The following is a 144,179-nucleotide window of genomic DNA, read 5'->3' as shown; positions in this document are numbered from 1 at the left end:
GCCTGGAAATGCTGGCCCAGCTACTGAAACAGTTCAATGAATATTGGGGCAGATTTGTGCTGGTGATCTCAGCTCTCTATCTGCATCTGCCTGCCTAGCTATGACAGTGATTTACTCAGGGTGACAACACTCTTAATGTGGTCCCATGGAAACCTGCAGTTGTGAAATGCTTGCTATCTCAACACAGAACAAACCTGAGACCTCTCTGAAGTTCTCACAGACAGGAAGTTCAGCAAGTATTTAACCTGAGGAAGGAGACGGAAAAAGTACAGCTGTCCTGGGAGGAGAAGTGGGGATTGTTTATCTGTTTCTGAAAGATAAATAAGCTGTTCCTGTCTGTGATCTTGCTTATTTGAAGAGCAAGACTCCTAGAAGCTTTTAAATCACCACAGATTCATGGAAGTGTAGGTCAGAAGGCACTATGTGGAGCTTTCTAGTTCAAACTCCTGCTAAAAGTATGTTTATCACCAACACTGCATGAATTCATGGCTTTGTCTAATACTTCTAAATATAGAAGAGCTCAAAGGATGGAGATGCTACAACCTCACTGGATGTCATGCTTTGGTGCCACACTGTCACCTCAGTAAAGATGTCTTGTCTAATGCCTGTCCTGAACCATCAAACACAGAGCTTGTGGTCCTGCACTACAAAGGATTTGCATAATCTCTGCAACACTGGTTATATTCAATAACCTGTGCTATTTATTATCTTCATTATTGACATGGATAAAGGGATGAAGTGCACCCTCAGCAAGTTTGGAGATGACACCGAGCTGAGTGGTGCAGTTGATACACGTGAAAGATGGGATGCCATCCAGGGGGACCTGCACAAGTTCAAGAAATGGACCCTCATAAGGTTTAACAAGACCAAGTGCAAGGTGCAGCACCTTGATCAGGAGGACCCACTGTCTTTATGCAGGCTGGGGATGAACAGATCAAGAGCAGTTCTGTGAGAAGGACTTGGTGTTGCTGGTGGGTGAAAGGCTGGACATGACCCAGCCATGGGCACTCACAGCCCAGAAAGCCAAACGTGTCCTGGGCTGCATCCAAAGCAGTGTGGGCAGCAGGGTGAGGGAGGGGATTCTGCCCCTCTGCTCTGCTCTGGTGAGACCCCACCTGCAGTGCTGCATCCAGCTCTGGGCTCCCAGCACAGGAAGGACATGGACCTGCTGGAGCAAGTCCAGAGGAGCATCACCAAGATGATTAGAGGGATGGAGCCCCTCTCTGATGAAGAAGGGCTAAGACAATTGTAATTGCTCATCCTGGAAAAGAAAAGGCTTCAGGGTGACCTAATTGTGTCCTTCCAGTGTCTGAAGGTAGCCTACAAGAAAGGTGGAGAGGGACTATTTACAAGATCCTTTAGTGACAGGACTAGGGGAATGGCTTCAAACTGAGAGTAGGTTTAGATTAGATGTTAAGGAGAAATTCTTCACTGTGAGGTTGGTGAGGCACCAGAGCAGGTTGCCCAGAGCAGCTGTGGATGCCCCATCCCTGGAAGGGTTCAAGACCAGATTGGATGGGGCTTTGAGCAACCTGGAGTAGTGGAATCTGTGATTGGAACTGAATGATCTTTAAGGTGCCTTGCAACCCAAACCATTGCATGATTCTGTGATTCTGAAAAGCTGTAGGCTCCTATTGGAATCCCCCCAGCCTTCTCTCACCAGACTAAACAAGCCCAACCTTTCATTACAGGGTTCATCCTATTGGGACTCTCCTGTTAACCTTCCACTGGATATTCTCCAGTTTCTCCAAGAACAAACAACTTGGAAAACCTGAGACCCCCACCAACGGAGCAAGACCAGGACTTCTGTGTGTCTCAGGATATGGAGCTGAAACACTCAGGCTTCCCACCACAGTGCTAGAAGCCTGTGCTGTGACACCACAGCTCTCATCTCCAAATGTTTATCCAGGATTCAGGGGTCTGCAGCAGGTAGCCAGATGTACCAAGAGGCACTTTTAGGCAGTTGCACACAGGAGACAAACTGGGTGCATTGAAACAGAACTTTTTTTTCACTGAGCATTTATGTTTTGACAACCTGATGTTCTTCAATTCCAGTAAAACTTCTGAAATCATACGGGTTACTTCAGTAGAAGGGTGTTGGCTGGAAGATGGGACTTTTGAGGGGCTTAACCCATGCATGCACTCTGAATTGCTCAATAGCCCTGCCTTGCAAAGCAGAAATGGAAAAAAACAGAGAACAGAGTGACCTGAATTCAAAGAGCCTGACAACAAGCCCAGTTGTTGAAAGACTGCGACACAGAAACCTCACAGCGGGATCTCTGAAGCAAGGAGATCTAGGACCTTGGGAAAGAAAACATGGAGATACTGACTTGTTGTCCATAACAATCTCCTGGGTATCACTAGATCCATTATATGTTGTTGAGATCTCAGACTGCCATATGTAGGAAAAATATTTTCAGTTGTATTTAACAGTTTTGTAATGTCAAGAAAACTGTCTTACCCTTCTGAGTCCTAAGAGAGCTGCTGTGGGGAAACAGCTGAGCTGCTTTCTTTCAAAGACTGTACTCTCCCTGGATTTATGCATTCAATGACCTTGGCAGACGTACAGAAGAACACTTTACCATAGCAATGGATTGTTTTTCATTTCTTTCCAGATTAGGCACAAACAAATTTTCTCTCATCAAATACACTGATTTTGAAATTCCACTTTTTTACTCCCTCTTCAATAAAAGGATTTTTAAGTGCAGAGAAAAACCACATACTCCAGCTGTATGGTTTCTCTTGCCCTCCTACAGCATCCCAAGATAGTAGATAAAAAGATGATGTTTGAATTCTCTTTTCTGACTCCAGCATTTAAATTGCAGTTGAAGTTACTATCTACATTGGCAGTTTTAGCTCTTTCATGATTAAAACTGATTCTTATTAGCTAGACATGGGAAGATGTGGTATGTTTTCCTTCATCTGAGAATATGCAGGAATATTATTGAGACACAGATGATGGGAATTTGGAGGATTCCCAACTTCAACAGAGTATTTGCTATGCTGGATCAAACAGGTTTTCTATCCCACCCCTCTGCCCCCCAGTCAGGACTGCTGCATTTGGTAATGACTGGGATTCATGTGAGGAAAATGACAAAACCTATCCATGACTGATATTCCATGCCAGCAGCGCAACACTGTAGGTGGAGAGAAGGCAATTTCCTTCTGACCTTGGAAAAGAGCAGCTTAAGCAATGAAGTTACTGTTATGAAGTCCAACAAATGCTGTAGTTAATTTTAAAAATCTATCCCTGCTTATGGAAAAAGAAGTTAACACTGGATGTGAAGGCTATAGTATAGTCAAGAAACACCAGCCAGTACTGTTATTGATATTCAACAGATTTTAATTAAATGTCTGGACATTTACATATTGTAGAAGCTTTTCTTATAAATTGCAAATCTTTTTCAAAGTTGGTTGACCTTCATTCTAGCCCAATGCCTCCACACATTTCTAACTAGAATTACTGCTTCTTGCTGGGAATCTGCCTGTAGGATGTACTCCTACAAGCTTAGCAAGAGCCATCTCTGAGTACGATGAGTTCTTTCCCTAGGAACTTCCACCCTGGAGTCACTCTAAAAATCCTTGGAGGATTAGCCTGCAGTTATCCAGAAAGATAGAGAACTGCTCATGTTTTCAAAGAACACTTGTGTGTTTTGCTCTTATCATGATATTAGTGAAAGCCAGCAAATTACAAAATGTCTCTTAAGCTCACACAAGCTGTTATGGTCATTGGGTGTATAAATGCATCCCAGAAAGCTGGGTTCATTCAATCCCTTAGCCCCACCACTTTTCTTTTTAGTCAAGCATTACAGTTACAGTGTTAGTGATGAAAATACCTGATTGAAGCCTTTAGATTAGAAATTAGGTGGCTTTGCTAAATTGTCTGGTCTGTATTCATGATAATCCTGAAAGTATGATTACGGCAGGTTCATCAGTTGTAAAACAAATATTTTATGTTACACATTTTAGCAACATCAGTTTTTTACTCCTAACCTGCGTGCATGGCTCTTCATAGACCGTGGCATCAGCAGCCACTCTAAAAGGTTTGTTCACAGAAACACGACTGATGCCAAATATTTGCTAACTTCCAAAAGATTTCCTTATTTACCTTTTTGTTAAATAGTTCTAATGTGATTTTCATTAGCCCCTCCTGAAGGGCTAATCAGCACAATTTACCTGTGCACACATCACACCGAGGGACTTCTCAGTAGATTATTGACAAAAAGAAGTACCAGAGCTACCATTATGACAACACATATTTACACAGAAGGTGTGGTGTAGTACACAAAAAAGGTCAAACCTTTTGAATTAGAGTATAGCTCTTCTGGCTCAGTTGCTCACTGGTTTATCTTCAGAAGGAGTTGCTGTTCCTTCAAACAGTGTAGCAACATGAAGGCAAAATGGAAGCTGCCATGTTTCCCACAGAGATAAACATCACTGATCTCCAGCTGTTCAGCAGTGCAGTAGTTCTCATGAGTGCAGCCCACTGCTTTTGTTCCAGGTCTGGCTCCCACTTTGACTATGACCTGGCTATTGCCATGTGTGGGAGAAGGAAAGCAGGTTGTGCTGCCAGTGGTTTCCCCCACCAGCCTGTCCCTGGAGACGTTCCAGGGGCTTCACACACACCACCATGCCAGCTGGGCTGGCCAGGGTCCAGCTGTGGCTGTTTCTCTGCCTTTCTTCATGTCTGGTGTATCCTCACAAGAATTTCTGGCAAGCAACAAGCACCGAGGGTCTAAATTCATCACAGTTGTTTGCAGAGAGCAGCCTGGAGATCTACATCTTCCCATGCAACCCAGCTGCTGAGAAGAAATACAGACCTCTGGGCCAGACCGGGGTTTAGTCATTCCCCCTCTTTTTTGTCTGGTATCGCACATTCATTCCTAAAATCCTGTCCACCCTCCCACATAGTGGGGAAGAGAGCCACAGCAGTCAGTGCCATGGAAGGATGTGGGCACTGGTGACACAGCTGGGGAGAGACATCCATGCTCACCTGGACATGCTGCTCCCCAAGGCTGTCAGCAGAGCAGAGAGCTGCAAGCAGTGGGTCTTGAAGAAATCTACAGAAAGAGAGGAGACTGTAATTTATAAAGATTGTGAGCTTTAGTGAGAGGAGGGGGACATTTGGCTTACACCAACCTTACTTGGGAAAGTAGTTCACAAGTAAATTTATAATGTACAAGTGCATTTATTGTTTCCCCTCTTGACTGGGCCATAAAAGAAGAATAAGTACAAGATAGACAGAAAGAGAAGAAGGTAGGTATTTTGTCTGCTGGGCTTTCACTATACAAGCCATATATTGGTCTAAGGCAGTCGCTATTCAATTTCAACTCAAAATTCAATTGATAAGAAACAACCTTGTAAAACCTTGTCTTCTGCAGAGGCATTTTTTTTCCTTAGGAAAAATATTCTGTAATGCCTTTAAGCCATCTGCAGGTAGACAAGAGAGCAAGATGAAGGATTTTCTCCTGAACTGAGAGCTTTGTGAATGAGACCTGTTCTTCTGAGCTTGCAGAGACACACCGTAGTCCACCTCCATTTAAAACCCCAGCACAATGTCTACCCAATGAAAATCTCTTATTATACAGATGCAGATGGGACTCTGCTAAATCTTCTAAGCACTGATGCAGTTTGCTTGTCCTCTGAAACCTCAGCAAATTAATAGTACTTCAGCCTCTTACAATTGGAACATGGTTCTCCCCATTTCAGATAAAAAGCACAGAGACAATAAATGGCTTTACATGCACAAAATAATCTCTGTCACACACCTAGACTTTGAACCCAAACTGATGGTGTCCCAGATGGAAGTCTGTCCCCAGAACAACATACTGGTGAAATAGTGCCCATGGACACATCCTGAAGCTGGATGCTGTGCCATAAATGCAGTTTCATTGCTCACAGGGATGGCAAGGATTGCTCTAAGTGAGCACAGTCCTCTTCTGGGGCTCAGAACAGCTGGACTAATACCTATTATTTTCTGCATTAGCGTTGTTCAAGAGTAAGGAACTCTGAGGCCAAAACCATTAAAAACTTGGAAAAGGGAAAACAAAGACGTAGGAAGAACCATTTGCATTCATACTAAATATCATGAAGGAGTCTTAAATTCTTGGGGTTTATACATGCTGAAGAAACTTTGCAGACCTTACTCCCCTCTCCCCCTTAGCAGAAGCCCAATGTAAAAATATAATTGAGAGATTAAAAAGACCTCACCTTGCATGTTTTCACATATCTGTACTAGGGCTTGGCTAACTTCAGCTCTCTCTAAACAAGTATCTTGCTAGCCCCAGCTGATCAGAGGCTCTCTGTGAGCACATTGGGCTGGCAGAGCAATGCTCTTTCTCAAGAATAAAATCTTTTCACAGCTAGGTTCTGGCTTCTGTGTGAAGCCTTTCAAGTTTACTGCTCTGCCATGGCACTTCTGCTCTGAGAGGTTTCTGCTCTGGTAGGTTTGGTACCCGTGCTCAAGGCTGACCTCTCCTTGTTTAAGTTGGAACCCATGCTGGCTTCAGCTGGCACGGATGGAGGGTCCATAGCCACTTGGATATGTTTTGGTTGGGAATAAGGCTGTCTGCCTCTCTCAAACAACCTTTTGGAAAAGAAGAACTAATCTGCCCTCAGCTTTGGTATCTTAAGTCCTCAATGGACTCCATCCCACTTTTTTCACAATCACTAGTGTAGATTAAAAGGTGCTTGAAGGAGCAGTAGTTCAGCTGCTCTGCTTTCCAGTCTTTGGGAGTCTTGCTTTTATTCTCTAGGCCATAGTTATTCATCAATCTAGCTGTGAAAAGATGTGAGGATTAATTTAGATGTGCTCTCTTTTACATACCAAAAGCAAAGTTGTGGGGATTTTGTTATTTCACAGTTGGGTTCCCAGACAAAAGTATGATTGAAATCTTTAGGGTTTATTACAGTTATGATAATAATGTAGTCTACTTCCTTAAAAAAAGAATTCTTTTAAACAAACATTTTTCTGCCAACACTGTAATTCTAGAAATGGTATACTGCTTCTAATCTTATTCTCATTCTAACAAGCTTTGGTTAATTCAGACTTCTTTGCTTTAGAAAAAGGGTTTCCTTTGATGAGTCACCATCCCTGGAGGTATTTAGATGTGTAGTTATGGCACTTAGGGACATGGTTTAGTGGTGGACTTGGCAGTTCTGGGTTAATGGCTGGACTCAAGGATTTTAGAAGTCTTTTCCAACGTGTATGATCTTATGGGTCTATGATGCTGCTTCGTTTCAGCTGCCATGTTGTGTGAGCTACAGTGACCTGAGTATACCTAATTCCCAGGGTTAGCCAGCAGGTTTTCTCAGTGTGTTTCTTCTATCTCTTTTCCTTCCCAAGACACCTTGGAAGTCTAATTACAGACAGGGTAGGAGTAAGAAGTGGGTAAGGGGACTGGGAGGGGACAGAGCTGAGTTGGCATTGCCTTGTGGCAGAGCTCAGCAGGGGGAGAAAGACAGAGCACTGCACTCTCTCCATCCATCTTCTACCTTACTGCCTTCACAGCAGTTTTGGGAAACTATCCTGGAGGAGGTCAGATAGTTTCTGCAGTAGCAAGAAAAGAAAATATTTAGAAATTTTGCTTCAGTCAGATGTACTTTCTCTTTCTCTCTCTCTTTTTTCTTAATGGAATCTCTTGCCTAAACATTTCTGTCCCTTTGTCTCCAGTTTCTGTTCTGCTCTTGAAGGCAGAAATTTTGCTCAAGAGATTCATAACAGTAGAAAATAGAAGACAAAAGTTTCATTGATATTTTAGACAACAAAGGAAAAACTGAACAAGAAGGTAATTAAAGTAAAATCTGAAAGCTCTTCATTCTACAAGGTAAAAAAAGTGTCTCTAAATCCCAGTTTAATTTTTCTTGTCATGTTGACTATCCAGCTCCAATGAATAGACAAAATGTTCTAGTGTATCTCCCTTTATGTACATATATTTAATTCTTTTTCCTGTACTTATATTACAAAAGTTTGAGAAGCTGGAAATGGTTATGTGCACAAAGGAAGAGTATTTGCTCTGCAGTCTGATGCGTATTAGGTTTGAAATCTGTTTGAAATAATGAATTGCAATCTACTGTAATTAAATATAAAACATTAATTAACTGAGTGTTACTAGCTAAGGAAACCAAGAAGAGTTTGTAAAGTTTGTATTTCCTTTCACAGACATTTCCCTGCATGCGAGAACTCTGTATGCCAGCCCTTAAAGACTCCATGTCAATCACAAAAGACACTTTTCATTTTCAGATGGGAGAATTGCATGTCTTTACTCAATGTAATATTATATTATTTGAAGTTCAGAATTATTGCATGAAAAGCTTGTGCAAGAATTTTAGCAGTAAACTTCATATTTCTCTCATTGGAGATATTTTGCTATGCATCAGTTCCAGCAGAAAGATTAATATGAGCGGTATCATTGAATTACTTAAATACACAGAATATTCATGATCTATATTGCATGATAATTTGGCTCTGAAAAGCCACACCACAGATTATTATCTTGAGCACTCTGACACTAAGAAGATTCCTTCTCAGAGCAAAAATTCCATCCAGTAGCAAGTAGCTGAATTTATTACATGTAGCTCAGATCCTAATTCTTAAGAGTTAATTGATTCTGTCCCATGTAGTACTTTGAAGGGCAGTTGATGAAAATTACTTTGGGGCAGAAGGTATCTGTCTTTGGGAGACTAATGAACCTAAGGCTTCTTTAGGTTGGAGGAGCACAACATTGCCCAGGATAGGTATGGTAGCAGATGATTACTGTAGCAAAACATCTTTGGTTGCATGGTACTGTGCACCACCTATTTTCTTTTTTTTTCTATCTCCCTGTTGCAAGGAACCTGCTCACTCTAATATATCACTGGGTTGCATGATGTGCCTTCCAGGATCCAGCAAGGTACAAACCCAGGTAATATTGCTCTTTCCCCTTTTACTCACACTAAAGGCAGCCAGTTGCCCAGCACACCAAAGCAAATAAAACAATTCCTAAAATCTCAGTAGCTGCTGGGCTTTTGAAAGGAAAACATTGTGAAGGAAAAGTCTTTCCTTCCAGGCTCTGAGGGGAGAGAGACTGAAGAATGGCTCCAGTGTACAATGAGAATTTGCCTTGAGCAGCATCCAAATGCCAGATTTCACCAGAAGTGCAAGTCTTTTCTGCACCTTGAGTCAAGCCAGAGTCTAGTTGTTATAGATATTTGTATTAGGACACACAGCAGCACGCCCTGCAAAGTAAGGAGGCTCCGTAGCCTCCACCTTGCTCAGAGAGCAGCACCAGCAGTACTCTACTAAGCTGTATGCAGAATGATGTCATTAAGGCCCTCCTAAGGAAGGTTTTTACAGGATTTCCTCCCCATGTTACTTTTAATTCTGTGACATGGATTAGGAGTGAAGCTGAAGCTCTGCAATCCCTTTAGCCCATTACTTCCCAGCTTCTCAAGACTCACTGTCAGTAAAAGATAGATGGGTTCAGGTTTATGTCTTTAGCTCCCTGTCCTCCTAAGTGCAGGGGAGTGTTTGCATGGGTTTTGCGTAGCTATCCTTAACCAAACCTCAGTGTTCAACCTGGTTAATCCTCATGACTTCTCTGTGCACACACAATCCAAACAGCCATCTTTCCCAATATTTTACTTTCTTATTTTCTGTTTGTATAACTCCTGTGAGGCTTGCAGGCTGCATCTAGTTCCGTCAGGGAGGTGGCAAAATCATAGCAAATCAGGCTCTTTGCTCTAAAACTTCCCAAAGTTTAGTTATCATTAGAATGTAAATGTCACAATATTATGAAAGTGGTGCATCAGGAAAGAACATATCTTCCTCTTTGAAAGTGTTTCTATGTGATGTGACATCATTTTGGTAACATTTGAGCATTTGAGGTAGGACTTGTGTTTCTTTTTTAATGATCTTTCCTTTTTTTTTTTTTTTTTTTTTTTTTTGGGTTTTTTGTTGTCTTTTTAAGTATGCTGCTCCCACCTACTAAAATAACATTTAAAATAAAGGATTTCATGAAATCTTTTCCTTTTTCAAACTGACTCAAACACAAACATCCACCTTGTTGTTTTATTTAATGTGTTTTTCAAGGCTAGAGAAATTCGAATGAGTTATGAATATTAAGAAAGCATGGCTCCTAAGCTCTTCATAAATATACTCAAATTATCAACATACCACAGCAAGAGATGGGTTGCTGGGTGTTTGGGAACACGGGATCCACTCGAAAAAATGATGAAGAAACAGAAAACATGAGCTGATGACATGCTACATCTCACACTGGAGGTGCTCTATGCCAGTCAGGATTGAAGCATCTCACAAAAGCAGCCATTAAAGTCATTAAACTAATGGGACAGAGATTTCCAAAGATGTATTGCTTAAAGCATTGACTGTAGGAACCATGTAGTGATTATATCAGGTAATGTTGGTACATCAGGTGATTACTTTAAGCCAGCAGCCTGAAAATACTCATCATTCATCAGCAGCCAGGTCTAATAAATTATTAATGACATTTGTCAGCTCAGCCTGAAACAAGTATTTATTATAAGTATTGTTTTATCTCAGAGACCTAGAGACACTGGTCAGACAGTCAGTGCTGGGCTGCAGATGGACATCCCACCTGCCAGTCCCTCCATGGTGCCATGGGTCAGCCTCCAAAGCATGGCTAGATACCTCCCCTCTAGCATGGCCTTCATGTGTGCAGGGAGAGGTGGGAGCAGCTCCTACTACTTTCTAGTGCATTAAATTCAAGTTAATAATTTTAAACAAGTGCATTTCTCTAACCATAATAAATATGAAAGTAAAAATGGAGAAAGTCAGTGCAAACGACTTGGGTGGCACAAGTTTAGGAATTATAGTCTTTTTCCATAAGCATTAAAAACCACCTGTATTTTAAATATATCTTTTTGAAGATCAAAATTTGCAACTGTTGAATCTTGGCCTGTAAGTTTTAGTGGAATTACCCCTGAAGGATCCTAATTAGCTGATGCCTCGGAGGGGCTGCCTGAAAACAGAGGCTAGAAAAAATTAAGAGAATAAAAGCAGGCATTTATTTGAAGGGCCTTCAAAGGTAAACCTTGGGCAGTCAAAAGCTCCCGAGGGGCTCCAGCCAAGATGGATGACAGGTCACAGGTTTTTCACACTTTTGTATGTTTGGTCCATTTGCATGTCAGGGTTAATTTTCCAATTACAATTTCAGGTAATGATGTCATTACCCCAAGTTTGTTTCCCATTTCTAGAGGTTTAGTTTACATATTTCAGGGCCTGGAACAACAAGGTGTCCTTGAGTCCAGGCCCAGAGAGGGTTTGTTATGTCTAACCAGAATGGCAGCACAGTAGCTAACAGGCCATGGAGTTTTAGAGTTACACACTAAAGCAGTACAGGATCTGAAAAACATAAAAGCTAAATCCTAAGGCATCATCAGGACAAAACTCCTGAAGAACAACAGCACATTTTGGTTTTTAACTTTACCACTCAGAGACTCCTGCAAGTCAGGAGACAGCCTGTAGATGTTTTAATACAAAAATCTTTAATGGCAGTGCAAGTGGCCATTAAAGAGAAATTTATTAGAGAGTCAATCTTGTAAAAAAGAAAACAAGTCCAGACTATATTTTCTTGCACATTTTGGCTTGGACATCTTAAGGAATACTTGCACTCTTAACTGGCTTAGGTGTTTGGTTGGTTGGTTGAGGTTTTTTCATTATAGTGCAGCCAGAATTATATCCTGTAACAACTCTGATAAGACTTGGAAAGGAAACATATATTCTAAGAGTTTTAACTTGGCTTGCTTTATTTTCCCTTTTTTAAAATAGCATTTTTCAGATTATGCTTATATTTCAAGGGTTTTTTTCCCCTCTGTAGATAAACACTATCAGCTTACACCTTCATATCACTGTTAGTGTGCAGCAGGCTACTTAAGTAAATTCTGTTGTCCAGCCTCTGTTGTTACAAACCCATTTTTGTTTTAATATGACTAAATGGATGTGGAAAGGTAGGAATATTGCCTGTTATTGAAATGTTATAAATACATTGTGTATGGAAAACCTAAGTGATGAAGAGCTTAATTAAGTGTGATTTATATTGATCTATATGATCATAAAATCACCAGAGTTTGGAGCAATCTAATTTGTTTTTAATAAGTGTTGCCTGAATGACTAGTAATTACAGTCATAAACCAATTACTGAACTAAAGCACAGTAAATTTAAAAACAAAACCAGTCACAAGATATTTCATTAGGAAACCCACTAAGTTAAAACAAAAGTTAATTTGTGTTTATATGACACTGGAACTTCAGTAGCACCTGTAACAGGTGAATTTTCAGGTGGTTTCCCATTCTAAACTCACATTTTTGATGTTTCCAGAAAAATTTATGTTTTGGCTTAACAGTTGTAGAGCATAGTCCCAAAGCTGTCTTGTTGATTTAAGTGGACACTGTTAATATTATTTCTGTGCTGTGTGTGGGTAAGAAACCCTGAGTAGACCCAGAGGTTGGCAGGCTGGGGTGAGGCCACAGTGAAGGACTCTGGAGAGCAAGTTTACGGATTAATAGAGCAGGAATTGCCCTTGGCAAAGCCAACAATTGTTGACTGATATATGAACTAGACAAGTAAGAAGCAAAATCATTATTTTCACTCTTTCAAGTCAAATACACTTCAGCAGGAATAAGGCAACAACCTGCAGAGGTCAGGCTGTCTGAGAAATGATGGGAGCCCCACCCACAGTAGCTGGACACTTACACACATATAGCACTATGTGTCATCTCTCTTCTCCTGAAAATAACTTCCTTTTTAATTAACATATTTCTAAGGAATTTGAGAGGAAGTTTAAAGTGTGATGGCAAAAGGATAATGAAGACACAGATGTACTAAAATTTCCACTGTGTGACACTTAATGGTGCCTGTTATATGAATCAGTTGCTAGAGGGACCTAGGTTCTTCTGAAAGCTTGTGCTCCAGGCATGATGACACTGGGGCTCTATTTCTGAGGGAGCGGAAGAGAAAAGGGAGTTACAAGGAGAAAGTAACTACTCCACGTGGTGAATGGAGATTGACAAACGCTGTAGCTGTCTTTATGTGATCTCTGAAGACAACATTGAGGGTTACACATCTGTAACCCTCACAAGTTCCCACAAGTGTATCAGTAGGGTTCCTCATTAAAATTTGGCAATGACTTACAACAATAACTTATTACCGCAGCCCTAGGGTATATCACCATGTCCTGCAGTCGTAGGAAGGAGGAGAGAAGATCCAGCAGGCAGGAATTGTGCAGCAAGATTGATCTATTTAATTCTTTTACAAACTCTTTTATAGACTTTTTTCTTCATAGTCTAATTGGACAAGGATCAGCCACCCCTTGGGGTGATTGGCTAAAATCCTAAAACATCCATTGTCAAAATATTTTTCTACTGTACTATAAACAAGACTTTTCAAGGCTGCAGGTGTTTGGTTGTTTACGTAACTCTGCTACCTCTTCTGTGAGAGAGAAAAGTCTCTCACGGGCTTAGAAAATAGCAAGAAAATCCTTGCTAGCAGCATTTTTGTATCCACAATAACTCATTGAAAGAGAAAACTATAAAACATTATTAGTAATAGATCATCAATCTTGGGAACTGCAATTGCTTAACAACTTTGAAGAACCATGGCTTTTTTTAACAGATAAAAGAATTAGCAAAATCTGAAAATGGAGCAAAACTGTTTTGGTTATGCCAGAGCAAGCAAAGAGCCTGACAACTGCTTCACACTCCAACACAGCAAGGTGCCTGGTCAGAATGATGTCTGGTGAGGCTAACCATCAGCTAATACAAGGTCAGGTGTATTGAAGGGACAGCTGGGTACTAAGCTAGGTGTAAATATTCCAGAAAAAGGGGGTCCTAATAAGGATTGTTCAATGGAATGTGCAGGTGACCCAGGGCAGCTGCTGATGCCATCGCTCCCCAGCCCCATTCTGTCACCGGGATCTAGGTTAGCCTGAACGCTTTGAGCAATGTGTTGCTTTTTTCCTGTTGTTTTGTGAATTGTTTTTTTAACATGGATCATTGCAGCTGAAGTGGGTTACGGAGAAATGGCATGTGGTGTTGTGCTAACAGGTCTGGTGGCTTTCTGCCTTGTGTATGGCAGGAAGGTGCAAGGCTCTGGTCAGGGGTAACTTCAGACATGGCCTGTGAAGCTCAGCCATCACTCCAACATGTGCTAAGACTGCACAAAGATAAGAGAATACCATTAACGCTACATCAATGGTGCACGCAGGGTTATCTTGGCTATGCTAGTCACTTCTGCTAGGACACCTTGGAATGGGTAGGATGAAAATCTCTTCATCTGACAGTTGCTTAGTGTACCCAAGAAAAAGTTAAAGGCAGACACACTCACAGTCTCTGTGCAGGGGGCAAAGCTGTGGTAGTGGGCTCTTCAGCCTGGCAAGCAAACATACAGCACAACCTCGGGGCTGCTCTTTGAAACTGGACAAATTCAGACTGCAAAGGAGATTACAATTTATCTAAGCAGGGGGTTATTAACCACTGAAATGATTTATTAAAAGCTGTTGTGGGTTCTCCATCACTGCCTTTGTTCAAATCAAAATAGGATTTCTCAACTGAAATACAGTGTAATTCAAAGGGGAAATATTTCATGCCTGGTTATAATTGGTGTTATAGAGAAAGTCAGGCAAAACAATTAAAATGATCTCATCTGGTCTAAAAATTGATGAGTCTGTTTGAAGGGAAAAAATCCCAAACCAAACGTAACAAAACTGACTTAGGAGGAATTAATTTCCAGAGGCTGCATTTCACAACGGCGTATCGCTTTTCACTAGCACAAATCTGTACCTTGGGTACTGCTGCATTGTGCTGCATTTCTCAAAAACACTGTTTAAGGAGACAAGCTACTTTTAAAGGAAGTTGCAGTTGTAATACTTGGGTGAAATCAGAGCCTCAGAGACAGAAATGACAGGAGTTTCATTTCTACAGGAGGTCAGAATTTTATCTGCTTTTCCCCTCCTTTCACAGCCATAAGCATGTCTCATTCTGCAGGATTTTATAGAAGGATACAGGGGGTTTTCTGCTCTGCAAGTTGTGGTATTTCTTTTGGAAATGTAGAAAACCCAGCATACACTGGCTGAGTGGTTGGCTTTGATCTGCTGATGTCTTGAAGTCAAGGATTAGATGAACAGAGGAATGTCACTGATATTTTTCAGCTACAGAGGGTTGCAGTTATATCAGCGTGGCATCCTCAGAAATAATGATCTGGTGGTTTTTATAGTTTAGTGTTAGGAAGGTCTCAAAATCAGAGTGAAAACGCAGAGTACATACAAAGAATCACTGCTAGCAGCCCAGAAATTTAACTAAAAATGAAAACATATATGACACATTTTAAATACATTGAAAGAAAACTGATAAGGTGAAAGAGATAATGGATAAAGTTTCCAAAACAAAGGAAAGACAACAACCCTCTTTAGAGCAAGGTTACAGTATGCTTACTGTGCAGAAGAGGTAAATATTTGGTCCTCAATGCAAAGCCTGCTGCATTTTGATACACTGATGTGTTATCCCTGTGCACATACTGAATTGTCAGAGACATTCTACTTGGCATCCAAGGACCCCAAAGAAGCCTCCTGTCCAGATTCTGACCAGGGCTGGATGCCAAGCTGAAAGGCAGCATTTTGTTTCTCATGTTCACATTCTGAGGTGGCACTTTGTGGTTGCCAACTTGCAGCTGTTTTGCAATCTGAAACCTAATGTGCATAAAGAAAAATCTGTGGCCTCTGTTTATTTAGTTTTCAGTGGTTTACATGTGACAAATGTACATATTTTACAATATTTGGTATGAGCACGGACCCTTTTTCTGTAGTGAACACTCTTGGAGAGCCTATAAAAAGGAGGTTTTATTCCTACATTTTCCTACAGAGAACACATCTCTATGTTTTTCAGATTTTCTCTCAGAAAGAACTGGAAAAAGGAGGGACTGTAACTGCTATAAATGCCTACTTCACCTTACAGATTAGCCTGAAACAACAGCTGGCAGTTGTGCTGACAAAAGCAACCCTGTCTCAGGAAAGAGTTCTCTCTAGAAATGATGGAGAACTCAAAATTCAAATAATTTTGAAAGCTCACAAAGAGCAGAAAACATAAGACTTTGTGGTGCAGAAGAGCAGGGTCTCAGAGCAGAGACTTGACCATGGGATGTATTGATTTTTGATGCCTGTGAATTCTCCAGGCCCCAAAGATCCACCCAGTTTAGACACGAGTTGCTTCATGCCAGATGCGAACTGGTGCATCAGGGGACACCAGCGGCTTCACTGTCCATCAGCAGCTGTGATACCATGTTGTGAAAATACCTTCACATTGTGCTAAGTGTATGCTCTTACAGAGCACATTAAACAATTCATAGTGGTACAAGGGCTACTCATGTTTTTTGAAGGATACTTGTCTTTGGGAAGTGAGGAAAAGAGAACTTGGTAAAGCAGCTGCCATCTTAGAGCTTAGACCTACTCATTTTAAAGATGGAGCCAACTCCAGTTGTGAGCAGCAGCCCCTGAGCAGTGGGCTGGGACAGCAGCAGGGCCCTTCCACGCCTTAAAGACCACAAAGCCCTGGGAGAAGAGATTTATTGCGCTTTTGTGACTCACTTGTCAATCAAATTCTTTACTAGAAATAATGCAGAACTGTTTCAACTGAATTATTTGATTTGGAGTTCCTCTAACTTGAAGGTGGCTTTTTTATTTCCCCTGTTCCACATAAAATTTTCTCAATGTCAGTTCTATTATGCACTTTTGAAAAACAAGCAGGACTCAAAATGAGTTATTTCTTGTGGGAAAACGGTCTGTTGGGAACACATTACACATTCCATTTACTAATCAGAATCTTCTGATAATTTTTACTGTGCATTGCAAATGCAGGCAGCCCGCATTATATCTGCAGTGCTCAGATAGATTGGAACTGCTCCAAACTGCTCCTCAAAAATTTATTTTTAAAATTTTCCATGAACTTACTGTTCCTTCATCCTGGTAACAAATGCGTATGTATGCAATGGACTAACTACACACATGCAGTAGTTTAGTAGAGTTACATGTACCATAGCATTAAAAAATAGACTGTCTCTCAAAGAATGTAGAAACTATTGCCTGAAGAAATAAATGCTTCAGCCTGAGGAAGCTGAAAGACTGAAAACATCAGCAAGGAAGATAAATGGCCTCATCTTACAGTAGAAAAAAGAGCAACAGGAAAACTAAAATTTTAGTGATATGCTTCATGAAAAACAGCTTCATATGGCTGGTCATAAATAAAGTGAAGACCCAGGCTGTTGTCAGAAAAATTTCAAGGATGAGCCAAACAGCTGCAGCCCTGGCTTCTGGTTTCACCACTCAAAATCAGAATAAAAAGGTCCAGGAGAAAGGACATTCAGCTCCTGAGTAGCTCCCTGTGGAAACATGGGGCTGGGAAAGAAACAGTAGTGGTGAAATACAGGGCAAATGTGGAGGCAAGGAACATTGCTCTACAGAAGGGTACCTTCCTACACCATGGTGGGAAGGGACATGTGAGCCAGCGAGCTCCTGAGTGTCTCATTTCTCCCCACACCTGCTAAATCACTGCAGAAATGCTGCTTATTTGCAGCAGCAAAAATGTGGTGGTGTGCACAGTTTATAGTTTTTATAGTTTATATAGTTTTTATAGTTTGAAAAAAGTTGCAGTTTGTTTTCAGCAGAAGCTCTGAGGGTGCCTGGGTTTAGCATCTTGTTCAGCAAGGCAGGTAATTCCTTTCCAAAATCTTTAAAGGATGCAGCTCCTGCCTCCACTGTTGCAGTGCCTCCCCCAAAGGGGGTGGTTTCTGACGGGAACTGACTGAGAAAAATTTCCTGGACTCCTGGACCTTTCCTATCGCTCTCATCTCTGCTGTGTTTCACTGCTGAGAGTACAAAGACCTCCAGTATTCTTATCTTGGCATTCCCCACTTAGGGGAATGAGAGAAGCATTACAAATGAGTCTGTAGAGATGTATCATGAGAGCAGTAATAAAAACTAAAAAACCAGCACTGGTGGCCGTGGCCAGTCAGGTTCTTTGGGAGCCCTGGGCAGTGAAACTGTTCCACATCCCTGCTCTGAAATGCCTGGCATTTAAACCTGGTGACAAGCTCTGCTCCTGCAGACTGTTCTTGAGGAAGATCTTATGGTCAGACTGTCACAGTTAATGTTATTTTCAGGTGACATTTCTGTTCCCCCTTCTACTCTCCTGCAGTCCCTGTGCTAAAGCAGCCATCTCTCCCCTCACTGTCCCCCCATACCAGACAGGACATGATCAGGATACACTAACATCAAGGTTGCCCTAAAAATTCATGCTCTCTTTCCTGCTTTCTTGTTTAATGGTTTAAAGACAGCAAGTCTATCTATATTTTTGGAGCCTAAAAACTTACTTGTAGCTGTTGGGAAAGATGTGCAATAGTCAGCATCGGTCAAGAAAATCGTCTCTATGGGGTTTTTTTAATAATATTTTTCTGAAGAGGTTCATCTTCATTACTCAGCTATTCATAACCTACTAAAAACCCCATATTATTATCTACATGACCTGCTCTCATCTGGCCCAGTAAAAAAAAGGTGCTGTGTGTCAATAGCTGCCTGGGTTTCATACTGAACTACTTCTCTAATTTAATATAAAAAAAAATAAAGCAAACCACCACTATTCACAAACACATTAAGCCAATGGATTAGATTTACTGCGTATTATGAGGCTATAAATTATTCTTAAAAATACTGTATTAAAACATAATCAATTGTCTAAGCCTGGCTGGTGGCATGGCTTTGTAGACCTAATCCCTCCTTCCAATGCACTCAGTCTTCCCCACACCCGGCATGTTGTGCTGCATCATGGAGGGGGCTGATGCAGCAGCAGGACTTCCCTGCTCCTGAAGTCACACGAGCCCTGCCCTTCAGTAAGCCCATCAGACCACTGACTTTTGCCCAGTATCTACCGAATGAGTGCTCTGCCAAGATTTCAACCATGGGAAATACCATTTTTTGCTCAGCAAAACACGGTCAGGAAACCCCTTTCCATAAGTTTTCAACACGTTCCATGATTTCACAGCATTACACATCTGTTCACTCAGCAGCCCCCTGAACATAGCGTGACCCTGAGCATCAGCTCTGTGTGGAACGGGTGTGGGAATGAGCCCATGAGAAAGAACTTCAATTCCACACCACAGCTGCCTCTGGGTATCAAAGCATCCATGTCTCTGAGCTACAACAGCACATGAATGTGCTGCACATGGCGGGGAATTGCCAGAACAGGGCCCTGAAGAGCTCTGCTTTCTCACTCTTCTGAAGCAGAGCTGAAAATAGGACAACAACAGAAGTGCACACTCTTCCATGTGACCTCCAAGGACCAGGATCCATCCTGAAAACCTCAGAAATGATCTCTCAAATAAATAACTGCCCATAAAGATTTTTGGTATCACAGCTGACTACTTAAATGTGGTTTGGAGTAGGGTAAATTTGTTTTCAAGTAGCACTGGTCATACACTGCTCCTGTAAGACCTCCTTGGTGGTTAAAAATGAGCAGCAGAGCACCCCTGAGGCTTGATATGAATATTCATGATGGCTCATTAGTTTGCAGGTTTTCCATAATCTGGTCATTAGCTTTTCAGTAAAAATTCAGAAAGCAAATGATAACGTGTGCTACTTATGTGTAGAAACACACCCTGTGCTGGGCAGGTAGGTCCTGACCTTCTCCTCACACCAGTACTAGCATCTGTGCTTCACCAAAACTCTTCTTTGCCTCATCTCTGCAAGGTTTCACTCCTCCCAGGGCTCCTATCTGCACTGTGTGGAGGGATTTCCCCCTTGTACTTTTTGAGCAGACAGAATAATAGGTGAGAAAGTGGTAGAAAACTAGTGCATGATATTCACAATACAGAGAAAGAAACCCCATCCATCCCCAAATAGACCAAAATTAAGTTCTCACAGTGGGTGAAATGCTGCCTGTCCCACTAAAGATCTGTTGTAAAATTCCCCCTGACTTCAATGGGGCCAGAATTTGGATATTCATTTTTCCATGATCTTCCCAGATGAAGTATCCAGACAGGTTTTAAAGTTTCCTTATGCTAGACAGGTTTTAAGGTTTCCTGTGGGCAAAACCCAGAATCATGGAATGATTTGGGTTAGAAGAGACCTGTAAAGACAATCTAGTCCAATCCCCCCACAATGAGCAGGGACATCTTCAACTAGACCAGGTTGCTCACAGCCCAATCCAACCTTACCTTGAATGTTTCCAGGGATGGGGCATCAACCACCTCTCTGGGCAACCTGTGTTTCACCACACTCAGAGCAAAAAATTTCTTCCAAATATCTAGTCTGACTACCATCTTCCAGCTTACACCCATTATGCCTTGTCCTATTGCTACAGGTCCTATGATATATTTTTGCTCTTATGTATCTATATACACACACACTTTATTAGCTTCTTTGGCTTTGTTTGACTGTACAGCATTTTGGAGGAAAAAAAGCACCACCAAACCTGAAATTTCATCAGGAAAAAAACAGCAAAAAAATTGTTTTACACTATGGCTCCATGCCTGTTCTCCACCTCCTGAATTCAATACCAGAGGATATATGTACTGATACAAACCTTCTATTTTCACTCAGTGTGTACAAGAGGGTTTGTAAGGCTTTGTTGGTTGAACATGATAGAAAAAAATCCAGGGGAAATTTAAAGCACTTTGACAGCTCTTTGTTCAGTCATTAAACACAAACCAACCACAGAATCTCTTAGGTTGGAAAAGCCCTTTAAGATCACCAAGTGCAACCATTAACTCAGCACTGCCAAGTTCACCACACATGAACAAAAAACCATATCCCCGAGTGCCACATGTACACGTCTTTTAAACACCTCCAGGGATGGTGACTCTACCATCCAATGCTTCTTCCCCATATCCTGTCACTTGTTCTTTAGGAGAAGAGACTGACTCCCACCCAGCTACAACCTCCTTTCAGGTAGTCATAGAGAGGGCTAAGGTCCCCCCTGAGCCTCCTTTTCTCCAGGCTAAACAACCCCCGCTCCCTGAGCCACCCCTCATAATACTTGTGCTCCAGACCCTTCACCAGCTCCTTTGCCTTTCTCTAGAAATGCTCCAGCACCTCAGTGTCTGTTTTGTAGGAAATACACCACATGGACACAAACCCATGAGCTTGAAGAAAGCATTTTCAGATGGGATGAGTGAGTTTTGTGCCAGATACGTGTAAGCTGATATACTGCGAGGTATGCAAAACATGAATGAAGAAAATCAAGCCTTTGCCAAAACCAAATACTGTAATTTTCATGCAGACACATTAGCCTGTACTTCCCATTCTTATTTGAAGGACAACAGTAGTAAGTATGACTACATTAATTTTCTACTTCCCCCTACAATCAATTTAAAATAAAGAACAAAACCACCACCATCCAAAATTTTAGTAAAATAAAGTTCACATTCAGCTAAGCACTCTTTTATCCTGTTATTTAATTCACTCCAAATCACCATTGGTACATTTCTAAATGCTGTGTGCTGAGAGTAGCAAAGCTTTTACAGTTCAGAATGGCAAGACAGACTTCATAAAAGATTAATATACTTGAAAAGCAGGTCATTTATTAAAAGATCTTTTAAAAGCTTCCTTTCTTAAAAAGCAAAACTATCTGCCCACCTCCGCATCTTGTCTGAAAGCATTTGCATACACAGCCGTTCTCCAAATTTCAACCCTGTTCCTTTTTTTGTCTTCATGTTTTAAGACATGAATAGCAGGTATTTAGTGAAACAGTAGCAGGCTTCAGCAAGTGTCTTCTGCTTCCACACACTGATTTATCCTGCATCCCAGACACCCAGATACCCTTTCCTCATACACAGGATTAAAGTCTCAGACCTTCAGCCCCAGAACTGCATGAGATGGCAGTTTGGGGACTTCAGCTTCTAAACCTTCTCTTACCACAGCTGAAAGGTTTCCACAATAGCCAGGGTGAGGACAGGCTTTGTCCCTCCTGGATCTTCCACTGTCCTTTTGTTTTACAAGTTCCTTTAGGCAGTGCTCTCTGACCAGCTGCCTGCGAACTGCGCATGCAGCGCAAGTCGTCTGGATGCCAAAGCCACAAGACACACAGGTACCCTGTTACCAAACAGCAGAAGGCAAAACAATAAATATTTCTTAGCCAGTGGGCCCATAGCATTCTGTTCACTGGAAATTGTACCACCTTTGCACACTGCAGTCCTAAAGCCAGCATTTTATTTGGAGACAAAGAAAGAGCAGGAGTATGCACTGAGTGAGATATGACAGAGAAAAAAATACAGGCAATTTTGCACCAAGAGCTTGATACTTCCAAGGTATGTTTGACGTCCTGTTCTTCATGAGTGTTTTCAATCAGTGCATCTTCCTGAAGAAGCACCTCTTGCTGTTTCATCTTGCTTGCAAATAATATGACAGCCCAGAAAATTAAAAATAATCCATTAAAAAAATTACCATCTTTTCAGGACATGGCAGCTCAACTGTTGCCACAGAGTTACTCACTTGGGAACAGGCTGTCATGAATACAGTGCTTATAAAAGACAGAACAAGTTGTGGGAAAGTTGCTTTCGAAGGAGGTTAAGCGAGGAGAATATGATGACCTTGGTTATAAGTTTCAAAGGAGAGATGATGTAAAAGTCAGACACCACAAGGGAAAGAACACACAGAAAAGAAGAAGGAAGCTGGGAAAACTCAAAAAGGGTGAGACACCAAGAAGGTGGAGACCACTTGCTGTGCCAAAAGCAAGAAACAGTAATAGCACAGATACTAGCGCACTCTTATTCGTCATAAGATCACCATGAAAATTACTTTAAATTTAGAAAAATTACATTCAGGAGACAACTTTTTAGTTCTATAATGATTGTTTTTCATGCAATTTTTTTAAAAAAGTCACTCCTGTTATTAATCAGTTTTGATGGGCAGCCACAACCAAGTTCCTAAGCAATCTAATGTAGAATATGCTTGAAGGCTGTTCATACCTACCAGGGCAAGACAGATGGTGTAGTGTAGGTGTCTCCACTATAGACTGCACTGCAGCCCAAGGGACATCAACTGAGTATTTAGCAATAATGTAGTAACTGTAACAAATGGTAGGACTCATCCATCGATCACCATTTGGGCTTTCAGGGAGAAAAATAAAGGCATTTAGGGGTTAATACTTCTGATTGAAATGTGCTTATTTAGAGGTTCACTTAACAGATGCCATCATCAGGAGATAAAAGTCCTTACACTGAACAAACAATTTTAATGGCCTTTCCCATTAAGCTATGGATGACATATTTCAAAGGGCAGATTATTGGAGTCTTTCTGCTGACAGCAAGGAATGTCAAATGAATTCAGAATATCAGTGAATGTTTAAGCCTTGGTAACAAGGATTTTAATATAGAGCTATTTTATACTTCAGGACAAAACACCTTGACCAATTTATTCTCCTTTATAGCACATTTATATCTGCATTTATATTCATTGCCAAAATAGGCAACAGACCCTTACTGTTCATGGGAACAAAACTCCAGATGCTCTTACATCCTAAGCCTAATGTGTTCAGTTACTGGTGTGGCAGCATTAATCACAAAGAACAGGAGTTCTACACCCTTGGAAAAACCTGGGAACCTCCCAGATTTGTTAGACTACTCTGCTTAATAAGAAGTTTCTTACAAACAAATGAGCTCTGAATATAATGTACTAAACATATCATCCCATAACCAATAGGTATCAGGATGACTATTTTTAAGGTTTCGTTCCCTTCCTGTTCTCCTGCAGACTGCAATTATTCAGCTCTGTACTGCAGAGCTCCATTAAGCACTTTGTTTTTCACTGAATGACTAGAATCAAGTGCATACGGCCTCCACGGATGGATAAACTGCTGTAAAAAGAGATAAGTCAGCAATACTGATTGGCTCTGTTGTCTGAGCGTGCCTTTTGATTTTTGAATTACTGCCAAAAGCATCATCATTCTCTGTTTACCCTTCAAAAGCCCTCGGTCACTCAGATGGTGCATACCCTCACAGCACAGAGGTCTCCCTTGCAGAAACTACCCATAAAAAAAAAAGACAATTTCAGTATTTGTATTTGTTGAATGTAGATTTGTGGCACAGATCCTCTATCTCTCATTTTTCATGACATTGTTACTATATAACACGAAGTGATTAAAAGACCAGTTTTACTTTGATGCCCACCTCTTTCACTTAGATAAATGGTTATCTCTGTGCAAAGCTGTAGGTAGCTTTCAAAGTGTACTTGGTCACACCGTTTTCCTCTTCCTTTCCCACTCCGGCAAGTCAAATTAACAGAATCACCATAACCTCTGTGGTAGTTTCTTTTGTGTGTGTATGAGTTCCTATCAATCACTGAAGACACACTGCATTTTTCTCCACTGCTGTGGCCAGGACTGTCAGTACAGGGACTCAGTACCAGCTTTCACAGGACACCACAGGCTTGCATTTCCCTCCAGAGCTGCAGCAAGAGCTGTTATTTAGCTGCAAACACCTGCTGTGCACTTTGTACCTGGGTAAATGCCTGCTGGACACAGAAGGAGCATGACCAGAACAGGTCCCCGATTAAGCATTTGGGCTGGTTACAACTCTTTGTGAATTCAACATTCAGCACTCAGGAATCTCCTAAGGCAGAGACAAGTAATGCACTCTTGACATGATAGGATTACCTGTCTGCAAAGGCAGATAATATATAATATTATATTATATTATATTATATATAATGGTTATTCCCATTTGAATACAAAAACAATCAGACACCAATGATTTGGGTTTTACGCAAACATACAAGTAAATAACAAGACCATAAATAATTAAATACTATCTGCATAAACAGCAATAAAGCAACAAAAGAAGGCAATTGTTACCTGTTTGTTCAAAGCCTTGTGGACATTTTGCAATCCCATGATTTCTATTACTGCAATCTCACCAGAGCTGCAAGTTCAGCTGACTGTGAAGGTCTAAGTCCTGTAAAATCTTATTCCTGTGCACATTGTAGGAAACAGGGATGGCGAAGGCAGAACATGTGCTGTTTCAAAGGTGCTGCCTAAGATCTTGGGTGAGGAAATGCCCTCTTACAGATAGCTCACAACCCCTTGCATGATTAAAAGGAAATGATTTTGATTTCTCAAGAGCCTATGGCTTCCCAACAAACCTTGGGAAACAAGTTCAGAATACTAGCATATGCTCTAATCCATTTTCTAGTTATAAAGGCTTCTTTATTACTGTTTTTGGCTGACAACACTTGAGATAGCATGTTTATCATAATTCTTAAAACACTTGAGAGAGAACAATATAAGTGCATTTTTTATTTCAGTTTTAACTTCTTTATTTCATTGCTATACAGCTGCATTACACTTGGCTTTAATCCCTCAAGCATTATTTTCCTTGGCAAAATAGTCACTGAACTGAGCAGAACTTACTGTTGGAAAAATATGCTTGAAAAACCAGTGTGATGTCAATGCCAACTGAAACCCATGGAGCTTAAAATGTCACAAATGTGCCTGTAGCTGAAATACAGAGCTCCTCTTTTTTTTTTTTTTTTGTCTGAGTTAGGAATGTTGTAAGTCTTAGGTTGTGAAGTCAACTGTAAAAATCATAGAGTAGCCTCCTGAAGCTGAATGTGTGCTGAAACTGAATGTATGCTTGCCCCCCTCCATGAACAACCATTTAGAGAACAATTATATAAAACTGGATGTAGGATAATTCCATAGGAAACAAATGGCTGCATGGCTCCGCATCCAGTCTTGCCTGCATTAACTGTAGCTATCTATAAGAAGTTGGGCTACAGGCTTCTCAGAGAAAAGATAGAACTCGACTTTGTAAAACATCTTTAATATTCAAATATATAAATAAGCACTACTGAAGAATAATTCAGAAGACTGCGGTGATTCATTACGAACAGATGCTATAAACAGGAACAGTAACATTGCTAGGTAAGGAAGAAGCAAGCTATTTTAGGAGTCTTGAAAATCTCTTCTAGTTCTTCAGACAGATCATGCTGCTATAGTTATTTTATAAAAAATTATATTCTGGAAAGCACTTTAGTAAAAGAAACCTTTTACTGGAACTATTATTTAACCAAGACCTTCTACAGCACTATAACACACTGCAATTGAGTTCCTGATATAATTTTAAGAATGGGAAGGGTGAAAATAAGAACGAAAAACCCTAGCATACCTGCACCAGGAGCTATTTATTAGCATAACACTCTTCCTTTTAAAGATTTCATAACAACTGAAGTATATACAAAGTCTTACAGCATTTACACAATAAAAAAGTTTCCTATTAGCTGATGTAGTATAAGGTAGTGCTGCAATTTACTTCAAATCATGTATACAATAATAATGAAGCAGACTACTGTACTTTCAACTTCTCCACTACCACACCACCACTGTCAGTTGAAATGACAGTTAATTAAACCACTGGGAAGACACAGATTGTTTAAAGATTTGTAACAGGTTGATTGGCAGCACTAACCATCTTAAGGAGGAAAAGAAAAAGAAAAGAAAAGCTACATACTGTCATGTTTCTACACTTTCCTAGAGCTGGAACAAACTTTCACAGCCTTAGATATAACATATGCAAGACAACATAATCACATTTTTTCAGATAATAGTTCAGCTACTGAGTGTATTTACTTCTGAATAGGAGGCGTTATATTGATATGGCTGTGTGTTTCCATTTTTGTTCATTAACTGTTCAAATAGGTCTAGAAAAAAAATTAAGACAGCATGGAGTTTGTAGTCATGATGTGTTTTGACTAATAAAGGCATTCAATATCAGCTATAGGATCTAATTATTCCTGTCAAAAGTTTAAGACCAGGAATCTTTGAGTAAAAATCAAACCCACAAAATCTTGTACCTGCGCTGTTTTCATCTGTTAACTCCAACCTTCTTTAAGCTTTTCCAGCTGGGATAATACAAAATCCTTATAATGCTTACACCAACCCAAATGTAAGACTCATTTAGTTTATGAGAGGTCAAGCAGATTCACTAGACTACGTCTGCTGTAAAACAGAGGGAGCTTACCTAGGAAAAAGAAACTTTTACTGAACAGTGCCTTACTACAAGTAGGGATATATAGTTTAACAACAATACATAATTTAAGAACATAGCATTCTTTGCCTTTTAGAAACAGCTTTCGTGTGCCCATAATGCACTTTCTACAAGAGATAAGGCTGCTTTGCCTATCGTCGTATGCCTAAACCTCTTATTTTGGCCAATTTCACTTTTCTTCCCCCCAAAGGGATTCTGTTTCAACTTAGAAACGAGTAACGTCAGTTGACAATATCTGTATTAAGACAAGAAGTGACATATATAAAATCCACAAGGAACCACATAAATACCAAAGAAGTCATATAACCTTTCCGTGTAAACACTTTGATTATACTGAAGCCCTAATCAGATTCATGTCTTAAACTTTTGGCAGATAATGTGTATGCTCAGCCAGGCTTTGTAGTTAGTTATTGTTCAAGTGGAAGCCAGGTCAGATCACATGTTGACAGGCATGCAACTTGGAAACATTGCACAACAAGCAACACAAAGAGATTTGAGAAGGGTACAAGACTTCAAGTAGACTTCACAACCCTTCACAAACTGAATATTCACAGACAAAGATACAGTCCTTGCTTTTTTCTACGGTGGATTTCTCTCTCACACATGGGACACTTTCTGTGACTCTCTAGCTTGCTTGATGCTGTATAACCACTTGATGATTCTGGCATTCCTTTCAATGGCAGAAATGCCGTATGGCACACGGTCATTGGCACTGTCATCATTTCTAAGGTCACTGTTGCTGTCCTGAGACTGTTCACAGTCTGAGCTAATCATGCTTGCACTGCGAAAGTTGAGGGATATAATATCAGAGTTAGCCCTTGCAAAGTTTTCCATCCCGAGGTTTTCAAGCTCTTCAGGATCCAGTCCGCAGTAGTTAAAGAACCGTTCGACATCTGCGTCAACGCGAAAGTATCTGTCGCTCAAGTCTGACTTTGATCGCTGTAGGGAGGGTCTTCTACTAACTCCGCATCCAGACTCGACTGCCTCAATCTCTGGGGATTTCAGGGTGGCAATGGCAGCGATTTTGGGCTTTGGAGGCAGAGGTGGGGCTGAACTACTGCAGGGTATTGCTTTTAAGGGCTTTGCACTAGTTACTTTCCTAATGTCTGAAGAGCTGTGAGAGACATGTAAGAAAGTCTCTGCTGACTGATCTAGCAGCCTTCTGCTGACATTGGAGCTGCTCTCCTGTGGGCTGCTCCAGCCCTGCGTGGGGTAAACCTTCAAGGATTCTGCGAATGAGTGTCGGTTCAGCTCTGTTGAATCGGCTCTGTGGGGTGGCCAATTTCGGGGACCGTGCTTATGCCCTGAACCTGAGCTGGAGCCTTCAGAGCTGTTGATGATGTTCTTCAAAATCTCGAGTTTCAGATTTTCTCTCTGGACTCCACTCTCAGTCTTTGCATTGTTGCTGAAGACCTTCAGGGTGGGGCTCCCCAGCGCTCGCTTGACCGCGGGACAGACCGGTGGCTTCGCCAGCACTGCCGGCTTCACAGGCTCCTGCTTGGCATTGATGACCTCCTGGCTCTTGACATATTTCGCCTTGTCGGCTTCAAGCCTCTCCACTGCACTCAGTCTTTTTGGATTAGGCTCCGCCTGCCTGCGAAAATAGTCAGGTCCTTTGTTCAGGATGCGGAGAGGAACGGCAGATGTGAAAGTCACAGCAGGGCTGACCGGCTTCACCATGCTACCTGTCGGTAATGTTTCTGTAGGCATGTTTGGTGGTCTTTCCCCCGCAGCCGTTTTGGATTCTTCTCTGGGATCTCCTAAATGCACGGTGCAGAAACATGTACATTAAGCACAATGAGTAGCCGATGAATCCTGGGATCTGAGCGTTAGCAGCAGTGCCTCATCTCACAGCTCATTAAATAACACTGCGTTTCTCTTTTAAAGGCAGCCTTTGTAGGGCAAGGGCACCCGACACAAGTCCGTATTAGTCTGCTCCGCTGACTCCTTTCTTCTCGCTGAAAGATGTGGGATTCTGGCCGTCCCCTCTGCGCTCCACGACCAGCAGCGATCTGAAATGCAGAATAACCAACCACACGTTAGCGGGAGCGCCTGACATCAGAGCGATAGCAACAGCTGCCTCCCGGCCCTCCTCTCCCACCACCGCCTGGGATGCTGCCGCGGGTGGCACAGCAAGGCAGCGCGCAGGGTGCCCCTGCCCCGCTCCTGCCCAGCACCCCTCTGCATCTTACAAGACATGTATTGCTTGATATGTACACTCTGAGCTTGGATTTAATGAAATTACACTGGGAAATTTAAAAAAAAAAAAAAAAAAATTCAAAAAAATTAAGAATTAAGCCCCACCACAATACAGCCATATATTTCTACAGGGAGAAGGGGAAGCAGAATGAGACAATTCAGAGACTTAGACCCACCCATCTGCCAGTAAAAGAGAACTTCATATTAATATATTTGCCTTTGTTAAGTTGTATTGTGAACATATTTTATCTCTAAACCCCAAACATTTTTCTCTTTATAGGAAACATCCTGTATAAATCTCAGCAATTAAGTGTATTTTCCTTATTCATTAAATTGTCCAGAAAACAATCTGGTCTAAAAAGCAGAGAGCAAACAGAGACATGTAGTGTTTTAAGTGCAATGCACAACTGTCCTTGTAAATCTAATTAAAAAAATCAACAGATAAAAACAGGAGATGTCACTAAATCCACCAATTCCGGTTCCAAGTCTGTTTGAACACTAGTACCCACAGCACTGGTGCTCCAGCAATAAAAAAAGGCTTTCGAAGCTCTCATGATCACCTTACAGGCTTAACAGAACAACAGAAAATGGCTTTGTTTTTTTATGCAAGATTTTGGGAAAACGCAAAAACATTCTGACTGGGTTTGAAAAAAAGAACTTGTCTTCAACATGTAGATATAATCATTCAGGTTTTCTATCAGGCAGTAAGTACAACTGAAATTTATCTTCTAAATTATTTTAAGGTTCTATCACTTAGATTGTCACAATAGTCTAAAATCCAACACCACGGATGATATTACAAGTGTTGAAACAATTTTTCCTACACGAGACACTGAAGGGCACTTATCACAGAATCTACTTCTCAAGCAGTGATTTCGCTAATGAGTCTCATTTGTTTTATTACTGCCCCATTAATCCATGATGCCTTCTTTAATATCCCATTTCTATTATCACTGTGATCTTCAGGGAGAGAAAGAAAAGCAGCTGCTACTTCTTCACTCTGTCCTAAGGAACAGAGAGCAGCATCCTTCCCTGAGATGACTTGCTTTCATGTTACTGTCATCCTGTGTGTGCTCATCCATCAATACCCAACTTACTAATACAGGGTTTACATTGTTTTGACCAAAAAAACCCACAAAAAAATGAAATTCCAGCTTACATTAACAGTAAAAAGAAAATCACCTCAACTACTGATGTTTAGAAATATGTGATATATACATTGAATTTTCTCTATATATTGTCCAAGGTCAAAGCAAGCAAATAAAATATACGAATGCTATAATGAGATTATAGGAAAAAGCTGAGCTTTCTCCTGAAGGCTCACTGTCACAAGCATTCTTCAAATACAAACTAACATATTTAGGTGGGTGATAAACCAGACACGCGTTCAGTGCAATTGAAAGGGTAGTGAAATGTTAATTAAACTTCTCTTTCAATGTTGTTTTATAAATCCTAGAGCTAACTCCTCAGCAGCTTGACTTCCTGAATTTAAACTAAGTCTCTCTGAAACAGAAAAAGCTTTCCTCATTTGAATCAACATATTTATTGATACTGTTTTGAAATTAAGTATGAAATTTCCAAATGCACAGAAGGCAATTCCAACATGCATCCGCACACACATTTCTCTTCCATACACACAAATCAAATCTTTCCATGTTGCCAGCTCAGAGCTGGATGGCTAAGTGCCTGTATAAATACCCCATTGATGTGTATATTTAATACTTGTGCGTGGAAATAAAAGCTATGTGAGAGCAGGGGTTTCATCCAGAGGAAGAAAACCCCACAAACAACGCAGTTCTCTGTACTAAACACTGTCACCCAACTGAACTACTACTTGAGTAAGCAAGACAAGTTTCCTCCTTGACCACTGTCATTAAAGGTGACCATGGTCCTGCCCCAGAGGACAGCTACCAACTCCATTCTCCTCCTGGTGAGTGGCTCCACACATATCACGCTACAGATCAGAGCTGCGGGAACTGAGGCCTTGGGCTTGAGGCTGCTTTTGGAAGCCTTTTCATTTAACATTTAACATCTTCCTCACTTTGGACAGCCCTCATCAATGTCAGCAAGCATTACTTAGGAGGCTGAGAATACACATTGGCTTCAACACCACACTTAAAAGGAAAAAAAAAATAAGGAAAATAAATCCGACCATGCAAGCATGTTTATCTGAGAGAACAAGCGCGCTTGTTTGCAAGCACGTATGGAGCCAAGTGCCCCGGAGTCAACAGAAACATGCTGCAACTGGCAATGTGCTTCAGGCATCTAGAAAGAAAAGCAAGGACCTGGTGAGGAGCCAGGGCAGAAATGTCCACCTGAGCCAGCACAGAGAGCCTGGGGGGTAACAGCCAAGTGGTTACGTGGCCAGCCATGGAGGCTTTGTACCTGTGGGGCTGCTGGTATAAATTAAGGAACACACAGCTAGGAAAAGAAATGAACTTTTTGTGTATTGTTTAAACTACTGCATTTCACTGAAATGCTGCACTTGAATATCACCAGAAAGCTTATTCAGTATTCTCATCTCAGAGAGATAAAAATTACTAACCAGATACAGTTAAAAAAGAAAGTGCGATGAAAGAGAAGTGGATGAATGTAAATAATGAAACTTCTGCCTGTGCTGGTGATGGCTGCAGCCTGATCCTGCTGCTAGCTGGGAAAGTGAGTTCAGTTCCTACCAGCCATGGGCACCTGAAACACCACAGAGACACTACAGAGCCTTGCTACTTATTAATTTTATTGCTAATGATAGAGGTTGAGAGCAGCAGTACAGTGAAGTCTTAGGAAGACTTAGATTCCAGTTGTGAAAATCATCATTGAAGCAACCAGGGTAGAGAAATGGCTTTTTTCTGGCTTAAACTCCAAAGAAACTCACTGATTAGGCATCTGAATTCCCTCTTGTGTACATCTGTGGTACCAGTAATGCCCTGCAGAAATTCAAAGGCAAATAGGTTTTCTTCACCCACGCCCAGAATATGTGTGAAATATACCTAGGGACACAAGAAATGTTCCTTTCTCTCTGTTTACACCCAGATGTCTGCTCTATAGGTGTAATCCTTCTATGGACTGACCTGCATTTTTCAGGATTCACTCTGGATTTCCATTATTGCTCTTCCTCACAATACTACTGGACTTAAGAAATTATTTCAAGAAAAACAAAGACAAAAAACTTATGCATGCATTCAAACATAGTTCTATTTAATACTATGCATACATTAATAAAACCTTCCTGAAAGTTCTTACGGAGTTCCTCTAATACCCTGCAACTATTGCAGACCTGCTGAGTAGAATACAAAATGCACAAAGTTTTGGGGTTTTAAAACTGCATTTTCAGCCAGACACTTCAATTCAGGATTCCTTTGTTGCAGAGGCAGAGATTCAAAGCATTTAATTCATTCTAGGCATCACGCTCTAATCACTCTTAGTCCATAATATGTTTGTCAGATATTCCTATTTAAATAACCAATGCCCTACTTGCATGATTTAGGGGAACACAACACAGCCCAGAACAGCAATAGCTATACAACTAACATTAACTACAAATGTATCTCCTATAAAATATTCTTTCCTTAATTTAAAGCCAAGACATTAGGAGGAGATAAACTATGCAGAAACTTTGGAATCCCAGGCCCATATATTCTAAATATGCAGTTTCTTGAAATGTATGAGAAATTTATGAACAGACCCTATTGTGGCAAGTATTTATTTCTAGCACTGTTATGAATACAATAGTATTGTACAATAATATAGTCCATTTTTTCCTCTCATACCCAAAACTGCATTCTAAACACAGACTGAATGATGTCAACTGACAGTAAATAGCATGCTTCCACTCCCTGGTTCTGTGGTGCCCTGTAGCTCCTACACATTGGCCACGTTTCAGCCAGTCTATGTCTAAAAGTATCCACAGAAGGGCACTACGTATTTTAGCAGTATTCAAGTTACAAAAAAAGCAGCAAAAAGCAATGTGAAAATGTGGTCCAAATGTAATTAGTGAAATTTCTGTCCTTGACTTTGGTGAGGACATTGCTCAATGAAGCTCTTGCTCTTAATTCATTCCTCTGGCACAGCAGATGAAGGGATTGCACAGAAGGTAGGATGATGCACAGTGGATAAATATAATGAAAGCTGACAGCCTTTACTCTGCTTTCCTTGATATTTAAAGGCCCGTGTCAATTTTATTTTCCAGGTGATAAAATATCACTACCATTACCTCAAGATGCACCATAAACATGACATAAATTCCAGTATAAGTAATCAAGAAGTGGCTGCACCAGGATTCAAAGAGTTCTCGAAACAAAATCTGCACAGGAACACAGGACACAGATGGAAAATGTCAGGCCCCTCTAACACCTGGATGCACTTCAGAGCTGCAGGTCCCATTACCCATTACCCAAGATGCTGGTTTGTTAACAGTCACTGCAAGGCCTACAAATGAGAGCTTTGCTGAGAACGACTGGTACAGGTCTATGCACTAAGTTATACTAATGTGTATGCCTAAAACTGATACAAGTTCTTCTGTGGGTAATTGTCTCTGTAATCCTCACATATATATGTTACTAAGTTTAAAAATACAGGCAAAGCCTAAGTCAACTTGGCTGAAATTGATAAAAGGTCATCCATATCCAGAATGGCAACAGTATTTCATTTTTTAAACCAATTTTAGATAAAGATGTGTATGCTGTGTAGACTTGATCTCACATAATATTAACTGTCAAGATAAAGCATGAGGAGATAAAATAGTCTTTCAGATATACCATGACTCAAAATACTAATGAAAGTGCCTATTTTCAAATCTGTTCCTCCCTAAAACATGGAACAGTGAACAGTAAGAGTAACATCTATCTGTTCAAGTATACATTTAAACCTTCGAAAGGTCATGAATGATGTGAACTGCAGTGACCTAAAAATAAGAGTGGCAGAATTATGTAGACAAGAGAAATTTCCACCAAGTGGGAAAGTAGTAACTTTGGCAAAGGCAGTCACTTTTCACTGCTGACATACTACTTCCAACCAAAAAACCCCAAACTACAACTAGCATTGTCTGTAATAGCTTATACAGCTGAGCATAATATGGGCTGATATATTTATGCTAATTCTGCTTTGCTCTTACACCAAAGACTTTTAAGACAAAACTCTCTATAAATACAACAGCATCACCACTGAGCACTCTTCCGATTTCAACATGCATTGAAGGTGGTGAGGCTTAAAGCAGAACATTGCCATAACCACAAATGCTAACACTGTTAAGTTGAAGTAGCTGCTGGAAAATCCATGGAGGTATAAACATCTGGAAAGCAGAAAAGCAACCTAGCAACTATAGTTACATACTAACCCAGTAACGTATGCCTAGAGCTCACCGGGAGCTGGACAGAGATGCCTCTTCGAAAGAAAAAACTTTCGAAAGTATTTTGCTTCTTTTTAGCTCTGAAATCCATCACTGTTACATCTCCTACCCAGTAGCAATAATCCACTCTCAGTGATGCTTCTGGGTTAAATACTGTCCTATAGACACCTCACAATGATGAAAACTCTGATTTCTTTCAACAGGCTGCATAAATCCACAAGAAAGGCCAGAAATGACGTTTCCCATTCTTCCAACGAGACAGTACAAACCAATATAAAATGTCTTATTATTTAGAGCAATACTACAGGCTGTGCTTGTAAAAGCTGTAGTGGAAATCAGTTCTGTTTTCTTTGGACTCCTGTGTTGCTTAGACAGTATTGTGTTCTTTGCAATAATTTCAGTTGCTCATTTAAACAAAAAAAATCAGAGAAGGGCCTAAAAAATTATAATAAGGAATGCAATTTTTTATTATATTTGTAGCCTTATGTGAATATTTCTATTTCAGTGTTCATTTTATGAGAATGATGCTGTAAACACTTCACAAAGTTTTAGGAAACACCCTTACTGCTTGTTCATCAGCCAGTGTCAATGGTCTCAAGTCCAAACCACTTCTATACTTTTAATTTTGCATCTCTCCATAAGCATCATGTTTTAAATTTACAGCCTCCTCCTTACAACAAGGCCACAATTCCCAGTTTATCCTGTGGTCTCCAGAGCCTACACAGTTTTCCCAGGATGTTTTATGCACTTTTAGAAATCAACACAATCCCCTTCTTCAATACAGGATACTTGGCCCTGGTGTTCAGTTACATTTCATAGGTTCATCAAACCCTGATAATAGGTCCCTGTCGTACCAAGTCCCACCTGCTGGGTCCCCCTTCTCTGGGAAAAGGGGGGCTTTTACTTCTCTCCTACTTCTCCACCTCCTTTTCACACCGCTTCCCCATTTTTGCAAGATGCAGTAACTCCTGCTCTGCTCTGATGGAAGGAGCAGTGCTATCTGCACTACACTTTTCTTTTCTTCTCCACTGATAGGAAAAGTTAGCATCTCATCTCCTTGCTCCTGGGAGATGTCCTTCACGGCCATGCTTGGATTTGGCATCCTGGTAAACCACCTTTTTTTTCCTAGTGGTAGCGCTTCCAGTGTGCAGGGGAAAAAAAAGTTAATTGGGGGTTCACTGCTGCAAAGTGGGGGATAACAGAGGGAGGCAGAACAACAAAATAATACCAATTACAAAGCTCAGCAAAAATGTTTTGAATGGAATAGTATTCATTTTAGTTCCCATCTCAAGTCAATGGTAATTCTTAAGAAGTCCACTTTCAGAGAGAGACATACGTTATGCTACTGAAATCCTTATGGCAATAGGTATAGTAGAAATCATATGCACTTGCCAAGAAGGAAATAAAAATCTATCCACAAAAATGTGGAGATACACCTGTAAAACACCCTCCTTCTAGTATTACCACAGATACATCACATCACTAGCAGGATTTTCAGATTCCATCACCCATGTAGCCCCCAAAAACACTGCCAAGTCTGGACCTCAACAACAGAAGCACAAGTGTCATCAGTAATCAGGCAGCTGGGAAACAGCTGTAACTTCTGCAGTGTCCCTCACCAAAAGAATTATAGTCATTAACTCACCTGTAGAACAAACATCTTGATAGCAGTATTTTCAAAATGCCAATTCTGAGTAATTTGTCACACTGGGATAAATTAAACATAGTCCTAAATCCTTAAAATGTTTGAAAACTTGTATGAATGTTAAAGCACTCTACTGCAGCATACCAGTGCAGCTATGGGATTAGATTAGGCCTTAATTACACTATGGAGTAAGCCCTAGAACATAAATCACTTTGGCTTAGAAGAACTTGATATCTTGGAAATACTAAGAAATCAAGCCAGATTTAAATGGACAAAGTGCAAGTATAGATTTTCAAAACAAATGTTTATATTAAATGTGCAGTGTGTCTACCAACACAGCTTTGTAGTCAGAGACTTGAGGACCCCATGACCAGAAGATTTCTGTGTGTTCACCTCCTTCATAACTACTGCTGCAAGACAACATAACCTCAAGCTGAGCCCTCAAAACTCATCAGCACTGAAACACACACACCTAAAATGGCATATTCTGTGGGGAAAGAGAGTGTCTGTTCACCATTAAAGTGGCAGCAGTGCTCATAAAATTTTGGGTGACTGATATTTAGGCTTGGATCTCACCACAAAGCACATGTTCTTCTGCCAGTACTTTTCCCCTCAACTAATAAATTGAGAATTACTTCTGAGCTCTTCTGTCTGCCTATAAGGCCTCAGCTATGTCCTGAACATCAAACCAAGTCAGAACCTGGACACTTTCCCCATCTCACATGTATGACTTCTATGGCTGCACATCTCCCCTATTTCACTTCTATGAAAGGGAACGGTGAGAAATCTGGAATGATCATGACCATGCAGGACAGAAGAGATGTTCAGGGAAAGAGGCCCATGAGCATGGCCTGAGCACCCATGCCACCCAGCATAGGTGAGGCTCTTACCTCTATTAACAGACATGCAAGCAACTAAGCTTGATGATAACTCACAATCTGTAGAAAAACCAGGGATCTCCTCACCTTAGTCATCCACGCTGTCTTATCCAGCAGCTACCTGCCAGCCCTAAAAACGCAGTCAGAGTTGTGGAGGATGACAAAGAAAACACTTCTCCACTAGATTTGGAGTCAAGACTGGAAGCAGGCCTCCAGGGCAGATACTCAAGAGTGCCAGGCTATACCCGGCACTATACAAATGTCTCAATTGTGTGTGTCAACAGCATGGTGCCACTCCTTCCAGTGGTGCCCAGCAACAAGGAGCAGTGGCCAGAAACAAAAACAGAGAAAGTTCCACCTCAACAGGAGGAAGAACTTCTTTACACTGAGGGTGGCAGAGCACCAGAACAGGCTGCCCAGAGAGATTCTGGAGTCTCCCACTTTGGAGACATTCAAAATCCATCTGGACACTTTCCTGTGTCACCGGCTCTAGGCGACCCTGCCTTGGCAGGTGAGTTGGATGAGATGATCTCCAGAGGTGCCTTCCAACCCTAACAATTTTGTGATTCAGTATGTAGAGACAGATTCCTCTCCAGCACTTCCTTTCAAAGGCCTCCACTTAAAAAAAAAAGCGTTTGCAAGTTTTCTTTAAATAAAGAGCAAAAAAGACCACATAGGGTACTTGACAAGGAAATTGGATTACTAACCCTGCTCCAGTGCAATTAAATAATTTCTAGCAAGTAGGACATTTCAGCTGAAATAGGAAGACCAACTTGGTTCTTCCTCAGGAGGTCGGAAACTTGCCCCAGTTTGGGGACTGGGGATTTGATCCAATGTCTCATTTCTCAACAGAGTGCAGCAATGTCTGATTTTATGTACATAAATACTGCTGCCAGCTTGTTCTTGTGAGAAAGGCAAAAATTTACCACACTGTCATAAAAGGCCCGAGGCCCTGAAATATCAAATTGCCATGTTTAGACTCTTATTTACTGATGAAAGTTCTCTAAAACCGTTTACAATGAGAAATTCATTAAAGGAACATAGTATCATAGGCATGAACAGATTTTATGTGAGAAATAACCATCAACCCACTATGAAAACAGCTTCAGTTAGACATTCCCTTGCAGTTACTAATCCTGCAAAACTCCAGAAATGTTCAAATACATGAAGACCCAAAGTAAACAAATACAACCCAGAAAAGAAAACCAATTCCAACAATTTATGCCTTGAAAAAACCAGAAACCAGAAAGAGCTACTATAAATGGAAAAATACATCATACTGAAAATTTCCTTTCCTTAAGAGATTTAATCAGTAAAAGAATCTTTGAAAATGCTTATTTTCAACATTTCAAAACAAAGCTTAATAGCACCTTCCTGAAGTTTCTTACATGTTGTGAAAATATATTTGAAAGAAATAGTGCCCAAGCATACGGAATATTTCTTATACTACTTGTCAAGATTTTACAAGCAAGAAACCAGAAAGCCATCTAGTTATTTATATTTAAATATTTTCTCTCTTATTTTAACAGCTTATCTTGTTGCATGGAAAATTCTTTTAAATAAATTCTATACATGAACACAAGTATTTAATCTTTAGAAGTAAACATTAAAATATAGCTAATTAATGTCTTCTACTGATATTAAAAACTTACAAGACCACCTTTAATAGGCAGTACAGTAGGCACAATTAAAAAACGAGCATGGCAAAACCAGTACCATTAGGAAAATAGTCATGTTCAGCTAGGAGAATACAATAGAGCGACCTAATTTTGACAACTGCGGACTTTGGGCTGCTCTTCTGATCAGCTGTGGGGTCTTGTTTGTCAAAATTCTTTGTATGAAACAACCTTTTCTGTAACGTGAGATATTACTGCAGTCAGGGCAGCATGGCTATTTAAAAATAATGTCTACAACCTAACTGCCCTGAGTTAACCACTTCAAAGCATTGCAGCTTTACACACATGAAATAGTGCACATTTCTTTTTTTCTTAAATAAACACACTATAAAAGTTTTGACTATGTAAAAACAAGTCGAGTCTTTTTAAAATTATAACTGGGGAAAAAGGCCCCAACAAAAACAAACCATACATGATTTACAGCAGTGTTCCAGCACTGCAACCTTCAGAGCAACTCAATGAATGATATCTTTTATTTTTGACTGGTATGGCTATGTTTTTCTCTAGATAAGAGGACATTTTCCCATACCACAGGATAGTTCATTCCGCTTTTCTCCAACCTCATGTCTAAAGGTACATGTTAGAAGTCAGGAAAGAAAACTGAAGGAGTGCATAACACTATGTCTTGAAGACTCATCTGTATATTACAGAGTTCTTCAAGCAGATAGTTAAAAATAACCAGCTTTGGCACTGGAACACAATGCAATTTAGGTCTTCATTGTTATGATGATGTTGCAATTAATGATACAGCTCTATAACTCAACACAAGTGCTACACTTTTGCGTGATCACACGCTTGTGCGTGTAACCCCTCAGACACACCAGCACTGCTACAGTTGCTGAGGTGCTTGCTGTCAGAATACACTGAGTATATTTTCTTCTTGGTTGCTGCATGGGAAATACGTGCCACAGAGTCCACATGTTGAACTACAGATCTTCACAAACTGTTCACAACCTATTTAACTGGAGATGAACATCCAGTTAGCTACTTGTTAATGAGCATCCAAACTTTTGTTTAATATGCAAATTTGACACTCAAAGTGTGGCTTTGTATTACTGTTTATTTTAATGACTCTTCACTAAAACAATATTCTTGGAAAGCCTTGTTTAAGAAATCTGACTGTCCAGACTCTTTTGAATGGTTTTTGCGTATCTGAGGGGTTTGCTGAAGTTATGGTGATGATGCTGGAAATTCTTCCTGACCACAGATTTTAAGAAACTATAAAATCCTCACCATCTTAAAGAAAACAAAAGCTGTATCAAGTCATGACCACTGCATTTAATTAAACGGAGAGAGGAAGGCAGTGTGGAGAGAGTGGAGGCATCCTCCCTCTAAGAAAACAAACAAAACAAACAAACTAAAGAAACCCAAAACCTGGAATTGTGAGTTTGGGAACAGACAAAAGAAGAGTGAGAAATGACAAGACACAGACAGGTAGAAGAGAAATGCAATTAGCCAGGCAAAGAGCAGAGAGAGGAGAAGGTGTTGGGAATAAAGAAGGAGGCACTGAACAGTGAGCTGGGAAGCAGGAATAGATTACAAGGAAAGAGAGGGATTATAGGAAAAAGGAAGAGACACCTCAAGTTCTCTTCCTCAGCTCCTCTCTTGCAGGTCCTACATCCTGCAGAAAGAATAGAGCTGGCATAAGGGTGTTGTGGAGAAAGGTGAAGCTCCCAGTGAAGCTCCTCCTGAAGCAAAGCTCCTGCTAACCCAGACCATTTTTGGGTTGCAGGAGAGAGATACATCTTCTCTCTCCTGCAGCCTCCATGCCTGCAGGGGCACACTTCCTGCTGGGTTTAGAAGGCTGGTGGCAAAGGAGCCAGCACTGGGTGGCTGGCAGGAGGATATCACAGAGGGATAAGCAGGCTCAGAGCCCTGCACCCTTTCAGGAGAAAAATGAATAGTGGAGTAAATCCAGCAGCCAGAAATACTGACCAGTCAATTGAATGAGTGCTGAGGTTTGCTGCAGACCCCTCAATAAATCCAGTTCTTCCCTTTGGCAACACTTCAGACCCCTTTCATGTGCTGACGGCATGATGAAATACACAACCAGCTTGTCCCTGGGCAGTGGTGAACTAGGGAAGCTCTCCACCCTGTCCTCACAGGTGCCATAGACTATTGCTTAGAAAGACTGCTTAAATTACTCCATTCCTGCCCCCCCCTTAGAGTATCAAACTACCCCAAGATAGCTACATAGCCATTCTCCCCTAAGATATGTGATACACAGCCACATTAATAGATCTCCCCTCTTCTGTAAACAAAAGTAAATCTCCAAGGGGGAAGTTAAATACAGGATTGATATTGGCTGCCCCAAGTAACAAAATAAATTTATTCCAAACCCAGAAATCAGATAGAGGTATGCCAATCTTGTATCTACTGCTTTATCTTCATTAAGAGATGAGTATCAGCAAACTTTTTAAGTAGTTAGCTGAAATGGAGCATTGCCGGGTTAAGCTGCCTAAGCCAGACAAATAATGGGACACGGAAACCAAGGTGCCAGACCTCAAATGAGGACACATGGTGTCTGTTTTCTCATCTGTTCATGCCTGCTTCATAAAGGTAACCTCCCCTGCCCAGCTACCCTGCCAGCACACCATCCCCACCACCACTGGGGAACTGAGTCCCTCCACTGAAGATGTCCCTCACTCCCAGTTTCAGCTCATCACTGATCTGGACTGGTTTCAAGATATTCTTTAAAAGCTAATGAAAAGGGAAGGCTGGCTGTGTCACCCCATCCAGGACTGAATGCTGCTTTCCTCATAAATCACAAATCCAATCTTTTCTGTTGACAAAATGAGCAGTATATTTCCAACAAAACTACAGACCTACTGGAGCTTCTGTATGAACACAAAACATTGAATCCCATTTCTAAGACGGCAGAAATAAATCCCATGCAGCATGACATGAGGAAGGTAAAAATATGAAATGTGACTGTAAAATTAGCGTAGGTTAACTTGTGATCACAAAAATTAACACAGATCTTTAAATGTTCCTGGTGTCAGTCCTTGGCACAGCTAAAATGGTTTTGCTGCCTTAATTTCATGCTGTGTATGAAATGTATCTGGAATTTCAAATTCCCAATTCCTCAGCTGACAGAAATGGCTTCTGAGAAGATTTCCACATTCTGGGAACAGATTTTTACCCTTAAATTAGCCATGTGTACTCTCAGACTTAACATTTTGTCTTGAAATAAAACAGGAGCGATAATTGTTAATTTAAGACCCCACACAATGCAAATTTATGTTCTGGAGCCAAATATGGTGATTGGAAACAGATGAACATGAAATGCCTTCTACTGAGCACAATTAAAACTAAGTATTAGTGAAGTGTGTTGCTAATTTGACACATGACACATCAGACATTGATTACTGATTTTTTTCTTTGCTACAATGAAATACCAGAAGTGCCTTATTAGTATTTCAAGAATTGTACAACCCTTGTTACGAAGTGCCACACATTCAGCTCCTGTCCCCTCCTGCCCACATGGGTTTCAGCTGGTTTCCATACTCACCAAGGATGAAGCTACTCTTTCCATTATTCCTGACACTGGATTTCCCCCTTTTGTTTAGGAGTTTTAGTGATGAATTAAAGATTTTAAGCTTTAATGCTCATCTTCTGCTCAGACCTTGAGATCAAGCTCAGAGTGTTGTGGATGGACTTGTGCCTGAGGACTGCAAAAAAGCACCCCAGGTTTCAAAATGGGCAGGAAAGAGGATACAGAGAACTACCAGCCAGCCAGCCTCACCTTCATCCCCAGAAAGGTGACGGAGTGGCTCATTCTGGAGGCCATCTCTATCCACATGGATGACAAGAAGGTGATCAGGAGTACCAGTTTATTACCTCACTAGTATCAGTTTAGTACCTCACTAAAGGTAAATCATGCTTGATCAACTTGATTGCCTTCTGTGATGAAACAACAACTTGGATGCACGAGGCGAGAGCAGTGGATATTGTCTACCTTGACTTCAGCAAGGCTTTTGACCCTGTCTCTCACAACATCCTCACAGGCAAACCCAGGAAGTATGGGCTGGATGCCTGGACAGTGAGGCAGATTGAGAACAGGCTGAACAGCAGACCCCAAGGATCATGATTGGTGGCACAGGGTCTAGTCAGAGGCCTGTCACCAGTGGTGTCACTCAGAGTTCTACACTGGGCCCAGTATTGTTTAACTTGTTCAGCAGTGATTTGGATGAAGGAGCACATGCCTCTTCAGCAAGTTCACTGAGGACACAAAGCTGGGAGCAGTGGTTGATTCCACAGAGGGCTGTGTGGCCCTTCAGAAGGACCTCGACAGGCTGGAGAGATGGGCAGAGAAGAATCTTCTGAAGTTTAACGAGAGCAAATGCAGGGTCCTGTACCTAGGGAGGAACAACTGCATGCACCAGCACAGGCTGGGGCTGACCTGCTGGAGAGCAGCTCTGCAGAGAAGGCCCTGGGGTCCTGGTGGACAACATCTGTCCATGAGCCTGCAGCATGCCCTCATGGCCAAGAAGGCCAATGGTGTCCTGGGCTGCATTAGGAAGGGCATTGCCAGCAGGCCAAAGAAGGTGATCCTGGCCCTCTACTTAGCCCTGGTGAGGCCACGTCTGGAGTGCTGAGTGCAGTTCTGGGCTCCTCAGGACAAGAGAGACATGGGAGCAGGTTCAGCAAAGGGCGATAAAGATGATTAAGGGACTGGAGCACCTCTCTTATAAGGAAAGGCTGAGGGAGTGGGGCCTCCTCAGCCTTGAGAAGAGACAACTGAGAGGGGACCTCATCAATGTCTGTAAGTATCTAAAGGGAGGGTGCCAAGAGGATGGATCCAGGCTCTTCTCAGAGGTGCCAAGCAATAGAAAAAGAGGCAACAGGCAGAATCTGATCCACAGCAAGTTCCACCTGAATATGAGGAAGAACTTCTTTACCAGCAGAACTTCTTTACCAAGCACTGGAACAGATTGCCCAGAGAGGTTGTGGAGTCTCCCTCACTGGAGATATTCAAGAACTGTCTGGACAAAATCCTGTGCCACGTACTTTAGGATGACACTGCTTAAGCAGGGAGGTTGGTCCAGATGACCCACTGTGGTCCCTTTCCACCCAACCCATTCTCTGATTTTGTGTGACTCTGTATTTCGAAAGTAGTAGTAATAAGTAACAGAAAGCTCTGAAGTACTGAGGCTACCAGTGCTTGTTTGCACTAAAGGTCTCTGTCACAAAAAGCTAACACAATCTACTGAATGGAAAAACAGTAACCAAAGTACAGGTTGAGAATAAAGGATGGTAAAAAGCCTGGAACTACTGTAATACTTCCAAAAAGGAGTCAGATTAGTAACAGAAATAAATAGAAAGCTCTGGAGGACTAAGGCAAGAAGTGTTCACTTGCGCTGGAGGTGTCCATTGTAAAAAGCTAGAACAAATTTACTGAATGGCGTGACTGCAACCAAAGTACAGGTTGTGAATAAAAGGTGAGGAAAAGCCTGGAACTACTGGAGTACATCCAAAAAGGATTCTGCAACATTGAAATATACATTGCTGCATGACTGAGGCCAGCAAAAGAAGAGAAAGCCTCAATCTTTCTGAAAAAGTACGGAACTGTATACTTGCAACTAACAAATCCACCAACCCAATCGACTAGTGAAGGTGGAGAAACTCATTATCACAACACACCTCCACAGACAGCAGAGGAGGACATGGTAAAGTCTTTCTGGAATTGTCCTCCTTTTATCAACCCCTGGGAAAAAATGTGCTTTTTAATTCAAAAAGGTACCTGCAAAAGCAGAATGCCAAACTCCTGTCCACACTCCAAACAGGGGAATGTAATGCTCTAGAGGACTCTGAAAAAAAAGACAAGAAAAGAATATGTGAAAAAGGCATTAAAAAAAACCAAAACACAATGTAGCAGTAACACTGCAGGTGCATACATGTCACTGTTGAAGGTCATGACAGTGACATGTGAAGGACACCAAGGCTAGTCCATGCCAGGAGAAGAGAGGGGAGGAAGTGCAAGGCAGCCACAACAGCAATCAGGACTATTTCACATGAAAGGTGAGATAAATGATGACATCAGCGTGGCTGAAGCCTATGAGCTGTGTAATAATAACAACTAATTAAAACGCCATTTGGGAAGTCTCAGAACACAAGCTCGCACATGACGCAGTACCCGAGGCGCGAGATGAAATGTATCTGTGCTGGGGATCAATGAATAAATGCAAACAAGGCCAAATGTCAAAATGCAATTTTTAATTCACTGATGAAGGACAACACAAAATTGTGCCTTTCAATTTCTTGTTATAGATAAACAATCCCTTTTGTTGTGTTTTTGTCTATTTCCAAATGAAGAAGAGAGAAAATACTGCAAAGAAGAAAACACCACTATTTCTATGATACAAATCTAGTAGAGTATAGAATCAGTTACTTGTAACTGAGGGAAAATATCAACATGTAAATGTTAGTGTTATTTCAGGGCAGCTGCTAATAGATTTTAACATGAAAATATGGAATCTACAGTGATGATCTGTTTTCCCATATTCAAAGCTAAGGTCAATGAGCAAAGTATTTCTGTTTAAAAATCCTCCATACCTCCCCTGCTGGGAGGGCTGACAGAATATGTTCCAAACTAACAACAAAAAGCATCAAATATCTACTCTTTAATTTTTATACGTCTGTATGTAAAAGTTTTGCTTTTTTTCCCCTTAGACTATTTCCCTTTTCTAAAACATTTTAGACAATACTTTTTTAAACCACAGCAGTATTGTATTTACAAAACACTACTCCTGTCTAGTCAATCAATACATCTTTCATTTCATTCATTTCATTGCAATACCTTCTCCTTTTTCTCCCCGAAATTATTAGCTACTTTTTCAAGATTTAAACCAGTTATTAAAGTCCACACAGAAAAAAAAAAATCCAAACCTTTGTATTTTGTGTAACCTGCTAAAAATAATTGCAAATATCTTCACAATAAATTGGCTGACAGAAAAGCATGTAATTTTAAAATTTTGAGATAATATTCCTGTAATTAAGCATTTGTGTATGCAATAGGTAAGGGAAAAATAAGTCAGTGTACTCATTTGGGAGGAAAACAGCTCTGCTGTGGGATGCAGCTTTCTATACATCTTTTCATGTGCAAAAAAGCAGTGATGGAGGAAGGGAAGAAGCAGTTTTCCTCTCTGCTTTGGGGCTGGTGACAGCCAGCAGAAGGGCAGAAATGCCAAGCTGAGGAAGACCCACTATCACAATGACTTTTAAGAGAGCTCCAGAACGCAGACACCACTTAAGGCATACACCAAAAAGTTTTCTTCTTCCCATACCAACAAGAATACACTTTTACTTCCTAAATGATACAAGTATATAGGCATAATAACTTACATACATGTGGTTTACTCCAATAGTAGCAATTCAAACAGACACATTTACGATATGAAAGTCACTGTGAACTATATAGTGGAATATGTTGTTTAGTGAACAGCAGTGTACACTATGTTAAGAATGTACAGCCTATTTTATCTTCTAAGTGTTAGAGAGAGGTCATAGTAATAAAAAATGGAAGTATTACTACTGGAGTAGTTCTTGAACAGTGAGTTGCCATAACCCTATGGGGCCACAATAAACATACTGCTCCAGGTCTCAAGGATTTCCTGAGGGGGTATCCATTAAATTGTGAAACTACCAGGAAAGGACATACCACATGGGCTTCACTGAGTTTGGCTCTGGACCCAGGACAGAAATGACTGAGGAAGATATACATACAAAGCTCAAACAGATAAACATTCTGCGAAGCTTTTAGTGCATGACTGGTTTCATCATTCACGTCACGGAACAAAACCCCAACATACTATTTAGCATCTGCAACAGCAGTGTGCACTGACAAAACTGTCAACGGAGAAAGCTTATAGAGTGATGTGGAGGCAGACCAAGTTCTGAACTGCCTAAGTTACAGGCTGTGTAAGTTTTTCAACATAACACACAATATTCTAAAGACTACACGTCTCATGCATGGGATCATGAAGCACCAGTGTGGACAACCCTCTGTGTGGACTCATGTCTCCGCCAGCAGGACAGCAAATCCCCAGACAGGCAGCACTGGTAGGTGCAGGATGAACAGCCCAAGGCAGAACCATGTACAAACTGCCCTGTTTAAGCAGATGAACTGTTCTGGTAATAAATGTCCAGTAGCACTTTATCAGTCCAAGATAATGTCCCTCAGCAACACATTTCAGACAAACCTCTCAATCAACACAACACCCGTAACACAGCTGAGAAGGGCCACATACACCACAGTGAATATTTTTAAACATTAACATGGAACTGGAGGCAAAAGTAGAGAAAGTGAAGAGTATACATAAATTTCAGTAGAATTTATGAGCAAGGATTTACCAGGACAGCTAAAAGCACCAGATCCTTCTTTCCCAATTTAATATACTGTTTAGCATAAGAGGTGTCACATGAATATTTTTCAAGTTCTAGTAACTTGCGCTGTTGCGGTGAACCATGGCTAAAGCCAGGGCCAGTGTGGCTAAAGCCAGGGCCAGATCAAGTGGACGCAAATGTCCATTGGTTTGATGCTGCCACAGCCCAAAAGCCCTGAGCATTCATAAGGCTGTGAAAAAAATATAAATCCGTGCCTTACCACTGGCGCAGCCCTCCCCTCCCCTTATTTCTCATATTTGGTTATATTTCCAGAGAGTTCTATATTCTTCAGTAGCTAATTGGCCCTTGTTACTCCTCCCCGCCTACCCCTTCTCCCATTTGCTGTAATTCCTTCTCCCCGCCTCAGTAACACCCCCTGGCTGGTGTTCCATTGGCTACTGTGTGTTTTCCACACCCAAATTGCAGGGGGTACAAGACCCCCTGCAAGCCATGCGGTTTCGGCTTTATCTGTGGATTTCCCATTTCTTCAATAAACCCCTTCCACCACGAAGAAGTCCCTCCACTTTTTTCCTACCTCCTTCTCGTACCTTTGCCACCGGTGGGCAAGGCGAAGCCGACCCAAAGCTTTGCCTGCCCTCCTGCGCTGCCATCGGCTCCGTCGCCCCCCGTTCGGAGCAGCCTGAAGATTGCCCGGTGCCTGGGACAGTGCGCAAGTGCAATTCTCATGTGTTTAGCAAGCACCATGCCAGACCCCTCTCACAGAATTTTGGTTCCTCCAGCTACCTCCCTGTGTGGCCCAGTTCCATCGCAGAACCCAGAAAGGCCACCACCAAGTTACATGCACTCGTTTTTCTCCATGAAAACATGAAAGTAAGATGATAAATAGACAAGAAATAAACAGACTCTGCTTCTCCCGCTCCTTCTGTGGAATTTGCAGTATAATACATGACCAGCCTTTCATTGGAAGAACCAACCTACTTGTGATAAACCACTACCAAATGTTTGGCCTCCAAGAAGGCAACAGAACATATGTCTGACAGCTACTATAATTGATTCATAGGTGCTTTTTAATTCTTTCTTGAATTTCTTCCTGGATCTGGAGGTCCAGGATTTCATTTCTCTTGTAGTTGTATGGTTCAGATGAAAATACAGCACAGTATGTTGCTGTACAGTTTTACACTGGATGCACAGTAGAGTTTGAAAATGTTTGCTACCGTTGAGAGCTCAGTGCTTCTTCCTGGTGATGGACAGAGCTGCTCCCTGCAGGCAGGTGCAGTGGGGCACAGCTGCCATGGTGTGCACTAACAGCTGTGCACAGTCACCATTCCATTCCTTTCTCATTTACACTCTTTCTTAGATCTTTTTTTCCCCTTTAAGTAACTCAATAAGGTCTGTGCAAGCAGATTTGTATCACAGAATCATAGAAGGGTTTGGGTTTGAAGGGACCTTAAAGATCATCTGGTTCCAACTCCCTGACCATGGCCAGGTATACCTTCCACTAGACCAGCTTGGCTCAAAGCCCCATCCAGCCTGGTTCACTCCAACAGGAAAGACTGATCTCCACAATACTTTCTTTTAGGAATATTAAGTGTCCCCACAGTACTTCTCTAAAAAGTCAATGATGGATATGGTGATATAGTGCCAAACACATGGTAGCTGAGATACGTGCAAAGAACTGATTGGTCACTGGCTCCTACTAGACAGGTGGAAATGGCCTCAACATGAATAATTAAAGCAACTGTCCTTATCTTTTCAGTTCTCTTTGGGGAAAAAAAAAAAGAGAGAGAGAAGAGTAAGAGAAAGAAAAATCAAAAAAATACTCTAAACCATCTGAGATCCAAAACAACAGCTGATATCAGACTTCTCAAAATCACAAAAAATCATGACACTGAGTGACAGACACAAAGCTGGTTTCCCTTCTAAGCTTCAGCTAAGATTTAATCTCCTCTGTATGGGCAGAAAATGCCTCATGCCTAGAGAGGGAGCACCCAAACCAAGATAAACTCTGGACTAGCCTCAGACTGTAAAAAAATATTAACTTCAATTACATGGGTGTGAACTACCACATTGTCCTCTGAACTGACATTTCTCTGTAGCTTTTTTCTCTATAAAATCCCACACTCATTCAAATTTCTCTCCAAAAAATCCATCTGGAACACCTAGAAAAACAGTCCACAATGGCCGGGCACTGGCATACTGCAGTGGCTCATTATCCTAATTTCAACAGGAAATCTCTTATCTGCTGGTGAAATCAACGTCAAGTGGAAAATTTTAACAACCAATATGAAGAGATCTGTTGATCATAAACTTATGTTTGTAACTAGATAAATTCTAAACATTTTTACCATTTTTTAGGTATGTATTTTTTTGACCATTTGGGAAGCAAAAGGATATGCAAATCGTTCAGGAAGGAGTGATGCTCCTTTTCAAGACTGACTGACTTGGGGACAGCCACACCCAGGCTGGGTAATGGCAGGACAGAAGCTCTTCTGCCATTTGTGGTGCCAGGCCATTCTAGTAACACAACACATTTAGTAGACTCATTAAACAATATCTTCATAATGAGGTCGAGACCTTTAGAACTAAGAGTCATTGAAATGCAAATGTAACATACAAAATTACAGAAAACTCCACTTGGTTCCACCAGTGATCCCTTTAGCTGGTCCCTTGCCAGTTCAATATTCTTACAATAAAAAGCACCCATGATATGAGAAAAACAAATCTCAGAGTCCTGTGACTGGCATTGCATATTAAAAGTTTAAAAATCTCAAAGGAAGGACTGACCAAAGTGTTTGCCATGTAAGCAAGGGCCCAGTGAGGATTTTAAAATGGAGAAAGAGGCCAGCCTAACATCTGGATTTCTTATTTGAGATACATCTGAAGAATGGAAGAGACATCTGTCCCTGGATATTATCAGCAGTGGGACATATAACAAATTCTCAAAGGCATTGTCAAGGACACATCTTCTTCAGCATCTCTTAACTCAAAAGCATGGTGTGCCCCGTGCCTGAGGTAAGCACGAAGGCACTGTGGTAAGGATTCAGGGAGTGTAGTTGATTTTTCCTATTTTTACTTGCTGGAAAACAGAGAGTTTGCTTCCTCAGCCTGGCTCCTCTTCAGATAACCACAGCCTGAGAATTGCCAAGCCTTATCTCACTTTAATCTCAGAGATATGAATCTTAATGAAGAATAATTAAAGCAAAGGCTGTTTCGCTTTGCTAATGGAAACTGAAATGAAAGAAAAATGGAATGAAATTATTATAAAACAATTTTCAGGTAGGCAACATCATGCCAACTAAATGCATCTTATGAAAAGCTAAAATATTTATACCTAAATATACTTTCTATAGCTGCTCTGCTTTTTGCCTTCATGCAGGTTCAGAGAAATTTCATCCTTGAACATTAAAATCATAGAAATACCACAACAGGAAAAGAGAAAACCACACATGAAATTTTATTTGAACTACCTGGATGACAACGAATTTTAATTAGGAGACCACACACCAACATTTGCAGACACACAGAGAGGAATACCCTGTGCCCAAGCTGGCCAGCCTGTAAATCAGTGGAGAGGGAGCTCGAAGCTGCTGCCCATGCTCTGCTGAGGAGTACACAGTGCATGGAATACAGCAGGAGGTGGGAACCACAAGTTGCATGACAGAGAAGTTTACTTACAACATGTTTCCCATGACTGAAAAAAACCAATTATGTTAAAACATCTTTCTTTGCAAAAATAGTAATCGCACTGCTTTTTTGAAGAAAGTACCATAATAAAGGGGAAAAATGAAACAAATGCCAAACAATCAAGGCAGTTACACAGCCACAAAAGAGAAATGGAAATGTTTAAGGGAATGAAATTCAATTCATCACTGACCTTTGCCTGAATGAAACATTGGGAAATTTTGCTGGCTTTGGTACTGCCAGCAAAAGGTGATTTAAAAAGTTTGATGGTTTATATGAAATAGTCATACTTGATGTGTCAGTGATCTTGCTCAAAAAGTGTACCTAGTATTTCCCATTATGAAATCCTCTATTTTTTCACTTGCATAGCTGTGGGGTTTTTTGTGTTTTGTTGCATTTTTTTTAAAGAGTCTCACATAATTATGATTCACAAAAATAGCAGGTAACCTCTCATTCTGAGAGTTAACACTGAACAACTTAAGTTGGAGCAGTGTAATTGGAGCACATTTGAAGCTTATTATCTTTCCCAACAGTTAGTCCATGTTATAGATATAAAAATGTTTTTATAAATAGATATACTTTTTCATAATTTTTACCAAAAAAAAAAGAAAGATGAATTCAGTGAAAAAGTTAGGCCTGTATTTTTCATGCAAATGCTTAATTAAGCCTAAAGTCAGAGATTCTGTGCATACTTTCAAGAGGTACTTAGCATCCAGAAGTCAAACTGTGACCATGAAATAGGTGCCTGGTGCCTGTGGAGACCAAATTTAGCAATTCAAACTGGAATGTACAAAGTTGAAGACTGCCCTTTGAAATATTAGACTTCATGCACTTTTACTACATAAAGAAGGCACCGTGCAAGACAAAGGAACATAGTCCATTCCTCTTCATATCCCTAGCCCATCACCCTTGGCAGCAGATCATACACATCTCTTACCAACAGCTCTTGCTGAAGAGGAGGAGATGAAAACAGGACTTAGCTGCATATGTGCTTCAAGTACCAAAAGGAGATTCTTGCTTCCTGTCTACAAAAGAATCCCTTTGATTTTTATGCAGCTACCTAATTAAATTTCACTGTGCATATTAAGTTTTCAGATGTCTAGCTATTTTATGCTCAGCCCCAAATCAAAAGAGCACACATTCATAAATGACCCTTTCACTAAAAGAAACCAAACCAAAAACAAAGATAAGGTTTGTTGTATGCAAAGATATCCCCCACTCTAGTTGTTTCCTCAGTTCAACCAAGGAGAAGAGATCATGCACATAACTTCTAACTAGGTCACAGACCCTACCTTTCTAATATTTTATTCATGCACCTCATAAAAGGATGCACATTATTTCAAGTTCCAGGAGGAGCATCATGCTATGAGCAACAGCTCTTCACAAGTGCTGCAATACTGTGTTGAGATTACTTTATTTTAGGGATGGAGAGACAGATCCAATTTCTTCAGTCAGTGAGAAATAACAACATAAAATCAAGTTGTCACTCTTGACATACTATTTGCTTTAACTTATACTCAATAGTTCCTTGATGAGTTGGTGGATTACTCTAAAAGAATTCTCAAATACACTTGTAAGAAGAAAATGCATTGTCCAAAGTCTAAATTAACCACACAGAACTTACATATGTATTAGACAATACCTAATGGTCACAATGTTTTTAGAATATATATACAGAATAACTGTGTGTGAGTTTTCAGCTGGGAGATAGTGGATATCTTAAAAAATTACATGAGAATTCATCAAGTGCCATAGCTCTCTGCTCATTAACCTGGATTGTCCAAGTATGCCTGATCCAGTTTCTTAGGATCTTTACAGTCTGATGTCTTCTTTCAGGCCAGTATTTGTTACATCTGATTCACTAAGATTTAGAAATTCTATATTGAAATTTTCTATTTTCTCTCCTAGCTAGAAAATGTTGGATATCTACAACACACTCAGCACTGCTGAGAAAGACAAGGGCCTTTGCAGAGGTTAAAAGCAGGCTCTGGGCACTGAGCCAGTCTCCAAATGTTCTTTGCCCTGCTAAACTGTGTTTGGATTTGCTGTGAGAGTATACAGTATCTGCACAGAAACTCTTGAAATACCAGGGGCAACCTAATGTAAAAAATAGAAAAGCAGCAGAAGAAACTATTTAGGAGCCATTTTTCCACTTCATTTGCTAACAGAATATGACTTACACATAGATACTGGACCTAGAGTAGCATCCGCCTTTTTGGGTTGGATGCTTGCATTTGACTGCAGAATATTTAATTTTACACTGCACAACATGTTTTAAGTTCTTCAGGAAAAGAAGTCAGGATCAAGTCTTGCTGGATGGGGATAGCTGTAAAAATGAACATCATGAGAGATAAAAGCAACTGAGTTAAGAATTAACAGTTGCTTTTTTTCTTTTCTATTATCATACATAGATTTTGATGTGACATCATACTCCATGCAAGCACTTGAAAATGTTACTCTTTTGGAGATGTCGTGCAAAAAGGTGAAAAAAGAAAGCGCTTAAGGTCAGTTGACATGAGAAGAGAAACCAGTCTCAGGGTACACAGGGGATGCAGCAGAGAGAAGAATTTTTCTTGTAGACATGCTGCCTGGACCAGCACGGGCTGACCAGTGCCAGACCCATGTTGACCCACCAGAGCCAGTTGTGGAGCTGGAGCATAGGAGGAGAGGGTGAGGGCACTGTGTTTGCTCAGTCCTGAAAAGAGAGGGTTACAGGGAGACCTACCCACTATCTGCTACTGCTTGATGGGAGGGGACACAGACTGTCCTCAAAGGTGCACAGAGAGGGAGGGGAGCATCGACCAGAGCTGCAACATGAGATATTACATGGCAATATTAATGGGAAAAAACTCTTTTTATTTTCAGGGAGGTGAAACACTGAAACAGAAGTCCAGAGGGTTGGCTGGACTTTCATCCTTGGAGATGCTCAAAGCTATTCTGTGCATGGCCCTGAGCAACCTGATCAGATGGGACTCAGGCTGGTCAGCAGGATGGACTAGGTGACCTCTGCAAGTCCCCTCCAACCTATACGATTCTCTGATCTCATCTTGCTACCTCTTGTTTCAGTGGTGCCAAATGTCAGTGTTCCTTTGTCTCACCCTCTCCTCAGCATCAAATGATCCAGACATGGAAGACAGAGTAACAAATAAGTGTTTAAATTAATCACCATCTATATCCACTTCTTTCCATTTCTCCTTTTCTCCGTGCTTGAAAGACTGGAATATTTGCTTCTCAGTATGCACTGGGCATTTCCTCTGCTCTTCCGCTTTTTGCATCTCTTGGTGATTTACTTGCCAACAGCACACAAAACAGGATAACTTGAGAAAATCAAGAAAACATGAGGAGGAGAACAAGAACTATATAGAGAAAGAAAAGCATCATCTCTTCCTTTTTAGCAGCAGGCACCTGTAACTTATTCAGCAAGGCAGCGACTTAACGGGCAGTGCTGTGCAGGACTGCTTTGTGTACAGCATTAAAGAATCAGTTCAGGAAAGGGGGTGAGAAGGACAAAAAGCTGCTAATGCCAGTGTTTAACTGTCAGTAGAGGCTAAACAGAGGGCTGATGGGCTGTGCCATTCTGTGCATTCTGTGCTGTCATGCTGAATATGTTCCCCAAATTCCCTGTATTGGTGATACAGGTATGCAGGGACACTCATGATATGGTGGGACAACATCAAGCGACAGGTATAACAAATACTGCTATTTAGAAACTGTCGAACCAAAGGAGATGCTCTGATGCCCCAAAACATGTATTAGGCAGGGAAATTTCCGAAGGTACTCCATAAAGTTTTGTGGTATGTATCACATGGACTGAACTAGCCAGTTCAATAATAATGACGTGATCTGCTCCTTGCAGCTCATGTTGAGGCAGAACCTCAATGATTTAGTGCAATGATTTAGTCAAAAGAAAATAGAAGATATGCAAGCAATGGTTAGGCTGTTTGACTCTCCGCAGTGTTCCTGCCAGGAGTACATGCAAGAACATAGCAGTATTTGCAGTGATACAACTCAGTACCAGTATTCCCAGCAGACACTGAGCAACAGAGATCATTGAATAATTTTTTTCTTTTTAGAGAAGCATTAATAGTAATATAATAATAATATATTAGTAATAATATAATAGTAATAATAATAATAATAGCATTATTAGAGACTGACAGAGGACAAACAAACTAAAGCAACTCAGCAAACCCACACAAAACCTGGGTAATTAAACTCCTGTTTTTCACAGCAAGGATGCCTGGAATCTCAACACTGCAAAACATGTGACTCTCTTCCCCCATTCAATTTTCCTTAAATCAGCTCTTTTCTTCACTATCCCAACCAAACACAAACTACATTTTGAAAGGATCCATTTTAAGAGATAAGCACAACTCCATAATGAAGCTACTGAAATCAAAGCCCAATCCTCTGGTACTTTGTCACACGGCTCCTGGGAAATGCTTCTGGGAGTCATTAAAGAAGCAAGTACTCAGTGGCTCTCATCTTAAAGATGTTCAGTGCAAGACTCACAGCTATCTTATCTGCTAGTTACTAATGCATAGAAGCAAACTTTGCAATGGTAATATCAATGTGCTCAACACCAGTAAATTTCCAAATAGCTTTGCACTGCAGATATTGTCCACACTGGATGTAAGCCATGGTAATACAAATGTGGTTTAAGGTTGGTGAGATTTCCAGCCAGTGTCTCTGCACTGACAACAATCTCTTCTTCAGTTCATTTTCTCATCTTACTGTCTATCCAATCTGACTATTACACCAGCATACCAGGAACCCGCTCCAAAGGAGTACTTATGAGGGTGGAAATGTTTTACTTTAAATATTTTCTATGAAAGAATAAATGCATACAGTTCCCACCTCTGCACCTTTGTTTTCAGGATCCAGGCATTATTAACAACTCTTTTGATAAGGAAACTGTTAGTGTTTTTACACAATAAGAGGTGGTGCTAAGGATTAATAATATGTATATGTAATGTTTATTAATTTCATAATGAACAACTTATTTGCACTTATAACCTATACCTCAGCTACAAAGACAGCACAGCTGCCCTCCACTAGTCACCACAGTCACATTGCTTTAATCCTACAATTCCTCCACCAAAACTCACGGTTAAGAAAAGCTCAACCAATGTAAACCGCATCACTTCTGAATCGCTGCTTTGTGAGCTATGGGAATGCCATAGCAGCCACAATGTATTAACTGCAAAGCACTACACCTATCCTGAATTCTCCTTCAGAAAACAGCATACCTGGTGGGACCTAGCACCAGAGCAGCAATAGGTGAGAGGCAGCCAAAGCAGTGCCTGCCCTTTTCAGCCCTTTCAGCTGGCCAAGATGCTGGTGGATGGCTCACCTGTTGGATGAAAGCAGCTCAGAGTAGGATCACCCTGGGAAGGGGCTGTGTTACAATAGCTCTCAGCATAGCTGACTGCTGCAGTGCTTGCTTTGCAGAGGTGCTCACTGCTGTGACAAACTGGAGCAAGTCCCAGGAAGCAGGAGTGGAGAGAGGCAGGCAATGCCAGCCCAGCCCAGCCCAGCGGAAGCAGAGGGCACTGTTTACACTGCAGGTCAGCTCCTGTTCCCCTGTCTGACAATGGCAAATCTCTTTGTCACTTGGCAGTTCTGGGAACAGAATATTATCTTGTGAAATTACAACACTGTTTTAATGCTACCATTATTAGCATTGTCTTCAGACAATAAAATGTTCTTTTGCAGTCGCTGTGGGCTCCCAGCAGTGAATACACACTGAGTCACCCTACATTAACTTAAATAGCACAACTGTGTGAACACATGTTCTTCAGTTAAATCTACACACACTCAAAAGTAAAAATAAGCAGATCTCCAAGGAAGAACTCACCTTCTACACAATGCAAAAGAACCCTCACTGTGTGCTTCCACAACCTCAACAAACATGTGGCGAAAGGCTTAGTAAGACTACTCTTATTTTCTGATCTGGTAGTAAATGAGTACACAAAGCTGCCCCCAAATGGTTATGTAATTAAAAAAAATGCACGTGCCTTAACCTGGCTTTATCTATCCCAGGACCTTCACAACACAAGCAGAGGTGGCACCAACAAGCAGCCACCGTACACCACGATGCCAACGCAGAGCAGCTTCCATTCCCCTCCTTTCCCTTCAATTCAGAACAGCATCTCTCAAGAAGAATTATTGCTCAGATGCTTTCTCAATATCTGTAATAACATACCCTTCATGTTATGCTCAACCCCATTCAGAGCAGGAGATACCCAGAAGATCTCAAGGTGGAGCACAGGGACAGTCTACTGCCCAGACATTCGCTCTAATCATAGGGCTCACTGTGCTGCCAATCCACCATGCACTGCTGATACCAATGCACATAAAACCAAAGCAAACAACTGATCTGTGTTCAAACTTGTCTGTGCTTCTGCCCCTTAACTAAACCATCACTAGGAATAGAAACTGCATAAAGTAAGAGATTCCATACCTTGAAATGAAACTACAGAAGGCACAGAGGGTTAAAATGAGCACACTTCTTTTTTTTTATTGTTTTACACCTCTGAAACCATCCAGCACAGTCCTCCTCACACCAAAGCTGCACAGCTGCCTGCAGGCACATTATTTTACACTTCCTGAAACAAAACCTCCTACATCTAACAGCTCTAACACACAACCAGATATACCCTAGCCACATATCGTCATTTTAAAAGGATTTTGCTGTCGTGTGCACTCAAAATACTGGGCACTTAAACAACTGTCCTGCCTGATAGAGCATTACTTCAATATGATATGAATTCAAGGGATGCAAATTGAGGCAAATAAAGCATTCATTACACCAAAGATACCTTAATTCCCTTTCTCTAAGAGGAGTTCTGATGTGCTCACCAGAAGCTCCTGTCCTTGCCTTACTTCTTGCAGGAACTTCTCTGTCTTCCTGTCCAGTAATTCCTCATGGACAAGAGCTAGGGAAAGGAAGTCCTCAATTGCTTGGCAGGTTTAAGCTCAAGTTAGAAAACATGAGTAAACAATACAGCATACTAAAGCGTTCAAGTGAAGATCTAGCTATAGGAAAACTAATACTAATAAAAAGCCTTTGTTTTTTTACCATAGAGTAAATCTGAGGGGGACGTAGTTTCACAACTCCCCTATGTTTTCGATTTCTCCCTCTCTACCTCAAAGCAACAGTGTCTAACTCAAAGAAAAGCTACTTTCTTGCCTAACTGTGAGGAAAGCTGTGGACTGTAACTTCTTACATATCCAGAATGAAGACAATACTTAAAAATCTGAAGAAACAGATTTTTTACCCCCATACTGGAATCCTTAATTTCTGCACTTGCCTGTACAGAGCAATGAACAACGTTAGACAAACAGCCAGCAGTCTTAAACTTCACTTAAGCCCCGTTTTGGAGCTAGATGGGAGGAGCTGGCAGCTGGCCACCTCACCAGCGACCAAGGCGACAGGACACACTATCTTTTGGAGCTGCTTTTACCCTACACTAATTTCCTCTGTTATCCCTGGCAGGTCTCTTGTGCACCTGTGCAATGCAAGCCTGGTTATCTCTGCCAGCCCAAAAGAGCCGAGCCCAGCCCACAGGGTCCCTCCCCATGGCTGAATTACAGCCAGAACGAGTGTGCTCTTGTCCAAAACATACACTGTGTGCCGAAGGTTTTGTGACTGCTGGGGCTCCCTTGGGTCCCCATGGCACAGTTTATGTGGCGGGCAGAGTCAACAGCTTCCCCAGTTCTCTCTTCTTCACACAACAGCAACAAAATGCAACATGTCCTGTGCATGGAAAGTGGCTGGAACAGCAATGCCAGAGATACTTGGGACACCTCAACCTGGTGAAGAAGGGTAGCACACTACAGTCACCAAACACTCATGAAAGCTTATCATACTCACCACGAAAACTAATGACTTCAAGCCCACGGACAGAGGGGAAGGAGTAGGGATGAGAGAAATTTGTAGGTGTTTGCACCCAGGTCCCTCCTGCCCTTAAGTTTATTGCTCTTGCATGGATTTCCTTCCCCCAGATGAGGCCATTGAAAGCCTTGCAGGTCATGGGGGGGCTGGTGTCACCCTTGCATGTGACAGTCCACTCCTTCCAGACAAGGGAGCCAGAAACAGCTACTCCAGTACTGAACACAACTAGCGTAAATGACAAAGTAGCAGCGGGATTGAGGGAAATGTTAACACAGTATTCCTGAGCTAACGTTTTCTCTGTTCGACATCACTACCAGGGAGGGAAGGGAGCAAGGTTTCTGGGGCAGGTTGTTATGGCAGCCCTGCACTGCCTTGCATCAAGATTGCCTAAATGGCAAAGTGCAGCACATTCAGCTGAGGGCTATCTCCTCCTGTAAGCCACTGCTGCTCATGTGGAATCAAGATGGATGTTTTTAAACACGCTTCCTAACTGTTGGTATTTTCATAGTAGCTGCCAAGCAGGTGAATCCTTCAAACAATACCGTGTAAAAATGACATAAACCCTCAAAATTTCAGGTCAGACAATTTGCTCTCCTGCTTAACACCCCAGACATTTCAAACAAGGAGAGATGTGCAGTGCACAGGGGTAGTCTTCTAGAAAAGCTGCCTTTCTAGGGCTTACACCTCATCCTCTGCAGCTCCTGGAAGGCTTATGCTTCAACCATGTGAAAATGTTATCACTTATTATTACACTATATTTCATGCTCAATATTTATGCCCTTTTCTCCAGTACCAAAAGCTCATGTTAATACCTTAAACTTTACTGTGCAAATGCAAGACTTCTATTTTTGGGATGCCTTTTTATTTTTTTCCTTTTCTTTCTTCCCCCTCCTCCCTCAGACAGGAAAGTAAGCTTAAGATTTATTCAAAATCCAAGAGCAATGCAATCTTGTTGAAAAAACATCTAAGATGACAAAACACCCTGAGAATTAAAATATATTAAAAACACCAAATTTTTTATTTCACACATTCAATCCTAGAGTGATTTTTATTAGTCTACAGAACATTAAAGCCTTGTAAAGTCAGATTTACAACCGAACTTGAAACAGCCCCATCTATAGCCTATGAAATGCTGTTATAACACAAATTCTAAGTGTCAAACTTTAGTGAATTATGTAACTCAGCACTTCCCCTCTTTTTTAGCTGTAATGTTATATGAAAAGAAGCTATCACAAAAACTGCCTGACCTTGTGCTGTAAATATCGTATTATTTTATTTATCTCTCAGCTGTCATGAAAGTAAAAGTGAAAAACCACTCATTAAATTGCTGATTTTGTGAACTTTTTTGAAAGCTTGAATTTCATTATGAGTTCTGGATTAAAATACATGGATAAAAGCAAAGGGATAAGATAAAATAGGAATGAGTAGGTAGATCAAAAATCAGGTTTTTAAGCTTTGTATTGTAAAATGCATGGGAGGCAACAGTCAACAAGAAATATCTGTCAAAACCACCAATTTGGGCAGTATTCAAAATAAAGAACTGCGTATTTCTTCTTGTTAGATTCTCCTAGTTTCTTGTAATTGCTCCAGGACTTCAGCACAAACATAGAATATTCTGATTTTTGGGCACAATCTTTGGGTAAATCTCTTTTGTTTTCTTCTCAGTAGCTAAAAATAAAATTTAACACGTATTAACATTTACCTAATTTCCACAGTTCACAAAGTGAACAAATACTGCTCATTCTGAAGAAATTTATGTCAGTAAATATGCAAGACCTACATGCATACATGCATTTCTCTTGAAGTACATAGAAGCCCAACAACATGGAGTAAAAACCACACAGAATTGCTAAATAAATCTGTAAGTGCTACATTTTCACACTGAAGCACCACATTCTATCAACGTTACAGCTTTTTCATGTGATGTCATGCATGCACTGGAAAGATAAACACATACCATGCTGCTAGTGAAAATTTCTATACAAGATCGTGATCTTTTTTTACATTACCTTACTAATCCTTATAGAACTGCTTTTCTTCCCCACTTGAATTCAGTTATATTCTTTCATTCATCACCAGTAGAAAGCAAGTAACTGAAATGTCAAATGCCGCCGTTAATACCAGTGTTGCAGGAGAAAGCTTAAATCCTGAAGAGATAATTAGGATTATAGAATCATTAAGGTTAGGAAAGGCCTCTAAGATCACTGATCACTTAGATCACTTAAAATGATTTAACCCAGCACCACCACATTCATAACTAAAGCTGTATCCCCACACCACACTTCCACGAACGGTGATTCCACCACTGCCCTGAGCAGCCTGTTCCAATGCTTGACCACCCTTCCAGTGAAGAAACTTTCCTAATATCCGATCTAAAACCCCAGGGAGGCGACTTGGCGCTGTTTCTTCTTGTCTTTGTACCTGGAAGAAGAGACTGATCCCCCAGCTCATTACAAGCTCCTTTCAGGTAATTGCAGAGAGCAATGAGGTCTCCCCATGAGCCTCCTTTTCTCCAGGCTAAACAACCCCAGCTCCCTCAGCTCCTCCTCATCCCACTGTGGCTCCAAACCCTTCATCTGCTCCATTCCCCTTCTCTGGATACACTAATTGGGAATACATAGTTCTTTTACATTACTTAGATATATGTAAGGGGGTGTGTGTGCGTTTATAGTATTTATTTATATATTTCATTCCGAATGCCAGAAAAATCACTGCTTTCCTGCCCAGCATACTTCTCCATCTCCTGCAGAGAAAGATGAAGATCCTAAGCAAAATGTCATTGTTTATAATACAAAATATTTTATAAAGAGTAAACAGAATCTACCTCATGGATGGGGGAGATAAGAGTAAGTGGGAAATGTCAGAAATACTGTCAGAGTGAACCTATTCATTAAAGAAGTTATTTAGTTCCTAGACTAAAATACCAAAGTAGAAAAATAAATGATGATCACCATCCCCCCAGATCACTCAGATTTCAGAGAGGAGGAAAAAAAATCACTTCTAGACTAACAAAAACGACAGGATATCAAATGTAGTCATCACATCTTGTAAAAACTTTTCTTATTTTCCTCATGATGCAAATTAAAGCTCCTTCTCCCCGCACAAAACCTTCTCTTTCAAGACATTTTCTGGATTAGCTCCAGGGGAAGGGAGAAGCACAGATGAGCTAAAACATGTAACCCAACTTATCAAACACACTGCAAGGCTGGATGCATATGGAAATGAAATATATTCACAAGCAGATAGACTAGATATGTCAGTATGTTTTTGCCATCTCTGATATAAAAATAGGTGTCAGCAAAAACCCAGTATAAATTCTTGCAAGTCCCTGCAGGAATGCTGCTGTTTTCCTCCGGATTGTTCAACCAGCACAACCACTCAAACTCCTCATAATTAAGGAAAAAAAGGGATGGGAGGGGGTCCACCCCTAACCCTCTCTCCTGTTGTGTTCAAAACCCCTACCAAAAACCCCCAAATTTTTCACATTAGTTGTAGAAAGTACTCCTGGGTCATCACCACTGACCCAGGGTTTGTCCCTTGTCCAAGAGGGAATGACAGCATTCCCTTCCTGTGGTACTGGTACCATCACTGGGGGTCAGGAATGAAGTCAGGAGCATTCAGTGGCCTAGAAGCAAACCAAAAAAAATGTATCTGCTTTTAACAGCAAAAGTGATGCAAGGCGTGCTCCTACAAGCTTCACCTTACCGAGGAAAACCTCCCTGGCTTTTTCTGTTCTGTTTTTCTGTGAGCAGGCATCACAACCGGCATGTGTGGGGGCTGATGCCAAGTGCTCCTCAAACTCAACACTCCCACATCTTGGATGTGTGTGCCTGTGCTCATGCACGCATAAAAGACGGTGGCAAACTGTGGCAGCTGTGACCTGAAGGAAGCACCAAGCACAGTCGGCCACCCTCCGAATCAATTTATGCAGACTGCACAGATGCTCTCCTCCAACACCAGTGTGGGCAACGGCAACACACACAATGAAAAAGGAGCTCTCTTAAAAAAATTAAACCAAAAATAAATTACAAAGAGGAATTAGAAATGTTTTGCCTTCAGGCAGCTCTTGGTTTCTCCTCCCACCCAAAAAAAGCTAATGTGTTGCTTTTGTAAGCTATTATTAATTCCTATATACATAAATATAGCGATTTCATGCCTGTTCTCGAAAATTAACAAATTGAACTGCCAAAACACACCCCACTGTATAACCAAAATGCAATATCTTGTGCTTCACTCAAACTTCTCAATTACAACTTGTCTTTTTTCTGCATTTCTTTCTCTTGCTTTCTCTTTTTCCTTCCTTTTTGGCCCAAATTTCCAAACTCCAAATTTTAATAGATTAAATTGGTAGAAATCTTGCTCGTGAACAAAATCACTTTGTGATCTGCAACTGCAGCAGACAGCCAGGCTGCAGCCTGAGGATGCTGGATCAGCCACGGAGTATGGAGCATTTCAAATTTAGGTCACTTGTGCTTCTCTGACCCCAGTGAACAGCAATGGCGTGTTTTTCCACACTTAACTGTTTTCCTGCTGACCCATGTCTTGAACAAAACAACAAGTCCCAATGCAATTTAAAGAACAAGGTCAGCACAGGAGATACTGAATGCTAAATATGCTATGAAAGGGGCGAAGTGACTGGGAAGAAGAATTCACTTTCCCAGAGTTTGCTGATGGACACTGAAGGTGCAAACACTAAAACTGCACAAACACTCATCCTTTGGCCGTGTTTGCTGCCTGCATGACTGGGACCCGAAGGGGGGAGAGATGGCAGGCAGAAATTGTCACCATGTGAGGCAAAACGGAGCTGAGCCAGCAGCACACACGATAAGAATTATCTCTGCTGGAGGCTGCTCACTGCTGCGCCAGCACCTCGACTCGGCGCTGACAAATGCTGGGGGGAAGCCGGTGCCGCGGCCGGAGCCCACTGAAGATAAATACGGCACCTCGGGCGCTGAGGCTGTCAAAGCAGCAGAGTACCCACCTTGCTGCAAATGAGCCAACCCCGCCACGTTCAACAGAGTAAAACTCCTTGAGGAAGTAGCTGCTTGCTGCAGGAAGGTGGGAAATGTAGCCAGGTCCCAATGGTAGTGGAAGGTGAAAGAGAGAAAGCCCCAACTCTCCTCCCTTGGGGAGGGTTGGAGCAGGAGGCAAGGCAAGCTCCAACTGCTCCTTTGCACAACACCTACTCAAACTGCTTTCTAGTTGTTGGACTCAACATTTGTGGTTTTTTCTCCTATAGTTCTTAAAAAAAGAAAAAAAAGAAAAAAAAGAAAAAAAGGATTATACGCTTTGCACAACACAACTGTTTATACAAAAGAATGGCTCCTGCACAACTGTGGTGTTAAACTACACGTGAATCCAGAGGGGAAAAGCTTAAGGGACAGCAATACGAAGTATTTTAGCTTGCTCCTAACTCTTATCCTACTAGTTCAAAACTCCAGCACTCCCCTGTGGACATCCTCAAGCACAAGCAGCATAGACAGTCCAAAGGAAGGTAACCTGGAAGGAATTTTGCACAGAGGCTATAGGCTTAGCAAAAGATTAACAGAGGGATCAACCAGAGAAGTGACACCTACTGAATACACACTGGCAAATAAAGCAGCCAAGCTTGTCACTGGGCATTGCATACGATTCCCGAAGGGAAAAACCTATCTGGACAGGCTCTAGTAGGAGGAGGAGCTTTGTTTTAATGAGTTTTGGATAAATGCACGGGTTAATGATGTTTTACCCAGAGGATGAAATAGTGTGGCTGGGAAGATTAGAGCAGTGATCTCCTGTACTTGGTGCTAGTGAGGCTGAATCTTGAATCTTCTGTCCAGTTCTGGGCCCTCCACTACAAGAAAGAAGTTGAGGTGTTGGAGCGTGTCCAGAGAAGGGCAAAGGAGCCCAGGTGAAGGGTCTGGAGCACAAGTACTATGAGGAGCAGCTGAGGGAGCTGGAGTTGTTCATCCTCCTGAAAAGGAGGCTCAGGGTACACCTTCTCACTCTCTCGAACTGCCTGAAAGGATCTTGTAAGTGAGGTGGGGGTCAGTCTCTTCTCCCAGGAAACAAGCTACAGGACAAGAGCAAACGGCCTCAAGTTGTGCCACAAAAGGTCTAGATTGGATACTAGGAAAAAAAATTTCATGAAAAGCCCTGGAACAGGCTGCCCAGGGAAAGGGTTGAGTCACCATTCCTGTAGGTATGTAAAACATAGGGAGATGTGGTGCTCAGGGACATGATTTAATGGTGGCCTTTGCAGTGCTGGGTTAAGGGTTGAACTTGGTGACACTGTATGTCCTTTCCAACCTAAACAATTATTTGATTCTCAGTTTTAAAGAATAGAATAAGAAGATGTGGCAGAATAGATCCAGCTTGGGAAAAAAAAACAAACCACACTTTATGGAGACGGAGATAGGTTACATGAAAGAGCTGAGAATGAAATTATAAAGGGAAGAAAAGTCAGTATCATCTCTATATTATGACAACAGAAATCAGATCTGTCATAGTAAGTTCATATTGTCTAATTTAGTTAATAAATTTTTAGAAAAACAGCAAAGTTCATTCATAGGGTACAATTTTTTTCACTGGTGGGAGATTTGCAGGAGAATCAGAAACAGGCAGTGTTCTTATAACTTGCACATATATAAAAGACTAATAAGCAATTAGGAATTACAAACGTTAGGAAAAGGGGCTGATCCTTTCTCCAGTCCTGCCAGCTGAAGATTATTCTCTACCATCTCTTATACAACGGCTTGTAAGATCTAGAACTAGAGACCACAGGTGGCAAAGCCTTTTCCCAGTTTCTGTAGCAGACCATTATCTGGATTTATGCATCTACAAAATGAGTAGTTTTACATTTTCCTCTGTTAATTTCTGATTCTTGTTACATGACCCCTGTATTGAAAGTTTCTTTTGTACTTCAGTTTTATTTCTCACATTTGTGCTTTTCTTTCCTGGAATACTTCAAATACTGTTTATAAAAGTATATATAAAGGGTATAAAGCATCTATGACTGACTGCCTAGATTAGGTATCCACACAAGAGAGACAGAGAGTTTGTTGCAATGCCAACCAACATCAACAAGGACCCAACTTCAGTGGGGTCAGAATCAGACCTTCAGAGCCGCTATTCCCCTCTGCAGTTGGGCATCTTTATATGGCTAACTGTTGTGAGGCTCCCTCCCATTGTATTTCAGACCCTTGCTGGTATTATTCCCAAGTATTTTATGGCATTACCCTTTTTGAAGTCTCTCCACAACATGCAATAGTTTCATTTCAGATTAACTTCTGTAAAGTTAATTGCAGTTTTGCATTTTGTTTTATGTTTCTGACCTCTTTAGGTTCTTTTGAACTTTGAATATTTGTCCAGACGTGTTTTCAGCTCTTCATAATTCAAATGTCATTCATACAGCAGCTGAATCCCCTTCATATCATCAGTTTAGTTTAGAAAGGACAAAAATGAAGCCTTTTGGAGAGGCGAAGCAGGACAAAGTTTTTGAGGAAACACACAGATAAATCCTGTTTTAACACACTCCCCATCAGATTATTTTGCTGAAGCAATTTTGACTGGAAGTCCTAAAATACTGGCAGAAATGAAACAGAACCTCTTTTGAAGGAAAAAAACCCCAACAACCCAGAATTAAAGTTATATAAGCTTAGACTGACTTCTTTAATAAAGCAATGGGAAGCTGCAAACTGAGGAGAAAACATCAGTAACAGACCCATGGATCAGAGATTATATTGCTGTATTAGAGAAAAATAGACACGACAGAGATGCCCACCTACTGGGAATACTAAATAAAATTGCTGCTTAAAAATTAAGAAATTGCAGAAAATCATTCTTTATAGTTACAGCTAGGTTATTTTTAGCACCTGAGGAGTTTTTTTATTTTGCTAGTCTAACAACAGTGCCTCTGCAAACAAAACGCAGGAACTCGGGGAAAAAAAAGAAACAGTTTGTACTGAAGACTTGAGTTTGGAAATGGACAGCTGTTTTCAATAAATTTTCTGCAGTAGACAAATATAGAAAAGAAAGGTGATGTAGGGACCATATGGTGTGTTAATTCCAGTTGTGACAACAGCTCTGTTGTCTGTCTATTCCTTTGCTAGACTGTGAGAAAATGTGCAACTTGTGTCACTGACACCAGGAGCAAAGCCCAGTCTCATCAGGCATGGCAAATATTAATGTATAGGTAAATAAAAGCTTGGAACTGGGACCAAAAATTGAATGACCAGCCTTGCAAGCCATCTCTTTCCTGATGGGGAGCACTGCTGAGTGCACAAAGAGGTAACTTTTTAGGTGTTCAGGGCAGCTTGGATAAACCAAACCAAAATAACCCTGGAGCAAGGAGGAAACATGCAGCTTTTGAAAAAGAGCATACAAGAACAACAAAAAATTATCCATACAGCATGCTTGGAAAAGAAGCCTGGAACACTCTCCTATAAATCCAACCAGTCTGTACTGCACTAGCACAAAACTTAAGTGTCAAACAGGACACTGGCATAGGCACTGTGGGTAAGAGCACCCCACCTTTGTGGGAAGGGACAGCCTCAAGAGCCGGGTGGTGATGCACCCACACCTTCCTTCCAGGCAAAGGAATGAGGAGAGGACAGGGCTGTCCTGTACTGCCAGTCCACAAACTGGCCCACAAACAGCCTGCATCAGGATGCTGGAAACAGGTATTTGGATTTGGAGCATGGAAAGAAGCAAAACAGCCTCTGCTTTCACATTCTGTACCGGAGCAGGGCAGCTGTTGGAGGCAGACCTCGGCTTTGCCTCCATGCGTTAGTCTCCTCATCTGGCAGGCAGGCAAATAGTACACTTAGAGAAAACAAAACAAGGCAAACAAACAAAATAACCAACCCCCCAAAAACCAAAACCCTCCAAAACCAAAAAACACAACCCAAACAAAAAACCCCAAACCAAACCCAACGACTCAACACAGAAATAGAAGGAAAAAGAAGGAAACCACCAACACCACCTCCCCCCCCAGCACTCTGAAATCAATTAGATTACGGTAATAAAAAAATCACTCTAATCTATTTCAAGCTTGAAAAACTATAGGATACTGATTCTGTAGCAACTGGAAATGAGAAAAGCCTCTCAGACATCCAGAAAAAACACTGAGTAGCAAGGGGATATGGAACCGGACAAACTAAACAGGGTGCTCAGGCAGGACACAAATTCTTAAACTAACTGCTGTCAAAATACATTTTTGGTAGGTAAATCCAGATAGACCTACAATTTTTTTTATCTCTAGATAATTCCCCAATGTCATTGCTGCTGCTATTGAGCTATAAGGAGCAAAGCATATGAAAAAAGGAAATTGTTCTTGCTAGGTAATGTAATTCAAACTCTAAATATTTATTTACTCTTGCAGGGGAGAGGGAGCAGCTGGAGCACAGCTGGGATAACTCAGCAGCACGAGCCGCCACGTGCTCCCCACGCCAGGGCCTCTGGCTGGACCGGGAGGCTGCAGGGGAAGGAGGAGCAGAGCCAGGCTGGAACACACAGCTGTGGTCCCAGCAGTTCCAGCTTCCACTCTCCACCCAGCACACAAACTCAGCCTTAAGACATGGTCCACCTTTGCCCATACTGATGAGACGAGGCTGGATTCCCACCCACCCCATCCCCAGCAGTGCTCCTCTCCGTGCTACATCCAGCATCAGTGTCCCTGGAAGGGTCCCATGGATGTGTGCCCCAACCTCACCCCAAGATCTGGTCAGGAGCCCATTCCAGTCTGAGACCAGCTTCTGTAGGTACCGTTCCAGCACTGGTATGTTACCTCTCTGACCTAAAATGAGGCCATTTTGGCCCAGCAGCACATCACCAGGACACTGAAGAGACTCTGTGTCTGGGCAGGGTCAGACTGCCAAGAGAAGAGGCTTGGTGATGAGGATGGATAACAATGGAATAAGGCCTCTGCAATTGATGAAGGCTGCTGGGATCTGTACTCCACTGGGAATGTGGCTTTGCCTGCATCTCGGGTGGCAGCAAGACCTTTCTCTCTCCTCTGAAAAACCCTTGGGTTACAGTGGTGCAACTGCTTGTAGAGAGGCAGAAAAATCAAGATAAAGAATTGATCCAGCATAAAAATAATGCCATCTCCTCAAAAAGAGGTAGGGAAGACAGGGAGGAAAAGCATGATTTAGAGCCTGGCTCAATTGCGAGTGCATTTATAATTGTGAGGAACATGCATGATTTCCTTTATCTTTGTTCAGTTTTTCTTTAAAAATCTTAATTTTAACTACTTTAGTTAATGCATGTGACATGCCCTGTTCACAGCACTGGTTACTGCTTATAAATTCGTACCTGCACAGCATTAATCATGATGGGAAAGCTTGAAATCCTGGCATGAACATGACACCACCTTGTTTTGGTTTGGGGTGTTTCTCCCCTTGAGCTGCAGAGGAGCCCTGCACATGGGAACACTCACTGCATGTTCAGATGAGAAGATATAGCAGCCCTCAGACACAGGCTGAAGTTGTTCTGCTTCAGAGTCAACAACCTTGGAGGCTGGTATGGCACACGAACCATCTCTGTAGTACAGAGACACCTGAGCATCTGTCAGCTGCATTCTGCTCAAAGATTTAATCCTTGTGACCAGAAGGGCTCAAAATGCCCTTTACTTTTTCTCTTTTTTATTTTAATGAAAGCTCAGAATGTAGAACACCCTCATTTTGCCCAAGCTGGTGTTACAACCTAATTGTACCTGTTGATTTCTAGATCTGTCAATTTAGTACCACTTCAAAATTAAGATTAAAACCTACTTCCACTCCCAAAAAAGGATTTCAGAAATTATCATGAAACAAGAAGTACACCAAGTTGCTACAAAGCAGACTTGGTAAAGGAGGTTACTGTTCAGTCAACGCTGTTTTAACTGTGTTTCTTGATATTCCAAACTTTTTGTCACTTATTTTCAGGCAAAAGTCTTCTTTAGTTAGACTGCAGAATCAGTTCAACCAAGATCTAATAAATAATGCTTATTTCCCATGCTAAGATTGGTTTTGCTTAACTTAACTGAGCTAGGTAAAGAAGTGACAAATTCAGTTGTGTGCATGTATATATTGATATGAAACAGAAAAAACATGGTATTTTCTACTGTGAGTGAAGAATTGCTGCCAAAAATCCCCTGTAATGAAAAAGCCCATAATTTAGCAGCACCCCAGGCATTGCTAATCCCACACTAATACAGGCCTTGCTAATCCCACACAACTCCAGTTTTTGCCAACCTCAGCCAGAAACAAGGGCTCATGGCAGCCTTTGAGGGTGTTATGAGAACAGGTTCAAGGAATTGAGCCTACGAATTCCTCTACCACGTAGGAAGTTACGCATGACAGGAAGCGTAACAGGCATGCTCCCTACTGCTGGCACCTTTTTTTGGTTGTTTATAAGTTGAGTATCATAGTACTAGTTACACAGCACTTCAACAGAACTATTTTTTTTCAAATATGCAGAAATTAAATGGCAGTAAACTCACTGGTCCAGCTGACACGATTCAATGCCACTGGAAAAAATCTGTGATCATAAACAAGTAAGACCTGTTAACATCCAGGACTCAGAGTGCCATTTACAGTCCCACATACCAGGAGAAGGAAGCATGTACCCCTAATAACAGCCCCCTGTAGCTGGGGGACTAAGCAGCTGCACCTAACATGGCCTTCACATGGGACCCCAAAGTCCAATTCCAAGAAGAAAACAAAAGGATATAATAAGAAACGCTGTGCAACCATTAAGATAAATCTGGTTCAGATATTTTTAAGAGTATAAGCAAATGTGGATCCTCATGGAAATTTTGGCGGGGGGGGGGGAAAAGTCCACATGTATCTAGAGGGCTCATCCTAAACATTTAGCACTTACTTTCACAGTAAGTCTTTTCATGTTTTGGTATACTAGTGCAGTGTTCATGTTCTCAAAGCTAGCCTGAAGGGTTTCTAAATTAGTATGTCAATGTTACCATGGTAACATAATGTACTACCAAAATGGACCACTTTTTATACAGCCACTAAAATCAAGTTAGTGACCAAGCAAGTTATAAAAACTCTTGCTTTTTTCAGTTTTGGGGGGCTGGGGGTTTATTGGGCTTTTTCCTTTGTTTGTATTTGGTTCTTTAAACTATTTATGTTTATTTTTCCTATTCCTACACCTTTCTAAAAATATTAGTAAGAATTTGTTTTGTTTATCATGCAGGAATAAACAAACAGAAATAGAATCACCACCACCAGCAAAAAGCAGTTCTCAGGACTTGCTAAGGGTAGCTGTAGTTTCAGTTCCCAGACATACAAAGTTTTACACCCCATCTCTAGTTTTACTTTTGCAGACTGCTCACAAATGGAAGACATTCTTGACTTGTTACAACACTATTTAAAACACACAGACACCTCACTCTCAGAGCTTCTTACACACCAGGATCTTGCTGCCTCTGATACCCTGGGGCATGTTAAATGGCACTGGATGCCCTAAAAGTCAGCCTGCCATTCTCAATCAGACAATCTTCAAACTGAGAAAACTCAAGTTAAAAATGTTCTCATACAAAAGTTCAGTGTTCAAAAAACATCATCTTCACGGTCATCACATCCACACAGACCAGAGTATCTGTCCTACATTCACACAAATCTCTTAAAAACATGAGTTTCGTTGTATCTCCAAAAGAAACCATCACCCCGAGAATAAATACTCTCAGTACAGCAAACTCTCACTAGCATTTGTACAAGGGGTGCTACAGGACCCCATGTGGACAAGGAGCCACATCCACCCAGCAGGATTTCATGCAATGGTCTTTATTTAAACAGCATCAAGTATTTGAATTAAAATCTTGAAGACTTGTTTTTTTTCTGTTCAAGGATAGTATCTAATTGTATATTTTTTGTATCATAAGCCTACTGTAACAACCTCTTCGGGGCATTCCTGTGGTCTTGCTGTTTATAAAAAGAAAAATTAAAAAGATATTGAGATTATATAAATTTATTTCTGACTCTTGCTGTGTTGAAAGAGGAAAATAAAAGTCATTGGTTTATGGTTGTGTCAATAAGAGCTTGACATACTGGTTTACAACATCATTTGCCAATAGCACTGACATTCTAAGTTGATCTCTCAGTTCAATGATTTGTAAAGTCAGAAATACTTTTGTTATGAAAATTAATAAGAATGTTTACTCCCTTTATTAGTGAGAATATGTCAAATATCCAACTTCTCTACTTTTGGTCTGGCTAACTAGTTTTTATTCTTCTAGATGACACTGCCATTTATAGTTGAGAGGTAATGCCTAAGCATATTTGATTAATCTACTGAAACGATTTGCTATAACTTATATTCCTTTCAGAAAACTGGAGGAAAAAGAAGAAACAGTGTCCAAAGGCACTATGCAAATCCTTCCAAAAAGACTTATCTGAGCCCAGAATTGCTCCTTGTCTTCCTCTGCCACACAAAACAACAGTAAAGGAGAGAGTAGCCTGGGATTCTCATCCCACTCCACCCCCAGCTTTCCAAAAAATCACACCTGGAAGATATAAAGGAAAACAACAGTCAAAATATACTATATATATGCGTGTGTGTGTAGTGGCATATATACATGTACATACATACACAATCTTTCTATGTATTTCTATATAGTGCAACAGTTTAACTTGTGTGATTTCCAGTGTGGATGCACTCATTCTGCTGTATGGGTGGAGTTTGGGGAAAGAGGATACCACAATCTTTTCAAAAAACACATATGCATGAATGAGCCACCAAAGTGAAATTACACATAAAGCTCAAATCATTGTCCACCTTCAGCCTGCTTGACTTCCTAACTTTAAATGGTTGGTTTAACAGAACTGTCCAGTCTGCAATACGCTGCAATGATTTGTGTGTGTAGCTTCCTCTTCTGCTGATTACAGCTTTTAGGCTATAACTAAAACAAAAGGTGGCTCAGGGGTTTTCCACATATAACACTGAACACATACCTGAGCAAAAAAGTTAAAAATACTACAGTCTTTTTTTATTCCTTAAAAAGTACAAAAGCCCTGTATCTGCAGGTGCTCCAAATGTCACAAGAAAACCAAGTTCAAAGGCATTAGCAATTGTACATTCCCCTATTATGTTGTAAAAGATGCAGTGTGAAAAATCCTTCAGGATAATCTTCTCCAAATCATTAATTCCCTTCAATTTACATGAGAAAAGAAACACCAGATCTTTTTACGCAGTTCGTCACAAAAATCACAGCCCGGGGTACTTCTCACTAAACATTGAGGTCTCATAGCCTACTCTTTTCCCAGCTGTTTTGAAGGACAGATCCTTACTTTAGGATTTTCCCGTTTACATCACTTGATAAAATAATCCTCCCTCTCTCCAGAAGTCATAACAGCTGCATCTTAATTGGAAAGAAAAACCAATAAGGACCAGAACCAACAACTGTTACTGCAAACTAGTGGCTCTGAATGCCAAGCAGCTGCCTTTCTGCCAAAAAACAATACATGACTTGTAAAAAGTAAGGTGCTTGAAAACAAATCAAATACCAAAACTAAGCTATTGCCAACAAGCACATTGTATTTTAGTGATAAAAATGCATGAGACACCAGCCAATTTCAAGCTGCAATTACTTGAACATAATCCTTACATGTAAGATATCATTTATAGGAAATAATTTGAAATACCAACTGCAGAACTTATAACTTAATAGATGGGATGCCAACTGCTAAAACAATTCACACACCTGGTTGTTTTTACAATATGTGAACTGATGGGATAGTACAAAAATACAAGTTATTTTCGTTGATGACCACACTGAGAGTGTACCTGTCCTTTGAGGGTGGAGAGCACTTGTGGATCATCAGCAGCAGACCTCTCATGTTATGTCCCCTTTGCCGTACAACTGTCTTCCTTAAAACACCAAAGTTTTACTGGAAAATTTCGCTGCTTATCAGAGGAATGTCGAGAGCAATATTTATGTACATGCAAATAAATTAAATTGCTATGACAGTGTGAAAGAGCTGTGAATTTGCAAGGGGAGCACAGTACAAGCCTGGGCCCTTCTCCATCACCTTGGCAGTGACATGTGGAAGGAAGGAGAGGGGCTTCTGGGCAGCCCCCCCCCAGTGCTCCGCATCCCCCTCCCCTCTACCTGCTGCAAAAACAGTCCACGGGTAAGGAAAAAAAATCCCGTTCTGAAGTGTTTTGCAGTTGCTTAGCAACCACTACCAAACCTGAAGAGATTTCAGTCAATGGACTGGCACACCCACCTCTCAATATGCCGACAGGTTCATAGGGAATACACCAGGTCAGCCCCAGGATGGCCCCAGCCCCAACAGCAGCATGTCCCTCCTCATCTTTCAAACCTGCTTCCAGCTGTTGCTTTCTTACCCATTCCAAACCCCCCAGAAGCACAGAGAGGCACAGCAAAGCACCCACGTGCTGGTGGTAAGATTACTTTTAATTGCCAAGATTCCAGCTACACCCTTTCCTCAGTTGCCACACACATACAAACCACGACTGCCTTGAAAAGCAGTTGAGATTGAAAAGCTGTCCCTGAACTTGCCCTTCTGTGGTAGAGACCAGGTTTCTTCCCAAGCCATGCAATGTTTAGGCAGTGTCCATTACAGGCAATTCCCACACCTGTAATCAGTTTCGGTGGGAAGCACTGGCCAAATTGCACAAAACTTTTGGCCTTTGTGATCACACCCCATTGTCACAGCAAATGTTCTCAGATTTTAAAACTTTATCTATAGATAGATAGATATAGATATGTGTATGTGAGTATATACAGATTTTGATGTGGAACAAGGACTCTTCCACCACTCTTCTGTAAACTGCCACTAGATGCATAAATCTACATAAACCTGAAAGGCTGATACAAGGGAGATATGCTGGAAAAAATATTTTCTTTTTCACAGATGCTCCACTCCATAGAAGAGTACATATGGAGGGGAAAAAAAACACACCACACTGCAGTGCAACAAGTTTGATGTTATCAGTATAGAAAATGCTGCTAACTAAAAGTAAAAATTTATGCTGGAAATTAAACCATTTGTAACCAGTATAGGAGTTAGGTTCAGAAACAGCTTTCCAAGTACAGCAACACAGCCAACAAACTGCAGCCACATAAAAGACATGTATCTTCTCCTTTCCACAGCTGGCAGAGGAGAAGGACCACCTACACCACCCAAACTGGCTGGAGAAGCCATACCCACACACCTGCCCGTTTCTCTTCACTGACAGCAATGGCACTGTGGCAACAGGTTTGGCTTAGCCCAGTCAAGGGGATTCCACCCTTGAGGTGAGCTGTCCCAGGGTGAGGGGCTGCAGGGGCCATTCAGGGACCCCTGCTTGTTCCAGCTTCCCTCACTGCAGTTCAGACCAGAGCTGGGAATTGCCTGGCCCCAGTGGTTTTGTGCATTTTCTGTGATCCTTAATGGCAACTGTGAACTTCTCTCATGTGTTACCTTTACACTAAAATAACTTCAACAAAACGTTGCCCCTGTGGTAAACCCAGAAGAAACAGAGCACCACATTTCTAAGACAGAGAAAGGCCCAGAGTCCATTTGAATTTCAAGGTGCATCTCGTTTCCTGTACTTACTTCCATCCTTAAACCAGGAAATTCCTAATTTTAGTCTGTTCCCTCCCTCCCTTAAACTAGTACCCTTTTTCAAAACTTATCTGCCCTAAGTTATCACCAGTGACTTTCACTTAGGAAAGTGTGGTGGTACCAAGTGGACCTCTGTGATCATATTTCACAAACAACTCACTTGGTACCTCCAAGGGACCTGTTACATGCTTTAAGCTTGTAATTCTTAGTATAATAAAAACAAATAATACTTTCTCAATTCTTAAGAAAGGCACTGTTTGAAAATCTCTCCTAAATATCTAGTAGCAGTAAATGTTCATAAGTTTTTGATTTCTTTCAACAGTGCCCCAGTGATTTTAATAGCTCTGCACTCCCAAGTGTTTTTATGTGAACGCTGGAAATAGAGGTAAAGGCCTCAATTAAAAGGTTTGGTTGTGGGTTCTTTGGTGATGGGTGGGTTGTTTTTTTTTTTCCTTTGGTTGTTGCTCTCTTTTTGTTAAGAGTGACCCCACAGTAGTATTCCCAATTGCCTCCACTGGGACCCAGTGCATGCAGCACAGTTTTGAATAATCTGGCAAACAAAACTGGCCTTAAGACTTTCAGGCATCTGTTAAAAAACCCCACCACCAAACCTGAAAGTACAACAACAAAACCCCTTCTGGTCTTCCAGAACAGTATTAAACAGAGTTACTTAACGCTTGGAACCATGACATGGTTTGGACCATGTCACTCCCATTTTGTACATGAAGAAAAGCCCTCAGGGGAAGAAAAGTGCAATAATTATTGCAATTCCTGGCTCCTGAAGGTAGGTTGCATCCCCTCTGCCAAGTCACAATGCAACCCTCAAGTCTTCCTTTGCTCCCACAGCCACCAGATCTGCACAAATCATTTCCTGAAGCTCCAAAAAACACATACTGAGTTTGTTTAGTACCTTCAATACCAAATAGCTCCATAACAAGTTGTATTTCATTTCATTATTCTTTAAGATTTCCTTTATCTTGTATTAACATTATACTTTATCTTCTTTCCCAGGACAATTTGCTTTTGTAACTGATGGTATTTCTCACTGCAGACAAATCCATTCATCTAGAAATGCCACTAGACTAGACTTGTTCTCTGTAATCAGTGACACCACAAAGTTTCTGTTGCATTACAAGCCTTTGCCTATCATCTGCACAGAAAAGTCTTCCCAGCAGATATAATTCTGCAGATGCACCGTTACAAGCACATGCACAGGTCCTTCTGAAAAGATCTTTTTCTAGGTCTTAATTGAAATGTTACTAATACTCATTTTGTAAGATTGCCTGGTGATACTGGGTAAATTAAAAGAAGACCACAACACAGTGGAGCACACTGAATTTATTTAAACAGTATTAGCTCTTCCCAGCTGGAAAGGATGTAAAACAAAGCACAAAGCTTAGTGTTTGAAAGTGTAACAACAAGGTGACTTAGGATAGCATTATGAAGACAAGAAACAAAAAAATTTGGTAATAAATGGAAGATGACATATAATGTTAGGATATCTTACCAAGAGTTTCAATATTGGGTACAACAGAGAAGAAAGAACCAACAAAAGATGTAAAGACAGGTGATACAACCAAAGCGACAGGTGATACAACCAAAGCCACAGGCTTTGGGAAATGCTCTTTCAAGCAATATTCAGAACTGATGTGAGTGGGACAAGGCTGCTTTCATCCAGGCTTGAAAAGTGACAACACAGTACTTCAGTAGTAGGATGAGACACACGGATGGCAAATTTCAGAGCATGGGCAGATAGAGAAGCCTGCATCTCAGACAAGCTACACTGGGAAAATCTTCAAGATATGGGCTTTCCCTGCTTGTGAGGACCTTGGAAGAAATTAAATAGGACTAGTCAGTTTTTATTCCACTGCTATGGTATGTGGTGATGACTGCTTTTGTTTACATCTCCATTTTTCATTATTATTAAAGAATAACATGTTTAAGACAGGATGAAAAAAGATATTTTCTAATTAAAGTGGATTGCAGAATTTTTACCTTACGGAGAAATTATGAAAGTGGTGTAAGTGCTACTTTGTCTGGAAAGATCATCATAAAGGCTCCTAAAGGCACAAGGCTCTCAGTAGATTAACTTGACAGAAATTGCACTTCCTACACAAGTTAAGTGACCTTTATCACTAAGAAATACTGGGACACTGAAAGGCTCTGAAAAGCCTTTAAAAGCCTCTGAAAGCAAATTAAAGATTCCAGCTGAGCAGAGGACAACTTACAAGAGAGATTAATGCTAACCCTACTTTCATGTACTTAAAAATTATACAGACAAACCCCACATCTATACAGAAATAAAAGTTTTAATCTAACTATATCAAAGGCAGAACAAGCATTCAAAACTTATGCAGACTATTTAAGGACTTAAGTTTCAAGGGAGAGTACATTTAAAGAAGTACAATTCACCTCAGGTGACAGCTCATGTGAAATAAGGAAATCCCTCGGGGTTCCAAAACTATGCTAAAATCATACTAGATACAATGGGGACTGAAACAGAATTACATTTACTATGGTTTTCTCTTTGAGAAGGAAAAATGCAATTACTTTTTTTGAGGCTGCATCAGTTTTGCATTCGTAACTGGGCTACCTGACTTCTCCCACAAGTGAAAAAAATTGAAATAAACCAGTAGTAAAAATTAACCTCATCCACCTGTTTCTTAGTCTTAGCAATTTATTTTCTAAATGCAATAAACAATTTCATTTTGAAGACAAAACTCAAATGGAGTCCCCAAAGGCATCACCATAGCTTGGTTTCTCTCCTCTTTACAAAACCACTCAGAGCTTTCAAATTTTTCCGTAGCAGAGCAAGAGCACTGATGCAGTAGTGCAAGGTACAGGGTCACGTTTTGATTGGTACCTCTGGCTGAAAGAAACCGAACATTGCAATGATCTCAGGCTATTGCAACAATCTCAAAAAGTCACACCTCTGTCACAGTGCCCTGCACAAAAGCCCCGGTTGCAAGTCTATCTTTGTGGAACTTGCAGCTGCTTCATCACCACTGGGCCTGGTGTGACAGGATCCTCCAACTGGCAGGCTTCAGGAAGAAACATCCTAAAAAAGGAGCTCATCCAGCATCTTCACACTTAATGAAAACTCCTTTCCAGCTGTGAGGAAAAGCATTAAACTAACACCCTGGTACATGTTGAAGGCGCTATTGCCAACCCCATTTTGAAGATCTGACATCAAGTTCCTAAAAAAACCTCAGTAAATTCAGAGTAAACTCTGCCTTGAGGAACACCATGTCAATAGTCCAAGTAGCTGAACAGGAACTTCTTCTGACAATTCCATTGTCTCTTCCCTGTGAAGTTTGGAAGGGTAGAACCATGCAAGTAAGCGACAGTGACAATGCTGACAGCCTGTGCTCACTCACTGCTGGCAACTCTGCACCAACCTCTGGCTTGCAGGGCAGCTTCAGTTACAGGCAGGTCTCACTTTTAGTGAACAATGTCACATCAAACATTTGACCATTTCCAGATATATCATGAAAGGGAAAAGAAAAGCAAGTTTCACACTTTAAAATATGAACAAGACTTTTTCTTCTTGCTTCAGATGGCCTAACAGTCCTTGAATTTGGAAATCACAGCAAATTTTATAGATTTAGGAAGAAAAGGGGATGGAGGACAGAGAAAGGAAGGGATGATTAAAAACACAGAGGCAAGGAGGTATAGAAAAGCAAGGAAGGGAGACTGAAGCTGTCAGTGCAAACCCATTCATTCTGTATGTTTGTGATACCTGACAAGACAACTTCACTGCCAGTGGATACCTCTAAATGATTTTCAAAAGACAACTGCATTGACCCAAGAAAGTAATCTATTCAAGAGTAAAAGGCATAACTGCTAAACTAAAATGAATGGTACAGTTCATAAGGATTAAAGGGTTTATCAGATTAATTTTGGAAAATTCAACAGCAAAAAAAAAAGTTCCGAACTTCCTAGTGGCTGTGATTGAAGCTGGTGTGTTAAGCATGGAACTAAGCAAGCTCTCAGAACCAGATATTGGTTTCTTTGATCTTCAAAACAGATTTAATTATTATTGTTGTTATTTTTGCAAGGGCATTTTTAAGAAGTTATTTCAAAACCTGTGAACAAGCAGGAAAAACTAAACCCCACACCATATTTGACCATGAAGCTTCAGAAGAGAGAACACGGCATTGTCATTTACTTAAACAAATAAAAATCCAAATGATTATAGGAACAAAGAGAATGGTTTTTTCAACTTTATATATAAAACCCCAAGTCTGTCACTTATCTTGCCCAAGATATAAACGAAAATCTCTTCAACCCCAAACAACATAATACTAATCATGGTCATCATTTAAAGAAGGGGAAATTGACTTTAATGTGGGTTGAAAAGGAGAAAGAAAATGTGTTAACGCTATAAGGCAAGATTCATGGCTCTGATGGGACATGATGAACTGTGCACGTGTCCCCCCTTTTCCCCACAAAGTATCCAGTTCATGCTACAAAGGATGCTCACAGCTTCCTCCAATACTACCCCCCAGGATCACCTATACACCAAGAGGCTACATGTAATTTTAGCAGTCAGCCTTGTCCAGCTTTCTAGTTTTTGAGAACACCGTAAGACAGACAGACAGCTGTGGGCTGCAGAAATAGGGCTGAGTACCAGCAAAGCCGTAATTATGCCCATGTAGGACTCCAAAAGGTATTTGAAAAAATCCAAACTATTGAGTACTTTATATAGATACATGAACTCCAGCCAGTTTTTACGTGTTTACTGCTTAATTTAGAGCTACCTTTTTGAAAAAGTGGAGTCTAGCTGAGGGTGAACCTCCCTCTTCTGACCCAGAGCCTTTTGCTCTCTCTTTTCTCTCCTCCAGATCTCCTCCTGGACAATTTGTGCCCACTTACACACAATGTGCACCGGAACAAAGATGCAATTATGTATAAGTAGTGCCCAAGAGAAATCATCTAATAAGGATAAAGCTTTCTTTAAAGCAATTTTATCCAGCATTTGTTTTACTATACAGATGTAGCATATTTATGGGAAAGGAAAAAAAACCCCTCAATGGCTGCATAAAGCATGTGTGGCCTGTATGAAATGGCATTAGGATATTTAAAATATATATATGAAAACATTCTACTCCTCCCTTTTCCATCTCTGATATTCTCCAGCTTGTCCTAGTTTTCAAGTATGTTTACAGTGGAGACAGAAATAGGTGGGTGCATACATACCTATACATGCATACTTTCATACCTAGGGTATACCCAGGAATAAAATGTTAACTGTTTGGATAGCAGAATTCATATTTAAGAAGACAACATGCCTAGAGTTGCAAGGCCTGCTTGGTCTGCTATTTGGAGACTTCTAGTAACAGAATCACAGAACAGATGAGGCTGGAAAGCACTTCTAGAGCCAGTCTAGTCCAACCCCTTGCTGACAGCAGGGCCACCTAGAGCAGGTTGCCCAGGACCACATCTCAGTTTGGTTCTGAAAATCTCCAAAGACGAAGACTTCACAACTTCTCGGGGCAACCTGTGCCAGTGTCTGACCATCCTCAGAGTAAAAGCATTTGCTTACCTTTAAATGGAATTGCCTGTATTTCAGTTTGTGCCCATTGCCTCCTGTGCTATCATGGGAAGGCACGGAGAAGAGCCTGGCTCCATGTTCTTTACTCCCCACAATCAGGTATTTATATACCCTGAAAATTCCATAATTAATTTTAGTGAAAAGCAGGGGGGGGAAAAAAAAAGCTCTGTGTGGTATCCTAAAGATGCTAATGCTTCCAGGACTATGTTCCACAAAGCCAGAAGTAGGAGTAGATACAAAGAATCAATGGTAATTCAACACCAGATGGATTTAGTATCTGTAATGTCTTCTAAGAATGGATGTACGTTTTAAGAGTTAGTTACAGACATGCTTTTGTTGCAAATTTAGGCTTCAGAGTTGCAAATTTAGGCTCCAGTACTTCATGCTGAAATAAAATATGAAAGTATAAGTTGTTTTGTAGCATAAGGAAAGAGAAAATACTTGCAAAAACTCTGTCTCTAAAGAGAGCTCAAAATCAGAGTTAACAGTAAAGAAGCATCCCAGTTTTTCTACACATACCATAGTCGTCATCAAGTCACACTATAGATGAAGAACCCAAATCCTGTACACTTTAGCAGAGGATAGGAGCATAATGTGCTTGGCTGTTTTTCTGTAAGGAGTTAGTGAGGGCAGCCTGAAAAACCTCCTCCCAGTGGACAGCCTGTGGCAGGATCCTTTAGGCACCCAGTGTGGCAAATGTGCCAAGTGCCAGCAAAAGAAGAAGAGCAAAATAAATGTGACTTTAAGGCAGATAAGTACCCACACATCTTGGAGCCCTGCAGGCACCAGTGAAGCTGTCAAAGTTCAGGTCAGTAATGTGCCACAACTGTCTGAGACATCTTTGAAGAACAGCTCTGAACGGAAGCAGCTCCTTGGGTCAAGCTCTCACAGAAACACGGCTGATGTGAGGTATCTGTATAAAGGCATGATGGAAAGGAGCCCTGTTTGCAGAAAGTGGTCAGCAAAGCTCATAAATCACTCAAGAAAGGCCTGATCTAGAGATGACAGGGAGATGAACAGAGATGCTTGCTTTCAGTAAAGAGGTAACTGGCTGAGAGGAAAAACGCAGATATGTCAGACTTGAAAAGGTCAGGGGTACAATTTGTATTTATCAGAATGAGCTTTCCAGGCAGGAGTCAAGGACATCTTGCTCCAACAAATAAATAGGTAATAACTTTGAAAAATCAAGCATCTTTGGTAAGAGAATTTACATTCTTCACCTGTGTGCTGTCCTTGGGCACCTCTGCATAAATTATATTTTTGGATATTGTTGTGGTTTAACTCCAGTCAGCAGCCAAGCCCCCCACAGCCACTTGCTCACTTCCCCAATGAGCAGGATCAGGGAGAGAATGGGAAGGGTAAAAGCTAGAAAACTCATGGGTTGAGATAAAGACAGTTAACTAGGGAAAACAAAACAAGGAATTTTCTGCTTCCCATGGGCAGGCAGGTGTTCAGCCAACTCCCAGAGAGCAGGGCCCCATCACATGTAACAGTGGCTTGCGAAGACAAACATCATCACTCCAAACATCCACCCTTCCTCCTTCTTCCCCCCACTTTACATACTGAACATGATGCCATATGGTCTGGAATATCCCTTTGGTCAGTTGGGGTCACCTGTCCTGGCTCTGTCTCCTCCCACCCTCCCATGCACCCCCAGCCTCCTCACCAGCGTGGCAGCACGAAAAGCAGAGAAGGCCTTAGCTGTGTGTGAGCCCAGCTGAGCAACAACAAAAACATCTCTGTATTATCATCACTGTGTTCAGCACAAACTCAAAACACAGCCCCATACCAGACACTGTGAGGAAAATTCAACTACCCCAGCTGAAACCAGCGCAGATATCCACCTCCCAAAAAGGGGGAGGTGGCTGCAAAGAGTTCAAAGAGCCCAAGGTAGCATGACAGGTAGAAACTGAAGGGCAGAGAGAGGGATTGGAGAAAGTGGGAATAAAAGAAGAGTAGATTTAAATGGGAAAATGGAGCAGACAAATTTAGAAAGGTGGTGGCAGCAAGGAAAGGAAAACTGTGGTGAACAGAAACAAGAAGCACCAAAACACTGGAGGATAATGACATCATCATATTCTGAGGTCCTGTTCTGCTGCACCCTCTATGGTACCTGTCTTTAACAGAAAATTTACAGCAATTGCAGAGTCCCTGCCAGGCTTTACCCAGTCCCTGGAGAGCTAGGGGCCAAAATAGCAACCTCTGCACTCCACAATATGGTAAAGGAAAATAGGGCACACCACATGGCACAGAACAGTAGGGCTGATGTAACAGTAATGGAAGAGGAAGGAATATAACTTATCACATCCCTCATACATCTTCTGACTAGACTGCTGTTGTAATATCATGGTAGAAATACAAAGCTGCACACTCATTTCCAGATGACTGCAATGCCCAAAATACCCAATGACAATTATGACATTGAGACAGAAGGAAATCATCCTTACCCTGGGAAGTTTGTACTGTAAGTGCTTATATAGACAGGAATAGTTACACTGATCTTATATTTTTTACTCTTTGTAAAGACATTTGCAGTGATGGTTTATAATCCTAAAGCACAGACTGTTCAGTCTACCTTGCAACTCCACAGTTTGTGGTCACATAAAAGATAATTCATCTTTATTGTCTCTGTTTCTCCCTTCCACTCTAGCCTTTTTCTGCCTAGATTATACAGGCAGGAAACATTCTGGCACAGGCACTGTATCATATTATGCTTTTGTATTATAGGCCAACACACCACATTGTATTAACATCTCTCCTTCAGTAATACTATATACAAAACCAGTACCCAGACCTTAAAAAAAACTCACTTATAACCATGGGCTAAAAGGACCCTAAATAGATGAGTCAAATATTCACAAACTTGTGAAAATGTGCATACCACTGCAAATCTAGTTATTCACATTTCTCTCCAGCTAAACAGCACTAATAACCAATACAAGTCCTCTGACACATCGCTTTACTTTGCTACATAATTGTTTCTACAGACTTCCTAATCAGGAAGTAGAACAACCTCTGGCTTAGTCTACCAACTTTCACAATTCTAAGCTCTCTCAAAAGAAATGCAAGAATTTAATATCCTTCTTTGCCATTAATTGGGGTTTTTATTCAGAAAGGTATGGATGACACAGTAAAATTCTACAATGTTCTACAATACCCAACAGATAAGCAGCCAAGTAAGTAGATGGCCATGGGATCATCATCAATGTATAAATATTGTTTCAATTAACAAACCAATATACTACAGAAGTATGCAACAGCTACACGACAGGGCACAAACCCAAATAACATCTGTTATGGAACAGACAATTAATGTTTAAAAATGACATATACACAAAGTGAGGATCTGGGCTGGAAACTCCAGGTGCTTCATGGAAAGATGAAGCAAACATTTGTGTCTGCAGGTGGCTGAAGCACATCCATGAAAGACAATATGAAATTAAGACAGGAATCTCATTACCAGGATTATGCAGACAATAGCATCCAGGATTACTATTTGCTGGCTGTGTTCTACATTTAATTTATCAAGTCACACTTAATACTGAAGGTAATACATTTAAGAATAATTAAAATTAATCATAACAGGAGATTAAATGTAAAAAATATGAATATCATTTTTGCTTTTAATTCACCATACCACTGTGAGAACTGCAAGAAAGAGCCACTTTCACTCTGTGCTCTATAAAACACAACCCTACTCTTAACATTGCAAATGTCTGACACTCCGCTGCCCAAAGCTAGACATATTTCATCCATGGAGTTTCTAAATCCACATGGTTAGTCCCCAGGATAACTCATGCCAGGCAAGCAGAGCCCTGCAGAAGGGGAAGGCAGGGCAGGGCAGATATTCCCTGCCATTGGCTCTCCTGTGCCCAGTCCCAGGGCATGGGAGGACACATGTCTCTGAACTGGATCAAGAGTTGTCTGCATATGAGAACATGGTCACATTTTGGACCCCGTTAAACAGTGCTGCTGCATCAGTGTGGGAAGAGTGTCACAACAAGGCCTTCCCAAGCTGATGCACACTGTGCTGAGCCCACAGAGGGAATCTCCACCGAGAGGGCTCATCCTGCACCTTCACACCACCCAGCCCAGAAGTCTTCAGATTTGAAGAATAAAATGACCTTCACTCAAAAAAATATAGAAAACAGGCTACTGATTTCCTGTGAACTCTCAAAGTGTTATAATAAGCATTTATAGATGGGCTACTGAATGTCTCAACCATATAAGCAGACAGTCATTTCATCAGCAAAGTAATAACTGGAGTTGGTTCCAAAAACAGAGGAAAAACAAAAAGGAGCTTTAGGGCACAATGTCACTCTTCTCCTCCTAATACCTTTATGCATATATCACTTGCTGCTACTCGACTTAAAAACTGTAAGGCATGTAAGTACAAATCCTGCAAAATAAACACCATGGTAATACTTTAAACCCCTACGACTTTTCCTGGAGTATCTCTTTCATTGCTAACAGGCTACAAAAAAAACGCGTTAACCTTAAGTATCATCTTTCCCCTTCAGACTTGGTAAGGGTTTAAGCAATGCAAAATTCACTTATATGCATAGCAGTAAAAAGACATAATATCTTAATAGAGAAGAGCTAGTGCAGCACTGTTTATTACAGCCACTCAGTTTACTGCATATATCCCATCTCCAGCCAGCAGCCAAATCTGGTGTTTCTAACATTACTCTTCCAGGAGTATGTCTATTGGATTACGATGAGAATACTGGTATGACATTGGAAGCGTTTTCTACACAAACATATGTTAGAGTTACGTGGTAGAAAATATATATGTGTTTATATATATTTACATGCATATATAAATTAAACACTTGAGATCTTTATTTTCACGACATACTTTTGTGCCTTTACCATACATATGTATATACACATACATACTCTATTGCTGTTGGGAAAGAAACATTAAGTGTTCCTTTTCACATAGCAAAGGACTTGGAGATTTAACTACAGGGCAACACATCAGAAATGAGAACAGTTCACAGAGGCACATAACAAATATGCTATGCATACATCTCCTAACAAAAGAATAATTAAAAATTTCTACATGAAGAAAATCACTGACAAAGCTTGAATACAAAATCTCATTGATAATAATCTGAAGTGTGCCAAATTTCTTGGAGCAATACACTGGTTACAGTTAAAATATGCTTATAGCAAAAAAGAATGTCAACCTTTTAGGGAGCAACAAACTGTTGTTTCAATTTTTTTTCTTAGCTGACCAAGAAGAAAAATAAGGTTGTAACAAAGTGAAGCAATAACAAAGTAGCATATTCCTTGCTGTTAAGATATTGCAAAGTTAAATTACAATGTCACCAGTTCTAATTTCACTACTGTCACGTTTTCTTGTGATGCTTGCAAAGATCATCACAGCTCTTTCTGGAGGCAGAGACATCCACGCCTGACTAGCTGCTGGTGCAGCATTTCAGTTTCAGTGGGCAGTGGTATTACCTATACCCACCACCAAAAATATGGTAACTTTTACAGCATTTTTCCAACATACTTTATGTTGCTTACAAATAGTAATAGCCTAATACATGGAGTAGAAAATATCACCCTCTCTTCTCTTGAAAACCCATTGTCTGGATATGGTAAACATGATTCAGCTGAGGATATTACCATTTACATTTCATTGTTACTAACATTGATTTCAGTTACTCCTTCATGGGATGCAGTTGAAAAGGTTATAAAAACATAGATAAATTACTTAAGGTGAGCCTCTGTTAAAAAAGGCAGAAGGCATAAATCAGAGCATCTTTAAAACACTTTTGGTTGGTAACTTGAGGCAATGAGGGAATATGAAACAGCTCAGGAACAACATGTCTTCACATCCTGAGTCCTCCCTGTCCAGGCTTAACTGTCACAATGCAAAACTGCATTTTCCATGTCTACCTAAAAGAAAACAACTTCGAAAACAACTCCTGGAATATGGAAAAAAACTTGCTCTTGACTAAAATATATACCAAGTTAACTGTTTCAGTCACCAGCAAAACTTCAAACAGTCATGTTCCAGATGTGATTAAACCTCCCAAATACTCATGTTTGAATATACAATCACAAATAATAAAGCATGTGTCTTTGTTGTACCCACTGCCACGTAAAGTTGATAACTGAATAAATGCTCACATTTAAGGGCATCTACTCAGAAGGTAACACAGTTTCACACCACATACTTTAAAAGGGAACAACCTAAATTTTGCTTTGGTTTATACAACAGAAAAAACCTCTTCAAGGATAAGTGCAGAGGGAAGAATGAAGACTAATACCAAAATAGCTCCTGTTCCTAACACCTTTCTGATCCTGGCTGAGACAATCTACTCGTACCTCGGACGCATGGTGGCAGCCAGCCAGCCAGATGACTGGTGACTTAATATACAAGTTCATGTGGGCTCTGGAGTCTGACACAGACAAGGGCATTAACTCTGAAGCCTCACCAGTCAGCCTTAATATTCAAAACTCATCAAATGAGTCATGACTACATTATGAGACTTTTCTTTAATACTTTATGCTTGCTTCCTTTTGTTCTGAACAGCTTTCACTGTAGAACGTTCTCATTAAATATGCATGCTTTTTATGGGAAAAGTTGTGATCAATTGATGCGTAGGTCAAGTATGAAAAGAACTTAAATGAGTATGATGCTATGATAAATACCATAATAGCCTCAGAACCGCCGATTAAAAGATTGGCATATATATATATATATATATATCTTGTTTCTACTGCTGGAGGCAGTTCTCACAATAAACAAGGCTTTGGGCCAAAATTCAGCCTTTGAGAACAATAAATACGTATAAAATACATGTATGTGCAGGCAAAGGATATATTGAAATCTACTAGGCTGAATAGCTTTAGTTTCATTTTGAAAGCCACTTAAAATAAAACCCAGTAGATGAAACAAAGAATCCACCCAAACATGAAGGCTCCAGCATCTTTGTTGAAAGAACAATAGCATATTACTCGTCATCCCTCTACCTTGTTGCAAGAGAACCACCAAGATAGTTATTGCTATAATCATATTAAAGAATACTTCACAAAATTATTCTTTAAATTAATCACTATTTGCAGATTTATCTTCATATGCTAATAGTTATAAATGCTTTAATTCAATTGCTCGGCAGAAAACATTCCAATAAAAGAAATATTGCCATTAGCATAACAAAAGGCAACCAGTAAAATCACTCCCATGCACAGGCTCAAAATTTCAAATGAAAGCAATATTCTCATATAAATACACTTTATTTTTGAACTGAACCCACTCTAATGATATGTTTTGTAATCTGATGGCTCTCCCACTGGAGTATACATGATATTAATGAAAGCAAGATCAAATTAAACAGATGACATGATTAACAGTATTCATTTCATGCATGACTGTTTTACCGGAGAGATAAAGACCTGAAAGTAATTACCACCAAGTAAAACTCCTTCACTGACCTCTCCGTTCCCAGCTAGCAGTCCTTAAGTAATGATGCCTTGCAACAAAGACCAGTGCCTTTCATCTGTGGGCTTTCTTTTACGCTACAAGCTGAGCACCTCTCCCACTGCCTGCACGCAGTACCTCTGTATCTATGTCTGTAATGCAGCATAAAGATTACTGGGGAAACCTATCAAACCGGCAGGCAGCAACCCCGGCCGCCAATAAGCGGGAGGCACATGCAGAATCCAGCACATGCTCGCTGAGGCTCGCAGGCTGGCAGCGCTGCTGAGCAGGCTGCTAATCTAATTATAGCCCTCCGCCGAGCACAGGGCTGCTGAGGCACCGTGCGCGGAAACGGAGCCCGGCACATCACACCTTTCAGCCCACAGCATCAACATTTGGGACTGCTATTTGTCTGGGTGCGTCAGGATAAAATTCCTGTTTGGGTTTTCACGTTACTGTTGTTGTTGTTGTTGTTGTTTTTCTGAGTGATTCACCTGTGAGGGGTTTGTCTCTGAAAACAAGGATATATTTAGGTGTGCCCTTTGAGAAGCTGACCACTTGTAGTTTGCTAGGTCTATTTCAAGGAGACAACAAAATGCAGAGGTTTATTCTGCCAGTAGGAATTCTTGTTTTGAATCCAAGCATCGCCAGCATCACACACAGCAGACCTCAGATCAGGTTTTGCACACTACTGCAACCACACACGTGCCTTCAGTGCACAGTAGCCCTACACAAGTCAACAGGACCCCCTCTGTCCGTCCTTTACGTTTACCCGTGGGCAGACACCCAGATGGTCAGAAGGCTTCTGTGTGCATTGGCACATAAAGTCCTAACTAAGCTTTCAAGAGGCTAGGGTGCAAATGCCAAGGAAATTTTTGCCATTGTGCAAAACAAATTAAGTCATTTGGAAAATACCATGAGCAAAGACTACTTAGATGTATGGGGAACTAACACAACTAAGTCCTACATGCTTACTTACGCTTATTTTATAAGTAAGTCCACTAAACAAAGGAATGTTATGACCCAAGAGAACATTGTGTGTTTGAAAGATGCTGGGAGCTTCTACATCAGGTAAATAACAGTGAAAAAAAGATACAGACACTTGTTGTTTAGTCTTCCTTGGTAGTACATTTCAATTAATCCTCACTTTGCTTAGCACAAACAGAAAAACACTCTTCAGATGTTTTCTGTTCCCGCATGGTTCATATAATCACCTAAGCTCTACATTGATCAAAAGGTTTTCAAACATCAGTGACAAGATGGAAGTACACAACCGTCTCTTGTGCTACAGCATTATGCACAGACAAACTACAATGCATTTTTAAGATGTTTCACTAAGTTACACATAAACCATATCCATAAACGTTACACTAACAAGATCCTGAACCCCACTGCAATAATGAGTTCTACTGTGCCCACGCTGGCATTTTTCCTAATTCTCTACTCTTATCACCAGCACCATACAGTATCAGGCACAGTCCAAGAGCATTATATTAAAGGCTGTCTATAAACATTTTTAGAATATTGTACTTACTTCAGTACAAAAATTGTATTTGCTACTTTATAAAATTTTACTCATGGAACAAGACCTCAATGTGGTAACAGTGCAAGACCATATTTACTGGAAATATGTAAATAGCTATGTCACAGCTTTCTTAATCTGCCAGCGGAAATTGCTCATAAAGAGTTGCTCTGTGCTAGAAGTAGACTTCATCTCTGTAAGACTAATATTCTCAAAGCTACATATGGCTAGAAATAAAAAAGAAATACAGAAAGAGTGACATTTTGCTCCTTGATTCAACGTTCGGTCAACATTAAGTTTTGTGTTGCAATAAAAGAAGGAGGCTGTTTTATTTAGTCTTTTTTTTAGATTACATCATCTAAGAAGCTCATCAATTTTTATAAATTCTTCTACAAAATACTGTGGAATATTCCAAGTTTCTCAGCCATACTGCTTGAAACCAGGAAACTATATATTTAATGAAGAAAGGCAGGAGAGGCAGTTATACAGTGGTTAAAAAATTAATTTGAATAGTTCAAGAGGCATGTGAAAAAGATGCACAATGATTTGATGATCAGATCTACAATGTTGTTTTTCTAACATTTTGCCAAAGGTAGCAACAGGGGAATAAGACCAATAAAAGTCTTAACCTTAGTCCTCTGATCCAGCTATTGGGAATGCTCACATTTGCTAAGCAAAAGAAAAGATGCATGAACACAAAAAATAAAATCAAGGAACTTAAATCATTCTTCTAATCTAATCCACATTCACAAACCACCAAGGCATGGATGACATGTGAAAAAATGACCAAGAAAACTGAAACAGGAATCAACCAGACCTCAGCTGCTACACGAGTCTCAGTTTCGGCTCCCTCCCATGCAAGCTGCTAAGCCTACGTGTGTGTCCCCCCTCTGCCCAGCAGTGCTCCAAGCCCTCACTGCTTCACCCTGCTCAGTTCCAGCACAGCTCCCCAGCAGCCAGCCTCCTGCCTCCTCCCACAGAGCTGCTGGCTCCAAGGGCACGTTCAACCCACATCCCCAGCAAGGGCTGCCCTGGCAGCACACTCTCAACATACCATTGCAGCAGGGTGTTTATTCCAGGAGTTGCTTTCTTTTTTAAAACCTCATGGCAGCAGCTGTAGTTGAAGGACCCATAAACAGCTGCAAAGGCGAATTTCAAGAAACACCTATTTGTCTCTGCAACATAATCAATACTCACTAAACCTCTGTGCTTAGCTTAGCAGATCAGCCGGCAGAGTGCCAACGTCTATCTCAATTTTTACACTAGCTTTTAACCATCATCACAATATGGTGGGTCAGGAAGGTATGGGGAACTGCACAGCAGGGCAAATGTTTAGAGCCAGTGGTCATTCACAAGAACCCCCATTTGGCAATGGCATATGGCTGAAACTCCAACTGAGGACAATGCAGAGCTCCACCAGCCTGCCCTGCCACCCGTGGTGATGGCACATGAGCACCTGGACCATGCACTGGACCCATGACAGGATACAGCCATCTATAGATGTGCCAGCAAGAGAAGCCAAGAGAGGTTTCATAAGGACACAGTCACAAGAGACTCCAGCAAGTCTCTGTTGGAAATGAACAAATTGTGAAAGGTACACAAGTTGACCAATATTTGGAAGACTTTCATCGAAAGCAAAAGCCTGTCCCTGGCACAAGTTACCTGCATGTGCTAAGCTTCAAGTTCCTGCTCCTCCGCATGGAAACAGAAGGTCTCTACAAAATTTTTAGCAATTATAAGCAAGTTAGGCTTTCTCCAGCTCAGTTCCTTGACAGAAGAATTTCAATTAAAATTCTCTGAAACCATATGGTCCAAAGCAGATGCCCATCACAGAGGGGAGGAGAGAGGAAAAGCTATGAGGGTATGATGAATTCATCATATGACACTAAACCCAGCTTCCTAAAGTGAAAAATGTCTAGCTAGCACATTAATGAATTTTACACTTCATTTAGGCATATCTAAGTGAATTAACAAACATATTAATATTTTGGGAACAAATAACTTTCTACTAGGTTATTATCACTTGTATAAGTACTTCCATATCCAATTACTTCAATACAAGAATATCTTAAATAATTCTGATGTGTCTTGCAACTGAACAGGTTTCACTCTGGATACCACTTAACCTTTGGCTTAAAAATGTATCAAATATTGCTTGTAAACTGCTACCTCAGTTACTTAATTAGATTTTGCAAAGTATAGCAAGCATATGGCATGAAAATGAGTTGAGCAAAGTGGTTGGTGAACATGCTGCATTTCTAAAGGCAATAGTGTGGATATTTCCAAGCTGTAGCCTTGAGAGGTTGAACTGAACCAATTACTCTAATGAATATTTTACTTGGCTTGATGCATTCATTAGACTTTTAGAAGTAAGCTAAACCATCCCATGGTTACATTTATGTAACAACAAAATCTTAAGATTTGTCTTAAGATTTTTTGGATGGTACTTCTGACATTTACACAATTTGAAAGATAAGGGGACAGTTTTCCACAAATTTTTCTACATTTCAGTTTTCTTTCCCAAATAAATTTATCTAGCATTATTTTCTTTTTCTTTTGAAAACTACCTTTGATTTCACAATAGTTATTTGCTGAGTTCTTTCCTTTCCTAGCAAGTATTTGGGAAGTCTGCCAGTTGGCGGCAAACTCTTCACTAGGCCCATCATCATTTATGGAGGAAAACAAAACATGGGCCTAGCGTTTGCTGTATAAACTTTTCTCTGGAAGTCACAAATATCTTGAGGTTGGCACTCAGCATCAACAAACTTATTTTCATTTTGTGTAGCACAGAGACATTTCTTGGATTGCTCCAATTCTGATTGGTAAGCAAGCAGTTACCTGTCCACATGTGTGCATATGTCAATGCTCTCAATCATTGAAGTTGGACAGCTAACCTGGAACTTCAGGCAGAGAAGTCTCTATATTAATGCCAGAGACTCGTTGCAGGATGGCACTAAGATTGATTCCTACAGACTATTTTTTATAGCATTCTTATTCACTTTTATCTCAGAATCATAAAAAAAGCAAACAGAAAAAATCACCCACATTCCGAAGTACACTACCTCCACAGACCTACACACTGGCAGTATGTCCATTGCAGACCTAACTGACTAAAAGGATGACACCAGTCCATCACTGCCACCCTGGAGAGCCAGGGAAGGAGTAGTTCAGCTGTCAGTGAGGTGGGTTTCATCCTACTGCTGATGGATGTGGCAAAGAAGGATCTGAAGTGAAGCCTGCAAGAGGTTTACTATGCTGAGCACTTGCACTTCGGACACAAAACCAAATGTGGAATAACGCAGCATTGTTCTGTTTTTAAGAACACACAAATCCCAAACAAAAGGTCATTTAAAAGATTTCTCATTGCCCTGAAGTATGCTTCCCTTCACATACCACTCCAACACATCTCCATACCAATGTCGACTTTCCATTCCTCCTCAAGTTCCATCCATTTTTCCTTCAGTGCAAGGTTTTCTTCCACCATATTTCAGCAATCACCTCAAACTACACAAATATGCTTTGTGCCCTCTTGTATTTCCACCTTATTTTTTCCCCAACTTCCCTTCCTCACAGCTACCAGCAGAGATGCAGTATGAACTGTCCATTTCAAAAGGCGTAACACCTTTCAGCACAACCAAGGCCTCCTCAAGACCAAAACACGTGTGCCTCTTAGCCACCATTTCACAGCCTCTGGCTGACCAGCTAGATGGCCACAAAGTTGGTGAACCAGAGAAAGGGACCACACTGTTTACAATAAGCACAGAAATAGCTTTAAACAGTGCATCCAGAACATGGGCATGTATGACTGACTCACATAAAATCAATAATCATGACCCTAGTGACACAAAAATTGCAAAATATATTATAGAAAAAACAGCCTCTGCTTCCAAACGGTTAAGTGAGAGAGACACATTTTCAGACCAGAACAAACAGATTTTAAAAAAGAGTGCAATAAAAAAACCCAAAAAACTAAACATGGCTGAGGTAAGATGTTGAAGTCCTAGCATAAGATATAATGGTAGCAAAAGTTAACTGCTCACAAGGACATGGGAGGTTAAAACTACACTGGAACAAGCCACAAAAGGGCTTCAAAAGTGGAGATACATTCTTTGTAGTTGCTGGTGGAACATGGGGACCCTAAGAGAATCATTTAAGCCAGAAAGCGATGACAAATACTGATTTCCCTAGTGAAAAAGCAGAAAGAGCTTGCAATATAGTAAGTAAACTTCCAGCACCTCCACATTATTAATCTCCATCACCCCTGCTGGCATTTTCTTCTTTTCTATTTAGTAGCATCTTCACTATGACCACCTTGCTGAAATGGGTGGCACAACCTGATGCTGAGTATGTCCAACTGAGATAAGACTGGCTTGGGAAAACTTTAAATACAAATCTTCCATTTGGAGGACAGGTGCAATTTTTCAAAAATGCTATGCTGCAAAGAGTGCAAAGGCTGAAAGATGAAGTATAGCATTCCTCCCTTTGAAGAAAAAACTCTGTCAGACTTGCTCACTTCTGTAATTGAGAATGTTTTTTCCAATTCTGAGTAAAAAGAGCAGCTCCAAGGTTTTCTTTGATCTTCTGTGATGACAATGAAGACCCATCAGGTTCTCTAAACCCCATTGTTTTCTTATTCTTCAAAGACTGTTTTTCACTCTCTTACGTCTCTCTATTCGAGAAGGTGTTTATGTTGAGCTGCAAGATGCAACTAGAAAGCAAGTCAAGGTGCGACTGTTGGAACATGAAGTGGTTCTTTGCAGACACTGATGCATACAGGCACTTGCACAAACTCCTCCTTGCTGCCAGGCAGCTCTCCGGGAGCTCAGAGATTGCAAACCTTTGAGACTTCAAGTCTCCAGTCCACACCCATAATCCAGGGTTTCAGAGCAACTCTAAGATCTTATTACTTTACACCAGAACTGAAGATATTTAGCACAATGAATCCCAGATGAATACAATGGCTTTGGTTACCACAGAAATCAAGGCTAACAACTTTGAAGGAAGCCTATTAAATGTCAAGCCCTTTTAGCCAAAAGTAAAATAAATTTAGATTTTAATCTTAGAAAGATTGTAATTAAATTTCTAGAAACTGTGCCCATATAAAACCAGAAACTGTGACTCGCCATACTGGAACCCAGTCTCATGGTGTTCTTACAAGAAGCCAGAAGTATTTTGCTGGCACAGATGAAAAGCCTCTCCAGGAAGAGACATTTAATTATTTAATAGAGCAAGCCAAAAGCTCTTTTATGAAAAAGTCATCAGGGCTCTTACTCTGTATAACTTTCCTGAAGAAGAGCATACTTTCATCTTGGGCAGCTTGTACACCTAGCAAGTTAAATTTTGCTGAGCTGATAAGATCCCCATACCCTTCTTCCAAGAACTGCTTGATGCTTTTGCCCAATCCTCTGATGCAAAATGACCACACAAGTCATATAAGAAGAGCTATAAAAACTTAGCATAAATGGAGACAAATGAGTGGCCACTCCTCAAGCCGACAGGCTCCCACTGTTTGCTTTCCATCCTTTTCTGAACATTTGAGCAGACACTCCCCTCCATGCATAGTGCTCCAACTAAGGTGAGGGCAAGAGTGATAAAAGCTGAGAAGTGCTCTGAAGACAGGAAACATGCACCAGGGGAACTCTGCGACATTCTGGAGACAAATTACTTACTGTTCTGCCTTCTCAAACCTTCCTTGGGCAAAGCACCAGGCATTTTCTTCATCTTCCTTTCCTAGTCCTGGGAGGAAAAAAAAGTTGCCCAACTTCCCAGCAGCACATGTCTGCATGGCACAGTAGCCCCACATAAGTCACCACTTGTAACACTACTGGTGCCAATAACCAGAATTTCTTCAGGTGGCCACTCTTCCTACATGCCCAAACTGGATGGAACCTTTCAGACCTTTGTCCCAGATGCAACTCCACAGCACTTCCAGAACAAGTTTCTAAAAGCACAAGCATTAGAATTTTCTGTTTTAAATTAAGCAAATTGCAAATACATAACAACCTTCATCTCACAGGCACTGTAATTTAACACTGCTGACACGCACATCATGTTAGTGGGCATTTATTATTTTGTCAAGAATTTATATCAACATAAGATTAGGAAAAATCAGAGCAATGGTTACAGGCCTGAACCTAGTCTTTATTGTAAACTCATATACAGTTTGTGAGCACCAACATACAGCAAGTGTAACTCAGCATTCCTAATAACATAGCCAGTGAAGCTCAGTACATTTTTGAGATCATTGGTTTCCCACTACATCAAGTGGGTGACATCCCAGCAGTGAGTCCTAAAGTCCTAAGCATATTGGAGGTAGGAAGGGAAATCAGTAATCCCGTACAACATAACCTTAATAGCGTAACAGTAACCCTTTTTGTCCCTACAGAAACTAGGCACAAACAGGGGTAAATAAGGTTAAAAGGTGAGCACTCAAAACGAAGCTAAGTCAGAATTGGACCTTTCAGTCAGTCTCAAACATTTATCTCCTGCATGTTCTACAACAATGCAATCTTTACTGACATGAACCAAGAAAGTCTCTTCTTGATGTCTGCCTTAATCAGGATTTAAAGAAGCTACTCCAAAACTAATCCTCAAATAAAACAGACACTGATATTTTCAAAGCAAATTCCAGGAGTCTGTAGTCAAAACATAAGCAGCACAACCACAGTAAAAGGGCTGCTACAAAAACCATACATTAGCAAGTTTCAGAGCTGCCTGTTTAACACTGACTTCACTGTACACATTATTTGTATTCTACAACAGAAACTGCGTACTATGAAAAGTGGTATAACTTGAAAAATGTCTTAATTTCTATACTCAGTTGGACTGCTGCCAGCATTTCCACCATATCCCCCTCACTAACACAAATATTCCTTTTTGGAAGGACTGAGGGGAAGCAATGTGAACAACCCTGCACATAGCACTGAGTTTTCATGCTGATCATTTCAGCACACAGGCTGCAGCATGTGCATGGCTAACTTGCAAAAATCTAATCTCACTTACAGTATTCAAGCTGTTCTGAGTACATACCACTTCCCCATTTATATAATTCCATATCTGTTTCATTTAAAACAAACTGAAACAGCTTTGAAATATTGATGCTGGGAAGAATTTAGAAGGCTTGTCTTCTCCTTGGGTACCTGGAATATAATAAACTCTTGTGGTAAACTAGTACACTACATCAGGTAAAAGTACATCAGGTAAATAGCTTCTACTATTATTTTGCAGCACATCAATAAAATGAGACCAAAAACCAACCAAATTAGATGTATGATTTCTTTTTTAAAATTCTACTCTCTATGTTAGAGCAAAGAACTATTTCAGAAGTCTGTATTCATTCAGAACTTGGTATTTAAATTGACTTTCACAGACCTAAGAGTGCATAAAGGAAAAGTCTGAAAATTATTTGTCATGTTTTGCAGTATTCACATCAATTTTTTGGGTTTCTGTATACTTATTATTTCAATTCCCAAAACTAGCAAAAGAAGAAATTTGGAGTAAAACCAGAGACTCCTTAAAGTCTTCCCAATTATATCATATATTAGAACATCTCATGTCTCCCAACACATGGCACCACTCCAGCCTTACTGCAGCTGAGTCTGAGTTACTGTTTGGCAGAACTTACAGGCAACTTCCTCAAGTAAATAAAAATACAAGAGGAAAAAATATCAAACCAAAGTAACTGGGTGAGATGGCCTGGATATTAAAAAAAATTAAGTCTAAAATCTGTAGAAGCTGCTGGTGGTGAAGGAGATGATGCATGTCTGCACTTGAGAAGTACACTATGTCAGAAAAAGCCTAAACACAACAAAACCAAAAGGAAATTAAAAAAGCATGCGTCAAAAAAGAAAAAGGCAACAAAACATACACATAAAAGGTACTAATAGGCAGAGAACTCCAGAAAACAAAGGATGCCTCCCAAGTGGCATTACATCTTCACTCACCTCACCAGCTTTCAAAGCCTGCTGCAGGCAGATCTACAGAACTTGTGAGGAAAACAACAGAATTGTCACAGTTGTATAGATTATTTGCATCTCACTACTACAAATCTCAGGGGAATTTACCAATAACTACTTTGAAAACAAAACCATCCAGGCAAGATCCTTCCCAGCAGCAACACAGGCAGCAGCTCATACTTGCCAACTGTATTTCTTGTAGTGTAGACATAACTTTTTTTATAGATAGATTTAATTTACATCGTCTTCAAGGCAGTCAGATGGAAAAAGAATATTGATTTCTTGTCTGAACCCCTGCAATTCAGCACTTTGATAGAATTAGCCAAAGGGCTGACCCCCCACCACGGTTAAATACCATACTCTGCAGCACAGAGCAATCCTCAGTGGAGGAGGAATGCAGCTAAGGCCTTGGCAAAGACCAACCACCAAAATGAGGGCACTGCTACATGTAGCAGAGAGAAGACATCTCTTCTTAAAAATAGTATCACCTCCAAATGAAAAGTGCAGCCTCTTGGCAGGTGGGGTCAAGTTACGTTGTGTTTGAAGGTACTGTGAAAGGAGACCAAGAACTTACCCTCCATATGCCTTGACCATCCCAAGTGCGAGCCTGCAGAGGCTGTACTCGTGAGAACACTTGGGAACACTTCCTGCATTGTTTTGGGTTTTTGTTTTTCTAAACATTAATTAAACTCACTGTAGCCTACAACTGAGAAAATGAAGATAGAAACAAGGATAAGAAGATAGAACAAAGCTAAAGATAGGTATAGTTACCTGATGCTTTAGATAACTGGTGAGTCATTTGAGTACTTGCACTAGAATTAAAGCATTCAAAAATTAAAGGCTGCTGTCGTGCAATCTATAAAAGAATGAAAGACTACACTATGTGCATATCCAGGCTGCATGTCACAGATCCCTTCTGCCCCACCCCCCCCTTCCCAAGATTACCTGTACTTTTTGTTACAAGATAAATCAATTTTCTTCTTTATACAAAGTTCTTTAATACAAGCGGTACCATTAATTTGAAGAGACTCAAAATATTAAGCCAACAAGATAGGAAGTAAACATTATCTAGGACACCTTCTCCTGCTTCCCTTAACACTGATATTTAAAATGTTGACTGAGACTTAAGTAGGTGAGTGCAGCAACTTAGTATAATCAAAAGCAATTGTCCAAGGAAATGTGATCTAATACTTGTAATTTAAAATTATCTTGCAATTTGATCTAGAGAATAGAGAAAACAGAGACATCATTCAGGTGAGTCAACATTTTCATTACAGGCTGCCTATTGCAGTGAAAAACGTGAATGAGCATTGCGAAAGATGTTCCTGTAGAAATGAGTTATTAAGATGCAACTTGAAAAAGTCACAAAGTAAGCATTGTTTATATAGATTTATTCATTTCTTTGAACCCGTACTTGTTAGTAGAACACAGAAAAGAGAGGAGAGATGACAAACAGAAAGCTCTTAGAAGACAAAACACTACAGGAACAATCCACAGGCAACAGAAAACTTCATTTAGAACTGATGCGAATACAGCAAGCTTGAAAATCAGACTGATCACATTTTAATGCCAAATAGTTCCAGATAAAGACAACTTAAATCGCACTGAAATTACTGATTTTTGTCTGAGGTCATGTATCTTAGTCTTTCTTTACTTGAGCACTTCACTCTAGAGTGCTTCTGATCAAATATTGTTTATATGACACAGAAGAAAATACTTCACTCCTTCGAAAGCTTAGAGCCCCTAACCCAGTATAAATTACAAACTGTGGCTGCAACAGGCAGCAGCAATATAAGAGATGCAGTGATGTTATTTTTTAGCTTCTCTTTTGTTAAACAGTATTAAATAGATCTATGTAAAAACAGGTTTCTTTCTGAAAAATACTTTACAGATCAGAAAACTATCTTGAAGATGTTGACACACACAAAGCAGGGAAGGCTGACTTAGTTTCCAGATTGTGCATTTATCTAGCACAAGTATTTATACTTAGGTCTATTAACTCTGTTAATAAGAAACTTGCTAATTGTTGGGAGTAACAAGCTCTTCTCATTCCTTCATGCAATTATAGGAGGACTCAGGGACAATGGTGGAAAAATAGAACCAGCCGCAAAACAGTACACAGAGAATTGATTTTCTATTCTTTGTACTCTTTGGACTTCAACAGATCATAGAGCTTAGTACCAGTTCCTCTGGAAAAAATTAAATAAGGATTCTTTTCATTCAACACACCTTCGAAGAAACAGGACTAGGTGGAAACATTTAATTTCATGGCAGAGCAGGTAATTCTGGATCACCCACTATAACCACCATGAAATTAGCTGCTGTTACGGAAGGATAAGGACTATCTTGAAAAGCTACATTTGGTGCATGATGCAGCTTTTGGTAAGCTGGGAGACAACCCCAGAACTGGCAATGACAGTGGTAAAATTCCAGGACCAAGGTTCTCCACTGGAAGTTCACTTACGGCCCACCACCTTGCAGATAAAGAGAGCTGGTTCCTCCACGAAGGAGAGGTGCAGCAGTTCTTGCTGCAGAAAACACATAGCCACTGCCTTCTGAACAGCTCAATGCCCCATAGCACTACTGGTCAGCGCTAACCAGGTGCAGTGAAAAATCCACAGTGGGCATTCAATGCTCAAGATCAGCAGTCAATTGACTAATGTGACCTACAGGTCCCATTTGGTACACCAAGTCCCTCATGCAACCACATCTAGGATATGCAACCATATCTAGGATGCAACAGGAGAGTATCCCACTCATTGCCTCAATTCTGGAAACTTTCTCATTCAGACTGGGCCCCCAAAAACCTTTTTGTTAAATAAAAATTAGTATCACCACGAGTTAAATTTCTTTAAAATAGAGAAAAGACCCAATGTAATAAGAACATAGAAAACAACCTTTCTCACATACTACATGTTTTTGAAATTTCCTCCTTCATAAATTTAATTTTAATCTTCCTTGTAAAAATTTTACAAGGTCCAGAATTTAGTTATTGTTAGGTTTTATGGCTCTTTCAGAGAAGTAATAAGATCACATACCTATTATTTTAACAGTGTACCTCTGGTAATTAACGTAGCTGAAAACGTCATCGTCTCTGAACATGTATCCACCAAAGAAACAGCAGGAAGACCTAGTCTGTTTAGTTGTTAGGGGTGGGGGTGGAAGATCTGAGCATCTCCTAGGAGAATAAACTTTACAATTGTCACAGCTGAAAAAAAAGCTTCCAAAAGAACAAAGCTTGCAACTCATATCAACTTCTGCATATCACCACTGACTAGCAGCTGGGATCTTATCAAACTGTTGATTGTTTGTTTTGCTTTTTTAACAATAAAAAACGAACAGAAGAAAAGGTAGAGGCAATCCATACACTTCTGCCTTTCAAGTCATCTCCTCTTGAGAAACCAACTGCAGAATTTCTGGTTGACATGAGACAATGCAAAATCCACAAAACTCCTTTAGGTATCTGTGTGGTTTCCAGCAGTGAATGCCCAGAGCCACCTGGGAGACAAAAAACAGTGACCACATAGGTTGTGACAATGAGTACTTCACTGGACACTCTACTCCCATGTGAATGCTGCTGTGGGCAGCCAAACAAAACATTGATCCCTGGACATTCATAAATGTGCTCAAAGATTTTCCTTCTCATCAGCACTTTCTTCAACATATTGGCTTGGAGAAGACTACTGTAAGGTGAGACCTGACTGCTTTTTTATCTTGATGAATGCTCATCTCCCTTCTACTAGGTCAGAACTTCAACATTACATGATGGGAAAGGCTAAGTCCACGAGGGGATCCTCCTTGCAGTTTGGGACACCTTAAGGTTTGAAGGCCACATATAATGCACACAAAACAGTGCTGAGAAAGACAACTTATTTCTCTTTCTGCAGCTGATGACCTTCATATGACTAATTCTCTGAGAAGATGCAAAGTGCTGAATAATGGAACTCCAGCAAGGACCTAATAAAGCCCTCAAGAAATATCTCAAGAAGCAACAAGAAATGACGATTTGCTGTTTACAGAAGTTTGTGTAAACTGAATAAAAGTCTAAGACTTAAGAAGGACAGAATTCCCTGGTGTGACTTCATGGTAAAGAGACTTTCCTGTCTTTGGAGTGCATTGTATACAGCCATACATAGAGATGTGATTGTCATTCACTGACCTCACTGAGTATCACAGCAAGTTTTGTGGTCCTCTTTTTCCCCCATCATCAACTTCAGATATGGTTCACCAGTATCACAATAATATGGCTGGGTCTGAAATTCTCTGAGAAGTGTGAAATGAGCTGACACCAAACAAAAAACTGAACAAGATCACTCTAGTGGTGAAAGAATGATTCATCTTACAAGATCTTTTCCCTTCTCCTCTCTGCCTCTTGCAACTTTACATTTCTTCACATGTTGGCCCACCCACTCTCAGGGCGACCGCCGATTTTGGGTCATTCTTTAACCGTCAGAAATACCCTGCCAGACTCTCTTATCTCACTGCTTCTCTCACAAGCACTCTGCAGACATGTACCCCTCTTCTTTTCTGGACTTTGCAACACTAACCATACTTGAAAGACACAGCTCAGAGGGCCCTATCTCCCTCCACTGCTTTCCATCCACATGCTGCCCATGCTTGGCCCTCCATCTCTACTTTTGCCTCTCCACCACTGTGTCTGCAATGCTTTCTTCTGGGCATGCTCTGTCATCCCTCCTTTGTTTCTGTGAACATCAGTGACCCCTTCCCTCCCCTCCTACCCTATGCCTGTTACTCCTTCCCCAAGACTTCCCATGTACACCAACCCACTTGCCCCAGCCTCTCACTAACAAAAGTCTCTTCACTAAGCAGCTTCCAAACATGGCTCAGCAGTGCTGCTGAGCAGCACAGCAACTTCAGGCTCACCACCAGCCACCTTCTACCTCCACACAGACTGATTTTTCTAGAGAGTGGCAGTGCATATACTTAATCTCTAAACTCTGCTATTCTAATTCTTATGAACTAGAGTAGCAGAAATGAAAGGAGTAGTAGCAGCATAAAGTGCAAGTTCAATAATAAAAAACTGCTAAAAATGCAATCTTCAGCTGGAAACAAGGAAAGAATAAAGACTACAATCTCAACTATGAGCTGCTGTTAGGAAACCACCTGTGATGGGCTTCTTGAGCAAAAGGTATCCCTGGAAGTGAAAAACATACTACAGATTATGAACTTTCAGTAAGCTGGAGATGTGCAACCTTTTCATCTGAGAAACCAAGTTAAAAGAACAGCAGAACAGTTGAACCAGTTGGAAGAAAGAAAACCACATTTTCAGCTACTTCAGAAGGCAAAAAAATGAGATCTTGTGCTTTCCAGAGGTGTGCACTGAACGAAAACCACAATGGCAAGAAAATGCAGTTTGCTCACCCACATTTATCTTTGAATCACCAGGGACAAAGCTGTTCAAGATACAGACTGGAGGAAACAACCGTTCATTTAGAGGAGCAAGGTTTCTGCAGCTCGTAGAAAACAGACATCAGGCCTATCACATGGAACACACGATGTAGCACGTATTACCTGCGGCATAATCAGTAAGATGAAGACACACCAGTGAATTCATGCATCACTATTCTTTTGCATAGCAGCACAGTTGCATTTTTGTATCGTGTAGCAGAGCTGTAGCACAGCGTAAGAAAAGCTGGTGCCAGCAGAGGGAGGCAGTTGCTCTCCAGGACATGCATCTTCACGTTCCCCGACGCACAGTAGGAAGCCAACAAGTTTGTTTTTGTGGAAGTGAACTCACCCCTCAGCCATTGTGTAAATGTGGCTTTAAATCAAGCTGTAATTAGATTTTGCTGTATTTAACAAAACCCCTCTTGTGCTCCTCTTTTCCAGCTCTAGACAGGAAAGAAATATATTTGTGAAAGAAAAAAGGAAAAAAGTTTATGCCTCTTCCCAGAGCATGTCCTGGCATGCATGCAAAAGCAAGTACAAAACATAAAACAATAAGCTTACGGGACACTCAAACTTCACATTACATAGGAACACAAGGATCTCTCAGCTGGTCCACTGTTAAATAGCAGCTCATCATTATCAATATTCTGCTTCACCACGTTAACCTTGTCAAAAGATACTAACAGTCCAAACGTTGGAGTTTAGTTTCTCTTCACAAATTTAATTTACTTGGCAGAAACAGAAGTGGAAAACCTCTGCTAAAGATTCCAGCAAATTAAGACTGCCACGTAGTCCTTCTAGGACAAATTTTTTTTCCCCTCCTAACTTTTATAGTCATAGCATTCCCATTTCTAACCAAACAGCTTTATCCCCCACTAGCAGTCTTTGTATACTCTGATAAATCCAAAATAAAACTGTGTTGGTTTTTTTTTTTCCAAATCTACTTTACTATAATACATGTTGCACAAGGTGGTTTTATTTTGTGTAAGTTCTTTATAGACTAAACTGCATAATTCCACTGCACTTTACACTGCCATATGCAGAACTGCATAGCAAATGAAGTTGAGTACACTCAGAATAATAAACAGCTTCAACTGCATTTTGATTACAGGCTTACAAAGAACTTTATGGTGGTGGCAACAGCAGTGGATACAATGGTAAACTGGTGTAAGGAAGTCAAGAGGACATGCCCAAGGGCACACAGCAAGTCAGCTGCTGTTTTAACAACAAAAAGTTTCTGGTCTTAATCTAGGTCTTCCCAATGAGTCAAAACCTACTGATAACTATCTGGTCTTATAAAAGTTTCAGGTCCTTTAGAAGAAAGGAAAAAAGACAACTGCTAATTACTCACTTACAGATATGTAATCACTGCCTAGGATTAAACGGTTTACAAAGTTACTAATTTTTAGGAGAGTCTGAAAAGTGTGCCCTTTCTAGAGCAACTTATTTTAAGAACATATACTCCAATAGCCTAATTCTCTACACATCTTCTATTATGCTGCAAGTTTCAAGAAACCTAAGGCTGATTTAGACAACTCAAAAGACAACCTCATTCTGAAGTCAGTTTGCAGTTTAATCTCTAAACACAAAATATCAAGGTAAAAACAAATACTGGAAGGAGATTATCCTCCTACACCCATAGGAGAATTTTTAAATTTGGTTGGTGGTGGTTGGGGGTTTTTTAATAGCCAATATTAGCTCTTCCTGAAGCAGGGAAATGAAGCACCAACCCAAAATGACGATTCAAAAATTCTTATAATGTGCAAAGAGTTTCTGGTTTTGAAATTTATAAATCATCTGAGCAAAAGCTCACAGGTAGTCAGTATCCTAATCCTTACTCCATCTCTACTGATATATAAATAAAAGAAAATAATTTAAACATCCTGCATTAAAGAAACCTAACTAAATCCCATAAAGCAGGTAGTGGAATGGTGTGGTGCCCTAACTAGGAAAGGCAAGTTTCTACACTACCTCCGAAAGTAGAACCATACAATAGGATTAGCCTTATCTTATTTAAGTTTCTTAACAGCAAGACTGCATCCTCCTGACAGCATACTGTTTCCAGCAGGACTCAAATTCCAAGCAAGAGCAATTCTTAAAATAAAATAGTAATAGCTATGTCTGGCAGAGCCAGAACCATGAGGACAACACGAACACCCAAACCAGTTTATTCAGGTTTGACTCAAGAGGAAAAACTACATTTCAAGCTAGACAAAAATAAGACCCAACACACCTAAGGAAGCTTCCAGACTACCATTTTTAGGTCATGCCCTGTACTTTTTCCTGCTTTTCAATCTGTTTGTAGGAAGGTCAGATCACAAAGTGGATTCCACTGTGGCATTTCAAATCAGATTATTCTCTGCATAATAATTAGTGCCTTTCTTCTCATCACTTGCATACTGTTTTGCTAGTCTGAGAATGTTATTTGTGTTTGCCTCTGAGAAGCTTTTTTTTAATCCCTTCAAAGTACCAGCATCCTGAGCACAGCTATCTCATGCTCCATGAACTTTAGTGCAAATGCTGTAAGCGTTTCTTTTCTTCTTAACAACTTCATTACAGTGTTTACACAGGAATACAGTGCTAGTACTGTAACCATGCAAATATTCTGTAGTAAATGTAAGCTTTATTCAAAGTGTACCTTTAGAAGTCCTTATGGCATACTCTAGCCTGGACTGCCAGCGCTAGCACAGGGAAAATTGCAAAAGGAAAACTAAAATGACAGACCTTTCATGCTAACATGAACTTTGGAACAGTCAAACAGAAAACCTATGCGCCAAACGTGTTTCCAAAATGTGTCAGCTCTTCTTTGCTAACCTATGACATCCCGAGCTATCCCTGCAAAAAGGACCTCAATTCCTCTACATTGTCTTCTCAAGCTGTTTATTCACCATGAGATTGTTAAGTATATGAGAGAAAAATGGCTGGAGGATAAAAAGCCTGGATCACAGTTGCATGAGAAATGGAAGCAGAACTTTTCTTCTTCAAAAGAAGATGAAATGTCCTTCTGGCAAGCTAACAGTCAAGTTGTGATTTTCCTTCTGGTAGAACTCAGTATGACCAGGACACAGACCACCAGTGACAGACTTCCCAAAGAAACACAGCATTTAGGGAGAAAAGCAGCATCGGGGATCTCATTCTAAGGACCATTCTAGAAAAGACCCTCTGCCAAAACTAAAGCTCTTCAGCAAGAGTGAAATCTTGTTAAGGAAAAAAATGAGGAGAGAAACACCAACAGCCTCTTATAGTGGAGATTTTAAATAAAGTCAAAGCTATTAGTGGAGGCAGTGAGGAATAGTAAAGGAAGCAAAAGGCAAAAAATTGGTGTACTATGAAAATCTGCTCTGTTGGCTTCACTTACGAAAAAAACCCCATGGTTCTATTCTAAAAACTTTTTTTGGACTCACACAAAGAACACTTGCATTTTACCTCTTCTAGCAGGAGAGAAATCAAAGAACATTTAATATTCAGAGCTTATTCTGTACAAAGTGGAAAATGATTATGCTAGCCCTTAATGCTCATACTGAAGGAGGGCCTGCTTTTTGGAGTTGCCCTTTCTTTTGTTTGTTTTTAAGGGGGAAAAAAAAGACTCCACTCAAAGGTACACATGGCCATGTACACAGATCTGCTTTTGCTGATACCACTACCACACACCTAAGTACTTGAATTGAAGAAATGCAGAAAGTCACTGAATGATTTCATGAAAAAAAAAAAAATCATAAGCCCACTGAACTTGCTATTTGGAAATCCAATCTAGTATTAATGGCAATAAAGCAAAGAATAAAATCCAACACCACAATATCTCAGAGATACACAGATGCCTGAATAAATCAAAATCACCGGTTTTGGTTTGTGGTACAGAAGTTTACATTTGAATGCAGCTGGATGGCAGTCAGCTAGCCAGCTCCCACAGCAGCCCCTCCAAGCTGTATTGATTTCTAGGGAAGAAAAGGCACTGTAAATCTGCCTGAACAGCATTGCGTCATACTTTTGGTTGGCTTGAAAAAAGTAAATTAAATGTTTTCCATTAGCATGGTAAAGAAGCTATACAATTTTGTTTTTATTTCAAATAGAGTCTCAAGTTACAGAACACTTTAGCTAACTCTGTGGCAAGGACTACATGCTCTGTGTTTGTGAAGCCAGCAATTCATGCTTATGTGAAACCAGATGTGTGCACTGCACAGTTCCCAGGGCTGGGAAGGCTTTTGTAAAATGTGTTGCTGTTGATTAAAAAAGACTCTGCTTTTCAGTTAAATCATGGAATATACTGAAGCAGAAACAACATGTTCTTGCAGGGAAAGGGAAAGAGGGGGAGAGCAAAGGGTCAGAAGCAGAAGAAAACTTTAAGGGCATAAAAACCACACACACAGAACAGCATAGGAGCAATGCTGTAGTACCACAAAGAGCAGCACAGTTCTGAGAAGCAATAGGCATAACATGATTTGAGGTAACAAGAACCCCTTGATCAATTATTCATATAATTTACAACAACAGTTACAGCTGCATCAATGAAAAAAGAAAAAAAAGAATCTAGGGCAAATATAAAACCTTCACAGCTATGAAGTGTCCTTGATTTTCACCAGAACATTTGGCTGTCTTCTATCATGTGTTTCTAGTTAGCAACAAACCCCTCCAACAAAGGGAAACAAGAGACAGAGAGGCACAGAACAAACTGCCTTGCTGGAAGCAGTGAGTGTGTTCAAGGCTGCATTTCACTCGTGGATGCTGTGCATCACCAAAACCCAACAGTACACTTAACACTGCTGTGTTTGAAATCTGACCACCCTAGCATCCCACCTAGATACATCAATGCACCCCATGGGATTACGAGGATACCTTCTGTGAAGTCTTTATTCTCTCGATGCTAAACCTGCACTTCTAAAATAAATAAAAGTTTAAGTAACTTTCAGAAGAAATGCTGTGTCTTTGTAGCGTATTGTTATCTCAACTTGTATTGTTTTTGTGTACTCCTAAGGCAAATGTAACAAAGGGAAACATTATGGAGATAAGTATTTCTGGATGGGGTTTTTGCCTTCAGTTTGAAATCACTTTATAATCATCATCATTTTTTCTGCTCTGTCAAGGTTTGACTACAGTGTCCTCATCTGTTCAAGATGACCTTGCTAGTGGACTGGAGAAACACAAGTGCAGCTGAAATCGAAGTGCAAAGCAAAGAGGAACAGCATGGTGCAGCAAAGGGATGAGGGGGCCTCACTGTGCTTGGTGCACTCACTCCCAGACATGTACAGCAGATCATGAGGGGAGGTTATGAGTTGAAGCACTGACCTTGCTAATGGGAAAATTTTACACCAGTTTTGATTTTACTCCACACATAGTAGGACAATGAATTTAGGTCTAGTTCAGAGCTCTAATTTCAGCTTAAATTATTAAGATTAATAAAGGATTAACTAGACGAATCTGCAATTCGTCTCAGATGAATCAAGAAATATTAATTTAAGGAGCTTTCCAACAATGAAGTTAATACCTTGCAACAGGTATTTCTTAAAAATGGAGAATATGGCAGACCTTTAGAAGCACCTATGCTCAATCCTAAATAAATCTGTAGGAAACATTTCCACTACTACTCACTTTTTTCAGCCAACTCTCTACACTAAGTTCAATTAATCTTGTCGGTATGAAGGAAAGATACTGCATATATCATCCCTACATTCAAAATCCTGGCAAACAAACAAAACCATAGCATAGTCAAATCTCCCTCAGTGTGTGGGACTGTAACAATGGTAAGTTCAACAAAGTTCTTGGGGTCACATGTCTTTTTCTTCCATCAGCATTTATCCTGTAAAAGCAAGAATGGGTTCTGGAAGCTAAGAAACTACTACAGTGCTGATAAATAGAAAATCATCATATATAAACCTCATTCTTCTCCCATTGCTGAAGATATCAGAGAGAGTTTCCATATTTTTGTGGCCACTCAAAGTGAGCTCTGAATGTGGCACTTGAAGCGGGATATGTTTCTAAAAACAGAGCATGCCGTAGAGCTCAGAAACAGCCTGTTCCCTAGTCAAAAAGAACTGCAGATATAGCTTTCTACTAATAATATAAGGAATTACTTCTGGCTCTAACCTACAATGCATATTATGTTGTTTTCCTCTCCCCTCCCCAGCATTTGCTATTACAACACTTGTATCAGGTAGCACACAAAAGGAGGAGAAAGCTCAGAGATGCACTTGAGTGTTTATTTTGCAAGAAGAAAAATCTTTCTTTTGAAAATTGTATCAGAAAATTCAATTTGTTTGAAAAATGAACCACTTTACCTTGGTGTAAGACTTCTGAACTCCTGCCAAGGCTGTCTGGCCTGTTAGGAGGTCTTCACCTTCAGCAGAGGTCTCCAGATGAAGGCAGATTTCTTCACCCTGGAACTCCCAGAGGCTCCCTGCAGTAAAGCCTGGAGACACAGCAACAGGGAAGGAATTTAGCTTCGTCATCAAAGCCACAGTTTTAGAATGGATAACAAGTGTCCTTAAAGGCTGAATCTTGGTTTAAACAATGTAAATTTCCAAAATTAGAACTCTGCATCTTCTTTTGGAGACTGAAAGGTGGCAAAGAGGTGCTTAGCAATACTGCACAAGCATTCAGTCAGCTGTAGATGGTCTCTAACCTTTATACTGCCAGTCCCAACAGCATAATCTCCAAGCTCTGAAATTTAACAGGTGACCTACAGGTATCAATCCTGAATTTCTCTCATGTCATTATATTCCCCACACAGAAATTGCTCAGAGACATGCATTGGAAATGCTTCAGGGCAAAGAGCACAAGTGTGACACATCATCTTCTCAGGAGAGTAACAGTGCCGTGCCCCTGCAGGCAAAAAACACAGCCTGCAAACCACCCAGCCTCCCTGCACGACCTCCACCCAGCTGACAAAGCAGTCCTTGTTAAATGTCCACTCCAGAATACTATCTTATGCTCAGAAAAATTAAAAATAAAAATGCTTAAATTCCACCATCAGAAGGAAAGGATAAGGAGATTGCCTTCCTGAAATTAATGTGTTTCACCACTGCTTTTTACATGCAAAACAACCATACAGAATTTAGTAGTTTACAGGCTGTGACCTAAATCCCTGTTTATGTTCTTTTTCTCAAAATGCCACCTGAGGTAAGACCAGCTCTAACCACACAGAAAAGTACTTGGGTGCATGAGATTTCTGTGGTTTGGTTTTATTTGACAGTATGTGGCCAAGCATCCTTACTGGCACAAGCAGATGGCACAGCAGTTTCTTTTAAGCAAACAATTCTGAATGGTTTCAAATTACTTTAATTTTGTAATCAGTTATTCACTCTAGAAACAGGGTTACAGACCATGTGATGAAACGCAGGGTTCCTTTAACAAAAATCTCAAAAATACGTGCAGAAGCACAAATTCAAGAAAACCATTTTTGGTCTCATACTGTTAACAAACCAAACAGGCAGCAATATTCGTCAGATACCAATTACTTTGGGCTTCCTCACTCCCAGTCTTTGGGGAGCCTGACTGAGTTTGGGTCTTGACATTAGCACACAGAAGATAAGAGTTTGTTTGTGTTGGGTGGGTGGATGAAGTCTCACCTTGGGAGACTGATTGCCTTTGAAACACTGGTACAACAGAAACAAGCAACAACGGAGGGATTTCAGACAGATTGGTATCTGCACGTAAATGCTTATAAATCAGGAAAAAATAACAAGAGAACGATGGGCATAAGCATATTCAGAGTGACATAGCATTACAGCTACTCAGCTACTATGAGCCTGCAGCAGTATTGTTATTCTGGTATTTGGTAAAAGAAAAAAAAAAATTAAAACATGGTAAGAAAAAAAAAGAGACATTTTTCAACCTTGCCTTGTTTAGTACAATGCACAACAAAAGATTACCAGCCAGAAACACACTCTTGTATTATTACAAATTAATCTGATATCCAAATTACTGTATTTTAAGCAGCAATTCTGAATGATGCTCATTTCAGTCTAAAAACTAAAGCAACTTTGCAAGCAAAAGCATCCCTGTAAGTTCATATTTGACAAGTCAAAGGGAAAAAAGCTAGTAAATCTGTTCCAGCCATCTTCCTTGGCTAACAGCCTGAGCAAGTTCAAGTACAAAAACTTTGATTTCCAAGTTGAGTGACAATGTTAACAGCTATGAACTGGTCAGGATAGAAGACATCCCCAAAATCCCCACAAGACTGCTAGATGTACTGCTCAAAAACAAAAACTTGTGACAAAATACTGTAGGGAAAAAAGCCTGTGACTTTTTGTGCAGGTAAATATTCAGCTTCAAGAATTCCTTCCCTTCTGCCTGTTGAAATTAGAGTCCCTTTCTTTTTGCTTCTGCACTAAATTGCTGGTTTAGAATCTGCAAAAAATATAGTCCCAAATTTATATCTGGTGTTAGTAATGTTACCAGTCTCATATGGGAAATAAATAACACTGAGTTGAATATATTCATGTTTAAAGATGAAAGTATGGTATTGAGTGTATGTGTGTATGCATCTGCACAAACATATATATATATATATAAAATAGCTGCAGTTTTCAGTCAGCTTCTCTAAAGTGCTCAGAACTGCACTTTAAAAATATTTTTATGAACCTGTTTTGTATTTATAGACTACATCCTGAGTTTCAGCCTTTATCCAACAAGCTGGAGCCTTTTATGACACATGTAGTTTCCTGCTTCACTGTCCAGTATCAACAAGTCTTTGGGCTATTTTTTTTCTGAAAGGACTTTTCATCCTCAGTTGCTATGTTCTTCATCTCTTTCATTCTCTTGCTAAGTATAAAATCAAAGTTTTAATACTTACAAAAACACACATCTCATGGAAGAGAAGCCAAATGTAATGTAGAAGGATTCATGAATGAATGAATGGCCTTCTTAGTCTAATAATCCCAAAGGCATCAATCTAAACCTTCAAACCTCACTCAAGTCTACCCTGAGGTTTCCAAAATCCAAACTAAAGTCTTTAAAAATGTAGGATTTCTTTACAAAGAAATAAGCTGATATGGAAGCTCAGCAGCATATGATTAAGCATTTGATAACTTGATGCTTTGATAAGGCATTACCTTAATCTCTCACTGAGGAGAAACATAAGTCAGGAAACTGGAACTAGGCAGCTGGAAGAATCTAGCTACTCAAATAAATAAGATGTACTTTCTGTGTCAAAAAAAGGTATGAATGCTCTCTGCAGCCAAACCTCAATGAAAGAATAAAGTTATTTAACAAAGCAGAAGAGGTAGAGAAGATCTCAGCTATACACGTAACTAGAAACAAGGGAGTATCTACCAATGTATATTGTGAAAAACTATTCAACCTTCTTAATGCAGACCCTGCATTTTCATAGGCAGCACGTACAGACTCACTACTCTCACATCTCTAATTTTCAGGTAAAAATCTCGCATCAGTCATAAATTAAAAGATATAGTCAATTTAGAAAACACAATTTTCAGAAACATTAGTGGAGTTTTTTTAGAAAGGATCCATATCCACTAACTCTGGCAGTTTCTACTCCTGCAGACTTATTTTCATGAACATCAACAATAAAACTAAGATATAATCTGTTCCTATATTCAGCATTAAGCCCCTGAAAAGATGGAGGAATCAAAATTAAGATATACAGAAAAATCTCAAATCAGCCACTTCCCACAATTAATATTAATATGTTCATACTTCACACACTGTTACTTTAATTATTATTCTATATTACTTTTGCTGGCTAGTAAAAAGTATCTTCAGTACTGAAGATTTTACTTCTGAGATGGAATAACATTCACGTTTTCTGATTTGATAGCCGGTTGTTAAAAGTATTCATCCCAATTCAGATCAAGACTAATAAATTTCATTGCAACAAAAGACACCTATACGATACTGAGAGGAGCCTTACTCCCCACAAAGTTTGATGAAAATACTGCTAATTTACCCAAGCAAGAGTTACACCAACTGGACAACTGGAAGGTAGCAACATCTTTAAAAGTTTCAAGGTTTCACTATCACTATTCTTGCAGCTCTGAGTATCTCACTAGGAGACTGGATCAGCACAGCTATCTAGCCACTATATACTGTCAGGGAAAGTTACAGTACATTTATGGAAGCATCAAGTGCACTAATCTCCTAAACGTTAATTATACTGAAACAAAGCTTCAATTAGAAGCAGATCACCAAGTCCAACACACTAATACTTTTGTTTGCTGGTGTGTACGCATGCATTTCTGAGAAACAGATCTACAAGAGACAAAAAGCTGATCTTCATTTTACCTTCATTAGTTTTCTGCCCACATTCTCAGCTACTCTCTTTTCTAGTCTCCAACATCAAGGGTTTAATTTACAGTGTGTATCAGTTATTAAAATATAACAGGAACAAAAAAAAGCAACACAGAAAAACAGGTTTTCTGGCCGGCACATTACCTGGTTCTGCAGGATGGGATTTGTTTTTTTAAAGTTAAAAAATAAATTAAAGTATGTATAGACATCATGACAGAGTAATTAGAGTGCTTAAGCATCAGTGGGCAGCCTGGTAAAACAGGACTCCAAAGATGAGCAAGAAGAGATGGCGTGGTTTTTGAGGAAGGAATTGCCATAGAGGGGAACGAAGGGCAGGGAAATTACAGTACTTGAACAAAGCAGCAACATGGATAGACCTGATGGGTTTCCATGCTGTCACTCTCTTTGTGCACCTGAGGAACAACAGTCAGATGCCAAACAAATTACTGACAACAAAAAAGCAATCAGAATTAGGTCTGCTAAGACAGGTGGCTATCAAAGAGGATAAACACAATTCTTACAGAAAACTATTCCTTCAAGAAACTCCGCAGAAAAGCGACAGATGATGGAAAGTACTCCCTAGGTGAAAGCACAAACACAATTCAAGGGATACCAACTAAAAACTGCAACTGGGAATTTATGAACTGAGTTTATATGCTAATGTGCCACCTCCTAACCTCTTCAGTCTCTGTGAATATACACAACTTGCCAAGGGACTTGAAAGAAGAAAGCCTTTAAACTTGTGAACGTTCCTGGGTTTGGTGACAACAGCCAACTAAGAGTTCAAAGAAAGGCTGCAAAACGAGGAAAACGAGGCACATGATGAAAAATGAGAAAGGAAAACGAGGCACATGATGAAAAGCAAGTATAATGATTCAAGAGTGGGGTAGTGTGAGAAGCAGAAAAGGCCTTGACAATGTGCAAGCTCTGCTCAGGAATAAGAAAAACATCTCTGTGTTATCAACACTGATTTCAGCACAAATCTAAAATGTGTCTCCAGACCAGCTACTATGAAAAAAATTTACTCTATCCCAGCCAAAACCAGCACAAAGTGACACCAGAAGATAGGCTTAAGAAGAGGCCTGGTACCATGATTAATTTTAAGTAAATAAGACTAGGAAATTTACTCAAACCAGTCAGGTTTCTTAAGTTTTCCCTGTGAAAGGGAATAGGAAAATGCCACAGTGCCTTATTACTGCAAACGTTACAGAGAACCATAAAATAGGGGAACAGAAGTTGAAATAAAGACAAAATAAGAGACCTTTTGTAAGTTTTTGGTGAGGTCTCTATCAGTTAAAAAAAAAAGCCAATTAAGCTCGTAAAAAGGACATCATTAAAGTAGTTAATTTTTAAATTTTAAAAAAAGAGTGTTCTCTCTGAGACCTTATTTATGATCCAGGGAAGATGTCGGTGTACGCTGTCTCAGATTTATTTCCCAAATATAATGGTTTTTGAATGACAGCCTGAGTATAACCCCAGAAGCAAACCAAATTCTGAACTGTCCTCCTTTTGAATCTGTCATTTAGCTTTATTAATTTTTCGTAGTCCCCATGAAAGCATAACCACTTCGTTGTTCATAAGATGCAAGCTAAGTAATTGGTTTGACTTTAGAACAAACATTAGAAGCAACCATATGCTGTCACCATCTTTGCCTGCTATTTGGGAAAAATCTGAAGACAAGACATTGATGCAAATACACATGAGAGCAATTAATTATTTGCAGCTCGAAGAGGAAACATGTATGAATGCCTGCCTGCATTCTCACAACAAATTTTCCAAAAATCAGCAGCACTCAATGGGCAGAATTAGAACTCTACTAAGCATAAGAAAAGAACAGAAATATAAGCAAAACTATGCATGAGACAGACTTTAGATCTAACAAGGGTGACACCTCTCTCTGGCTTTTAATAGTGACAACATTATCATTTTAAGAATGATACTCTGGAATACACAGACACTTTCAAACATCTTTGTATCATCGAAGTTACACAAATGTTCCTTAATGACTTCAGATTTGGACTCATGACTGTTTTTGTTGCAAACCGAGCCACAGTAGGAGAAGTAGGATTTTTACACAAATTATAAAACAAATTTGCTGTAGCTTCTAATCTTTCCATCATCTTGGCAGATCTATATAAGATAAGCTGTGGAAGAGACATGAGAGTCCTAACCCTCCTGGTAGTGAGCCCCCACATGAGATGTGTTACCTCTCCCTCGGGTGTGACCAAGGGACAACGACCAACATTCAAAGCAGTAAAAGTGACACCCAATTCCATTAAACAATCAGATCAAGGTAGCTCTCAGGTGTTCAGCTCACAGTTAGATGCTGAAGCAAAACCTGCCCAAGCAATTTTGCCAGGGAATGATGCCAGGGTGCTTCTCCAAAGTACCTGAATGACTAGAGGCAGTACGACACTTTCTTCAGATCTACAGGAAATCAGGAAGTAAGAAAGTGCCAAATGGTTACAGAACACCAAACAATGCACATATTTAGGAGGAGTTTTAGGTCACCTTTGTTTGCTCACTGGCCAACACAACAAGAACTGAATTTGTAATATCAGCTTTAGAACTAGAACAAGCACAATTACTAATAATGAGATAGCTGTAAATGCAGAGGAAAACCCACAACCCCACCCCCCCCCCCCAAAAAAAAAATCCCACCAAAAAAAAAAAAAAAAACCAACCCCAATGAAACAAAAAACCTAGTTAGGCACTTCATAAGAAGAGACAACTAGCAGGAAGGATCAGCTGAGGTAAATAGTCATTGAACATGACTGAAACACAGATGGACATTACAGCCTGTAAAGACAAATTCTCCGCTGGCCTGAAAGACTCTCCAGCTCACATTTCTACATTCAAGTTTCCAAGTAAAGACTTTTCATCAGCAAGTTATTAAAACCCCAAAGTAGCAAGAATTCACTTTATTCCCTATTCTATCTCTACTTGAGGACAGCCAGTTGCTTACCCTACTTCATACCCAGACTGTCACTTCTCTCTTCACAACTCAGTATAACTAGGAAAGAATAACTTGATTCCTGATTATTCAACTGTAATTGTTTCTCTTTGGATGTTTTACAGCTGGAGGAGGAAAAGATACAAACAGGTGACCTCAGTTTTGACTTTAAATCAGTCAACAAATGAAATGTTAGTAATAAGAGACATGAAACAGACATTACCCATGATAGGAAATACTAAATCTACAGCTGGACTTCAAAACAAAACCCTACAGTCCACTTTGCTGGGAATAAGAAGATATACAAAGCTTTGACTTGGGGTCAGGCCACAGGGTGAAATATACAAAGAGGATATAAATCAGAGATTATTTCTAAAACTTACTTTCCAAAGGACAAGACAGTGAGCACAGAAATATTTATGAAAACATATCAACACTGGAAAAAAGGCAAGTACAAGGGCATACAGATGTCAGCCCATCACAGATGTGCTGCCTGCTCTAGCAGTCAGACCTAACCCCTGTCCTCAGCCAAGTTTGGGGACCTGGCTCTCACATCCAGGGTTTAAAGCAGGGGAGCTCCCTTGGACAGTATACAACCGGGGAGTACCCCAGGACTCACACTACTGACCAAGCTGGGGAGTCAGGAAGGCTCAAGTCAAGACACTTCAGAGAACACATACTAAAATCTTTTCCAAGGAACTACGTTAAACCATTACTGTTGTTTTTTAAATGTACCTAATACTGGACTACAGCAAAATACAAGGAGTTTATTGCTCCCCTTTGTGATCTTTTCCAAAATGACACTATCATCATTGATAGGAACAGTAAAACGGTATCACACTTGCAGGGAAAGAGAGCGCTGGGTATAAGATATCGATGATTTAACTTTAATGAGGCTGTGGAAAGAGTCCTTGCATCACACGCAGCACACCATGGAAAAAGGATGTCTTACCAAAAGCCTTCCTCCCTGCACCACAAGAAGTGGAGCCCATCTCCAGACCATGGGCTCAATGCTTAGGACAACTTAGCAGATGGTCATGAAAGCAGGAATTAAGAGTAACATCCAAGCTCTGCAAAAGCCCACCTTCATCAGAGGCATTTAATAATAACATTTTTGTGCCACACAGCACAATTTTGAGAAACAGAGAAGCAAAGAGCAATGTAGTTACCGATGCAGCTCCAGCTTAGAGACAGGCCATTTGAGGCAATTCTGTACAGAAGTAAAAAATACATAAGATGCCACAATTGATCACTTTTCTTTGTTTAAATCTAGTTATAAAGAAATTGTTTATTGTTAATGTAAATTATTACTTAGCAGAATTTCAGTGCAATGGTACCAGCACTTCCATATCCCAGAGAAAGCGAATCCAGGACCCTGTTCATTTCCAAGTAGCAGGAAGCTGGCAAACAAGCAAGGGGCAAGCAGCCAAACCAACCACTACTGCTAAGAGTAGCATAAATCAACAGTTTGAATCAGAAGGCTTTACACTTCCTTTCTGAGGACTCAGCCACTTACTGCTTCTTTTAGAAACATTTATCAACTTTGAACTGATGCCTTGAAGTGGCTACCTGAAAACAGAGGCTAGACAAGAATAAGAGAATAAAAGTAAGTATTTATTTGAAGGGCCTTCAAAGGTACAACTTGGGAGTGTAAAGCCTACAAGGGGCTCCACCAAAGATGGATCCTGGGTCACGGGTTCTCCACACTTTTATAAGTTTGGTCCATTTGCATATCAGGGTTAATTTTCCAATTATAATTTTAGTTAATGATGTAATTATCCCAAGTTTTGCTCCTCCTCTCAAGGCTTTAGTTTACACATATTGGGGCCTGGGACAATCAAGGTGTCCTTGAAGTGCAAACCTAGAGAGGTTTGTTATACCTAACCAGCATGAGAGAACAGCAGCTAACAGGCCACACGAAACTTCAGAGTTACACACTAGGCAGTACAGGATTCGAAAAATATAAAAGTTAAAACCTAAGGCATCGGTATCAGGTCACTATGGAAAGGCATGAAAGCAGCAACAGTTGCAGAGTACCTCCATGGGTTTGACCTTGATTTGGGCCATTTCACTGTGAAATGTCAAAACAGGAGTAAAACTTAAAGAGTTTTACAATCTCATACTGTTCTGACATAAAACATAACTCAGCATAGCATAACATAGAACTTTGACACTTTTCTTATACTTTATAAATAAAAATACCAGGCGGTCACATCACGTCACCAGATACAGCACAAAAAGCCACAGACAGCCACACAGACAGTCTCTCTTTGACAACTCTTATCCTCATTTAACAGCACTGAGTCCAGGGAAGAAGGAAAGAGCAGAGAGTATTTTTAAAAAAACTTTACAAAATGGAAACAGAATTCTCAAAGTAGAAAGCTACTTCAAAGCACCAGTCATAAAAGGAAAGATGCATAGGAGCTTGCAGGTAGTCACTCACATGCCATCAGTCCATAAGCAAGGACTCTCTTGTATCCTTAAGCCAAAGGGCAACTGAGAGACTGTCCTATCCCATCACCCATTCTGAAACTACTGAGCAATTCTTTTTAAATAATGAGATGGACCTCTAACACTTACACTGGCTAACCTTTGGAATTTCAAAAGAACCCACAGCTAACAAAATTATGCTGGTCATTTGGGTTACAAAAAAATCTCCAAAAAAACACAAGCAACATTTTTCTACATTAAAACAGGCATTTTTCACTGGAGGCACTCACATATCCCTAAAGATGCGCATTTTGATGATTCCACCAGGCTAAAAAAAATCTTGATATGTCATTTTTCCTTGTAAAAGTTAACCACATTATGCTCCTGCAGAAAATTCTGTGCAAGTTATTTACAAAGACAGGCACCCAAACAAGTACTAAACCCCAAACATTGAATTTGAACATTCTGAAGGTCAATATGAGGCATCTAAGGAGATGCCTGTGCAACATACAAAATTAAGTATCAAAAGCACTATAGACAAAATGAACAAACTTTAAACATAAGTCCAATATCTAAAAAGGTATCTATCTTAATTTTTATTGCAGTACTACAATTTCTACTCCTACATTTGCACAGTGTGGAAACAACGCATTTTAAATGTCCAGTTATTATCACAGAATCATAGAAGAGTTTGCATTGGAAGGACTTTCAAAGGCCATCTAGTTCAACCCCTCTGCACTGAGCAAGGACATTTTCAACTAGATCAGATTGCTCAGAATGACCTTGAATGCTTCCAGAGACGTGACATCTACTATTGCTCTATGACAAAAAAGGGATAAATTTTCAGAAGCATACTTTCTCACACCCTGATGAGAAAGTGTTTCATATGATGCAATTCAGGCAGAATATGTTTCAATCTGCTCGACACAAACCAGAGAAGAATTATTTTACTATACTTCCAAGAAAAAGTAGCTGTGACCAAAAGTCACCATTTGATCACTAACTAAAAAAGTTAAAATATGTGGGATGTGAACAGAATTTGACAGGTATTCTTAAAATACATTTGACATTATTCTCTCATGTGTTTTATGTTTTTAAAGAACTTGATAATCTTTGCTCATTGTACATGCAAATAACGTAACAATGCAAGCTAACTATTTAATCCAGCAAATTTCAAGTGAATTTCAATACTTGAAGAGTTATTGGGAACAAACTTTCTTTGTATTGACAATACTTTAGCATTTACACTGCACAGCAATTTAATCAGGATGTTATAATTTGGTTCTCTGTGGGTGTCAACTGACTTGCTTCGAAGTCTGCTTCACATCCACAGAAGTTATTCACAAAGAAGATGCAATTATATTAATCACATGGGCTTATTACAGTGTCTAAGGCTTCTGCACATCTCCCTTTCGGAAGTTAGGACCTGCAACTCCACATATTGGAACACTTCCCCTGAAAGCAGTAAATATATTTCTTGACTTTTGGTGCACAAAGCCAGTTTTGCTGGTCCTGTAGCAGCACATTAACAGGCTTTCCAAATGCTCCTACATCCACAAGCTCTTAGGCAGGAGCAGGAGAAAAGGGAAGTCAATACAGGAGTCTTGAACACAAACATTTAAACTAAAAATAACCTTTTCTCCTTCAAGTTTGCACTCTTTTATACAGTGCCAGACATCAAAATAGAGACTAAAGTTCTAAACCCTAACATTTGAAGGAACTACACCAGAAACAGCTTCAAAATGCCAACACAGAGGGCATCTAAATTAACCTATTTTTTTGTCCATAGCTTACAAACATATGTTTATAAGACTTTTATCTTGATTTAAATAACTTGCAAATTGATGGAAAATTCATTACATCCCCCTGCGTAAGTTATTCCATGATGAATTATCCTAATTTAACTACCTTTGCTTTCAGGTCTAGGGTGACACGAAAGATTAAGATAAAATTAAAGGCTTCATACAACTATTTTCCCCAAGTTTGTTTAAACCTCTGATACAGTAGATTACTGTAACTGCAAGAGCCAAGAATTTCTCTATTCTTCCAGTTTACATATTTAACAGCACTCTTCCTAGTGCTTCTAGTTCAGATATATAATACCAGGCCAAGTCACTGGTGCTGTGTAGCTAAACACACAGGGCAGTAGCTGCTGAGGAAGAGGAACAGGGAAACTAGACAAGGCCAAGTGAGGGATTTCATGTTTTAGCATCTCCCAATGAACTACAACAAGAACTGGCAAGATTCCATATTTATTTGTTTATTTTGCTGACAGGGATGTATGCTTTCAGGAAAACAAAAAATTCAGTCCTGTGATCAAATTTTGTTATATCAATACCACAAGACCTCTTTTGGGTAGAATGTGGTCACACATGGATCAGGAGGCTGGGACCATGGCATGGGGATGGACAGCAGGCGAGGGGAAATGCCAAGAGTCCCCAGTCCCAAGCTTGGCTCCACACTGAGAAACAAACACAGAACACGCTCCGGTAAAGTTTTATGATGGTGTTCAAAAATACACAGGGGAAGAAAGACACTGGGGTGCTGGAGCACATCCAGAGGAGGGCAACAAAGCTAGTGAAGGGTCTGGAGCACAAGTCTTATGAGGAGCTGCTGAGGGAGCTGGGGTTGTTTAGTCTGGAGAAAAGGATGCTCAGGAGGTACCTTACTGCTTTCTACAACTCCCTGAGAAGAGGTTGTAGCCAAGTGGGGGTCAGTCTCTTCTACTGAGTAACAAGCGACAGGACAAGAGGAAATGGCCTCAAGCTGTGTGAAGGAAGGTTTAGATTGGACATTAGAAAAAATTTCTTCACCAAAAGAGCTGTCAAGCATTGGAACAGGCTGCCCAAGGAAGTGATGGAGTCACCATACCTCTGTGTAGATGTAGTGCTCAGGGACATGGTTCAGCGGTGGACTTGGTTGGCAGTGTTAGGTTAATGGTTGGACTCAATGGCCTTGGAGGTCTTTTCAAACCTAAATGACTCTATGATTCTAAGGTGAACATCTTAACAGCCTGATGGAAAGGAAAATGCTCCCATCCATGTTTGAGAGCAGCAGTGCTTCCCCAGTGAAAAAGCTTTCTAGCCAGGGAGGATAATTTTTGTGGAATAAAGCTTTAAGTTATTAATAAGAATGAAATCTCTTGACCTAGATTTTCTCCAGATTAAAAAAAAAAAAAACATATACACACAACACAGCCTTCCTCTACAAACACAACCATATTACACTCATCATACAGCAGAGCACTTCAAAACAGATATTTCACAAAGAAAACAAAAAAAGGCTTTTGTGCTCCTCCCTTAGCCAGCTTTGTCTAAGAACATGAATACAGATGATGTTTGATTAAAACCGAAACCTGAACCCCAAGTTGCATGTATGTACTTTTCAAAAGCATTTTACAATTTGATTTTCTTCTTGCCTGCTGTGATAATTGATGAAAACTACACAGGGATTAAAATGAGCACAGGTGCATGTCTACATAGTTCAAAGAGATTTGATCTCAAATGAAAATAATAATAATAGAAAAAAGCTCAACTATTTTTAGGAGTGGATTTATCATAGCCTAACCAAATAAGCCTAGATTAATAGGATTTTATAGTCCAGATTCCATGTAACTGAAATGTAAAATGTGTATTTCATAACATATCAGAAACTTTTGTGAGCAGTATCTGATTTACTTGCATTAACAGCCCTCCACATCATATGTGTCAGAGCAGACCCAGAGAAAAAATAAAGGCACTACAAACAATAAAGAGCACCAAAATACAAGGGCATGTGTAAAAAAGACATTTGGCACTAAATCAACCTTATTTTTAAATTTGTGAGAGGTAAAAGGAAAGTCTACGAGCTGAGAATATCTTTCTGCCAATATACAAATCAGCACAAAACCCGTGCTTATTTTCTTTGCCAAATTTATCCTGCTACAGCTGAGTCTCAACTTCCTTGCACCCATGAGGTCAGGGACCATTTGAAAAGAAATGCACAATACAGCTAATCTTTGTGTCAGCTCATCATACGTAATGCAAAAAACATGATTTTCCCCATTTTTCTGTCCCAGCTTCCTCCAGCAAAGCTAACTAGCATGTTGTTAATCCCAAATTTGTTGCACTACTTTGTTAAACAGATTTAAAAGACAAATGCACACAAATCACACAGGATAAAGAATTTATTCTGTGCTCAAGGCTCACTGCTGAGCTTCTATAAAGAAATGAAAAAAACCCAAACCAACAGCACTTAATTATATAGAAAACTAATTTATTTTTCCCAAAGGAAGACTCTACACTTACATAGACATTTTTATACAACAGCTGCTTTCTTTCCTAAACTACCTAAAACACTCCTACAATAACATATATTCAATCTTCTTTCTGAAGCAGAATCCAATATATTTTTTGACCTCTGAATAACAACAGCAGGAGATTACAAATATATGGATCAGAGAGGGAAGAATTCCCTTTCCTCCCTTCCGTCCCCATGCAGGGGGGCAAGCTCAATGACTCCGTCCTATGGGACACAAGAGCTAATCAGCACTTCCTCCCAACAGGCTTAATTTCCACTTAAGCACCCTTTTGAGTGGTGAGAATGAGGGAACCCTGGCAATCATTTCACAGAAACACATCAGTGAAATTGTCAACATCTGCAATCTTTCCCAGTGGCCCTGTAACTTCATCTACCTCCATACATTTACCTGCACATCTTAACCACAGATTTACACTTTTGTAGCACCCAAATATAAATTAACTCCAACTCCCTGTCAAACATCTTATTGACTTAGTGGTTTTGGAACCCCTGAAGTTTTGACTTTAGATTTTCACACAACCCTCAGAGGACTCACCAGGGCACCAAGCCCAGTTTTTCAATAGACTGGTAAAGAAATTGAAATTAAGACATGAAAACCTGAAAAAAACCCAAAAAACACCCACCACAAATATATGCTTCTAGTATGTTTTCTTTAATCAAAACCGCATCCTGTATCATTACTACACAACTCAAAAATATTTATTTTAAATATGTTAGAACACCAAGAAACTAATTTTCCTGTTGCTTAAACCAGTTTGTATGCTTGCTATTGATTTAACTAATGATGACAGATGATTTAAATAGCTCCCTGAATACAAAACTCTCACGGATAAACAAAAGAAACTGCATAAAGAGAAAATAGTCTTTTACCAATTTCTTGTCAATTAAACATATTGCTGAACAAATTTAGTTGCAAGAGCTTGTTCTGGCCAATAATAAATTTTAGATGCAGTTCAATTTTTGCACACCACATTTAAGACTGCAGAGATCATAAAAGTACAAAAAGCAAGACCACTAAAAAAGTGAACAACTATTTTTCACATTTCACAAAATTCTGCAGGTCAGTTCAAGCCCTGAAGAAGAAAAAAACCTGTTTTTTTTTAAATTATAGCATAAAATTCTGTACACAAGAAACCATACATGTTTACTACAGAGTCTGAAAGTGACAAAGAGGGGACTAAAGCATGCACTGAAAAAACATAAGACTTCAAATCCAAAATAATTTAAGTACTTTCAAATAACCTAAAATTGCTGTCATTTAGTTTTAATTAACACATAACCAAGTCATTTTTCTGCATGAATTTGCATAGCACATGGCTAATTACTACCTTGTGAAGAGTCTGGGGGGAATAAAAAAAGCATAAATCTTTACATAGTTCATCAACAATAAAAACCAAAATACCACCATTTTTTCTTCTTCTGTGAGAGAGCAAGTATAAATAAAAACATGCTTTTTAACAGAGAGGAAACTAAACAGGAATAAGACCGTAAAGTGAATCAGCACAGGAAACCCAGGATTAAGGCTGAAACTTTATTCTAATCCTTCTGTTCACAGAAGTAGCAGTCACCAGGCAGCATGTAGTCTGGGCATGCACCTGCAATACACAGGCAGGATTTAAAAGTACTTACAAGGACAACAAGCTTTGTCTGAGAAAAGTTTCTCTGTCTTCGGAGTATCTGCCTTCTCCAAAAAACAAACAATAACCATGCACATCAGCTTGTCAGTGATTTTGCCAGAATGATACCTGGATGAGACACATCCACAACCCATCGTTCCTGGAGATTGACTTGACAGCTAGGAAAAAGCTCAAGAAAAGACAAAAAAAAAACCAAAACAAAAATCCTCTTTCTGTGAACATATTAAACAGTTCAAGTTGATAGTCATACCCCACCACTACTCTGTGAACTTTGCATTACCTTTATGTAAATTCCTGGATTAACTGATGAAATCTACCCACTTGGTAAAGGTCTTCACCTTCCTCCGAGGAGCGGAGGAAGAATCCTTCAAACACAATGGAATTCCCCTGACAATTAAATAATATTATCATTTATCTAGTGCTGCAAAATGACTAGTAAAAGAACAAGGCTCATCTTTAAATATCATCTCCTTTTGCCTCACACCACCTTTTCTGATACTTTTGTACTACAACATTAGGTGCTGCAGCAGGAAACTTCCGGCTGGGCGTGGGACCTCAGGAATTCCTGCTGTCTCTATCTGGGAGCTCTTCAGGTGCACCTGGGAGCTAAACAACCATTCTCAAGTCCACAGACCCATTTTGTATCATGGAAAGATTGGGTCACCAATAAAAAGTGCATGGGGAGGGGTTTCTAAATCCTGCGATTATAAGTTTAGCATAGAGTGCAATAAAAAGAGAGCCACAGAGACCAATCTGAGACCGAAGCTACTACTTTCAGTCCTAAGCCATTTTGTTACAAAAGTTTAAATATTAAAGGAGCAAGAGACATTTTACTTACATTGGTGCTGTTTCTCTTGGAGTGGAATTGAATTTGGTGAACTATACCCATAAACTGGGTTCAACTCCATTAGTAGCCAAATACTAACAACAATAAAACCACAATTCAACTCCGTGAAGTGGAAATGCTTGCAGGCTATTTTCTGGCCCTTCCCCTCAAGCATATATAACAAGCTGATTGCCATCAGAAGTGGTTTCATATCACCTCATATTCTTCCACTAGGGTCTTCCATAGCCTGAAGAGTCAGCTGCAGTCCAGCAACACGTATCACAGAGCAAAGGACAACTTACTTATTCCCATACACCATATGGATGCTTGTTCATTTGCAATCAAGCTACAGGATCACATCACTAAGTAAACAAAGAATTTTATGGCATTCATTATTATTTTAAAGCAGTCAGACATCAGCTGCTATATCTAACTATGAAGAAACTGTCACAGGCAAGCTAACAAGCTCCTAAAAACTGCAACTCACTGAGCTGATACTAAAAGATACTTGGAGAAGTAAAATAGCATTTCAGCTTCCAAACTGAGGATGTTTACATAATTAAGATATGCAAATAAGGATAAACAAAAAAAAGGGGGAAAAAAAATCTTAAAAAGCTCTGACTACATCTGCAACCATTTTCCTACTTAGAAAGCCACAGCCTTGACTGACAATCAAGTACTAATACTAATCGTTATTTAAAAATTCATGGTAATTATATAACTTATCCTTTTAAACAATTTACTGTATTAAATACTAAACAGCTTTATCCTGCATAAAATCAAGCCAAGATACAACAGACCCCCTTCACTGCAATTCTCGGTTTTTCCTTTGAAAAGCAAACTCATTATGCTCTATCAAGAAAATAAAGTCTCTAAAAGACTAAATTCTTTCTTTCTTTCTCAAAGGCAGGCTCTGAAGAGATTGCATAAAAAGATTTTATTCTTGGCTCAAATATGAACATTTGGGAATCACTACTTTTGAGCAAGGACTCACCCACATAAAGGCAGAAGAATTTATTTTGAAAAGTGGTGTGAAATTTCAGGGGGAAAAAAAAACACATGTATTTTGCACTTCCCAGCTTTTGGTACTTTTCCAGTTAAGACAAAAATCTCAAAATAACCTCTTCCCCATATAACTGTTTTTTCATAGATGCTTCCAAGCTATCTTATACCACCAGCAAGAACTTCTACAAGAAAGTAACTATTTCCAGACAATCCAACTCAGAGGATGGACAGGAAGATAAAAGTAAGAGCGTTTCAGATATTTTAGGAGAGAACGTGGGAGAGTGGCCTGGGAATACCTTTCACTGGGTGCCACCTCATGCTGCCTTGTCACCAGTCTGTTCAGCACTCTTCAGAAGATGTAGGGGAGCAATGCCACAGTTCAGAATTCATGGACAACCTCTCAAAGCACAGGGCAGGGCAGGAGTGTGAGCCCAGCCCTCCCACTAAAGACTACGTTCCTACCATAGCTAGCAGTCCTCGGAGGAGCAACGCTTCTCCTTTGGATGCAAACCATGTACTGCAACTGTTTCCCCAGATTCAGGCCAAACCAGCTGCAGAAAGGGAAAGCTCATCTCGAAGATTAGATCAGGTCCCTACAGAAACATTTGGGACTTTTAAACAAAGAGTATTATTTGTGTGTGAACACATGTGGACACCATCATGTTACAGAAAGAATACCAAGGGATAGAGAGGAGGATTCAGTCTTCTGTCTCCAAGATGACTCAAGATTACCTGCAGACATCCACATAACATTTCTCAGCTGTTGAGGAATGTTGCAGATCCCATAGCTAAGGGCGCAAATCAGAAACCAGATCAACTTCTTTCTCCCATCTCATGCATGCATGCTTTCCTGGAAATGTTCTTCTGTGTATTCTCATACTGTTTAATGTAAAGGAATTGCTATTTCTCTCCATTTAAGATGCAAAATCCCAGCTATGACCTGCGAGTGCTCGGCACGGCTGAGCTCCCAGCACAGCAGCCAACTAAGTCACCTGTGGTTCTCCTGCCAAGTGCCCATCACAGAACCAGAGGTGAGACACACCAAAGGATTCAGGAGGGATGGCCAGGTAGATCCTATGGTCCAACCCAAAGGCAAGCCATGCCCTAATCCAGGGCAGAGGCAGGCAAGGCCATGTCCTATGGGCTCCTGCAGGAAGCCTGAACTTGGGGCACAGCAGGGAGGCTTCTGCGCTTTCCAGGGGCTGCCTCTTCCCAAGACCATCGGGAAGCACTGCAAGGTGCCCCCTGCTGCCAAGACAAGCCCAACACGTGCATCCTGCCATCAAGATGGAACGGAGGACTGCAGAAAGACTCTGCCCAAGCAGGCGCTTGGCCTCTGCCATGTTGCAGATGTGCCTCCATGAGCTGCCTTTACAGCAGGAATGGGAAAAAACGGCAGCACATGGTGGCAATTTTGGTAACTGCCCTCCTATCACAGGTATCAGTCTCCAGCAAGAATTACTGTACCAGGCACCAGCTCATCTTTTCTTTTCCCTTTTTATTTAAATATCCACACCCTGGAATGTACATAGGAGTAAATTAAGGCACTTGTATTATATAGGTCAAGTCCTGACCTGTTCATCTACATACATTAGCATACAGGTAAAAGTACTACAGACACGAAAAAGGACGCATTAATGGTTAGCTCAAATACACATCCTAGGCACTGTTAGAAGGGGAAAAAAAAAACAAAAAAAAATTTAAGACAACAGAAAAGTAACAACAGAGACAGTAAGGCAGTACTTAATTTGAATCTTTTTCCCCAAGAAAATTTTCCCTTGTAAATAGTTAGATGTATTTTATGAGTAGACCACATAATAAACCAGACATCTTAATTTCATTTCACTTTACATTTTGTAAGTATTCAGGCTGAAGACCAAATATATAAATCAAGATAATTCAGATCTGTCTTGAAAGCTTTTAAATAATCTGAAAACTTTGTACATGGTTTCCACATAGAATACATCTCTTTTCATGAAGAACATATCCCTTTTCTTCTCAAGTCAGAAAAGAATTGGTTAAAACAAAAACCATCATGTAACTGAGAACATATAAGCAGGTGTGGTTTGTAATTTCTCATCAGGGAAAAGAAGTTCTCCTAGACTTTAAGCTGCCAACGTCTGTGAAGTTGTGATCAGAGATACAGTATTATTAAAAAAAGGAGAAACTGGACAACAACCGAATGACACACTCCCTTCACTGTCAGGAGCCTTCAGAGGTACAAAGCACAGAAGCCACAATTAACCCAGCCATACACCAGCACTGTAATTCCCTCTTCCATATCCAGCCTCTGCCTCTTCCTTACCCTTGGAGAACACTCACTAGAGGTGCCAGTGAAGTTTACAGGGCAGTGACCGCAGACTTTCTGACATTCTCATTTACACTTTTATTAATTGCCATGCCAATGAGCTAGTTGATCATGGAAAAAAATTGTAAGAGCTGTTCAGCGTGGTGAACAAGATATACCTCACCTCAGTTCTGTTTATCTTGTTGTCAGAGACCGCAATCTTTGTGATTATGAAAGTGAGTTCTGACATTGACTTGAGAAAAATCCCAGCTTAGGAAAATCTCTGCACCTCTGTGTAACTCTGCAAAACAACTTCAAAGAAAGAAAAAAAAAGAACTTGTGCCCATGTGACTGTTCTACAGAAGAACAAGAGGCTATTATCTCCACTCCAACATATCAGTTTTTCCAATAACACTAGAAGTGACTTTTAAGAGTTCCATATTCTATATATTGCCTATTGAGAAGGGAAAGGTACGAAGGAAACAATGGGAAATCCACTTGCCACTCCAGAACTGTAATGCAAAAGGAACAACGTGGAGAGCTATTTTATTGCTTCTTTCAGCTCAGTATATTATGGTTCCAAATTACACTCCACTGAAGCCAGACTTCATGGGGATTGTCAGCACTCTTCTGTCTGGTTCAATGTCAAGAACAGCTGACATCATTTTCAAATATAACATGGCTTTCAGAATTTGCACTAAGTTGAATGAAGTATTCCATGAAAGCAAATCACTCTGATTAAGGAACAGGTTTTTTTGCTTCTCATTAGAAGTTCAGCTTTAAATTAGTGGAAGTTCTAGGCATGGGAAAAACATAGGAGAAAGACTGGAACCTCACAGCAGGCAGCTTTGCATTAGACAGTATCTGTATCACAACCACCATAATACAAGCTGCCTCCTTGCCTTCATGTCCAGCTCATACTGCAATTCCTCCAGCCTTGAACCCGCAGCAACAGGTGACAGCTACCGGCCTGCAGAGCTGCAATACCAACCACGTTCACTGCAAGGGCTTTTTGGATACCAGTCTTTGTCCTTCCAGTCTCCACCTTGCTGTCCCAGCTCAGCTGGCAACACCTAAAGGGAACAGTGTTTCCAGGGAAAAGGTTCTGGGCACACAGCAAGCGCGAACAAAGGGCACTGCGAGAGTGAGCATGGATCTGTATGGTGGGCAACTCTTCTACTCAGTACCTATGCTGATCCCCTCTGAACAAAATATATAATACTGTCCTGCCCTTCAGCAGTAAAGCAAGCCTACTCTCACTACTAGCATTTGATTAGTCTTGACCACAATGACAGCACAGGAGGCTAATATTCCTCTCTGCTCTCAGGCTCAGTAGCACAGCCCACACAACCCAGCAAAATATACGTAGGAGGCGGAGTGTGAGGATCTGATTTCATGTTGGAGCAAGGCATCTTATAAAAAAATCTTTTCAGTAACAGTCATCCAGAAGTAATATGGAAATCAAATTAGTTGATTGCAACAATCTAAACAGCATCATTTGATATGGTCATAGAGGTTCTTGGATAATGAAAGTTTAGAAGGAGAAATCCTATATTTTATTAAATTCAGCATATCTGGGGGACAGGGCCTCTCCCTACAGCTTTTGCCCTACTGCATTTTAGGCCAAGTAATGAAAACATTAATGCAACTTAGCCAGCAAAGCACAAGTTAATTCAACTTCTATCTCTCCAAAGCCTATAATTCTCTGGTCTAGTCTTCACGAAGAGCACTTAAAAATGTTTCAAATATAATGTGAATACCCTTAAAATCATCTCTTCACATGCCAGTTTATGAGAGGTATGAATGCTACTCCATAAGGTACTGCAGAGTGCACAGTTCTCTTCCCAGGCACTGGAAGCACAAGCAGGTGTACCTGCAAGGTTAGGATATAAAAAGCCCAGGAAACATGCAGGTTTCTCCAGGACACTATGGACAAGCCAGTCATGAGGACACAGCTGTTTCACAGCTGCACAGTATCCAAATCATCATGACTGCACAGGCTGCACACCCACTGAAGCCCAGCATGAGCCATAAAGTTGACACAGCTTTGGGTACAGAAGGGGGACAGTAGCAATGCAGGGCACCAAGAGAGGGCATGCCTGGCAAAATTCAAGAGCAGCTTGAGATGTGAGGTGCCACTGGAACCCAGGGAGGACATCATACTCCAAATTCTTCATATAATGCTTACAAAGGGGTCCTCTAGGGCAGTCCTGTATCAATTCTTTCAGCCCAGCATCTGATTTCTTACTCTTCAGAAGATAAGCCATTACCTCCTGGTGCTAAGGGAGGCCTCTTTATTTTTTCATTCACATTCAGCATTTACTCAGAAAATTTTCCTTCATCCTTGACCCCTCCAGCCTGCATAATAATACAGTTGATCAAGAATTGTAGGCCAGTGACTCAATTTCGCATTTTTATTATATTTGAGAGAAAGTCTGCTGCAATAATCTTGTTCTAGGTCATCAGCACTTCTGTTCTTTAGTATATATCCTGGGTAAAGCCCATGTAAACAAACTAGCAGGGTGATACTTCACATAATTCTTTGTCTTTCTGGTCCAATCTCTCATTTCATTCAAGTTTGCTGTCAGTTTCCAGGTTCCTAGGTCAGGAGAGGGTGTTTCACACAACTGCTGAGTATGCCAGGATGGATGGCTTCACAACTGGGGCTACAGCATCAAACAGCACAAGGGTGTAGAACCAAGAGACTTTTAGGAATAAGTAGTATCAAAAACTAAAATAAAATTGGAAAGGCCAAGGAGCAGTTGATTGTCCCACCTCTCAGAACTACAATATATCCCATTTAAAATTTCATTCCCAATAGTAACAATGCAAAGAAGCTCTCAGAAAGCTGTGCAGAAAATTACTGCCCTGAACACTACCAATTTTTCATTTGCTGAGTGAAAACCATATGTCTATTTGTGTGCATTTCGGCTATTGCACATTTCATTCATTAAGATGAGAAATTGCTTTTTTTTATGCAATCTGCTACTATTCAGAGAGCAAAACAAAATAATGTCTGGTAGCAGGCTTGCTGGTTTTGGCTTTAGAAGGGTGGGGGTTTTTTTTCCTCTCTTCCTGTGAGAGGAAAGCTTTTCCCAAAGGATTCAAGCAATTTCATAAAACAAATGTAAAAACAAAGACACTTTTGTTTAAGGACTGAAGGGTTTGTTTTGGTTTAAGGGGGATTGAGAGGGAAGGAAGAGAGAAATGATACTGATCATCTTTCAATTAAACAGGGGGGGGAAAAAAAAAAAAAAAAAAAAGAGTTCTCAGCCCTAAAAGAAATTTGTGTGATAGCACAAAGTTGCTATAATAAACAGGTCATCAGAAGACAAATTGGGATTTATTTTCTAAATAAACAATTTTGTTTATTTTAGTCACAACTGAACACCTCAAATGACTACAGCAAAGATCAGAGGAAAACAACGTTTCTCTCTAAATTAAAGAGAGCATTGTGCACTCCTGTATGCTGTGCTTCATTTGTCAGTGTCTCCTTTTCCTTACAGTCTACCAAACAGAAAGAAAGGGGGGTGAGGGGAAAGACCTGAAATCTGTGGTTTTAAACACACAAAGATTTGGGGGATTCACTTCAGCTAGAAGTTCTGAAGTTCAGCCTAACAAGCATAATTTCATTTGCAGGAAATAGGACCCAATATTACAACAGGAGTAAACATCAAACTTGCACAGAAAGCAGTGCAAGATGGAGACACAGCCCAGCCATAAATAAAGACAAAATTAACTAGAATACCTGAAATCCTTCAGCAAAGTATTCATGGAGGCCTTGCAGGAAATCTGAGTAAGCAGACCTTCACATCTGCAAATATTCCCCAAGCATTTGTACAAACGCATTGCAGAAATCACACATTGTGGAACTGTGATTCTAGTTTCTGACTAGCAGATACTAATTAATAGAATAAACTGATTTATCAGTAAGTCCCTACATATTGTATCAAGTTTTATTATGTAGAGAGATGATCACAAGCGATCTCCAGTGACAAATAACATCTATCCAAATGGAGCAAAAGCAAACCCTGAAGTCTCATTCACACTGTCTACCATTTAAATTCATTCAGGATTGACACTCACTGCAATTATCATTCAACACCCAGAACTAACACACTGGGCCAACTCAACAGTAATAAAATTCAGTAATATTGCAGCTCAGAAAGGCAAAACAACACAGATTATAAGAATCTTGTAATTATATACAATATGCACATGGAATGCATCATGTTACTTACTTGTACTTACATGAGCATTTACAAATGTTAGTGATAAATTTGACTTTTTCCATATATAATGTTGAAGTACATGGTTGCATGAGAAGAGACAAAAGGTTCTTAAGCAAGATTTAAAGTCGCCTAAACCCACTGGAGTTTGACAGGAAGACAAATAACAGATTGACAAACATACCACAGCAACATTAAGTTTTATATATATGAAATAAAGTACAAATAAATTACGCATTATCATCACCATCATCTCCAAAGTGTTCTACCCAAGCATTACTTAGATGATTCTCCTCCACCCTAATTTAAACTGCACATATCTATATATACATGAGACATAGTTTCCATGTGGCCATCTGACCTCCCAAGAAGTAGCATGCACAGAGTAACTTGTCAAATAGAGAGAGACAACATACAAAGGTCATTACAAATCCAAATGTCTGGGTTCACTCACGAATTTGGGTAGTCACTTAAAATAGACTTGTCTAATACTGTGGAGACACACTGGATGAAGAAGACAACTCAGACAATACTGAACTCTACTATTATCTTCCAGTCCAATAAAGTCTTAAAACACTTCCTCCCATTTCTTAATGCAGACTTTTCCAAGACCTCAAATTGTAACAGGAAATTATTTGAGTGATTTTGTTTTTAAAGAACATAGCAAAGCACCAGCAGACAAGTGCTCTGCTCTTTGATTTGCTAAAGACTGTTCGAATTTAGGTTGAACCTCTACCTTGTAAATACAAAATACCTTTTCCACCTCATCCATTAATATTTGGGACTTGAAGGCTGTCAACTGTAAGATGCTATAATGCCCAACACAGCCCTAGTCTCATCTTTTTTAACGATTCACCCAATACTTGTAAAATAGAGCAATAGCAATAAATGAAAAATCACAGTAAGCAAACAGCCTAATAATGGATGCTAAAAGCTACCAGGACAATAAATTCAATTTTCCCAGGGATTGTTAAATTATTCTTCTGATGGCTCAACATAATCTTTTCACAATTGCTTCCTATGGGGCATGCTGACACATTGAGTTCATTACATAGCTCCTCTTTAAAGAAAAAAACACACAGGCATTTAAAGCAAACACCTAAAATTCAATAGTTCAGATTTTTAATAAACTATGCTGGAAAGGAGTTTGCAACTAGATTATTTCTAAGGAAGTAAGACACCTGCCTTATAAATTCAAAACAAACAGACATAAAGCAATAGCAAGATATTGATCTTGCTTTGATGTACAAACACACTCAAAGCACTTTATTTTTCCAACAGTTCCTCTCAAAATACATTCACACAGGTGACATATTCTTTTTTCTTGTGGAAGAAAACTTCCACAAGTTTCACTGGGCATACAAAGACCAGTTACAGGAGGGCTTACAAACAGACAGACTCTGATAGTACAGCAAAGATCAAACTGTGTCAACACGGCATAGCCTTCAAACCACATGCACCATCTTTACATTTTCAATGGGCCAGTCAAGTCTTCAACAGTGCCACTAGAGAAAGTGTCTCAACTGGCACAGCTCATACCTCAATTCCTTCCCAGTGGTTAGGTTGCATTGGCCTTTGCATAGCTCAGCACCAGCGCCTGGGTAAGGTACTGCAAAACGAAGCCACAGACAAGCACACATCCCCCCAGCCCCCACCACGGATCCTCAACAGCCCTGCGCTTCATCTACCGCTCAAGGCTCTGCCCAAGCCCCTCCCCAGGCAGCGCCTCCTACTCCTCCTCCCAGGGGCACAGTCCCCAACAAGAGGATGCAGCCAGTGCCACAAAACACTCCTAAGACCAGAGAGCATGAAATCAGGCACAGGATAAATATGGGCACTCACTCAACAGGAGAACATACCCTTTTATTTATTTATGGGTGCAAGTCAACCAACCTGACCTCCAGCCTGCACGTCCATTTATGCATTTTCTGTTCCACACATATTAATTTCTGGTTATCTTTAATATTTTATGACTTATGCTTGGTTCCACTCCATTATGCACTAAAAAGAGAACAAAACAGTTACTAATGTCATATATAAGTGTTTTTACTTGCTATAAATTCTATTCACCATCACGTGATTAGACAACACATGCTCCCCAAAAATAAGTGCTTCTGCTCATCACACCTCCTTTACTGAAGTGACTTCTATTTCTGTTGATTAACTGTGAACACCAAAGCATAAAATATGGCAGCTTCAGTTGCCTGAACTGCTCAAATCCTGAACAGTCACATTCAAACTTCAATACTTAGCTGGGACTCAGGAGATGTACAGCTAGGAAGGCATCCAGAATCTGACAGTGAGGAAACTCCTTTTGAATTCCCCATGTAGATTATTCTTGTATTCGTTCATCAAATTATCCTTCTGTACATCAAGTTTTTAATCCAAAATCACAGCTGAATCTTCAGTTTATGACCCTTCCTCTCCTCCAAGAATTTGCCCCAGGGAATTTCTAAGCAGCTGCTATCTCCCATCTCTGCCATTACGAAGACACAAAAGCCAGAGTAGTTTAAGTTCTGATCTCTCATCTAATTCCAGACTGTTCACACTATGTGATCTTTGTAGCCTGGATGTCCAACTACATGTTCCACTAGGATTTAATATTATCTGTACATAAGTGCCCAGAACTATGTACAGTATATGACACGAAATCTCCCTAATGCCTTGCCTAATAACTTGTCTACCTTCACTGAAGAGCTCTTCCTGAGCATCACGTTTGCTCCCATTTCATGGTCAGTACCAAATAAGAGTCATCCCCATTTGACTATGGCGGTCAGGCCTTTTCCACCAAGCCTGTTTTAAGGGATGACTTGCCAGCTGATAGCAGATGTGTTGCTAATAATCACTCAGTAGATAACTTTGCTTTTAGACCAATTTGACTTCCTGTCATTCCTATTGTTTCAGTCATCACAGATATTCAATTCTTCCTGTGCAATAATCCAACCCACCTCAGTGCTGACTACGTTTCTCAACTGTGCCTCATCAGCAATCGTCCTTTTCATAAAGTTATTTCAGCCAGTATAATGAAGCAAAGAGACCAGTTCCCCACTAATACTGATGCAGGGCATGAATGATTCCTTTATTCATGCAGGCAAATGCACAATTTCTCCTTCAGGGGACACCTCACCATTCTTCAGCCAAGCCCCACACTTCCAATTTAGTTATTTTTGGTGTATATGCATTGAACTGAAACCTTCTGCTCCTATTGTCTGGGATATGCAGTATTTAACCAGTAATAATATGACTTTAGTCTTTCATGACCTAATTGTAGCAAATACATGATGCATTTTATCCTGTTTTCCACTTAGCTTTGTATACTTAATTACTTTTTCCATTCCAAATTTGTTCTAAATCCTTGAATTCTACTGTGACCAGAGTAAAAGGTGTGAAAATTTCATTCTCTTAAAATAAGTAGAACTATACATCTTTTGCTATCTTTCTATCACAACTGCTACATTCAACCTAACAGATAATGCCCAATTCTGTTTTTTTTAACCTGGCTCCAGTGCCCTGTACCAAGTCTTTCAAAGCCCAAAAGCAAACACCTTTAAACTTAGTTGACTGGGAGCAGACATAAGACATTTATTCTGGTCAATTCCATTTGTCACCCTATCTTTCTCCCATATTCAAATCCTCATCTGTATGTAAAACTACACAACTAAAACATGAACTGCTAATTTTAGAGGTATCAAGCATTTTTCATACAGCCTGGTCCTCACAACATCACAGCTAAATTCTCTTCTCCTGCTCTTTTTAATTTTTTTCCCCTTTCCTCATCTTAAATTTCTTCATCCACTAGCTTTTGGCAATTCACATGCTATCCCTGCAGTTTCTGCTCTCCAACAATCAATCTCCTCCTTTACTTCATTCCTTTTAGGTTTTCTGGTAACTTGCAATATCTTATTCTCACAGCAAGGTCCACAGCCCCACTTGGCAAGCTTTTCCTCCTCCTTAAAATGCAGTTTCCAAGCAGCTATTGTACCTTCCACTTAAAACAGTCCAAGACTTTTTTTTTTTTTTTTTTTAATTTAAACCTCCAACTCCTACAGGCCTTTAGCTCTGTGGACAACACAAACTAGCTCTTCTAACTTCTCAGAACTCGCCCTATTAAATAAAGCTTCCTTGAAAGAAACACTTTGTAGTTGAAACATACTTACCCTTCAGTTTAATTCAAAATTACTCACTTGTGGCTGATCAACACATGTGCTTAAGGCCTTACGGAATGGAGCCGTAATCTAGCAGCAGAAAACAAGACACACAGCGGGAGACTAGAGATGTTCCAGAATTTAAAGATACACCCTCTAGTTCTGGGCAGGCTGTAAACATAAGCCTTCATTTACTCTGCATTCCACTACAATTAATGGCCAAAATCTACTCTATGATAATTCAGTGTACTGACTTCCAACTTAACTAGTCAGCACTGGGAAACATACAAAAGCACATTTGAGAAACACCTTCCATTTACACACTAGCACACTATCCAAAATGTGCTCTGTAGCTCCAAGCGATCATAACATGTTCGCAAAGCTGCATCCTATAATTTGACTCAGCTTGGCCTCAGTAAATCAACCTCAGACCTCCACATTTTAAAGCATATACATGAACCTTTAAGAGAAAACCATCTCCCATACAGTGGAAGACTGCACCTATATTAAGTGCAGCAACAAATGGATCTTCAGCATGTCCACCACAAGCCTAAGAGGGGCAGAGAAGGAAGGTGCTGGTGGCCAAGTGCTACAACACAGAAAGATCCTCTCTAGCAAAGTGACAGTGAATCACCTCCACATGAATCTGGAAAACATGGTTTCCCTCTTTAGATTGTGATACAGTTTTCTTAACACAGATGCACTGGCAGGAAGGTAGCCCAGGCCTTCTGTGCAGCAGAATGAACTTGCTGGCACAGGCTATCAGTCCCATCGAGGCAGTAAATCACACTTACCACCACATTCCTGGTATGCCTGCACCTACACGGCAGTGCACAGGCACCTGCCTGCTGCCTCCTGATACCCAGAGGGGAAACTCAGTACTGCAGCCTGAAATATCAACTGACATGCTAAGTTACTAACCCACATTAAATGGGGGCCCTGAGAGGGCACGCAGCTCTGTCAGCTCCAACAGCCCCACACCACAGCAAGGGCTGCCCACCATCCATGAAGGATTGATGGTGGTCTCTGCATCCACCTCCCTTGGCCACCAACACCATCAAGTTCATCTCCCATGGAGCACCTCCATGCTGCTGGTGCCTTCTGCTCCCATGACTAGTCTCACCAGTTTAAGTCAAGCCTTTCCAGCAGGGGGGTGGGTGTTCTGCAGCCCTCCAAATCGGGGAGCATGGCACTGGACACTTTGAAAAAGCAATTCATTGTTAGTCATGCACGAGGAAATAGCATCCTACCTTTTACTCCAGGAGTGCTTAAAAGTGTTTTATCCTGTTAATTCTAGGTCACTTGAGCGCACGTGTGGTATGGATTACACCGACCCTTTTAGAGCACTCAACATTTTTAAATAAGTAGGACACTTAACATTAGATGCACATCTAGCTGCACACCACACACCAAGATCTGCCAGTAGGCTTTAAGGCACAACTAAGGAATAGTTGCTTTATAAAGCATGGCTCTCACAGCACACAAGTACAAACATGAAATAATTTATAAATGCCAAATCTGACCCTGTACCACACTAAATCAGTATAGGCGTTTTACAAAAAATGCCTGTATTGGATGAACTGAAGTGACCTTTTGCAAAGCCACCCAACAAATCAGCAGCAGATTTACTAACAGTACAAGTATTTACAGCTGAGTGATAAAAAGGTCTACATTAAAGATAAAAGTCGTCCTGATGTTTACAAAATACAACAGCATTGTCATAGCAAGCACAAAGAAGATGTTTCATCCTTAAATATCTGAGTATCTAGAGACTTCAAACACAAGGAAGAATCAACATCCAAAGAACCATAAAATCCAAGCTTAATTAAGTTAACACGACGATTCACTGAAGATGTTAATTTGCCAGTGTCAGGTCTCTGCAAGTTTTAGCCTTCTTCTCTGCACTATGAGCCGCCATATATATTGGACCCTTAGACATCAATAATCCCATTGCTTTCCCTCCTTTTCACAGATGCCTTGTCTGAGCGAGGGAAGGAGAACGAGGAGGAAAAAAACCCACACGTTTAAGTAAATTACCTTTTGGATCAGCCTCCTCTCCTCACCCAGCTGAAGTTTTCTTGAGGTCAGATTAGCACTCAGAAAGGAGAGCAGGCGCCGGCAGGCCCCTTGGCAGGCAGTGCTGTGACAGACGCGGGGCAGACCCAGGGGAGGCAGCCATGTGCTCAGCCCCGCAACCCCCGAAAGGGCATCCCGGGAGGAAGTTCTCACTTCGTACCGACTCGGGGAAATAGCCGCTGGAAGCGATAGCTGCTGGACTCCTCCGAGTTTTCTCCAGGGCCATATGTTTTCCCCTACCATTAGCGAGGCATTTCATAGGAGCCAAACCGCCCTGCCCGCTCCGCCGCGAGCCCGCTCGCGGGCTGGGGGCCAGAGCCGCCGCCCCAGGGGCCAGGGGCGAAGCCGGCTCGGCCGGCGGGGCACCACCCGCGGCACCCACCCCACGGGGCTGCGCTCCGTCCCCGCCGGGAGCCGCCCGCCTGCCGACCCCCGGCGGCGTGGCTGGGCTGGGCAGGGCAGGGCGGCTCCTGCTGCAGCACCCGGCGGGGCGAGCCCCCCGCCCGCCTCCGGGGCGGCGAGGCGCCCCAGCCCCGCTGCAGCCCCTTCGCCAGACGCCCGCCGGGGCTGGTAGCGAGGGGTCCCGCCCGCCCCCGCTGCCCGGGGCCGCCCCCTGCCAGCAGGGGGGCCGCGGGACGGAGCTGCGTTCAGCCCCAAGCCGGCGCCGCGCCTCGCCCTTACCGTCTTGGCCAGCGCGGCGCGGGAGCCCCCGGAGAGGAGCGAGGCGAAGCCGCGGAGAACAGCGAGGAGCCGGGGCCGAGAAAGCCACCGCCGCCGCCGCGAGGAGAAGGCGGAGCGGGCGGAGGATCGGCGGCGGAGGGGAGGAGACGGGGGCGGGGGAGGGCCCGGGCTTCTGGTAGCCGCCCTCCCTGCGCAGAGCCGGCGCTTCCTCCCGACGCGCTGCCCAGCCGGGCCGGCGGGGCGGGGAGCTCCGGGTGGCGCTGGGCTCGCCCCTTCCCCGGCCCGCGCCGCACAAAGGGGACCCGCCGCTGCCGCCTTTGTTCGGCCCAGCGGCGCCGGGAGGGGAGGCCGGCGGGTGGTACGCTGGGCGCTTCTCCCACACGGAGATTGTTCCTCCGGCGCTGGCAGGCGCGGAGCAACTTCACCGGAGTTAATTTGGGTCTGTGATGAAAACTGCTCCACCTGTGCCAAATGCTGCTCGGCATTCAGCACTGAAGTCAGCCTACGCGCGGTGCTTCAGCTGCCTGTTTATGCCTCAGGAGCTGACTGGTGACTCCTGTTAATTTAAGGGTGGGTTTTTTATTGCTCGGGGTGGATGGTATCGCAAAGATGCGTTTGTTAGCATTCTATGTTTGGCAGCCACCAAGAAGTATTGAAAAACGAATTTCAGATATACCTTTGCCCCATTACCTGTGGTAGGTCACAGATCTTCTTTCAAACGTAGCTACTCATTTGCCTATTGATCTGGAACGTGTCCGGTTAAGGTACCTTTTCCAAAGCTTTTTTTTTGTCATAGTACTTTAGTGCTGATCATATAAATCTCCTCCAAGCTTATCGGTTTAAGTCATTCAGTTCAGGTACCTGAGGTCAATGCATGCAATCCTGTCATGCCAGTTAAAACAGTAGAAGGGGAAGAATTTTCCCTGATTCACATCTAACTTAGAAGAGACTGACAGAAATGCCCTTGTATGAGGTCTTCTCTGAAGGATAATTAGACTTCAGTCGTTTGCATAGAGGTGGAAGGAGCAGTCACTGTATATACACAAGCAATCTTTTAAGGCAGCAACAAAACTAGACTACCCAAGGGTTGTTTAAACCAGATATAAACCCTAAGCAGGCTCCTTTAAAAGGTCTTTTCACGTAATGTTCATTAAGCCCTAGCTGTTAAAAGACCCCACCTGGGAGCTCTCACTGTGCAGAGCTCTGCTTCCCAGACAGAGGGGCAGAGCAGCACAGGGCCTTAGATACTAAGCCAGCTCCTCAAGTTTAGTACTACACCGTGTTGCATTCCAAAGAAGCAGGTGATTTATCAGTTTCCCTAGCTATTACCTAGAAATTTTCTGCATAGTCCATGAGGTATGTGAGGAAAGAGGGGGACCTGTGGCATGTAAGCTCTTCCACATCATCCACAAGGAGCTTCTGCTTCCTGCATGTCTTAGCATAGCTGCATCAGAAAAAGGGAATGAAAAGTATGTGAGTTTGCACCTTTACTCCTGTAGTGGTACTGTAGAGGGGGAAAAACTTTTTTGTTTTATCTTAAAATTAAAAAATTATGTGCTTGAGGGTAAAAAGCCTGAAAATGTAAAACAGCGTAGTAAGCATGAAGAAGCCTGCCTAAGACATCAAGCAGCCTTAAATAAAACCAGTGTGCTAGAGGTGTAAGATACATCCTACATCCTAGGTGCTATCGAGATCTGCTTGCTGCGTTAGGCACTAGGGCCAGAAGCCAACCATCAGCCCTGCAGTGTGTGCTGAATGGATCCCCTGCCACACAATGGCATAGTCATTTGGCACATGTTCAATCCACAGGCACCCCACCTCTTGTGGCCAACTTCTACAGGATGTGCATTCTACCCTTCATTCTTTAGGCTGCATATACGTAGTAAGGGGAGGACTAGGTAAATGCAACTGTAATGTGAAATTAGATGACCTGTTCTGGCCAGAAAATTTCCCAATTCCTAGTTCTCATCAATATTTAACTTCAGATCGATATAGAGACGTTTCTAAAGCCTAGGTGCATGTATAGCAGTTGTGCCCTTTCTGACAAACCAAGAACTATGGAGTTGTTTCTTACACTACTACCTGGTAAGTTTTTCACACCCAGGCATCAGATGATGGATAGCTTTATTAAATTATGCCACGCTGTGCAGCTGCTGCCTCTGGGAAGAAGTATGAAATAATACAATTAATGCCTCACATTGTAATATAGCTACTAAAATATGATCTTTATTCTTACTGTCAAGATTAGCAACAGAAGCCTCAGACAGATGACCAACCCAATGAAGCAGTGGTGAGAGGTCCTCCCACTGCAAGGCAAGCTGCAGCCTTGAGATCATCATGAACACCCCTGGGCTTCATCACATGCCAGATCCCTTTAATGAAACCAGCACCTTGGCCCTAAGATGACATTTAAGGGTACATTAAATGGTTATCCTTGTACACAAATCTTTGCATTTGGAAACATTATAACCCCTGATTTATAAATCATATCCAAGAAAACAAACTAATTTTATAAACATGCATATACCTGATTAAACTCGCTCAATAAGGCCACTCAGTAGGAGTAAAAATCGTGCATAAGAAATTGTGTCGTCTGGAACTAAGTCAAGAACCCGTGGAAACACACATAAAATTATCACATTCTAGACTGATTTCTTCTTTGTGCTTTCCAAATAACAGATTATTAAAAAATGCATTAATCCTGCCAGTCCATTAAAATATTTCACAACTTTCAAAAGGTTTTGAGATAAAAAAATTTAAAACCCCACCTATTGATCATAACTCTCTTCCTAAATCCATATTCTTATAAGACCAAGAATAAAGCATTTGTTGCTCTAATCAATAGCTTTACTCAGAAACAGCTGACACCACTTAAAATCGTGTTAATTAACACAGGTTCACAAGGTCCAGTTCTAATGCAGACAAGCTGTGTCCACCTTAAACAGAGCCTCGTTATTGTTCACGCTTCTTGAATCTGCCATTAATAGTAAGTCTCCATCTCACAGCTGCTGCTAAACCTAAGGCCTGCTTGCATTCAAAGAGGCTTTCAGTTGTAGTTTGTCATGGTATATGCTATTCACAAAGTCACCTGTAACCATGAGTAAGAATGACTGAGAACAAAGCTGCTCATTTTGCACTTGTTAGCTCTAAAATCCCTGCTGTGAAAAGTTTGGGGTTTTGATATGTCTTCCTTGTGTAGACTTCTGTGCAATGCTCAAATACATTCAAAAATGCAGACTGCTGCCTGAATTACTGCAGCATTCAGGCTGAATTAGCCACAGCAACTCAAGTACTGAGTGGCGTAGCCTTCCTACCTGCCCCTCCCCCTGTAGGGTGTACTTACCCTTGTAAATATTGTCTCCAGTCTACTGACCAGGAGGTGTGAGCTGGGGTCAGCGACAAGCTTAGCAGACCAAGGTGTAACCTGCATCAGCTACACCCTCACCTGTAAGAGCTTTGGGGTTCAGTCTGGACCGGGCGTAGACGGGGACGGTGACGAGATCTCTATAAGCAGATCTTGGGACAAGCGGTTTATTGCAAAGGGCATGGGTATAGGGGCACTGCTCAGAGCTACAGCTGGCAGCTCTGAGCAGGCCCAAGAGAGCAAGAGAGTAAGCGGGTAAGAGAGAGAGAGAGCGAGAGGAATGAGAATGAAGAAGTGTGTGTGAAGAGAGAGTAAGAGTGTGTAAGAGTAAGAGAGAGAGTGAGAGAGGAATGGAATGGAATGGTGAAGTCCTGGTTACAATACAATAAATCATCTTCTGTACTGAATATTCTAATTGTCACTAACCAATCTAATACAAGATACAAATCCTATAGCATTTACATACAGCCTATAAGAGTTCTTATATTACCATAGAGTGTTACATCTTAACTTCTAAAAACTACTCTTTGGACCCCTTCTGCTGAGCTAGTAGGGTCTGCTCTGACCCTTGGACCTGCCTGCAAGCAGAGGGTATTGTTCAATCAAGAGGGGATTACCTTCAGTCGGCCATACTATTGTTTTCCAGTTGTTCAGTAACTAAGATTTGGTATTTCAAAAGTGGCTTTCATTTTGATGTCGCCTGTAGTTTTCATATTCCCAAAATCTTTTGTCAGGCAATCATATTTATAAGGCTTTCCTGTTTCATCTTCCCCAACACTCACCAAATATTTTAGTGTATTTGGCCTTGTTTAAATCCATTAGTGAGGCATGTACATGATCTCTGATGGTCAGCCTGGTCTGCCTGCTCAGCCT

General features: G+C 40.7%; 1 protein-coding gene across 7 annotated transcripts; it reads right to left on the bottom strand.

Moving 5' to 3' along the window:
• Window positions 1-25,796: 25,796 nt before the first annotated feature.
• On the bottom strand, window positions 25,797-140,070 carry FAM110B (family with sequence similarity 110 member B). 7 transcript variants are annotated; one of them, XM_048286576.1, is made up of 4 exons: window positions 139,943-140,070; window positions 109,405-109,535; window positions 60,717-60,800; window positions 25,797-29,053 (listed from the first exon to the last, which is right to left on the bottom strand). In XM_048286576.1, the coding sequence occupies exon 4, from the start codon at window positions 28,749-28,751 to the stop codon at window positions 27,639-27,641; it is 1,113 nt and encodes a 370-aa protein (XP_048142533.1). In that variant the 5' UTR covers window positions 28,752-29,053; window positions 60,717-60,800; window positions 109,405-109,535; window positions 139,943-140,070; the 3' UTR covers window positions 25,797-27,638. The 7 variants fall into 7 exon arrangements, with proteins under 7 accessions (XP_048142533.1, XP_048142529.1, XP_048142530.1 ...); XM_048286572.1 differs by lacking the exon at window positions 60,717-60,800; XM_048286573.1 differs by lacking the exons at window positions 60,717-60,800; window positions 139,943-140,070 and adding an exon at window positions 139,223-139,481.
• Between the last annotated feature and the right edge of the window lie 4,109 nt (window positions 140,071-144,179).

Source organism: Corvus hawaiiensis, chromosome 26 (assembly GCF_020740725.1).
Source record: "Corvus hawaiiensis isolate bCorHaw1 chromosome 26, bCorHaw1.pri.cur, whole genome shotgun sequence".
NCBI classification, from domain to species: Eukaryota; Metazoa; Chordata; class Aves; order Passeriformes; family Corvidae; genus Corvus; species Corvus hawaiiensis.
Note: the sequence above shows the minus strand (reverse complement) of the source record. Positions and strands in the feature narration are given on the sequence as shown.

Excerpts from the sequence above, each read along its gene's own strand:
- FAM110B (XM_048286576.1), bottom strand. The coding sequence starts at position 28,751 with ATGCCTACAGAAACATTACCGACAGGTAGCATGGTGAAGCCGGTCAGC.